This window comes from Myodes glareolus, chromosome 8, assembly GCF_982192425.1.
Source record: "Myodes glareolus chromosome 8, mMyoGla1.1, whole genome shotgun sequence".
In the NCBI taxonomy this organism is placed as follows: domain Eukaryota; kingdom Metazoa; phylum Chordata; class Mammalia; order Rodentia; family Cricetidae; genus Myodes; species Myodes glareolus.
The window spans coordinates 109,888,211-110,030,489 of NC_142033.1; the positions used below are offsets into that span (position 1 = coordinate 109,888,211).

Here is a 142,279-nt window from a genome sequence, read left to right on the forward strand (position 1 = left end):
CTGGCCTCTCACCAGGCACACTGGCCTGCTGGCCTCTCACCGGGCACACTGGCCTGCTGGCCTCTCACTAGGCACACTGGCCTGCTGGTCTCTCACCGGGCACACTGGCCTGCTGGCCTCTCACTGGGCACACTGGCCTGCTGGCCTCTCACCGGGCACACTGGCCTGCTGGCCTCTCACCGGGCACACTGGTCTGCTGGCCTCTCACCGGGCACACTGGTCTGCTGGCCTCTCACCGGGCACACTGGTCTGCTGGCCTTTCACCGGGCACAGTGGCCTGCTTGCCTCTCACCGGGCCTCCTCTTTCCCAGAAGCCACAAGGGGGCCAGGCTTGTGAGGCCTCAACCCTAGACAAAGAGTTTCAGGCAGATAAGGGACGCGGAGAGCATGAGAAACAGTCTTCCCCAGGGAAAAGCATGCACGCCACTTGGTTGTCCAATACCAGATGTCAACCCCTGAAAGCATACACATACATTGACGTTATAGACCGAGCAGGTTGTATCTTTGTATTTAGGAAGGGAAAGGGATGTAATTGTTTTCATAATCTCAAAAAATTATTTAAAATAAATAAATCATAATTCTAGCACTTGGGAGGCAAAGGCAGACAGATTTGTAGAAGTTCAAGACCAGCCTGAGCCGGGTGGTGGTGGCACACGCCTAGTTCCAGGACAGGCTCCAAAGCTATAGAGAAAGCCTGTCTCGAAAAACAAACAAACAAACAGAAAGACTAGCCTGGTCTATATAGTAAGTCATTATTTTCTCTCTTTCTCTCTTTCTCTCTCAGTACTGTGATTTAACCCCATGCTATACAAGTGCTTCCGAACTGGAGTCTAAAAGAACTCAGAGATGGAATGGTCCAGCCACACTCAAGGACAGTTAAATGCATCGACCAACAAGAGGCCGATGAGGCCCGGCTACATCCTTGCGCTTGTTTTACCAGCCAAGGTTGTTTTCCTGAGGCAAATGCAGAAGCAGAAGGACTTTTCTGAGCAGTTCCCTCACCCCGACCCCCCCCCCCAAAATCTTATATAGCCCAGGACGTCCTCAAAATCAGTTATTTAGGGACTGGTGAGATGGCTTAGTGGGCTAAGGCCCTCACCACAAAGCTTGATGACGTGAGTTTGATTCCTGAAATCCACATGGTAGAAGGAGAGAAGAAGCTTCACAAGGGTGTCCTCAGACCTCCCTCCCCCTCAGCCACCACCACACACAAAAATAAATAATCAACTGTGTAGTCAGGCTGACATTGCACTCTCGGTCTCCCTGCCCCCGTCTCTTGACTACTGAGATCACAGTCATGCACCACCATGCCCAATTTTATGTGGCCCTGATGAAACCCAGGGCCTCATGTTGAGAAGCGAGCACTCTGCCAACTAAGCCACATCCCCAGCCCCAGAACTCAGTAATTTTCTCCTTGTTTTTACCTGACATGTTTATTTGCCCCAGTGATGAGAGAAAGGTGGAGAGCCCGACTGTCAAAGTCCCCTAACCCTGGACTGTGCACTGCACTTGGCTCTCAGGGCGGGACATGATTCATTTCATACACACAAGGCAGTTGGGAGGTAGGTTCTGCAGCGAATCCTATCGGACACATGATGACATAGAGACTTGGACAGCGATTCAACCCATGGGAGGCCAGCACCAGGCATGGGGTGTGACAGTGGTGATCCTCCACACACAGGGCCCTCACTGGACTGGAGGCCACAGGCCTGAGCATTCTGGCCTTGCAGCCAGAGAAATCAATTTCCCACCGGCAGGGCTTGGCTCCCTGGCGGGCAAGCAGGCAGACTGGTGGGTGGGTAGTCAGATCTTCTCCACGTAGTTTCCTGGGAAGAGACCCTCCTGGCCGTGGAGTCGGCCCTTCCACCAGCCAGAGGAATCTGTGGGAGAGAAGAGCTTGAGATGCCCAGTGCGCACTGGGGAAAGCATGCACGCTTTCTCTGTTTCTATCTTATACTCAGCTTGGGTATTTTGTTTGCTTTGGAGACATGGTATTGTATGGTTCCGCCTGTCTGCAAATATACTATGCATGGGGCCAGAGAGACGGCTTAGTGGAGAAAGTATTTGTCATGCATGAGTGAGGGCCTGAGTTTCTTAGAACCCATGAAAGCTGGATGCAACGGTACATGACACATCTGTCATTCCATGTTTCTCTACGGTGCAACAGGAGGTAGAGACAGGAGAATCCCTGGAAACGCTGGGGTCAGCTAGCGAGCAACAAAAGACGCTGTCTCAAACAAGGTGGAAGGGAAGGACTGACACCTTAAGTTGCCCTCTGACCTCTATGTGCAGACGATGACAGGTGTGTACCTTCATGAAACACAAGGACGCACATATGTGCACCTACACACATACACACAGATGCACACATACAGACACATGTGTCCGTAAACACATGCTCAAAGATACACATGTATAAACTTGAAGACATGTTGTGTGCATGCGTGCACTACGTTGCTGAGGTTGACCTTGGACTCCTTATCTCCCCCCCCCCCCCCCCCCCCCCCCCCGCCTCTGTCCCCTGAGGACTGTGATTATACCCGTGAGCTATTGCTATCACACTTCTGTTTTGTTTGGAGACTGGTTTTCTCTCCCCGAGTAGCCCAGCTTGACTTTATACTCTCCACCCTCAGTTTCCGAAGTTCTTGGACTACATGTATGTGACATTATGCATGGCTGTCAGCCTTTGGATCTGGAGGTGGGGCTTTGGGGATTGAATCCGGGGCTTTGAACATGCTAGGCAAATTGCTGCTGCTGAGAAGCTTACTGACTGAGCCATATCCTTAGCGGCCCGACTTCCCTCTCTCTATCGCCCTCCCATCCCCTCCCTCGTCCCCCCTTACATTGAGAAACCCAGCACCTCCTGCACATGAGGGAAGGGCTGTCCCACTGATCTGCACTCAACAGTCTCTGCCATTGTCTAGACAGTCTCTGTCTTTAGACGCCTTCCTCCAAACCCCAGACGTGGTTAGGAATGACCAGGTCCCCATGACATCCAGGAGGCCCTGCTACCCACTTCTGAAGTGTTTCTGGGGTCATGCCAGGGGATGAAGGTAGGACTTGGGCAGGGCCATCGTAACTCGGCTTCCTTCCTACTTACAAGGACTTGTAAAGTCAGTTGTTACTGACGAAAATAAGGCTACACCCTGATGTGGTGTTGCTTTCCTGTCACCTCAGCACACAGGAGGAGGCCGGGGGAAGCCGTCCTCAGGGAGTTCACAGGCAACATAGCATGACCTTGTCTCAAAATAACATAACATAATAAAAAGGCTGAGACGTGAGGTGTGATAAAATGAGACCGCAGCCCTAGGCGCTTTAGGAGCCGATCTTCGGAGACTGGGTTATCCAGGCTGTGCAGCTCTGGAGAGGTTGTGAGCCTGATACCCAGTCGGCTTATTTCTTTATTTTTGTAAGTGTGCACCACTGGGCTCAGCTCTACACTTTTTTTTGTATTTATTTATTTATTATGTATACAATATTCTGTCCGTGTGTATGTCCGCAAGCCAGAAGAGGGCACTAGACCTCATTACAGATGGCTGTGAGGCACCATGTGGTTGCCGGGAATTGAACTCAGGACCTTTGAAAGAGCAGGCAATGCTCTTAACCACTGAGCCATCTCTCCAGCCCCCAGCTCTACACTTTTTAAATTACACTTTCTTCTTCCATAATGTGCGCGCATAGTATGCACCTCTGCGTTGTATGTTTTTGCATGTGTGTAGGTGGCCATGTATGGGGGTGTGTGTGCATGTGGAGACCCCACGCCATCATTCCCTCCTGCTCACCCCCCGTATTCACTGGGGCAGAATCTCTCAGAAAGAACCAGAGCTCTGAGGACTCTGGAAATCAGAACGCTGGTCCTCACGTTTTCAAGACAAGAGCCTTAACCACGGAGCCATCTCCCCAGCCGTGTGTGTGTGTGTGTGTGTGTGTGTGTGTGTGTAAGAGTTCATTCTCTCTCTCCACCGTGAGAGTCCTGGGCATAGAACTCAGATCATTAGGTTTGGTGGCAATGGCCTTTACCTATCTCTCTGGCCCTTGTTCCTGGTTTTCGCATGTATGGGAAGGCTATGCAGCAATGTGCAGCTTTCTCACTACTGTTAAGACTCTGAACACTCCCCACTCTCAGCCTCTACTCCGGAATACAAACCTTCCATGAGGATCTCGATTACTTCATTCACATTGAAGCTCAGCTCATCCACATCTTGGCCTATGTATTGGTACAGTGCCCGGCATCTTGGGCCATGGATGCGTGGTTGGGGCTTGGGCCGGCCCACACCTGGCACAGGTCTCTGCCCTACGCTTCGCTTCCTTTGCATGCTGTAGGAGACAGTGTGGGTTTCATCACAGCCCTGGATAGATACTCCTCTATCCCTTAACCACCTCCTGGGGCTGTGCCCTCCACCCTTCCCTACCTACCCTGCCACACCCTGGTCGGGCACATTGAGGAATTCTGTGTTGTGCTCTGAAGGTGGCCGTGCCCGCGGACGTCTGCTGGCTCCTAGGGTTGAGGACGGAGGGCCCCGGGGAGGCCTCTGGGAACTCCTTCCAGACGTGATCTCCAGGGGTAGGGGCGCCGCCCGGGAAGAAGGTGGTACCCCATTTCGATGCATGCCTATGGTGGAAACAAAGATGGAGTTCTCTGTCACGAGTGGCTGTGAACATTTGAGGAGTTGGTGCTAAGATCTGAGCCTGACAGAAGATGCAGCCACTCTCAACCCAGTATGGTAGAACTGTGTCTGAGGGCCAGGAGTGGTGATGCTCGCCTTTAACACCTGGGGAAGAAGAGGCAGGTGGATCTCTGTAAGTTCTAGTGGTCCTGCCAGCCAGGATCACATAACCACATAGAGTGTCCCTGTCTCAAAAACAAGAACATGGTGATGCATTTAACCCCAGCACTTGGGAAGGCAGAGGCAGGTAGACCTTTGTAAGTTCCCGGACTACCATCAAGATCCTTTCTCAACAGGGGTGGTAGTGCACACCTTTAACCCCAGCCCTCAGGAGGCAGAGGCAGGCGGATCTCTGGGGTCAAGGCCAGCTTGGTATACAGAGTGAGTTCCAGGACAGCCAGGGCTACACAGAGAAACCCTGTCTCAATAAACCAAAACCAACCCCCCCCCCAAAAAAAAAACAGGAAGAAAAACCAAACCACCAAAACAAACACAAAGAAAAGGACAGAGTCTGAATGAGGGGCCCTGAAGATAGGAGGATCTATAGGGAAACTTTACGAGATGCTGGGATACCCACAGAGGGTTTTTGTGAGTGGCTTTATGTATTACTAGTGTATGCGTGGGTCACATGCCACAGTACACACTTAATGAAGACTTGGGAATTTCTTTCTTTCTTCCTCTTCCTTCTCCCTCACTTTTTCCTACTCCCCTCCTTTCTTCTCTCTATCTCTTCCTCCTCCTCACCTCCCACCTCTCCCTTCTCCTTTGATTTATGGTTTCACTGTGTAGCCTTGGCTGGCCTGGCACTGGCTGTGTAGACCAAGTTGGCCTTGAACTTTCAGAGATCCCCTTGCCTTTGCCTCCTGAGTCCTGGAATTAAAGGTGTTCACCACCACACCCAGCCCAAATCTTTTTTCCTTTCCTTTTCTTCTCTTCCCTTCCCCTTTCTTCTTCTTTCTTTGTTTCTTTCTTTCTCTCTCTCTTCCTTCCTTCCTTCCTTCCCTCCCTCCTTCCTTCCTTCCTTTCTATGTTCTATCTATCTATCTATCTACCTATCTATCTATCTATCTATCTATCTATCCATCCATCCATCTTTTTTTGGGAGGGAGGTTTCAGTAGCTATGGAGCCTGTCCTGTAGAGCAGGCTGGCCCCAAACTCGGAGATCCTCCTGCCTCCGCCTCCGACATGCTGGTGTTTAAGGTGTGCACCACCACTGCCTGGCTCTCCTATCTATTTTTGAGACAGGGTCTCAAACTTCCAATGCAGTTGACAAACCCAGATTTATATGTCTTTCTGCATGCTAAGCAAGCATTCCACCTTTAGGGTGTAAATAATGTGGGGATTTGGATGCCAAGCCTAAGCAAAGGTCTAGAGGCAAGAATAAATATGATGAGTTGGCTAAATAAAACGTAGTTTTCAGGCTAGGATTGTGCCGGATGGTGGGAGAGGTCAGATCTTAGAAATATTCCCGATTATGCCTCTTGTAGATTAGAGAGCTGTAGTGAGTTGAGTCACTGTCGTTAGTTTCTGAAGCCCACAAAAGGCAGCATAAGTCACTAAGTCCTCACCTCTGGGGGGCCCAGGAGCTGCTCGAGTAGGCGCCTGCGCTGACCTTCGAGGTCTTCCCTGGGCTAACCCCTTCCGTGTAGGCTCTGAAAGGAGAAGGACAGCAGAGACAGATTTGAGTACTGGCCAGGCCACACCAGGACCAACTCCTTCTGCTCGGGACCACGCCTCTGCTCATACTCATTGGTTCTCCCCCGTCAGTTGCTGGTAGAGATCCCACCCTTTCTGAACCTTCCCCTCACCCTCCTTATTCTTTGAGCTCTCTCACTTCAGGACACGCCTCACCCACCATCTGTTGACAGTTTAGGGTGGCTTCTATGGCCGCGACCCTTCACGTTTTTCTCTCGTTGGTCATTTTCCTAAGGCGGGTTATCTTCCTCTATACCTTGACCCTTGAGATCCTGGCCTCTCCAGACCAGCCTAACTAGCTCCACCCCCACAAAGTTGACTGGTCTTCGTCAACCACGCCCCAACGGGCCTCGCCCCCACGATGTCCACCTCTACTTCCCGCGTACTTACTGGTGCTCTTAGGCAGACCGTCCCCAATGCTGATGGTGAGAGCTCGGCCCCCAGCTTTGAGCATAGCCAAGTCACCTGTCCCGCGGGAGAAGGTGACGTTGCGGGTACTGCCTCCGCCCCAGCCTTCCTTCTTCACCCGGAACTGTAGTCTAGGGAAGAGAAGCGAATTTGGGGGCGCCAGCTGGGGTTCCTCTTCCACACCCAGCCCGCGCCAGGGTCCCTGCGGTAGGCAGGGGGCACCGCACATAGACCAGGTAGAGAGTGGTGCTCGAATTGGCTGTGGGTTGAGGAGCATACGTGTCGCTGAAGGTGAGGGGCAGGGGCCTGCGCGCTGCCTCTTCAAAGCGTTTGCACAGAAGGCTGACGAATTCGGTCTTGAAGATACTTTCTAAGAAACTGTCAGCAGCCTCTTCTTGCAGGATGAAGAAGTCATCCTGTCTGGTGCTGGCGGAGAGGCAGGAGAGCGCAGAGTGAGGGAACAGGAAAACAGGCAGGCGGGGTCCAATCTCTGAGGATCAAATTTGGGGAAGGGAGAAGGAAAGAGCCCGAGAAGGTGGTAATTGGGAAGGACCAGAGGTCAGATATTGAGAGGGACAGAAATTGTCTCCACGCAAAGATCACGAAAGTAGGGTCGGACCTGAGTTACATTCCTGAGGTGGAATGCCTTTCTACCGACCTCCTCTCAATGTGCTGGGCTGTGTGCCCGTCTCCCCAGATAAAAGTGTAATTAAATAGTTTGTTGAAGATCCTGAAAGCAGGGGTAAGTGAGTGTGACAGGAAGGGGCAAGAGGGCTAGGGACTTGGCCTTACCTGAGGGACACCCCTCGAAGGGCCTGGATCTCCAATTTCTTCTTCAGGACTTCACGAACCAGGCCCTTCTCTGGCCCCTTTTTGACCTTCTCTCTCCCAATCACGTACACACACTTAGGGGTCAGGATCAGGTCCCGTTTGATGGGCTGTGGAAAGGCAAAGCCAGAGGCTGATGGCTGGGCCCCAGGGCCTGGGCAGTCAGATGAGCAACTCCAGACAAGGGCGGGGCTTGCAGGGATGGTGACTGGGAAATCCCTCCAAGCACAGGTGTGTGAGCTGCTAGATCATGTAAGGAATAGAATAAAAGTGAGGGTATATTGATTAGGGATGTCTGGACCAGTCAACAGGTGCAGGATATAAGAAACACCCTGTTGGCTGTGGTTGGGCCTTGTGTTTGTGTTGTGGAACGCTGGCCTCTGGGTATGGCATGACTGTGGCCCTCTCTCTGCAGCCACATATACTTTCCAGAGACTTGCACAAGATTAGGCCCATTAACTTTTGGTGGGGGACTCTTGAGGCCAGGGGTCCTGAGGATTTGTAGACAGTTAATGGTTGCTAGGAGGGACTCATGTAGCCCCATCCCTCCTTGAAGATCTATAGGCAGTTCATGCATTCTGAGGGAGAATGAGAGACATTCTCTGGTGGTATAGCCAATTCTAAGTTGCCCATGCTTCTCTAAGTAACCAATCCTTTAGCCACACTCCTGGAAATAACCAAGCTATACCTTAATGGAATCATTTCTTTGGTCTGTTGTTGACTGACCTATCTGGAGTTAACAGACGTTGGTTAGCAGCTCTATGCATTTGTATGGATTCGTGCTGGGAATGGAATTCTTCTTGCATGCTAAGCGCACACTCTGTCACGGAACCATATGCCCTCCGCCCAGCTTATGTAAAGGTATGGATTGCTCAGGTGAGTATATACAATTTACGGGATAAACAGGAGTATATAGCTTAATCCATCTGATCCTGGTGATCAGGAGGCTAAGGCAGAAGGATTGCAAATTCTAGGCCAACCACACAAGTCTATGAATTTGTATAGGAAGGCAGGTATGCGCCCGAACACTGTCGAAAGAGTGATGGACGGTGAGCAATGCCTGGGGGAATTGTGGAAGAGGCTTCAGCAGAAAAGGCAAAGGGCCTTTCGCCTCAGGCGCATGATTGTTCTTGGTGCCTCCTGTGATAAACATTTTTATTAATTTATAAGACATGTTTATTCTTGTTGGATGTCAGAACATAGCTCTAGAACCCAGTCTGGTCGGTGGACCCTGAATCTGGATATGGTCTTCTGCCTTGCTTTTGTGTTTTTTCCAGAGACAATCTCTTGTATATACCAGGCAACTGTGGTTAAATCGATCTGTGCTGAGGAAGTTCTGGGAAAGGGCGGCTCTGCTAATATTTACTATGTGCTTACTGATGTTTAGGTACATGTTTTTCTGATCGTGCTTTTCTGAGCTCAGATAACCTTCGTTGGATCATTACTTTCTTCGTTCCATTCTTGTATAAGAGCGCACTGACACCGAAGTCAGGCTGTCTGCAGCATCAGACTGCCCTGTTCTTTGAGGTCCTCAGATCCCAGGTCCAGCCGACAAGAACTGCGCCAGTCAGCCCAAAAGTTCAACCATGATGGCTAGTTATATTTTAACAGTTACTTATTTTGTATGTGTCTGTGCATGTGTGGACATGTGAATGACATGGCATGGAGGCCAGAGGACAACCTGTGGGAGTCAGTTCTTTCCCTCCGCCAACTCGGTTCTAGGAATTGAACTCAGGTCTCAAAATTGGCAGCAAGTACCTTTGTCTGCTGTGCTGACTTGCTGGTCCCTGAGGGTTGGTTTGTCAACTTAGCACGAACTAGACTCAAGGGATTCTCTAGAATAGGTTGGCATGTGGGGACATCTGCGGGAAATGATCTTGAGTACATTAATGAGGTGGGAAGACTATTTCATGGGCTGTGCCTCAGGCTGAATAAAAAGGAGCAAGCCTGTTACGTGCATGCATGCTTCAATTCACTGATTTCTGTTCTTGCTGTGAATATCACTAGCTGCTTAAGGTTCCTGCCTTGATTCTCCCATGCTGAGAGACTGTAGTCTGGAACTGTGAACCAAATAAATCCTTTCTTTCTTTTTTTTCCCTAAAATATTTATTTATTTATTATGTATACAATATTCTGTCTATGTGTATGCCCGAAGGCCAGAAGAGGGCACCAGACATCATTCCAGATGGTTCTGAGCCACCATGTGGTTGCTGGGAATTGAACTCAGGACCTTTGGAAGAGCAAGCAATGCTCTTAACCGCTGAGCCATCTCTCCAGCCCCAGTAAATCCTTTCTTCCATACGTCGCTTTTATCAGAGTAACAAAACTAAGAAAGCAGGTATGGTGGTTTGAAAGAAAATGGTCCCCAAAGGCAGTGGCACTATTAGGAGATGTGGCCTTTTTAGAGTAGGTGTGGCCTTGTTGGAGAAAGTGTGTCACAGAGGGGGTGGACTTTGCCTTCTCCTACACTCAGACCACTTCCTGCTGCCTTCTGATCAAGATGTAGCCAGCACCATGTCTCCTGCACACCACCATGCTCCCTGCCATGATGATAATGGACTGAACTTCTGAAACTGTGAGCCATCCCAATTCAGTGTTTTTCTTATAAGCGTTGCCATGACCATGGTGTCTCTCCACAGCAGTAGAAACCCTAACTGAGGCAGCAAACGAGAGTGTGTCTTATGGAAGTGGATCGTCTGGACTCAGAGGTGAAAGTGTCCTTGTGTAGTGGGCGGGCCACAGGCTACATGCTATGTACAGATGTGCATGTCTGGAAGAGATGGAAGTGTCCTTGTGTGGTGGGCGGGCCACAGGCTACATGCTATGTACAGATGTGCATGTCTGGAAGAGATGGGAGTGTCCTTGTGTGGTGGGCGGGCCACAGGCTACATGCTATGTACAGATGTGCATGTCTGGAAGAGATTTTTCTACATTAGGTTATTCGATCACGAAAATTAATTTGGTCATGATTTCTAGGACAGTCAGGCATGCGCCTGTGGACAAGGATCCCTTGGCTTGGTGAGAGTGTTTATATGGACAGGGGCATCAGAATCAAGGGACAGGTGTGTCTAAGCCAGGTGAGGGAAGCGGTCCTATGGACTGGGCAAGGTAAAGGGATAGCTGATGGATAGGTAGTCTGGGCTACACAAGGACAGGTTTGACAGACGGCTCTATTATCAGCTGTGGGAGTGCGGGTGGGTGTGGCAGTGCTAATATAGTGTCTCCCTCCCCCTTGGGCTTTCACATAGCTCAGGCTGACCTGGAACACACTATATAGAAGAGGGTGAACTTGAAATCCTGAACCCTCCAAGAGCTGGAATTATAGACATATACCTGGTTTGTGTAGTACTGAGGATAGAACCCAGGGTTCACGCTAAGCAAGGGCTCTGCCAGCCCCATGAGGTCATGTTTGAGGGACAGCAGGATCCACTACAGTGGAGGGTTTACTTGTGGATAGGTGTGTCTGAGCCTGGCGGGAGCACGTCTGTGAGGAAAGATCTCTGGAAGCTAGGTGAACCAGCATCTGGATCCCGTGGGCGGTGTGTCTCTGGTACGGGTGCGAGGCAGAGGCACAGCCTTTGATGGGAACACCCACTCAGGTCTTACCTTGAAACGGCGGTCATACTTGGTGACTGAGTCGGCAAAGTCCACGCGTTCCCTTTTGGCCAGGAACTGGCGCAACTCAGGCCGCTCCTCCAGCCCCAGATAGTCCCCGACAAAATTCCGGTTAATGCTGTTTCGCCTGCGTTCCTTCTTGTTCAGTAGGATGTTGGAAGCTGTGAGGACACACGTGTGGTTGGAAGTCATGGCCTCTCTCTAATCCTCCTGCCCACAGACTGAGCCTCCTAGCGGAGGCTCCTCACCTTCTTCCCGCATCTCCTCATACTTTCGGACTGCTATGTGGCGCCGCCAGGCTTTCTGGATGGTACGGGCGAAGCCATCAAACTTCCTCTCTCGCATTTCTTCCAGGAGGAAAAGCTGGACAGGAGGGAGGGGTGTTGGGTCCTGGCCTCTCCCAAGCCCCTGAGTTCCCATAGAAGCCTCACACTTGCTATGCAGCTGAGGACAATTTTGAACCCCTGACCCTCCTGCCTTTACCTCTGAAGTGCTAAGGACAGGCATGCACCATCACATCTGGTTGAAGGGCTGCCGGGGATGAAGCCCAGGACTTCGTGCATTCTAGGGAAGCCCTCTATCAACTGAGTCCCATCCTCCCCACCCTCTTCATGACTGTACCCAGAAGTCCTTCCCACTTGGGGGCTCACACCCCTCTGCATTAAATTGGCACAGAAGTGCTGTGCTAGACAGAGATGGCAGGGCAGTTAAGAGGGCCTGCTGCTCCTGCAGAAGAGCCAGATCCAGTTCCCAGCACCCGCGTCAGGCAGCTCACAACCCCTGCGACTCCAGCTGCGTGGGATCCAACATCCTCTTCTGGCCTCTGTGTGCACCCATACATCGTAGTGCTCTCTCTCTCTCTCTCTCTCTCTCTCTCTCTCTCTCTCTCTCTCTGTGTGTGTGTGTGTGTGTGCGTGTGTGCCCTTGGAAGCCAGGGGTTGATGCTGGGTGTCTTCTATTCCCCTCCAGCTCATTTTATTTTTTAAATTATTATTTTAGTGTGTATATGCTTGTCTGCATGTACACTATGTGCATGCGGTGCCCTCAGAGGCCAGAAGAGGCATCAAATCATTTGGAGCTGGGAATCGAACCTGGATCCTCTGGAAGAGTAACCAGTGCCCTTAACTGCCGAGCCACCTCTCCAGTCCTCTGCCTTAGTTTTTGAGGCAGGGTCTTTCTCTGAACCTGGGTCTCACGGATCAGCTGGCTGGCCAGTGATCCATACTACTCCTGTTTCCAGCACAAGAATTACAGGTGCGTCTCCCCAAGCCTGGCCATTTAACATGAATTCTGAGGACCAAACTCAGGCTTGCATGGCGAGCACCTACTAACTGTGCCATTTCTCCAGCCTGGGAAGTACTATGGAGAGCAAAACTGGCTCTGCTTTTTAAAAAATAACTAGGTCTTGTAGAAGTAGGTTAGTGGATAAAAATATTTGTGTCCAAGCCTGAAGACTTTGTAAAACACTTCTCACCCCAACAAGAGCAAAATTCAGATCAAGGGTCAGGGGAATAGCTCAGTGGTGGCGTGTGTGGTTAGCATGGGAGGCCTTGGGTTTTACCCCAGCATCACACACACAGCTATCTGGACAAGGACTGATTTCTGTAATCGCATTTAACTTGTTTTTTTTTTTTTGTTTGTTTGTTTTCATAAAACACAGTCTTTCTTCATTGTTATCCCTTTTTCTTTTTAAAGGCTTTATTTTTTGTTGTTTTGTTTTGGTTTTTTGAGACAGGGTTTCCCTGTAGTTTTGGAATGTGTCCTGGAACTAGCTCTTGTAGACCAGGCTGGCCTCGAACTCACAGAGATCCGCCTGCCTCTGCCTCCCGAGTGCTGGGATTAAAGGCGTGCGCCACCACCACCCAGCCTCCTTTTAAAGTTTTAAAGTTGCATTTATTTGTGTGAGTGTGTGTATGTGTCTATGTGTTGCTGGGATGAACTCACGGCAGCTTAGGGACAACTTTGGGGAGTCAATTCTCGCCTTTCGCCATGTGGGTGCCAGCGATCAGATTCGGATGTCTAGCTTGGCAAGAGGCTTAATCCTCGGAGACATATCATCAGCCCAGCCTTTTCTTTTAGCCATTTTTCTCTACTTTTGTTTTTCTTTTTAAAAGATTTCTTTCTTTTTGTTTGTTTTTTTGAGGCAGGGTCTCACTGTGTAGCCCTGGCTGTCCTGGAACTCACTCTGTAGCGCAGGCTGGCCTCGAATTTACGGAGAGTCTCCTGCCTCTGCCTCCTGAGTACTGAGATTAAAGGTGTGCACCACCCCGCCCGGCTTATTTTTTTTTAAATTTAAAGATTTGTTTATTTTGAATTTTATGCATATGGGTGTTTTGCCCACATGGCTCTCTGTGTACCACGTGCACGCAGTGCCAGCATGTCCTCTGCAGCGGCGGTAAGTGCTCTTAGCTGCTGAGCCAACTTTCTAGCCCATCTCCCTTTGTTTTTCTACTTTCATCTTACTATAATTCTTTTCATCTGAGTCAGTCCCCCACACCATCAAAATATTTAGTGTTGGAGCTCAGAGGATAAAAACACTGGCTACTTTTCCAGATGACCCCATTTGTTTACTGGTATCAACATGGCAGCTCAAAACTGTCTATACCTCCAGCCTAGGGGATCTGAATCCCTCTTATGACCTCTACAGGCACTGCATGTACATCGTACTCAGCCATGTAGGCAAAACATCCATGCACATAAGTAAAATCTAAAAAAAAACTATCTAATCTGCCTGCCTATCTGTCTGTCTATCTGTCTATCTATCTATCTATCTATCTATCTATCTATCTATCTATCTATCTATCTATCTATCATCTGTCTGTCTGTCTGTCTGTCTGTCTGTCTGTCTGTCTATCGACAGAATCTTTCTACATGGCCCTGGCTGTCCTGGAACTCACAATGTAGACCAGGCTGGCCTCCTGAGCAAGATTAAAGGGATGTGCTATAACACCCAGCTGGTGCACACTTTTAATTCCAGCAGACAGGTGAATCTCTGTGAGTTCAAGGCCAGCCTTGTGTAGGTAACAACTTCTAGGCCAGCCAGGGCTGCATAATGAGACCTCATCATAAACAAACAAACAACAAAAAAAAACCTCAGCAAATAATTCAGTCTCCTTTTTCCCCTATGCTGATAAAAACTGACCACTAACTCATCATGTGTTCATTGTTCTCATCTGGTCCATTTCCCCAAAATCAAGATCTATATGTCAAAATTTTTGTCTCAGTTAGACCTGTGGGGGACACTAAGCTGTGGAATTCCCAGCCCTACTGCCTCAGCCTCTAGCAGGCTGGGATTTTAGGTGTTGTGCACTACCACACCTAGCAATGCATGTATTCTCTCTCTCCCTTCTCTCGTTGGAGATGAAACCCAGGCCTCCTACATGTTAGGCAAATGCTCTGTAACTGAGCTGTATCCCTAACCTCAACCTCAAGTCTCCCTTCCTCCCTCCCACTTTCCTCTTCCCTATTTGTTTGTTTGTTTATTTGATTCTTTTGAGATGGGATTTTTGTGTATGTGTAGCCCTGGCTATCCTGAAACTCACTCTATAGACCAGGTTGACCTCGAACTTGGAGATCTGCCTGCCTCTGCCTCTCTAGTGCTGGGATTAAAGGCGTGCGCCACCAACTGCCCAGCTCCCTCTTTATTTTCTTATGCTCTTATATTTCACCTTTTAAAATGTGTGGGTATATGTGTGTGTGTTTCTGTGTGTGTGTGTTTCTGTGTGTGTGTGTATGCATGCGTGTTTCTGTCTGTGTGAGTGTGTATGCATGTGTGTGTGTGCGTGTGTGTTTCTGTCTGTGTGTGTCTGTGTGCATGCATGTGTGTTTCTATCTGTGTGTGTATGCATGTGTGTTTCTGTGTGTGTGTATGCATGTGTGTTTCTATGCATGTCTGTATGTATGCATGTGTGTTTCTGTCTGTGTGTCTGTGTACATGCATGTGTGTTTCTATGCATGTCTGTATGTATGCATGTGTGTGTGTGTGTGTGTGTGTGTACAGTGTGGTAGTGTCATGCAGGAGTCCCATGGTGCGTATGTGACGGTCAGAGGAGGACATGCTTGTACAGTTGGTTTTCTCTGTCCACCTCTATGTGAGGTCTGGGGATTGACCCAGAACTTTTTCTCTTCGTGCACTCACCGACTCTGGGTTCTTAACAAAGACCTTGGTACTTCCCATCTGGTACTGGTCTGGCTCCATGTTGACAGCACGAAGCAGGTGCTGGACACCCTGGCGTTCATCCCCACGCCACCGTGGCCATGTCTCAGGGGTCAGAATGGCATACCTGCATGCAGAAGACATGAGGGTGTGGGGGATTTGGAGCAGATCTGAGGTGAGGCAATCAAGGCAAGGAAGATGGGTGCCTCACCTCTGCAGGAACTTGGAGAACTGCCGACGGTAGGCAAAGCCTGCCCTGCGCACCCTGATGTTCTCCCGTAGGCCCAGGTACTCCACCTGGTGCTTCACCCTGTGGGAGGGAGGTAGCCTAAGTTCCAGAGAGTGGGAGCTGGGCTTGTGGTAGGGGCATCTCATGGATCGGTCAGTCTGTCTGTCTGTCTATTATATGTATGTATGTATCTATCTATCTATCATCTATCTATCTATCTATCTATCTATCTATCTATCTATCTATCATCTATCTATCTCCTATCTATACATTAGCTATGTATTTCTCTATCAATATATGTTTTCTATTTTTATCACCTATCTATTTCTGTCCCCTGCCTATATATGGCCTATCTATTGTCTACATATCTGTCTATCTATATGTTTGCCTGTCTGTCTGTCTGTCTGTGACTAGTGTTGCTCTGTGCAGCATAGGTTTCCCTTGAATATGATGTGATCTACCTCCCAAGGCTGAGAAAAAATACATGAAAAAATACCATATGCAGCTTGGGCATGGTTTAGACAGTGTCTCAGTTCAGTCTGGGAACCAAATCTTGGACCTGAGGGGTAGGTCTGGGCTCATCTTGGGGGTTGGTTCTAGAATCAGTTCTGGAGTTTAGGTCTGAGAAATTGGGTTTGGATTCTCTTACAGTCTGTCTGGGGTTACCTGGGGACTGGTGGGGGGGTGCCTCCATCAGTTCTATCTATAACTCTGGGGCCATAGAGGTTTTACATTCTTACAGTTTATTTTTATTGGTGTGTGTTTGTGTTGTGTGCACACATGCATGTCACAGGTCACAGTATGCATGTGGCCATCAGAGAACATCTTGCAGGTGTTGACTCATTCCTTCCATTGTGTGGAGCCCAGGATTGAATCCAGATCATCAGGTTTGGCAGCAAACACTTTTACCTGCTGTGTGTCTCACTGAGCCCCTAGAGGATTCTAAGGTAGTCTTAGAGTGCAGTTTGGAGGGGTCCTAACGCTGGTGCTTTGTCTGTGGGTCAGAGTGGCTGCTCCAATGGGTGCCTAGATTTGGCACCAGATGCAAAGGAGGGGTCAGTTCACCTGCTCTCCTCCCAGTCCCGGGGCCGCTTGGTCTCATTGGGTTTGATGCAGCGGATATAGTGGGGTGTGCACTTCTTCAGCGTGGACACCAGGTCATTGGCTTGTTTCTGAGGCAGAGGGAAAGGCAGAAGTCAGGAAGGCTTGAGGATAGGGCCCTGGCTCTCCCGATTGAGGAAACAGATTCATTCAAGAGGGGAGAGGCTGAGCAGGCAAGCTGCAGTGTGCACACCTCCCTAAGCTCCCACCATGAAGGCTGATGTTGTGCATCTATCCAGTTATTAAATCCAAACTCAGAGTTCTAGTGTCTGCCACACTGACCACATAGCTTAACAGATAGTAAGGGTTTAGGAGATGTTTGATGACTGAGTAACAGAAAAACCAGAACAGCTCACTGCCCAGACTTTCTGCTTGTCTTCACGGGGACAGCTACTTTAGAAATGGGGTGGGGTGGACAGGTCAGCCTTGGGTTTCGGAGTAATGAATTTTAGTCATCTGGGGAAGGCCGTGGGGCCAGGTGATGACTATGACTAGGATAACATGAGATATTCAGGTTAAAACTCTACTGCGTGACCCATGGCTGCCCCTTTTTGATCCACGGCATCTCCATCTGCCAAGCGGGATTGAGCATGTATGTGTGTATGTGTGAGCATCCTGCATCTGCTACCATCACAAAGTCCTCAACAAACGGTTGCGAATGCACGCTTACGATGGGGCCACAGGGTCTCTGCAGCGTTGTTCATCCTCAGCAGAAGGAGGACCCAGCCCTTCTGCACGGTGAATGAGAAAATGAACATAATGTGGTACTTCCACACACTGTGATATTATTCAGCCGTAAGAAGGAAGGACTAGCCAGGTGGTGGGGCATGTGCCTTTAATCCTAGAACTTGGGGGGCAGAGGCAGGTGAATCTCTGTGAGTTCAAGGTCAGCCTGGTCTACAGAGTGAGTTCCATGACAGCAAAGGTTGTTACACAAAGAAACCCTGTCTCAAAAAACCAAAAAAAGAAGGAGGAGAAGGAGGAGGAGGAAGAAGAAGAGGAGGAGGAGGAGGAGGAGGAAGAGGAAGAGGAAGAAGAAGAAGAAGAAGAAGAAGAAGAAGAAGAAGAAGAAGAAGAAGAAGAAGAAGAAGAAGAAGAAGAAGAAGAAGAAGAAGAAAGGACTTTCTGACACAAGCTCCAGCAAGGATGGCCCTGAGAACACATTCTGGGTGATGCCTTCACAAGAGGTCCATAGAACCGCCAGATCTTACAGACAGAAAGCAGGATGATACGAGCCAGGGGCAGGGCAGTTAGTTGTGAATGGGGACAGAGTCTGTATTTGGAAAGATGAGAAACTTTGGAGATGGCTGTGAACATAGCCAATGTCACTGAACTGCACACTTAAAATGGGTAAGCTAGCCCAGTCTAGTGTGTGCGTGCGCGTGTGCACATGTGCATGTTTGTGTGTGTGTGTTTATACCTTTTAAAAGAAGTGATCTGGGAAGTGTCATCCAAGGATAGCATGCATGCTTAGCATGTGCAAGACCTTGGGTTCTGTTCCCTAGCACAGGAAGGAAGGGAGAGAGGGAAGATGGAGGGACAGAAAGAGGGAAGGGGGGGGAAAGCCAGACAAGGGTGGGGAGGGAAAGTTAGAAGGTAGAGGATAGTGAGGTAGGGGGATAGGAAGGGAGAGCAGAGAAAGGGGGAAGAGGTGGGAAGTGAAAGAAAGAGGGAGAGGAAGGACAGAGACAGGGAGGGAAATGAAGGAGAGGAGGAAGAAAAGGAAGGACAGATGGACCGAGCTTTAGCCCATCTTCCCTCTTACAGAGCTGAAGGAAGGCTCTGTAGGTCAAAGGGTGCCACAGGCATTGAGAACAGACAGACATTTGAACAAGGAGAGGAGGAGTCTGGGAAAGCAGAGCTTGCCTTTCCTGCCCCCTCCCTGCCACCAGGCTCACCTTGATCTTGGAGCCAGCAGTGCTGGGGCGGCCCTTCTTGTCTGTGTCTAGCTTCTCAGGAAAGAGCATCCGTAGGAAGGCTCTAGGAGGAGAGAGGAGTGGATGGGAGTGCAGACAGAGCCTGGGACATTGCTCTACCTCCCTCAGAGTTCTGATGCCATGATGCAAACAGGGTTCCCCTGAATGTGTTCAGGGGCCTTGAAGTTGGCAGTGTTCCTTGGGTCTTTGGATTTATCTGCATTTTTTAGTCTTACTCCATGATAATAGCAAGTCATTCGGTATGTTAAATACAACAGAAACATGTGCATAATGTGGGGTGCACACCTGTCATCCCAGCACTTAGGAGGTTCAAGGCCAGCCTGGGCTATTTATGAGACTTTTTTTTTCTCTTGTGACATGGTCTTTCTACACAGCCCTGACTGTGCTCTCTCCTGGAACTCACTATATAGACCAGGCTGGCCTCAAACTCACAGAGATCTACCTGCCCTTGCCTCCCAAGCGCCGGGATTAGAAGCGTGCACCATCACGTATGGCACGAGAGAGAACCCTGTAGTAAAACAACAAACAAGGGGCTGGCGTATGGATTAGGTGGAAGGTGGTTGCTTTGCATGAATACAGCTCTGGATTCTGTCTTCAGCACCACATCTACCAAGCACAGCCATGCACGGCAACAGTCTGAGTACTAAGGAGGTCGAGGCTGACCCCTAAAAGTGAGCTGACGATCACAAGTTACCCTCCAAGTGCTGGCATGACGCGTGTATGATATCACAGCTGGTTTTGTGTGGTACCGGTGATGGAATCAAGGACTTCCTGTATTTTAGGCAAGAAAGCTACCAACTGAGCTACACCCCAAGTCCCCCTCCTTTTGAGGCAGGGTCTCATGGAGCCCAGGATGGCCCTGAACTCACCTCCCACCTCCACCTCCTGAGTTTACACAGTCCTGGAGAGGGAACCCAGGGCGTGCCTAGCATACCAACTGAGCTGTGTCCCCACGCCTGGAATGTGTTTTCGCTTCACTCAACGAGCAGCTGACTAACCACTGGACTGCTAGGCCTGTGAGGAGTTACAACAGATGAGACACGCAGGGAACTGAACTCAGGGCTTCCCCTGAGGAGGGACCCGCTGTCAGTAGATCAAGCTTTGGAAGTTTCTTTTCTTTTCTTTTTTTCTGCCCTAGAACTGGGGTCCAAGCTCCGACACTCTAGGGGGGATCACTCATCCCGAGTTACACCCTCAGCCTTCAGAGCTTTAGATCAGAACTGTATCTTGACCACACAACCAGGGTCACAAAGCCCGTAGCACGACCAAGTTCTGGAGAAGGCACAGCAGTTCCCAGGCCGCCATCCTTCTGAGGGTCTGCCCAGAGGTCACACAGGCCGACTCACTGGTCGCTGGACTGCATCAGTTCTATAAGGTCGGAGAACAGCACGTCCCGGTTCCTCTCGCAGAAGCCACTGACGTCGTAGGAGACCTGGGGGGTTGGTGAGGAGCAAGGAGAGTCATGTGCTTCCGGATGTCAGGGCAGGCAGCCTGCTCAGGGCTGAGAGGCCTGGAGTTACGTGCAGTTAGAAAAACATCTGTGATTCCAAATGGTGGCTTGTGACCTATTGTTTGGGGCCTGGCTTCCCAGAAGTCTGATGCTCAGTTGAAGCTGAAGGAGGAAGGCTGGAGTTGGCGGTAAGGGGAGACACCGGGTTGAGCGGCAGGGCTGAAGTTTTGATCAGTGGCAGGGGAAGGTGGGACGTTATAGGCCAAACTCAAAGGAAGGGGATAGAAACTTGGGCTGCCAGGGAGGTTAGGCTGTGTGTCTGTCCTGGCGTGTGGGGGGTCCTAGGGGGGATGTTGGCTGTCTTTCTCAATGATTCTCCACCTTTTGTTTTGTTTTGTTTTGCTTTTGTTTTGAGACACCTAGACCTTGCTGGTTGACTAACCTGGCTGGCCAGCAAGTTCCAGGGTCTCCTGTCTCCAGGCTGCCAGTGCTGAAGCAGGCCGCTGTGTCTGGTTTTGATGTGGGTGCTGGGCATCTAGACTTGGGGCCTCATACTTGCGCTTTATTGGTCCATTTCCTTAGCTCCCAGAATATTTTTATTGTTTATTTATTTTTTGGTACAGGATCTCCTTGTGTAGCTATCGATCAGGATGGCCTTGAATCCGCAGAGATCCGCCTGCCGCTGCCTCTGCCTCTGGGATGCTGGAGTTAAAGGCGTGAGCCATCATGATGGGCTTTATACATATGTTTGGTTTTGGCTTCTTTTTTTATTTCTTTTTTCTATCTTTTCGTTTTCTTTCTCTCTTTCTCTCTTCCTTCCTTCCTTCCTTCCTTCCTTCCTTCCTTCCTTCTTCTTTTCTTTTCCTTCTGTCTCTTTTTTTGAGACAGGGTCTCAGGTAGCCCTATATAGCTAAGGATGGCCCTCAACCCCTTCTCTTTCTGCTTCCACTTCCCAAGTGCTGGGATTATAGATGTGTGCGTCCATCTTGAGACGGGGTGGGGGGGTTATTTGGAGTTTGGGCAGTGGATTTTTGGGGAAAGGAGCTTCAGTCCTGAAGGTGGGCCAGGGTGGCTGTTTTGAGTGAGATCTTTTAGTAGTCTTACTCCTGGCTTTTGCAGCTTTAGCTGAGGAACACAGATAATACCTCTGAGGACATCTGGGACTATTTGCTACCTCTGCTGAGGTTGTGGGAACAGCCAGGGAACTCTTGGAAAGGTGTCGATAGCTTGGGTCAGAAACTAGGGCGAGCCTGTAGCCTCATGTAGGGGTGAGGCAAACAGGCGCCAGCCCATTTTGTTTGTAAAGGGTTTGGGGAACTAGGGGTTGTGTTTCTGTCAGAGGATTATATTGAGCGTTGGATATGTGTGTCAGCAGAGAAAAACCGTGGTGACCTGTTGTCCCAGTTGGGTTCCGTTTGTCGTGTCAGTTAGGAGCTGCCTTGTTAATTGGGTAAACTGATTAGAGGCCAGTGTGTGTCTGCAGCCCTGGCTGAGTGGACACAAGGTATGTGTCCAGGTAATTTAGGAGAAAGTTCCTGGTTCTGGTCAGCAGGGGGTGCTCTGGAGGAAGAACTTGGTCACGAGCGGGGGAGGAGGGAGGATTTACAACCTGGAACCCCCGGGATTTGTGAGGGGGCGCCCACCCGGAAGGGAGTTCCACGCACTTTGCCTGCGTAGTGATGGATGACGAAACCCGCGCTCCAGCTGTTGAAGTGTTCGTGGGTGCCCACTGCGGCTTGTAGTTTTTGCAGCAGCGTCTGGTCCGCGCCACCGCCAGTTGCATGCATCGTGGCGCACACGTCGTCTAGCACGCTCATGATGCCTGGGGGGTTCTGAGGGGAGCAGAGGTTCGGCTCAGTCTGGCTGGGGTCCTCTCTGAGAGAGTTGAGGGGCTGGTAGGGGACTCCTAAATACAAGCTCAAATTGTGATCTTTCCTCTTTCTCTTCCCCTTCTCTATTCCCTCTCCTCTGTTCCCCTCCCATCTTTCCTCTCTTCTCTCCTCCCCTCTTCTGGAGTTCAGGGAATCCATGCCTTTTCTCCTTCCCCACAGTGGTATAACTTGGGGGGAATCTCCGTGAGTCTGAAAATGTTAGGTATGGGACTGTTTGCTGAATGAATAAAAGAAAAGTGGACAGAAGAATCAATAGATGGGGTGGCTGGAAGATACTTCAGAAATGGGTCCCCTAAGTTATCATAAACCCTTTCCAGACACACTGGTCCGGTGAGATTCTCGCTCCGAAAGTCAGCCCAGTTCTCACCAGCTTGTTTTCGATGAGGTCACACACGACTTTGTTGTTGAAGTATTCGATGGGGGTCCAGCGGATGCCCTCTTGCACATATTCCTCCTGGGGGTGCAGTAAGGAAATGTGCCACCTGCCCTGCCTCCCCCACTCCCATCTCTCCTCTCATCCTCGGGAGAATTTCCCTGCCTCTGGTCCACACTGACCTACAGCCAGCGGGAGTTGTAATGACCCCAGAGCCCTCATTCCTTTCCTAGACCAACTCTGTGGTGTTTTGTGACACCTTCTCTGGGACTCAGCAGAATCAGGGAACAGTTGCAAACAAAACCTGATCAGGAAGATCTCTTTGGGCTTTGGACTCTCTACTTTTTATTTTCTGAGACGGGTCTCATGTAGTTCAGGCTGCCCCTAACTCAATATGTCATCATATGACTCCTCTTGCCTCCTCTGAGTGCTGGGGTGACCACTGCACACCTTCGCACCTTGTGTATTTTGTTCTGGGGATGGAACCCAGGGCTTTGCGTGTGAGAGGCAAGCCATTCTACCCACGGAGCTACAACCCAGCCTAAGGACCTTTTAAAATTTACTTTAAATCACCTTTTCATTGCCCCTGAACCCTTGCCTCAGGCTGTGCATTTTAAAGAGAGGCAAAATCAAAGCAGATTTGTTTTCCTTTTCAGATGCTGGGGTTGGAACCCAGCAAGCCAAGCTGTTCTGCTACTGATCTATGTTACATACACGCTCAAGAGTCCTCGCCAGAGATTTCTGTGTTGTCCCTGGCTCCTCTACCATGTGTCAAACAGTGCCTGGTACAGAGCGGTTGCTCAAACAACTGTCTTTTCTCTCTCTCTCTCTCTCTCTCTCTCTCTCTCTCTCTCTCTCCTGTCTTTCTTTCTTTCTTTCTTCCTTCCTTCCTTCCTTCCTTCCTTCCTTTCTTTCTTTCTTTCTTTCTTTCTTTCTTTCTTTCTTATTTTGAGACAGGGTCTCCCTGTGTAAGATCCACCTGCCTCTGCCTTGTGAGTGAGTGTTGGGATTAAAGGTGTTCACTACGACACCCAGCTCTATTTTCCAAGATGGGGTCTCACTAGACATCCCTGCACCAGCTTCCTGAGTGCTGGAATGACAGGCATGTGCCACCACACCGTCTGTCCAACTGGGGATGGCTTCATGCATGTCTCTACCAGCCGAGCCACATCCTCAGCCTCCCTTTTCTCTTTATAAACTGGTTATGTCTGGTATTTTGTTATAGTAACAGTAAGCAGAGAGAGGTGGGATCCCAAGTGGCTTGGTGTCCTTGAAGTCCTGTCTCCTGTCCCTTGACTGCCCCGCCCACCTGTTCCGCCTTCAGGGTGAGCTCAATAAAAATCTGTTGTAACTTCTCATTGACGAAGTTGATACAGAACTGCTCAAAGCCATTTTTCTGCAGAGGAAAGAAAAGGGCCTTTCTGTCAGTGGACTATGTGGATGCAGGATGAGCCCAGGATTAGAGGTAGAGTAGGGCTGGGCTGAAGATGGGAGGGGGAGGTCCCGGGCCAACCTGGAAGATCTCAAAGCCGTAGATGTCAAGGACACCGATGCTGTACTCTTCCTGAGGCTTCTGCATAGCACGGTTGATGGCCTGTGGATGGGTGAAGACAGGGCCAGCGGGCATCACCCTCTGGTTAGGTTTTGAAAACTGCTTGTTTCTAGTGTGTGTGTGTTGTGTGCATTTGTACACATATGTATGTGGGTACTCAGTTCCCTTCATCATGGTCTGTGTTATTCCTTCGAGACAGGGTCTTTCACTAATACTGGAGTGAGGCCGACAGTCAGCAATCCCAGCAATCCTCCTGTCCCTACTCCCTTATAGTACTGGGGTTGTGGTTGGATGAACCCATACCTGGCTTGTTATATGAGTGCTGGAATCTGAACCCAATTTGACATAAATAGTTTTTGTGTGCGTGTGTATGTGTGTGTGCATGCTAGGGCATGTGTGTAGAGGTCAGAGGACAGCTTCAGGTGTCCATTATCTACTTCTATCGTGTGTGTGTGTGTGTGCATGCTAGGGCATGTGTGTAGAGGTCAGAGGACAGCTTCAGGTGTCTATTATCTACTTCTATCATGTGGGTTGTGGGCTAGAACTCATTGTTAGGCTTGGCAGCAAATGCCTTTACCTAGCCATCTTGTCGATCCCCTTGATGTGTCTCTAGCTAAGCTTGGGACTCTGTCCCCTTCTTGACAGATTTTCTCTAGTGTTTAACTCCCACCTGAAAACCCAAGTCAAACATTCCTACCGTACCTCAATTTTCTCATCTCTAAAATGGATCAATAGCTGCACATGGTGGCTAGAGCCTGTAATCCTAGCACTCAGGAAGCTGAGGTAGGAGGACTTGTGAGCGCCAGGCCAACCTGAGCATGAGTTCCAGGACAGGCTGGGGTACAGAGCAGGAGCTTGCCTTAAAATTAAATATCTGAAGGACTGGGAAGATGACTTGGTGGCTCTGTTTCCTGCTCTCTTCTAGAGGACACAAGTTCCATACCCAACACCCACAACCACATGACATGACAGTTCCAGAGAATCTGATGTACCACGTGGGCACCTGCACATATGTCATGCATTCACTCCGGTCCAGCCTGGATTACTGGAGACCCTGTCTCAGACATACATACATATATACAGACAGACAGACAGACACACACACACACACTTGTAATAGCAGTAGGGCACTTTGATTGTATACTTTAATCCCTAGATTCCATCTCCACTACCATAAAATTAATTAATTAAAAGGCATTGTAGTTTGATGATCTGTAATTGGAAATATTCAGAGCAAGAAGTGTTTTGCATTTCAGTTCTGAGAAAATGCAATATTTGGAGCATGAGGTCAAATTTTGTTGTTTGTTTGTTTGAGATAAGGTCACTCTATGTTGCCCTGGCAGTCTGCGTCTGCCTCCTGTGTGGTGGTGTTAAAGGTATGTTCCATCATGCCCAGCAAGACCCAAGTTTAAACATGAAATTCACTTACACTTCATGTATACTTTATACACTAATTTTAGTGCACATTTTTTGTTTTAAAGATTTATTTATTTAAGAAAAGATTTATTTTTATGTTATGTGTATGAGTGTTTTGCCTACATGAATGAATGGCTGTGCACAATGTACATGCAGTTCAAGAAGAGGCCAGAAGAGGGCGAATGATCCCCTGGAGCTGGAGTTACAGGTGACTGTGAACCGTCACGTGGACGCTGCTTATTGAACCTGGTTTCTACAAGAGCAGTTCCCCCACTCCTCTCTCTCTCTCTCTCTCTCTCTCTCTCTCTCTCTCTCTGTTTTTCGAGACAGGGTTTCACTGTGTAGCTCTGGCTATCCTAGAACTTGCTCTCTAGACCAGGTTGTCCTTGAATTCACAGAGAGCCACCCGCCTCTTCCTCCTGGGTGCTGAGATGAAAGGCGTGCGCCACCACCGCCCGGCTCAGTTCTCTCTCTTAACTGCTGTGCCCTACAGCTGGGTTTTAGCTGAGAGCCACGCATGGGATCTGAGACAGAATTTTCCACTTGTAGTTTTACGTTGGTGTTCAAAAGATTGGAATTTTGAAGTATTTTTGCACTTGGGATTTTCAAACTAGGGATGTTCAACCTATACTTTATAGGAACTTTACCCCCTCCTTTCTCGTGTGTGTATGTGCTCATGCATGCGCACATGTGTACATTTGTCATGTTGGAGAGAGAACTCAGGACCTCATGAATTTTATCACTGAACAACACTTTGCAACCAGATGGAATTAAAAAAATGTTCATTTAAAAAGTTGCTTTACATACTTAATATACTGGGGAGGAGGCTTGGCATATCATTTTGTATGTGAGTTTGTGTTTGTGCATAGGCGTGTGTGTATGTGTTCAGGTGTGCATATATGTACACACACATATAATTTGTGTGCACGTGGAGGCCAGAGAACAGGGAGCCTTTCATTTGATGCAGGCTCTCCTTGAAGTCTGGAACTCTCTAATAGACGGGGCTGGCCAGCAGGGATCTGCCTCCTTCTGCCTCCCAGCTCTAAGATTATACATGCACCATGTCTGGCTTAACAGTTTTTGAAATTACATTTTATTTATTAGAGGGAGAGGGAGAGAAAGAGAGAGAGGCACGTAGCCTTGGTGAGACGCTCTTGTATCCACTGGGTCATCTCATCAGCTTCATGCCTGGCTTTTTTTTTTTTTAATATAAAAGTGCTGGGCTGGGGGCTGGAGAGATGGCTCAGTGGTTAAGAGCACTGCCTGCTCTTCCAAAGGTCCTGAGTTCAAATCCCAGCAACTACATGGTGGCTCACAACCATCTGTAACGAGGTCTTGTGCCCTCTTCTGGCCTGCAGGCATACACACAAACAGAATATTGTATACGTAATAAATAAAGAATTTTTTTTTTTAAAGTGCTGGGTTGACAAGATGGCTCAGTAGGAAAAGATGTTTACTGACGGCCGGATGATGTGAGTTTGATCTCGGGAACCCATATGAGGGAAGGAGAGCACCAGGTCCCTCATGTTAGCCTCTAACACCCACACACGTGTTGCCCCATGAACACACGCGCATGCACACAAAGTAAAGAAATAAATGTGATACATTTGAATGTGGGTCTGGAGACAGAGCTCATGTCCTGCTTGCAAAGCAAGGACTTCGTCAACAGAGGTCTCTCCACAGCTCCTGCCTTTAATCCCAGCATTCGGGAGACAGAAGCGCTAATATCTGTGAGTGTGAGGCCAGCCTAGTCTCCATAGAGAGTTCCAGGCTCTGTGCTACATAATGAGATCCTGTCTCAAAATATACATATATACATACATACCATAGGGTCATTCTGTGCAGCCCAAACTGGCCTTGAACGTTTCCTGCCTCAGGCTCCTGAGTGCTGAGATTACGGGTGTGCGGCACCATGTCTGGCCCCAATAGCTGTTACACGTTTGTTAGTACTGTGATTATCGCTGGCTCTGACATACGACGCTCCCCTCCACTCACCTCACCCAGCTCCATACCTGTCCCTTTGTCTCCTTGACAACCGTATTAGCTCTCAAACACACCCAGCCTTCTCTATCACCATCACTGCGATGGGGCCTGGAGGGCTTCAACAGTCCCTCCATTGGCAGGTTGTTCAAGCGGAAAGCAGCACCCACCCCCTTATGAACTGGTGAGACGGGCAAGTCAAGCCTGCCGTTCCATTTGTCTGTCCAAACGCCGTGGGCTTGTGAGGCACCAGGCACCCAGCAGGCTTTCTAGCGCTGGTCCCACTCACCTCCACCAGGAAGTCGAAGAGGCGGGCATAGAGCCCCTTGGCCAGTGCATCGCGAGTGTAGGCTGCCTGTTCCACATTGAGGGTCACATCAATGGACTCACTGCGTCCACCCCATTTGCTGTCCATCTTCCGACTGGTCAGCTTCTCCTGCAGTCGCCCGCTGTCTATGCCCAGCAGGTAGGCGGGGAAGGCCAAGACTGCCAGACCAAAGCGAAAGGAAGCGGCTGGTCAGGCTCTCAGGACGTAGGAGCTTCCCCAGTGGCACCAACATGGCTCTCTTGGGGTCGGAAGTGGGACGCAGCAGGCCTAATGCATGCGCCTCACACCCAGCTCTCGACAGCGCCCACACTCACGGTCTGCGCTCTCCACACGGGCGTAGTTCCCTTCTTCGCAGAAGCTGATGTTCCCCAGGTGCAGGATCCCTGCCACGAGCTGCAGGACCAGCTGCTGCACGCTAGCTGGAATCCCAATGACGTGCATGGCGTTCTGTGGGCACAACGTTCTGTGGGCAGCTTATGCCACCAAGTTTGGTTTTCACCCTGACCACAGAATTAGATTTCTGGGTTCACAGCATCCTGACTGCAGAATTAGACTCTTGGGCTCACGACATGAACTTAGGGAGACCAGACTTTGGGATACCTGATTTTGCTTTGTGTGTGTGCTCTGCATGTGTGTTCATGCATGTGTGAAGGCCAGAGGTCAGCCTTGGGGGTCATTTCTCAGGTACCATATGCCTTGTTTTTCTCGACAAATAGGTGAGGCTGCATTTCCCCAACCACCTGATTTGCCTTGTGTGTGTGTGTGTGTGTGTGTGTGTGGTGTACACATATGTATGTGTTTGTGCATGTGTGCATGTTATGGCTGTACATGTATGTGTAAATGCAGGTACATCTGAAGGCTGGAGGTTTACATTGGGTGTATTCCTCTATTGTTCTCCAAGTTTAAAAAGAGAGAGAGAGAGAGAGAGAGAGAGAGAGTGTGTGTGTGTGTGTGTGTGTGTGTGTGTGTGTGTGAATTCATGTGTGTGCCACAGCATGTCTGCAGATCAGAAGGCAATCTGCGGCTGTCTGTTCTTTTTTTCCCACTCAGTTTGAGACAGACTCTCATTGCTGCTGCACAAGCTAGGCTAGCTGGTTTACTCTCCTATCTCACATTCTCTCTCACCCTTCCATTCTCCACAGAATCACTGGGGTTACGCACTCTTGAAATCCAACCTCGGCTCATCGGACTCGCCTTCCAAGTGCTCTCACCTTCTGAACCTTCTTCCCAGCACTTCACCTTATTTTAGAGACAGTTTCTTACTAGTCCTGAAGCTCACTGATTTGACCAGACCAGATGGCCAGTGAACCTTGGGGATCTGCCTGTCTGCAGCCCCAGTGCTGGGATATAAGCATGTGCTGCCATACCCACCTTTTTAGTGTGGGTTCTGGGGCTTGAACTCAGGTCCTTACGCTTGTACGGCGAGCACCTTACCCACTGAGCCAACTCCTTAGCTCCATGATCTCCCCTTTTTATCCAGTTGCTGTGTAACCTTGGGTAAGTGTCTGCATCTGTGTGAGAGGTTCTCAGGGTCAGTCAGAGCGGTGGTTGGTGCTCACCAGGGTCTCACTGAAGTCGCTCCGGTCGTCAGTGCCTTCCACCTTGTAGGTGTCTGATTGGTTTAGGTAGTAATAGTAGTCTGGTGTCATGAGTCCTAGGTTCTGCTGCTGCTCCTGGGAGGCCCCTTCCAGAAGCTGGAGGATGTTGGAAGGTCATGCATCTCCACCTGGCCTGGTGCAGCCATTTCCCCACCCTCCCACACACTGCCCTCCCCTCGTTGCTTTCCTCCGTCCCTGGGATCCAGACGGGCCTCCCTCTGTCTCCAGCCCCACAGCCCACTCCCTGCACCTGGTAGTAGATGTGAAAATTCCTCTCATTCTCATTCTGCATGACCACGCGAGACTTCTCCAGCAGGAAGTTGGAGATCTTGCCTCCATCCGGTTCCCCGCCTCGGCTGAACTGGATCTCAAAGTACTTGCCCTGAATCCCAGAGAACCATATTAGCCCATCCCAGAGTCTCTGGACAGGGCAAGAATTACCATCTCATAAGCCTGGCCTTTCTCCGCTTCCTCTTGTGACCTGAACTTGCCTTACTCTTGTCTCCACTCACTTATTTTAAATTGTCCGTGTGTGTGCATGTGTGTGTGTGTGTGTGTGTGCACGTGTGTGTGATATGCCATGGTGGACACATCTGAGGACCATTTGTGGGAGTTGGTTCTTTACCATGTAGGTCCCCAGGCTTGGTGGCAGTGTCTGCTGAGCCATTCTGCTGAGCACTCCTCACTTCTGACTAAGCTGCCAGTGTCTTTCCTCTAGGCTGCTCAGACTGTGGGGCCAGGCATCCTAACCCATACATCTCCCTGGTGCCCTAAACCCCTACTGGTTGCTCTCAGCTCTGTGCTCACCTCAAGCCCCCCGCCACTACCACATTTCAGAGGTTTCTGTGCCTCTTTTGTGTGTGAATACACGGGTGCGCGCATGATTGTGTAGGTGAAGGCCGGAGGTTAACATGGGTATCTCTCTTGACTGCTGCCATCTTATACACCAAGGAAAGGGCTCCTAGGCCCGGAGCTTGCTGATCTGACTAGTTTCCGCTAACCATTTTGCTTCAGACATCTCCTGCCTCCACTTCTCGTGTGCTGGGGATCTGAACTCCGGTCCTTACACTCCTAAACACCGTTACTCCAGCCCTTCTACTTCATTTCTTGAGACAAGGCCTCTCATCGAATCTAGAGCTCACGAGCTCACTGATTTGGCTAGACCGGATGGTCATTATCCTTCTGGGTCCTCCTGCCTGTTTCCTAGTGTGGGGATTACAGGTGCGTGCTCGCATATTTAGCTTTTTTTTTTTTTTTTTTTTCGAGACAGGGTTTCCCTGTAGCTTTGCAGCCTGTCCTGGAACTAGCTCTTGTAGACCAGGCTGGCCTCGAACTCACAGAGATCCGCCTGTCTCTGCCTCCCGAGTGCTGGGATTAAAGGCGTGTGCCACTACCACCCAGAGCATATTTAGTGTTTACATGGGTTCTGGGGATTGAGCTCAGATCTTTCTTGGGTGACTCCACATTCAGGGAGAGACCTTGTCTCAAAAAATAAGACAGACAGAGTACTGTGGCTATAGTTCAGGAATTAAGAGCACTGATTCTCTTTCAGAGGATCTGGGTTAATTTTTTTTTAATTTTATGGATAATTTTTTTGAAATTATTTATTTTTATTTTATGTACATTGGTGTTTTGTCTGCAGGTATGCCTGTATGAGGCCATCAATTCCCCCGGAACAGAAGTTAGAGACAGTTGTGAGCTTCCATGTGGGTCCTGGGAATTGAACTCGGGTCCTCAGCAGCCAGTGCTCTTAACTGCCGAACCCTGAGGACTTGGGTTCTATGCCCAGAACCCACATGTCTGCTCACAACTGTCTGTTACTCCAATTCCAGGGATTTCAGTGCCTTCTTCTGGCTTACAAGAGCACCGTACATTCACACAGTGCACAGACATACATTCAAAACATTCATCTATACAAAATAAATATTAACAAAAAAGTAGGTGAAGGAGACACCTACCGTCAACCTCTGGCATTCACACGCATGTGCATAAATTTGCATGTGCACATACCCATGTATACCTAAGCATGCATGCACCCCACACAGAAAGAAGCATGGGGCCTAGGGAGATGGTTCAGTGAGTAAAGTACTTGCCACACAAGTGTGTGTGTGCATGTTTGTGCACATGTATGTGTGTACGTGGGTGTGTGTATTGTTTGATACACAGTGTGACTGTGTATCTAGAGAGAACGAGAGCTCAAGCGAGGTTATAGTGACTCACAAAGCGGCTGGAATTGTTGTTGCGCACCGTCTTGGCATTGCCGAAGGCCTCAAGCAGTGGGTTTGACTGTAGGATTATGTCTTTGACGTGCTAGGGTAGAGCCAGGTAGAACGAGATCAGTCTGGGTCAGATGGGTATAGCTGAGGGAGACCTGATGTGTCCTTCTGTTCTTGTCTTACCTGGACCTTCTCACCCCCGCCAGACACCTTGGAGATGTAACCCATGATGTACTTAGCAGCCACTGTCTTCCCAGCTCCGCTCTCCCCACTGGAGGTGGTGGGAGGAAGGAAGAGTTAGTGGGCAGGGATAGTGGGAAGAACCTTTTCTAATGCCTAGTCATTCATTAATTTATGCACGATTTCATTCTTTTACTGAGCACCCACAGTGTATCAGACCCTACTCTAGGTTCCAGAAATTCACAGAAATTCAACAGTGAACAAGAAAGATTAAAAAAAAAAAATCCCTGCCCCAGGGGCTGGAAAGATGGCTTAGTGACTAAACAGCACTTATTGCTCTTGCAGATGGCATGGCTTTGCTTCTCAGCACCTACACAGTGGCGATAACCACTGCTGTAACTCCAGTTCCAAGCGATTCAGCAGCCTCTTTGAGCCTGTGGGAGCAACAGGCATGACATGGTGCATAGATATGCATGCACGCACAACATAAAAATAGTAAATTTTAAAATAAAAAATACTTTTCCCCCAAAAAGGAGGGGCTGGTGAGATGGCTCAGTGCGTAGAGGCACTTGCTGCCACTGAGTTTCATGGAAGACACCTGACTCCTGAGAGTCGTCCTCTGATCTTCACACTTGCCTTGTGGCACGCGGCAACCCCAGCAAATATAAATAAATAAGTAGATATAATGTAAAAATTCCTTGGGCTGGGGAGATGGCTCAGGTCCCGTTGTCATGTCTGAAGACCTGAGTTCAATCCCTCAGACGGTGAAAGGAGAGAATTGGCTCTGGGAAGTTGTCTTCTGACTTCTACATGCATACTTTGATATGCATGGACCCGCACACATACACACAAAATAAGGAATACAATTTAAAAATTCATGCCCCCGCATTTCTTTATGTGTATATGTTATGAGCATGGTATATATGTTTGTGGTATATGTGCATGTGCTTGCGTATTCACGTGCCCACACGCACAGACTGGATGGAGGACATCTGGTATGCTGCCCCACCATTCTCTGCCTTATTACCCAGAGAAAGGGTTTCTCACTGAATCTGGAGCTAGGCTTGTGACCTGGAAATCCCAGCAACCTGTCTGTTTCAATCTCTCCCAATGCTGGAGTTACAGGTGTGTGTCCATGCCTGGATTTTTATGTAAGTTCTGGGAATTTGACCTCAGGGGTCTCATCCTTGAGTAGCAAACATTCTTACCTACTGAGCCATCTCCTCAGTCCTGGAGCTGATATTTAGGAGGAACCAATGGGCAATAATAAAATGAATAGATACGGGCAATAATAAAATGAATAGATACACTGTATCAGGAGCCAAGGGATATAAAGAAAGGAGGGCAGAGCAATAGGAATAAAGGTACATCACCACCGTGGCATGATTTATGAGTTCATGACAAACCACCCATGGTGGTGGGGTTTGAGGACATGCCTGGACAGAACGTTCCTCACCCTACTATACCTGATAATGACACACTGGTTCTCACAGTCGATCAGCATATTCCGGTACATGTTGTCGGTGAGGGCGTAGATGTGGGGGGGATTCTCATACTGGGCCTGGTGGGGGCGGTCAGGTGTCAGTCCAGAGCTGGATGCCTCAGAGGGTATGTGTGGGCACACTTCTACCCACTCAACCCTGGACTTACTGCACCCTGGTAGAGGTCGATTTCTCGGTCAGTGAAGTAGGGCATTTGCTTGAAGGGGTTTACGGAGATAAGCACGGAGCCGATATATGTCTTGAGAGGTAGTTAAGAACCATGCAGTGTCTTGTTTTGCCTTTTGAATATTTTTTTTTTTTTTTACTCCTTAGTCTATTCCAACAAGACTTTCCAGAACCATGTGCTTGGAGAGAGAGGGGAGATACTTGAATGTACCTTGAGTCTCTTGGGAAAAGAAGGCTGGATGCAGAAAGAGGGGAATTGGAGGTACAGCAGTTTAGCTGCTCCAAGGCAGAGGTGCAGCGCCAGTTACAGCGTCTCAAACCACAGCACCCATTTATTCGTTCTCCCCTCCACCCTGCGCTGCACTTCCATCTGCCCCCCCCCCCGCACTGCAGTCCCTCTGGCAGCCTTCCCTGGCCCCCCACACCGTCCTAACGTCCATTGCCCACATCCTCCGCGCCCCTGCACTGCTCAGGATACGAAGATGTAGTCATCCATGAAGCGCTTGCGGAGGTTGTTCACGATGGCGTCTTCCGTGATCTGGGGCAGCAGTACCATGTCGTCCACTCCGCTCTGCTTCACGTTGTGACTCTGCCAGTGGAAGCGCTCCTTGCTGCCCTGTGGATGGGGGTGGGAGAACGGAGGGTGAGCCCTTTCAGGGGTGCACGGTCGGGGTAGCTGGCTTACCTCCAACACAGCTTGGAATCGCCCTTCCTCAGATACCCTGCAATAGCTAGGTTTTTGGTTGTGGTTTATTTGTTTTTGTTTTTGAGATAGCGTTTCTCTGTGTAGTCATTGCTGCCCTGGAACTCGCTCTGTAGACTAGGCTGGTCTTGAATTTACAGAGATCAGCCTGAATGGCTAGTTTTAATTGTCAGCTTGACACAATTTAGAATCACCTGTTAAGAGTCTCAGTGAGGGGGCTGGAGAGATGGCTCAGAGGTTAAGAGCACTGGCTGCTCTTCCAGAGGTCCTGAGTTCAATTCACAACCATCTATAATGGGATCTGGTGCCCTCTTCTGGCAGAACACTGTATATTTAATCAATAAATAAAATCTTAATAAAAAAAGAGTTTAGTTTTAATTGTCTAGGTCAGTCTAGGTCAGTTTGGCCCGTGGCATGTCTGAGGGAGGTTGTCCTGATTACATTAATGAAAGTGGTAAGACCTGTTTGCAACCCAGCCCCTTCACTGGGGGATTCTAGGCTCATATTATACCAATCCTTGCAGAGGGAGGATTGGATCCAAGTAATCTCTCTCTCTCTCTCTCTCTCTCTCTCTCTCTCTCTCTCACCTCTCTCTCTCTCTCACACACACACTATGCAGCCCTGGCTAGCCCAGAACTCACTGTATAAACTGGTTAGCCTCTAACGCATCGAGATTGCCTCTGCTTCTACCTCCTGAGTGCTGGGATTAAAGGTGTGAGCCACCATGTTGGGTTCTCCATGCTCTTGACCGAGGATGTGGTCAAACTAGTTGCTTCAGGTCTCTGCCTTGACTTCCCCATGATGGGCTGTAGCCTGGAACTGTGAGCCAACGAAAGTCTTTGTCCATTAAAGTAATTTTTTTGTTAGGATATTTGACTACACACACACACACACACACACACACACACACAAATAAAATAAAATAAAAGATGACAACCCCGTTTCTTCCTCACCTCTTAGGAACACCCAGGAGGTAGATACGGCCACTGCAGGCTCCCTGTCCAAAGCAACATGCATTCCTGGGTCTTCTCTTTGGTCCCTCTTTCCACCCATGCCCTCATGTTTACCTTCCTGCCACAGAGAACGGAGACATCTCCTTGCCATGCCTTCCCACCATGAACTCCCTTGAAGCTGTACGCCAAAATCAACCCCTCCTCATTTCCATTGTTTCTAGAAGGAGGGTATGTATGTCACAGTGCTGTGAAGGTAGCTCACACACGCGACAGATTTGGTCCCACGTCTCTGTGTTAGAGAACCTGTCTGTGGCTTCCCATCACTCTCCTATTCCTCAAGGCTATAGATAATTGGTTTACTTTGAGACAGACTCTTGTAGATCACACTGGCCTTGAACTCACTATGTAGCATGGCCCTTCTGCCTCTCTCTGCTCTTGACTGTGGATATGATGTGACTCCCTGGGTTTTTGATTGATAGGTGTGTGCTGTTGGGAGCGTAGCATGAAAGTCCTTGTGCCCACAGATCTCCAGGGAGACCAGGAATGCTAAGTACATATGATTGTCTTTCCAGTGGGAAAAACAAAAGACCCGTTCTTCCATCCAGAGAGCTGGGAATTAGAAGTGATTATTAGCCTGGTGATCTGTGTTGGGCCAGGCCTCATCAAGCTCCTACAACCAGGACCAGAGGTGCCTAGAAATCTGAATGACCTTTATAGCCAGGGGCTCCCCCAAGCTCCCACAACCAGGAACAGAAGTGGCTAATGGTCCAAATGACCTCTGTGCTATCTGTCTGACCAAGACCAGGCCAGAGCCTTCTCTAGGCCCTTAGGCTAACACAAGTAGCCTGTCTCCAGACCCCATCCTCTTGGAAGAAATGACATGTACCTGGGTCAAGTTTCACTGTAATTACGCTTCCTTGTGCAACAGGGATTGCATTACACCAGGAAACTTTTTCCCCCAAATTGTACTGTTTTTTAAATATGATGATGATGAACTGCCTGTCATAGACTCTTCAGAAGTCTTGATCCAGGCTGATGAAGTCAATTTGAATCGAGTTTTCACACTCGTCTCTCCGAGGTTTGCTTCTTTGCCAGACACATGCAGAGACCCCACCAGTGTGTCACCAAGCACAGTTTACAAAGTGCTGGAGAGTAAACCCAGCAATCTGGGCATGTAGGCAAGAACTCTTGTAGGTGAGTCACATCCTCAGCTCCCAGCGGGATCTTGCTGAAGAATGGTACAGGCCAGGCATGGTGGCATGCTGTTAATCCCAGTTCTTAGGAGCGGAAGTTGGGAGAACTTCCATGAGTTTCAGGTCAGCTGGGATATGTATCTAGACCCTGTTTCTAAAATAGGCTGTCAGTATTGCTCAGTGGGTAAAGGCGCTTGCTACTAGCATGATGACCTGAATTCAAGCCCTGGGACCCACGTGGTGGAAATAGAGGACCAGCTCCTGGTTCTCTGGCCTCCACACGTGAGTTACCGCATGTGCAAACTCTCTCTCTCAATCAATCAATTAATCAATCGGTATAATTAAAAAAATTAAATATATATGTAATATATATATATACAGTATATATTTTGTAATATGTACATGTAGTACAGATTATGAGCTACAGCCATGAACAATGCTCTCAAGTTCACAGCCTGAGCAATGAGGGATGAATCCTTTGCTTTGATGTTCAGCCCTATGGGTGTGGTCCTGGCTACACTCACACTATCCATTCATCTACGCCCTCTTCCCTTCTCTCCTTCATTCAAATGAACCCTCACACCTGTAGACCAGGCTCGCAGGACCCTCACATCTTCCTGCCTCTACCTCAAGTGTTGAGATAACAGCAGTGCACAACCACATGTGGTGTATGCAGTGCTGGGGAGCTCCAGGGCTGGAGTCACGGCTCAGCAGTCAAGAGCGTTTGCTGCTCTTGCAGAGAACCTGACTTCAGATCCTAGAACCCACATGGTGGTCTCTAACTGTCAGTAACTCCAAACTCCCAAGCTCGGAGGGTCCAGTGACCTCTTCTGGTTTTCCCACAGTGCACAGACATACATGATGGCAAGACATGTGTACACCTTTAAAATTAAAATAATAATTCAAAAAGTAAAAGGAGCGGATGTAACATTAGAATCCAGCTGCTCCGTAAGCCGCATGCCTTTCCAGCAGCCTTCCGCTGCCACAGATGCCAGCAGGCACCCTCCTGAGACACTTGAGCCCTTAGCTAGCAGAACACCAGGTGCTAGGACTTCTCACCCGAGGAAATGAGTTTACATCAGAGAGCCCAGTTACACACGTTCTCCTCCCCTTTCCCTGCCTCCTGGCTGAGAATCAGAGAACCTGGCTGGAGGCTTGCGCTGTGAAACTTCCTCTATCCTCAGAAGCGGATGACTGAGACTCCCACTTGTGCCACGGGACCTTAATTTTCTCTCTTTAGAGACCTTACCATGTTGTCCATCTCTGGTACTGGGGCCTGAGCTCTTCACAGAGATCCACCTGCCTCCTTCCCTCCCAGGTGCTGGGATTAAAGGTGTGTGCCACCACTGCCCGGCATTTGTTTTGTTTTGGTTTTTTTTTGAGACAGGGTTTCTCTATGTAACAGTTTTGACTGTCTTAGAATTCGCTCTGTAGGCCAGGCTGGCCTCGAACTCACAGAGATCCACCTGCCTCTGCGTCCTGAGCGCTGGGATTAAATGTTTGCACCGCTATCGTCTGACTACATTAAAAACTTTCAATAAACACTTTACTCCCCAACAATCTGTCTTAGTATCCCCCCTGAGCCTGCATTTGAGACCTTTTGTAGGTGGGCACATCTGGTGGCTTCACTGCATTTTGGGGCCACTAGTGAGAGCACTTTCATTAATTTCAGATAAAAACATGAGCAGGCCCATTTTTAGTATCCATAACTTTTCCTCTGCATTACAGAGGATTACATAATTCTCTTTCCTTCCTTCCATCCTTTCCTTCCCCCTTCTTACTTTCTTGCTGAAATTGGGATGAAACCCAGGGCCTCGCACATGCTAAGCAGGCTTTCTACCCCTGAGCTCCTCTCTGGGGGATCCTGGGTGGGCGTTCCACCCGTGTGCCATGGTTCCTACCCCTCGCCGGGGGAGTCTAGGTAGGAGGACACACCTCTGAGCCACATTACCCTTTACTAGACTAGAGGATTATAGTATCATCAGCCTTGCCCGTCAAGCCCTCCTTATTGGGTTTTATGTTCGTCTTACAAGCACAGGATCCTGAGTTCTTCCCTGGCACTGTAAAAAAAAGCGCCAGGTTTTATACAAGATCTCTACTTGAAGGAGACAGGGCAAGGGGAGCAGCGGCTGTTGGAATGCAGCAGGGTGCAGCTGTTAAAGGTGACGTGCCTGGAGAGGTTAAGACAGAGCTGCCAGAGAGGTCAGAGTTATCCAGGACAAGCGGTGGCCCAGGTGGGATGGGTTGGGAGCTGCAAGGAACTTTGGGCCATCTGAGCTACTGAAACTTGACTGCACTCTGAGAATGGCCCCAGGGAGGGCGTTGGCGAGATCCTGGAGTCACAGTGGAAGGCTGGTGAGGACCCACCATCACCCGTCTGCCTGAGAAGAGGAAGGACAGAGGCTGGGAAGAGAGGTCGGGTCACAGCAGTCAGTGCTTCCTGTTTGTAAGACGGGAACAGCAGAAGTGTTGGTGAGGACAGATCATGAAAATTAGGGGTGGAGTCATTCGTAGGCTTGGCATTCTCTGTGTTGACGGTTGGGGTGGGGAGGACAACGAGGGTATGGACGGGCAGGCTGGGTTCTGGCTCTGCAGAGTGCCAGGGCAGGGCTCTTGTGTGGTGACCGCAGCACCTAAGAAATGGTTAGCTTTCTGGCATTCACTTACTGCCCAGGGTAAGCTTCTTGTTTGGGTGCAGGGCCTGTCTCAGAAATCCCAAATGGACTGGAATTGTTACGTAGCCCAGGCTGGTCTTGAACTACTGACCGTTCTGCTTCAACATCCCGAGAGCCATTATTTTAACCAACTTTTCAGTGCCAGGAACAGAATCTCAAGCCCTACATGTAGTATGTGCTCTACATTAAGTTTCACTTTCAGTCCTTCCTAAGCTTCTTGTTTTGTTTCTTTTGCTCTAAATGTCTGTTTATTACATTGTATGTATATGTGAACGCCCTGCGTGGGTGTGCATGCGTGAAGGCTGCAGGACACCACTGTGGACTCGGGTCTCTCCAGACACTTTTGTGGAGCTCTTGGGGATTGAACTTGGGGAACTAGGGTTGTTCAGCAAGTGCCTTTACCCACTGAGTCATCTTGTTTGCCTTTATTTTTTTTTTAATTAAGGGGACCACCACACCCTTAATCCCATGCACTCTGCAGAGGCAGAGGCAGAGGCAGAGGCAGAGGCAGAGGCAGAGGCAGAGGCAGAGATCTCTGTTAGAGGCCAGCCTGGTCTACATAGTGAGTTCTAGGACATATAGAGAGATCTCGCTGCAAACATCTATCTATCTGTCTGCTGTCTGTCTGTCTTTCATCTATCTATCTATCTATCTATCTATCTATCTATCTATCTATCATCTATCTATCTATCTATCATCTATCTATCTATCTATCATCTATCTATCTATCTATCTATCTATCTATCTATCTATCTATCATCTATCTATCTATCATCTATCTATCTATCTATCATCTATCTATCTATCTATCTATCTATCTATCTATCTATCTATCTATCATCTATCTATCTATCTATCATCTATCTATCTATCTATTATCTATCTATCTATCTATCTATCATCTATCTATCTATCTATCTATCTATCTATCTATCATCTATCTATCTATCTATCATCTATCTATCTATCTATCATCTATCTATCTATCATCTATCTATCTATCATCTATCTATCTATCATCTATCTATCATCTATCTATCTATTATCTATCATCTATCTATCTATCTATCATCTATCTATCTATCTATCTATCTATCTATCTATCTATCTATCTAGGATCATATAGTCCAGACCAGCCTCACACCGGTTATGTAGCCAAAGATGACCTTGTGATTCTGATCTATCGCCTCTATCTCCCAAGTTGTGAGAGGACACATGTGCACCACTGTACCCACTAGTTGGGGTTTGTGAAGTGCACACGACTTCGGGCATATGAGGCAAGCCCTCTACCAGCTGACCTACATCCTCATGACTAAGTCACGACCTACATGACTAAGCTTAAAAAAATTACTGTATGTGTGTTTGTATGTATATATGTGTACACGAATGTGTGTACAAGTGTGTGTTTCTGAGGGGTTTGGGTGCTGCACCTGCATGCATGCAGAAATCCAGAAGTGGGTGTTAGTTGGATCTTTAGGACTTGGAGCTAGTAGACATTGGGGGATGTGGATGCTGGCCTCTGAACTTCTGTTCTCATGAGGGAGCATCACTGTTGTTCACTGCTGAGCCCTGGCTCCAGTTCTGTGATGGGGATTTTTAAGTGGGTTGCTTCATCTTTTCCTTTCAACACACAGAGGGTAGAAGGTATTATTAGCTCCATTCTTCAGAAGAGACGACTTGGGTGCCTCTAGGTTGGAGGCTGCAAGGCCAGCTGTGGTTGGCCCCGCTGGCCTTTCTAGCCAGGTTCCTCTTTCTGCTCTTTCCCTCTTCACACGGCTCACTGTCCTGCCTTCCTCCAGTATCCATGTCGCTCCAGTTGCCCTGAGCTCTGCTGTGTCATCAAACAATCCATGTATTCTTGCGTGTACTCCCGGCTTCTCATGAGGTGGAGGCGGGGGCTTGGGGGTGTTGCTCAGTTGGCACATCTCCAGCACAACATGAACTAGGTTCTAGAGTGTACACCTCGAACCCCATTATTCATGGGGTGGAGGCAGAAGGATCACGGGTTCAAGAATGCCCTCAGCTACATACTGAGTGGGATGCCAGCACGGACGACGTGAGGCCTTGCCAAGCTGGCTCTGAGGTCTGGTGGCGCTGAAGGGTGGCTCAGCAGTTAAGAGCTCTGACTGCTCTTGCAGAGGGACCTGGTTTGATTTCCAGCACCCACATGGTGGCCCACAACTCCCGCTTCCAGGAATCTGACACCCTTTTTTGGCCTCCTAGGGCACTGTGTGCACGTGGTACACAGACATTCATGTTGGCAAAGTACACATAAAATAAAAATAAATCTTAAAAGTAAAAAATAAATTAAAAAAACCCAAACCTTGCTAACCAATCAAATAAGTGAATGAATAAAGTACCCTGGAGGGAAAATTGTTCTTTGTGCCCCCTGGAGAACTCCTTCATCTCCCTGGTTCAAGTTGAAACTGTGTGTTCCTAAGTTCCTTCCTTGCGCTGTGGGTGGGGGGGAGTTACAGCAAATAGGTTTGTGGTCTCAGTTGACCACAAGCTAAATATGACCCAATCTGCTGTCTCTTGTGAAAGACACTGGGGGGCTGGAGATGGCGATGGTGAGAAGTGAAGGCAGATCCTTCCTCTAGCTCTTCAGCTCTGCCTGCATAGGAGGTGGGGTTATGGGGGAGGGAGCGGGGGTGGGGTGAGAGATGACAGGACAGCCTTCTTGGTGCTGTTGAGGGCGGGACTGTTTGTGGTCAAGGTGGTGTCTCTTTGTAGGGCTCTGGAAACCCTGCAGTGTAGTGAACACACTTCCTGATTTCTATCAGTGCTCAGAGTAGGTACAGGCCCAGCCTAGCTCCCCGCTCTTGAAGTTCATAGTGATGCTGCAAGATGATGAAGCTGGCCCCCCAAGGAGAGGCCATGTTAGAGGGTGCAAAGGCTAGGTGGATATATCACCCAAGGCTAAACTTGCAACTTGACCTCAAGGGCCTGTGGGTGTGAAACTCCAGGTCCCTAGCTTCTTTGAGTGGTAAGCCCAGGTTCAAATAGGACCAGAAGGATGCTCAGAGGCTATTTAACAGCAGTGAGGTCCTACGTGAGCTCTCATTTTCTAGGAAAAGAAAAGGGAAGCCATAGTCAAGGTGACTACTAGGAGAAGTGGCCTCTTAAAGGGGCCAAGCTGAAACCATCTTCCACTTTTTGTTTATCCAACAGCTTGCTAGGCTTCCCTGCCTTAGTTTCCTCATTTGAAAACCAAGAAAAGACAGCAGAGTTCCCAGGGCAGCCGCACAGAATCAACAAGGCAAAAGGCAAAGGTTGTCATGTAATACTGACACCCTCATCACCACTGTGGGGGGTAGCCCCAGCGGGTCCAAGGCAGGAGGGGGAGCTGCAAGATGGAGCTTGGGAATTCACCCCAGATGTGCTAGCTGTAACTGGTTAGGCTGGGTGCCTCACTTTGGTTATTAGACTATTGAAACAGTGGACCCAAAGAAACTGGAATTTCTCCTAGGAGCATCATGCAGGGAGAAGAGAAAGCTGAAAGCCAGGGCCAGTCAGCAGAGCCCGACTTGTTAGACAGCCTTACAACAGAGACACGGATGGGTCAGTGGTAGGTAGGACCACACTTTCACCAGGAACTACACAGACAGACATCACTCTGGCCTCTAGTTAAACCTAACTGGGGTTGGGTATGAGATATCAGTATTGGCTCAGGAGCCCCAAGGCCAAGTTCTTAGCACAGAGGACAGGGACAGAGGGCAGGGAATAAGAGACAAAGGCAGGAGATAGAGGATGAGGGAGAAGGGGAAGGGAACAAGGAAAAGGGGGCAAGGGGCACTTGTCCCAGAGAGCATCAAAGTGTTATCTCTGGATACAGAGGAGACAGATGTGGCCCATAGGAAAATGGTGGTTTATAACGGTAAAAGGGGAAACCCCATATTAGGATGAGGTTTGATTTTAATTGGGCATGTTAGTTAGGGAGCCAGAGGGGGCTTTTAACTGCTGGACTTTAATACTTTCACAGCACCTTGGTAGTCAGCCTCAGGAAGTGGCCAAATAAGGGAATAGACCTTAGCTAGCTTTAGGGATGTAAACTAACCATTTTTTTTTTTCAAGGCAGAGGGAATGGGGGGAAGGGTGAGGCCTCGCAGAGCCAGGCCTGATTGCTGAGCCCTCCAAGAGTCCCTTCAGGTGGTGTCATTGTTTGTCCTTATCTCCCTTCCCATCATGGCCTCGCTGAACGGATTTCCCTTTTCTGCTTGTCCCTCTTAATCTGGCTGTTTTAATTGGCTTCTGGAGGACTAGTGGCTGGACCTGGCCTGTCGGAGCCTGGGATGTGACCCCAAATCTGGTAGCAAAGCTCTCTTAGAATTGGGTGGTGGTGAGCGGGAACTTCAGCCTAGAGAGAAACAGAACAGCCACTTCCTTCCTCACCAGGGCCCTGTGAGCTGTGGAGATGTGAACCTGATGTTGCAGCTGTGCTGGATCCAGCTGTGGCCCTTGTGCCCCACCCTTGGCCCTCAGGGGTGACCCTAGAATCGTTGCCCTGTCTTTCTCCAGCCAGGTGGGTATTGGACCACACCCTACTGCACCTCTGAACTGCGCAAACAACATGTCTACCTCCCAAAACTCTGAGTGTCTCACTTTTTCTTCACAGACTAGGGTTGGGGACTGCGTTGGGTGGGACCAGTGAGTTTATTTCCTTTTGGCTTAGTTGGGGGCCAGCCAACAGGTAAGAACCTTTGTCTTTCTGGAGGCAGCTGGGGTCTATTGCACCTCCTCAAATTCTCCACCCAGAGGCTGGAGTTGAGGGAACTCAGGTCTCAGTCTTTTGCTCACTAGAGAGGAGCCTAGGGGATCCGACGCCCAAAGCAGATGCCTGCCTGTCCCCTCCTATCTTTCTTGTCCCACGTGGATAAGGCCTGACATATTTAATACAGTTTGTTTCCTTTGTGAGTCTGTTAGCTCGGTGTGCTTTTTTAAAAATTAAAATGACGTGTATTTGTGTATGTGCTGGGAGTGTGTGCTTGTGTGACACAGCACACCTGTGGCCAGAGAGCAACTTGAAGAAATGAGTCTCTGGGTGGAGCTCACGTCACCAGGCTGGCAGCGGGCACTTTACCCTCTGGGCAACATCAACAGCCCTGTTTTTTCTCTTTTTGAGATTGTGTTTCATTATCTGGGCTACTTTCAACCCCCTGATTCCCGGCTCCATCTCTCCAGCTCGGAAAATTACTGGTGCGCTATAACACTTAGTTATGGGTACTTAAAAAAATAAATAAAATCTTGTGCCATGGGTAGGGGGTTTGCCGCCAAGTCTTAGAGCCAGAGTCCAGTGCCCTGGATCTACACGATGAAGGGAGGGGACAAATTCTTTCAAGCTGCCCTCTGGCCTCCACGAGTGCACCATGGCTCACTCCCTCACAAGAAATAATATTATTTAAAAATTATTGTTGTTTTAGTTTATTTGTGACCGGGTCTCATATAGCTCAGACTGGCCTCAGAGTTGCTATATAACAGAGAATGATCTTGGATTTCTGAGCCTCTCGCTGAGATTTCTGAGCCTCCCAAGTGCTGGGATGAGAGATGTACACTACTATTCTGATTTATATAGTGTTGGGATGGAGCACAGGGTTTCATACACATAAAGCAAGCACCTCACCAACTGAACTACAACCCCAGCCCTACGGTTGTGGGTTTTGTTAGGTCTCTTTTTAAAATACCTCCTTTTTTGGCTCATTCCCCTGGCCAATGGCCTCTTTGTTCCTCCTGGTTTTTATGAAAGATTTATTTCATTTTTATTCACATGTCTGTATGTGTTTGTGCTATGTGTGTGCACATGTGTGTGGGTACCCATGGAGGCCAGCTGGATCCCCAGAACTGGAGTTACAGGCACCTGATGTATGTGCTGGGAACTGAACTCTGGTCCTCTGCAGGAGAGCACCGCTTAGCCACTGGCCCATCTCTCTAATTTCACCTTATGTCTTTTGTTTGTTTCTGTGGTGTTAGGCATGGATCCTAGCGCCCTGAACTTGCCAGGCAAGTGCTATGCCCCTGAGCCATACCTCCAGGGCAGTCTCCTTCACTTTGTGCCTCAACCTTCAGAGCAGCCACCTTTACCCTCATGTCACCATTGTTACGAAACAAAGATGCTCACCTCATACCACCCCTCAGACCCCACAAAGTCAAATAGAAACTGCTATAATCTTCCGAGTCAGCGCATCAAACAGAGACAACATTGCTCATGTATACCACCCCTGCCACCAACCAGGATCAACCAACCGCCACCCGTGATAACAAACAGGCGCAAGTGGAGATGTGTGCCCGCAGTCCCAGCGTCTTAGAGGATCATGAGATTGAGGCTAGGCTGAGCAAAAGTAAATAAATAAAAAAGTGTCCAGTGACAGCAACAAGCAGTCACAGAACAAAAACCATCATAAAAGCTCCAGAGGCCAGAAAGACAGCTGAGAGGGTAAAGGTGCTTGCTGCCGAATCTGGTCACCAGAGTTCAGTGTCCAGTGCCCAGTGGTGGAAGGGGAGATTCCACCCCTGCAAGTTGTTCTCTGACCTTTACATATGCCCCATCTGAGATAAATCAACGTGAGAACAAACTCACGCCGAGGGGCTGGGGAACTGGCTGGGTAAGAGAGCTTGCTGTCCAAGCATGGGGACCTGAGTTTGAATTCGCAGCGTCCAGCCATGGGCACAAACTCACCTAGAACCCCCGTGCTATGGCGGTAGAGACAAAGGCATCTGTTGGTTTTACTATCTGCCAGCCTAACTCCAGATTCAGTGAGCGATCCGACTCAAGCAGGGCACCTGATGTTCACATGTGTTTGATCAGCACATACACCTTACACGCACACTGCACTCACACTGACACACAGACATCGGCAACCACACGTAACCATATCCCATGCAAAATCTAAGAGTGAGTTGCTAGGCCACCATTACTAGAAGCTAGCAGTAGACAACTAACGACAAGCGAGTATTAACCACTCAAGGTCCCAATCACCAGCAGATCAGTTTCCCGCCGGCGACTGACATAAAACACTAGCTATTCCAGCATAGTGGCACATGTCTGTAACTCCGGCACTCAGTAGGCGGAGGGCAGGAGCATCAGGACTTTAAGGTCGTCTCGACTATATAGAGAGTTCAAGGATGACTTGCAGCATATGAGACTCTGTCTCAAAACAACAATGGATGGGGTGTAGCTCAGCTGGTGGAGTGCTTGCCTAGCGTGCATAAAGCCCTGGGCTCCATCTCCAGGACTGCACACAGCAGGGCACGGTGAATCATGCTTGTCACCGCAGCTCTTGGGAGGTAGAGGCAGGAGGATCCGATTCCCAAGGTCATCCTTGTCTACGTCGTGCCTTTGAGACCAGCCTGGGGACACACGAGGCCCTGACTTAAAGCACCAAACCCTGGCACAGGCCGAGAGGATGGCTCAGTGCTTAAAAGCATCTGACATCTTTTCAGATGGCGAAAGCTGAGTTTCCAGCACCCACACGGTGCTTACAGCCAACAGTAAATCCATCTCAAGGGATCTGATACCCCGTTCAGGCCTCCCCAGACACTTGCATGCACATGGCACACAATCACACTGATGTGTACACATAAATTAAACAGAAATATGTCTTAAATAGTAACAGAACTAAAGAACCAGCTGCCATCATAGATGACCACCACCTCCAACCCACCCATGAGAACCATTGTAAGCACCAATCTTCGCAAACCAAAAGCAACCCTCACCATTACAACCACAGCAGTGCCCACTCAACAAGGAATACCCAGTGGCTTGTCCAGTTGCCAAGAAGGAAATGACCTGTACCTGTCTCTACCACTGCAGCCAGTAATGCACGAGCCTCCCAGGCACCAGCAGCTCCTGGTCATTTAACACGCATGCCCCATAACAGACTCTCTTTGAACAGCATCCTGGCACTGCAACCCTCTGGGAAGCTCTCAGTATTCCCAGACACAGCTATGGTCCTCATAGATAGTGCCAAGTCTTTTCCTTTCTCTCTGCTGTCCTCTTTGCCTTCCGCTTCCTTTCCTCTTGCCTGCCTGTCTGCCTGTCTCTTAGAACCCAGGCAGGACTCAAATTCACTATGTAGCAGATGATGACCTTGTACTGATTCTTTATTCCATCTGCAGGCATTTCCAGAGTTCTGGGCTGACAGACTTGGTTTAATGCATGCTGGGGAGAGAGCACTGCTTCCTGCACGCTAGGAAACCACCAGCGCAACTCCAGCTTTGTGTCTGTTTTGGTTCCATTGAGAGAAGGTCTTGCTAGGTAGTCCAGGTTTTTGGTTCCATTGAGAGAAGGTCTTGCTAGGTAGTCTAGGTTTTTGGTTCCATTCAGAGAAGGTCTTGCTAGGTAGTCCAGGTTTTTGGTTCCACTGAGAAAAGGTCTTGCTAGGTAGTCCAGGTTTTTGGTTCCATTGAGAGAAGGTCTTGCTAGGTAGTCCAGGTTTTTGGTTCCATTGAGAGAAGGTCTTGCTAGGTAGTCCAGGTTGGCCTCCAATTCATGATTTTCTGCTTCAGCCTGCAGCGGTGTGCCGCCATACCTGGCTCCAGGTCTGATCACTGTTCACTTTGACTCATTTCTCCCCTCAGATCCGTCTGTTGAGAAGTCCGTTGACTAAGCATTTCATAGTTCTGGCAGCCTAGGGGTTTCCCTTCCTTTCAAGCAGCAAATCTCTTCCTTTTTTTTCTTTCTTTCTTTTTTTTTTTTTTTAAAGACAGAGTCTCATGTAGCCCAGGCTGGTCTTAAACCTGCTATACTGCTATATAGTCAAGGATGACTTTAAACTCCTGCCTCCACCTGCCAAGTGGGGGACAACACGTCCAGTCTGTGTGATGCTCCGGATGGAACCCAGGGCCGTGCATGATGGACGGAGCACAGCCTCAGCCCTCTTGGGTTTGCTCTGCCACCCCAGCTCCCTGCTTCTACTCCAGGCATGTTTGCTGGACCGCCAAGGACCCCAGCAGCTACCCCTGTCCTGGAAGCGCATCCTTGTTCCCATTGACAGAATGACAAGGAATGACGGCTGAGGAGCCACGGGGGAGATTTGTGTGGCCATCGCTGGCTTTTGTTGTGCATGCCATGATGCTGCTGGGTCTAGACAGCATGTCTAGATGCTGGTCATCCCCCAGCCTCATCACCGTCAGCAGGCCTTGACTTGCAGTCCATCTCTGGCTGCAGTATCCCCACTGCCACCCCGGCGGGGGTAGCGAGAACATAGCCTCTCGTCCCTTGGACGCTCCATGCTTTGTCACCTGGTCCTGTCTCCTCCTCCTCCCCATCTCCTCTGCTTTCCTGCTTTTCTCCTTCTCTTCTTCATCTAGTTCCTCCTCCGAATCCTCCTTTATCTCCCGCCCTACCCCAGATCTCCAGCTCCTCCTCTTTAGGAACACTGACTGAAAGCTAAATGACCGTGATGATGGCTGATTTTCCGTGCCAGAGATGACACCCAGGACCTTGGGCATGCTAGGCAAGGGCCTCCACCTGACCTCCGTCTGCCTCTGAGACTGTTACAATCACACCACCTGTCATCGCATGTGCAATCACACTGCACTGCCCTCATGGGAGACACAGTCAGCCCCACCACTGCTGGACTCACAGTGGTCAAACCCATAGACCCCACGAATGTTTCCAAGGAGAGCCCCCCACAAACACTCCCATCTCCAGACCAACTTCCAAATATGAACTCCGGAAACAGAGGCCAAGACAGGAGAAAGTGCTTGTTTCAAACCACAGGGAAATCTAGGATCGGAGAGGAGGACTCTCTAAGCCCCTCCCTGGCAAACTATGTAATCCCCTTAGGGATACCTTCTCCCTTCCCTATAGCCAATCTGGCACCCTTAGAACTTGTTTCCTGGTGGAGGACAAAGGGATACCCTGTGTTGCCCTGTAGGAGTCCCTCCCCCAGGGCTCTGCAATTCTCATAACCATTGCCCCAATTTCTGAGGGTGTTCAGGGCACTGCCACCAGGCCATTACTCCCAGAGCCAACGCTGAAGCACTTACCATGGTGAGGGTTGGTGTCTGGGCTCCTGTGGGTCGTGACAGGGGCACAAGCTCAGGGGGCTCTTGGGGGTGGCTCTGGCATGGCCCGGCTTCTTCATCTACTCCTTCTGCAGACTCCTGGCCCCAGTTCCTCTTGCAACAGCCCCTCTCTCACTTCCTTTGACGGGAGGGGCCATGGCCACAGGGGAGGGAAGCTGAGGGCGGGGACAATGCTCTGAGCCTAGCAGCAATGACCCTGCTGAAGTTGAAGTTTGGAGCCTGAAGGGACAGGTTAAAGATGGGTGGTAGCCACTGTCAGACAGGAGAAAAGTCCCTTCTCCATCTACCTCCTCAAGAAAAGAGCCTACAGCAAAAGGCACCCAGGTCAGTTGGCTGCAGGACTGGCCACCTAGTTGAGGTCTTTCTCTTCCGAGTCAAGAAAGGGAAGTGCTGTTTCCGATGTGTCTGGCTCTGGGTGTTCTCATGTAATCCCCTTAAGACCCTCCCTGTAGAATGTTCCTCCAAAGCCAGTGTGTTAGTAAGGACAAAGAGAGTGGAGGCCACCACAAGCCTTATGCCCATGTAAGATTTCTAATTTTGTATGTCAGATCTGGACCTTTTTTTTTTTTAAATCTTTGTGTTTGTGTGTTTGAGTATGGGTGCATGTGTGTGTGTGTGTGTGTGTGTGTGTGTGTGTGTGTGTGTGAAGGCCAGATGACAGCTATCAGCCCCCACCTCGAGGCAGGTGTCTTTCTGTGTTTCCACTGTGGAAGCTAGGCTTGCTGGCCTACAAGCTTCGGGGATTCTCCTGTCTCTACCACCTCCCATCTCAGTGTTGGAGCACTGGGGTTGCGGGTGTTTGTCACCATTATCTGGCTTTACGGGGATGTCTATCTGGGGATTCAAACTCAAGTCCTGATGCTTGTGTGAAAAGGGTCATCTTCCTAGCACCAGATCTGGCCTTAAAAAAAGATTTACTTTAAATAATTGTACTCATAAGTGTGTGTGTGTGTCGGAGACCAGCTTCAACAAAATACCGTTTACCAGAATAGGGACACGGGGATAAGAAAATTAGTCAAGAGGATGAAGATGTGAATGACAATAATAAAATAGAAAACATAGCATAGTACCGGGAGGGCGATCCAGTGAATACCGAAATGGCCTGTGTTTAATTTTTCTTACACTTTTATATTCCAATACCACAGCGAAGGACTGCTTTAACACGCTACAAGACCGACCAGAACAGTTAGCTTCAGTACTTGACGCCTCAAGTCATTAGCATACTCTCGTTCAGACCAAGAACTCTGAAGGCAACCACTCCCAAGGTCAAGCCTTCTATTTCAAAAGGAGGGAGCAGAAGTGTGCTTGAATGTCCTGACCATTGGTCAGGGTGGGGTGGATCCAACTGTTCGGGCCCTCTTAAATATCAGAAGAACCAAGTAACCACACCCTAGTTCAGGATGTGTAGCCCTGGTTGTTGTCAACAATTTTGAGCAACCTCAAACTCTCTGACTTTCAGACAAAGTGAAATTGGCTCCCATTTCTGGGCCTCTGTGTGTCCGTGTCCGTGTGTAAGCCAGAGGCACTGGATCTCTGGGACCTGGAGTTACAGGAAGTTGTGAACCATCTGATGTGGATGCTGGGAATTGAAGTCCTCTGGAACGGCAGGAAGTGCTCACGGCAGCTAGCTGAGCCATCTACCCAGCACCTCCACCCCGTTGGCCCCAAAGCTGTATTTTGTTGTGGATTTTGTGTTTGTGTTTTTTGTGAGACAGTCTCATATGTAATTTTGACTGTTCTAGAATCTACTATGCAAAGTAGGCTGGCCTCAAACTCACAGAAATCATCCTGCCTCTTTCTCTGGGGTGCTGGGACCAAAGCTATGCACCACCGCTCCTGGTCCACCTGTGACTTTGCCGATTTTATGACTTGGCTCCACCAGCAGCACCTCAAGCATGCAGGGCCCACCACACAGCCCAATCCTTGATCTTTGGAAGACCAGATCTCACAAGAGTCTTCTGTTGACATTTGAGGAAATGATGGTCACCTAGCCAGACAGTGGTGGCGCACGCCCTTAGTCCTAGCACTCGGGAGGCAGAGGCGGGCAGATCTTTGTGAGTTTGAGGCCAGCCCGGTCTACAGAGGGAGTTTCAGGACAGTCATAACTGTTACAGAGAAACCCTGTACTGAAAAAAAAAAATTGTCACCTCATGCCACCCACTGAGGATGTGGCTAAGACTGAAACAGCCTGTGTTCAGTCTTTGGTTCATGTCTGAGGACTGGGATGTCTCTGCATCCTGTGCTCTCTTGATGAGGTGTGCCCCCTCCTGGCCATAGCTGAGAAGACTTGTCTCCAATGTCCATGGGCGGTAGCACAACTCAGTATGTAGAAAGGGGCAGAATGATCACATATGGTTGGGAGTACAAGGAGACTGGATCTTAGAAAGCTTCTGTAAACTGCACTTTTCTCTTAAAATAAGTTTGCTTGTTCTTCGAGAAAGGGTTTCTCTGCATAATCCTGACTGTCTTGGAACTTGCTCTGTAGACCAGGCTGGCCCTGAACTTAGAGAGCCTCCTGCCTCTGCCTCTGCCTCTGCCTCCCGAGTGCTGGGATTCAAAAAGGGTGTGCCACCATCTGGCAATTGATAGGTTTTTATTTGTAGTGATCAGAGTTCTCTCTCTCTGCTAAGGATGACTAATTAGGAAGTGTGGGCATATGCCCCACTTTTAAGAGCTTTTATTTTGTTCATTCATTCGTGTGTGTTACGCCACAGCAAGCCTGTGGAAGGCAGAGTACATTTATAGAAATTGGTTCTCTCCTCCACCATGTGGATCTCAGGGATTAAATTATGGTTGTTAACCTTGGCAGAAGGTACCTTTACACACGGAGACATGTTGCCAAGCCTAGCTTGGCCCTTTTGATCCTAGGGTTGGGGCTGGATGGTATGCCTATACAGAGACACAGACCCACGCATGAGCATCTACACAAGACAGAACTTTATTGATGTAAGGCTTCTTGGTGAGGAGTGTGTGGACCCCAGGGCAGGGCTTGTAGCACCATGATGGGGGTAGCCTGGATGTTGGGCTCCCCCTGGGGCAGGCAGGGCAGAGGTTGGGGTAGATCTTGCCCCTGGTTAGTCTGGGGGAGGGCCACAGGGAGGTGGTATTAATCCCACTCCCCCATAGCAGATATAAATCCCCCCAGCTCAGAGTGGAGGGATAGAACAGTGCTGGGGGGCAGGGCACCGGCACACCCCCTCCCCACCCCCACTCTTCACAGTACATATTCCGATCAAAGGGTGGGGGGAGTGTTGGGGACTTAAAGATGTGTGCGACAAGGGCAGTCCTCTCTTTCCACTGTCAACTGGACAAGAAGAGGGTCCCTGGGTTAGCCATCTCTTCTCCACCCCCTAGCCAGGATTCCTATAGGGGTTACCCAATAAATAACTTTCAACTGCATCTCCCCCTTCAATCCCAGCCTCCCTCCCTCAGGCCCTCTCCAGTGGAGTTTCCCCCCAGTCTGTGCTCCAGGGTGGCTCCCGGTGCTGCACACCCCCTAGCGGCCTTGGCAGGTTTTGCAGCACATCTGGCGGAAGTAGGCTCGGCTACAGAACTGAAATTTGAGCACCAGGGGGCAGTAGGCCACCTTGTTCACATCCTTGCATTCTGCAGTGGCGGAGGGGAAAAGGGAGAGAGATCACAGTCAGCGATTTCCCCAGCAGTGGTGAGCTCTAGCTGGTATGCCTGTCACAGCACACATGTGAAGGTCAGAGGACAAGTCTGGATTTGGTCCTCTCCTTCCATTGTTATGAGGGTTCTGGGGATTGAACTCAGGTCAAGTTTGCACCGCTTTACTCACCGAGTCATTGTGGTGGCCCCTTTGTCTCTGGGTTAGTGTTTTGAGGACTTTCGTTGTTGTTGTTTATTTATTTGTTTGTTTTGAGACAGGGTTTCTCTGTGTCTTTGAAGCCTGTCCTGGAAATAGCTCATGGAGACCAGTCTGACCTCGAACTCACAGAGATCCACCGCCTCTGCCTCCTGAGTGCTGGGATTAAAGGCGTGCACCACCACTGCCTGGCTGTTTTGAGGATTTTTAATATAGCATCTGGAGCTGCCCAAGACATACTCTTAGTGAGAAAAACACTTCTTACTCTAGGATTCCCTTTTTTTCCTCTGCTGGAAATTGAACCTAGGGCTTTAAGTATGTTAGGCAAGCACTTGGAGTTATATTTCCTAGCCTTCCTTTGACGTTTTATTTTGACCGTGTTTGGATAAATTGCTCAGATGGGGCTTGCTCTGTAGTATAGGCAGGTCTTGAACATGCAATCCTCCTGCCCTGGCCACCCTGATAACTTAAGATGACAGAACCTGTTGTTCTTATGATGCCAAGAGAATTTGTTTCCTTTGGCTTTTCAATGAAGCTTTGAGTTCAGCTCAAAGAATTTGTAACTTAAAGTGAGAGGGCCCTCGATGAGCACCATGAAGACCATGACGTTTAACAGCCTCTGTGCGGGCCATGGATACAAATTCCCACTTAGCAGTGGATGCAGTTCCTAATGGGCTCCGTCGCCTTCCTGCAACACTTCTTTCCAATTGAATGTATCATTTGCAGCCTTCACAGACGGGGAAGACACAGTGTTGGAAGGTGAACCATTGTTGTCATCTAGTTTTAAGAGTTTGGAAAAAAATTTCTCTAATTCCCTCTATCAGAAATAAATTTACACACAAAACATATTATAGCTGGGTGCAATGGCTCACATGCCTGTAGTCCTACGTAGCAGGAGGATTGCTTGAGCATGGAGTATGAGGTAACAAGGTCTGATTTAATGAAAAGAACCAGTTGTGTGTGGTGGTGCATGCTTGTCATTTCTGCAGGTGGGACAAGAAGTTCAAGGTCATCCTTGGCTACTGTGGTGTGGGAGGTCCTTCTGTCTCTGTGCTGCTAATGAATAAAGAAACTGCCTTGACCTGTTGATAGGGCAGAACTTAGGTGTGGGAGGATGGAACTGATTGCTGGGAGGAAGAAGGCAGAGTCAGAGAGACGCCATGGAGCCGCCAGAGTCAGATATGCCAAATCTTTGCCGGTAAGCCACCGCCATGTGGTGATACACAGATTGATAAAAATGGGTTAAATTAATATAAGAGTTAGCCAATAATAAGCTAGAGCAAATGGGCCAAGCAGTGATTTAAATAATATGGTTTTGTGTGATTATTTTGGTTCTGGGCAGCTGGGACGAACAAGCAGCTCCCTGCAACAAGACTGGTGTCTATGAGATCTTGTCCCAAAGTGATAAAACAAATCAAAATAGCTGGGCAGTGGTAGCACACTCTCTCTTTTAATCCCAGCACTTGGAAGGCATAGGTAGGTGGATATCTGCAAACTCAGGCAGAGGCCAGTCTGGCCTAAAGAGTGAGTTCTAGGACAGGTACACAGAGAAACCTTGTCCTGAAAAACTAAAACCAAACAACAACCCACTCCCCCCCCAAAGAAAAAAACAAATAAAAAATAAAGAAAAGAAAAAAAATTACTTAGGTTAAAAAAAAAAAAAAACAGGTGTAGTGTAAAAACAGTGTTGTGTAAGCCCTGAATTTTCCTCCTCCCAAACAGGGCACATGGTATGGAGACGTCCATATAAATCGTGAGTGGGTAGGGACTACCACTGTCTACATCTCACGTGTCACGTGACAGATTTCTGTGCCCCAAACGTCAACAGTGCCTGAGCTGGGCTTGGGCTGAAGTAGTAGCACCCTGGAAGCATTGGCTACCATCCCTGGCACTGCAAAAACTGGGCGTGGTGGTGAAGTCCTGCAACCCTAGCACTTGGAAGGCAGAGGCGGAAGGATCAGGAGTTCAAAGCCACCCTTGGTTATGTGAGATCTGAGTTTGAATCTGAGGCTCACAGGATAGAAGGACAGAATCAACTGCTTGAGTTGCCCTCTGACCTTCACAGGAGCCCCAAAGCAGATGAATCCCCATCTCACCCTTGAATTTGTAAAAACAATAAGTAAAACTGTAATGGAATCTCAAGGACTAATAATCAGAAAACGCCTGGTGCCCTTCCCCCGTGGTCCACATACCTTCTGGGCCATCCCCAGGGGGCACCGCGCTGTCACACTTGGCCTCACACTGCTGCATGGTGGACGGCCGCAGGGCCTCAGTGCACTCTCTGGACGGCTGGCCCGTGTGGCTGGTGCAGCGTACTGTGCGCTGCTGCTGGCCGAGGCCACACTGTGAGGAGCACTGAAGAGAGGAGCCGCTGAGTCACCTCTCTAAGGCCACTCCTCACCCTTATCCCACAGGGCCGTACCCACCTACCTCACCCCACTCGCTGGCCACCCAACGGGCGGGAGGGCAGCGGCGCAGGTTGCATCGCATAGTGGTTGGTGGCTTGGCTGAGGGAGGGCAGTGCCCAGGGGGCAGAGTGGACCGCTGATCTGCGCTCTTACAAAGGACCACTCGGTGGCGGAGACCAGGCCCGCAGTTTGGGGTGCACTGCAGTTGAAGGGGTATTTTATAGTCAGTGGATGGGTGGGTGCTGACCAGTGGGACACAAGTAACAGACATGCGGTCCCTGTGCTGTCCTCCAGCCCAGTCTCTGATACTGTTACCTGCAAGCCTTACCACCTGCCCAGGCTGGGACCGCCTTTCATAGGCAATGGGCCAGACCAAACCCAGGTCCAGAAGCCTTGGAACCCACAATGCACCTCTCTTGACCATGGTAACAGTGGGGCTTGGGGCAAGGCTGCTTCAGCAGCTTTTCCACACAGACAGCCCAGTTCCTGTGCACCTTCTGTACTGAGAGTGGGTTGGGTGGGAAGAAAGGCGGAAGCTGACCTCAGACCATTCCAGGGCTGCCCACTCGGGAGGGCACATCGGGCCCTGGCAGGCCTCCAGCACAGGTGGGCGTGGCTGTGGACAGGCACTGTCATCCAGGGCTTTCTCCTCTGCGGCAGACACCCGGCGCTGGCACACCACGGAGCGGCTTCGCACCCCGGCATCACAGGTACGGCTGCATCGTGACCAATTTCCTACAGCCCAGCTGTGGGTGGAGGAACGGGTCTGAGTGCTGCGAAGGGCAGGGCAGTGCAACTAGCGAGGTTCTGGGTTCGCCTATTCCAGACTTCCCCAAACTGGCACTGGGCAGCCCCCCTCAGAGATCACCGTTACCCTATATCCAGACTTCAGACAGGAGGGAGGGCGCTAAAGAGAACCCATTTCTTGGGCTACAAGCTTGTCTACAGTGCATGATAACTCAGGCTGCACAACAATTCAGCACTTCAATTGGTTTTTTTTTTTTGGTGTGTGTATGTTTGTGCATGTGTGTGCATGAATGAGCATATGTGTACTTGAGCTTCATCCTACACCACCCCCACCTTGTCTTTTTTTCTTTTTCTTTTCTTTTCTTTTCTTTTTTTTTTTTAAGATAGCAGGTCTCAATGAACAGAGCTCACTGACTGGCTAGCCTGGCTGCCATTCCAGTTCCAGGTGTCTCCACCCTCTCCTCCTAAGCTAGGGTTAGGTACCTGCCACTGTGCCCACGTTTTCGCTTGGGTGTCCTCTTATGACACAGGCACTTGCGACACATCAGCTGAGCCATTTTCCCAGTCCGTGTGTGTGTGTGTGTGTGTGTGTGTATTATATAAAATTTTAAAAGGCTTGTTTTTATTTATATGTGTGTCTGGGTGCACACGTGTGTATGTAGGTGCCAGTGGAGGGGACAGAGGAGGGTGTTGAATCCCTTGGAGCTGGAGTAACAGGCATCTGTGATCTATCTAAAGTAGACACTAGGTTCAGACCTCCTCATAACCAAGAAGCAAGTGCTCTTTAACTACTGAATCACCTCCGAGATTCCTACTCATTGGATTGAGACAAGATTATTATGTAGCTCAGGGTGGTCTCCACTTCACTAGGTATTCCTGGTTGGCCCTGACCTCTTAACCTCTCAAGAGCTGGGATTGCAAGCATGAATCCTAAGGCTAAGAATGTCTAAGCCTCTCAAGAGCTGGGATTGCAAGCATGAACCACTACATTCAGCGGACAATCTGCCTCTGACCCTCACCCTGCTGAGCACTTGACCCCGTGAATCCTGTAACTCCAGCACTCACCCTATCGTTACCCACTCTCTCTCCACTCTCCCTGAGGACGATTCCTGACTGCAGAGAACATTCCCACCTTGTCCCACTTACTCTGGTGGGCATGGTTCTGTGTTGCAGGCACGCTGCCGCTTAGGCAATTTGCTGTGGGCGCTGCAGTAGTGCGGGGCCACTGCGGAGCTGTCCAGCTGATTTCGGCACTCCACCACTTGAACCTGGCTGCCTGGGGGAAGGGAGAAGCTCTCTCAGTCCTGGCCAGCCAAGGGGAGCTCAGGGTGGTTGCCGTGCTGGTCCCTGGTCCACACTCTGGCCTCACCGCCTGCGCACTGGGCTGAGCACTTGGTCCAGGGCGCATAGTGCCAGGAGTAGGGAGGCAGCGCATCCCGGGCAATGGGCGCGTTGAAGCGGTAGTGGAGCGCAGGCAGCTCTGCCTGGGCCAGCACCTGCGGGTACAGGGAGCAGCCATTGGCGGTGTCATGGACTTCCCATCCCCATAGGACACTCAGGTACTCCCGGACTTTGCCCCCAGCTTCATTGTTACCATGACGATGAGAGATGCATTAATGGGCCCCAGGGCTTCTAGGCTCTGGGCCTGATCTGGACCCTGACGTAGATGAAAGGTGGTCCCAGCCAAGGGAAGGCGGTGAGGTTGGGGGGTCCCAGGTAGCCCCTCCAGTATCAGAGATTCCTGGTCCCCTTTTAGGGCTGAGGTAGAGCACAGGGGTCAGAACTGAAATCACTCTGCTTGCCCTGAACTCCCATGGAATCACAAGTCTCATCCCAGCTTTACTTACCCAGGTGGCTAAGGGACAGGTTCAGATATTGAATGAAAATGTGGACGGAGCCTTTGGGGATCCAGACGACGTCCTCATACCCTGGGTGGTGGAGTTCAGTTGTCATCTACTCAGCCTACCTCCACACCCCCTGTGTCCCTCTCCCTCATCCCTCACACTTTTTCACAATTTTCCCCTTGGGGCTAGTGGCATATGACTTTAACTTCAACACTCCGGAGGCAGAGGTAGGTGGATCTTTATGAGTCCAAGACTACATGAGTTCCAAGGACAGTCAGAGCTACACAGTGAGATCCTACTTTAAAAGTATATTTTAAAGTGTATGCACACTGTGCATGCGTGTAGACCACCAGAACCTCTGAAGCTGGATGTCCAGGTGGTTGTGAGCCAGCAAATGTGGGTGCTGGGATCAGAAGTTGGTTCTCTGTAAGACCAGTAGCCCTTAGCTGCGGAGCTGCCCCACCCACCTTGGTTTTTGAGCAGCGTTCCCCATGGGAACCTCGTGCTTTTGGACTAAGCTAGGCTGGCTGGCCAGCAACTCTCATGGATCCTTCTGTCTCTTCCTCCTTGGTGCTGTGATCACAAGCACACGCCACCACGCCTGGTTTGTTCTGTGAGTAACAGGGATCAAACTCACGTCCTCACTCTCTTGTGTCAAGCACATTACTGATCAAGATATCTATCTCCCCAGAACTCTTCTCACTTCGTTGCCAGACTCCCCTCGATCAGCCGGGTTGCAGGTGTGTACCGCTATGCTCAGCTTCTCTCTCCAAACCTAAGTCTAGGCTACGCTGTAATCGAGGGTGTGTGTGTCGGCAGGTAGATCAGGACAACACACATTGGCTGCCGGGTCTTCCCTTCCACCTTAGGTTCTGGAATTTGTTAGGCTTATGTAGTAAGCGCTTTTAACCATTGAGTTATCTGGTCCATGCCCAGATTTTTTTTTTTTTTTTAATGTGGGTTCAGTGAATCTAACTCAGGTTTTTGCGCTTGCACAACAACACAATACTGATTGAACATCTCCCTAGCCCAGATGTTTGTCTTTTGTTGTTGTTGTTTTATTGTTTCCTGGCTGTCCTGGAACTCACTCTGCAAAAAAGGCTGGCTTGGAACTCACAGAGATCTACTGTCTCTGCCTCCTGAGTGCTGGGATAAAAGGTGTGCGCCACCACTGCCTGGCCAGATGCTCTATTCTTCAACCAACCAATGAACCAACCAACCAACCAAACAAACCACCTCTAATCTAACCGTGCCTAGAGAATGACACACACACTTTCTGCAACCTGTGGTCCCTGACAATCATCTATCACCTGGTCACAATCCCTCTCATCATCTCATTCCTGCTCCCCGGGCATTCTCTCTCTCAGCCTTGACAGTAAGACCTCCCATAGACTCACAGGATGGGAAGTCACTCCCTGTAACCATCCTGAAGCCCCCAGGACGGTGGAGGGAGAGATCTGGATCCTCAGTCCCGACTCATAGGAATTTCTATAAGTTAGATCCCAAGCCAGTGGCTGAGACCTTTCCTAATTTTGATTGCGCTGGGCTGACATGTGAATGTCACAGGATCTAGAATCACTTGTGTCTCTGGGCGTGTTTGTGTGGATATTTTAGATTGGGTTAACTGAGGTGGGAAGGTCCACCCGAATAGGCAGCCCTGGTCCAGGGCCAGAGGACTAGACTGTGTATAAAGGAAGAAGAGAGCTAGGCACCGTGACGGACTGTGTCTCTGAAAACTGCAAGCCACATGAAACCTTCCTTATTTCCAGTGAGGTATTTTGTCTCAGCAACAAGAAAATTAGGGACAATTTTGTGCTCCCAGGACTTTGGGGTTCCCAAAAGCCTACTATAATTCAGATTCTACAGGATCCCCAAAGTCTAAGGAGTTACTGGTCTTAGCTTCTATTATGAGGCTAACCCAGATCCCAGCCATGGGAAGGAAGTAGATGCAAGGATTCTTACCACTTCCCGGCAAAGCTGGGCTGAAGACCCCCTCGATGGTCTCACAGGCACTGCCATCACCCCCACACACTCGGCATTTGTCCTCTCGGAGATCAGAACCCAGGACCCGGTCACAGCCCACATGCTGCGCAGGAAGACAGTGGGGGGTTGATGGAGTCATGGAGACCTCTCTTTCCCCTAAACTTCTCCCCAACCTCTCTTTCCTCCTCCCTGGCATCTCCTTTACCTTGCACTCGCCGCTGACACAGATGTCCACGGTGTCAGGGCGGCAGGGTGTACCATCCACCACAGCTGCCGCTCTCTCCGTGTAAAAGTTGAAGCCTTCTGCTAGGCAAGTCAGTGAACAGGCCTTCACGCCCCCTGGGGGGCACGGCCCCATCAGACCTGGAGCCAGGTCACCCTGGAACTCCCTGCCTGAGCGGAGGTAAGGACAAGAGCAACAGACCCCAGACTTGACACCATGGGCAGAGGAAATAGGGATTTTCCCCTACAGATAAAGTACCATTGAGTTGTATCAGGGACTGAGTTATATCACTCTTTCCTTGGGCAAACGATGGGACGCTGGGAATCTACAAGCCAAATACTGTCATCCTCAATGGCTCCAGGGCCTCTGGGGAGCTCACTCACCTCCGCGGTACGTCTTCCACGTGTAGAACTTCCCACGGAAAGGAACACTGTCAAATTCAGAGCACTGCATTTCTCTGAAGTCCTGGGAGCCAGGGGGGCAGTCCTGGGGCAGGTGTGAGGAAAAAGTCAGGGTCAGGAAGTGTTGCTCAGAGTGGCGGGAGTCCTGGCGAGGATGGACAACCCATGTTAGCCACGAGGGTGTATATGAGATGGTGTGTGTGTGTGTGAATATTTGTGCTCACGTCTGGGTGCTGAACATCTGAATTTAGGCCCTCATATGCACTCATGCACTAAGTAAACCATCTTCCCAGCCCCGATCTATTTATTTTCGAGACAGGCTCTTGCTGTGGATAAACTGAGTTGGCCTCAAACTCGAAATCCTCCTGCCTCAGCCAAGTGCTAGAATCATAGGCACGCTCCACTGTGCCTGGCTTATGAGATGGGACCTGCGTGATTCACTAAGTTAAGGCTGAGCTGGGGGTAGATGCCTGGGTTCTGAGTTTAAACTTTCCTTGAGACAGGATGGAGCTGGTTTGCAGAAAGGGACTAAATCATGTTGAATGTGAGTGGTATGTAGATGCTCTCTCTGGGGATCTCCATGCAGGGGGCCACAGAGGCCACTGCTCATTCCCAGAGCCCTCCCTGATGTCTGAGCATCCCTTCTGATTTGGTAGCCTGCACACCTAAATATCTCCATGATTAGGCAATAGAGCCATCTTTAGCCAGAGGGAACCCTAACACTTAAGGAGGAACCAGTGGGAAGCTCCAGAGGGCAACTGTCATGAGGGGGACACTCAAGATGGGCACAGCAAGCTCCTGCAGGTTTTGACGGATGACAATGAATGGTAGGGTCTTGGTTCTGGGGGTAACTGAGCTGTGAAGGGGAAGACACTAAACTGTGTTTGGAGAAGGGTCAGAGGAGGGAGCTGACATCCAGGGTGAAAACAGTTTGGAGACAAGATGACAGGGAGGTGCTGGGTTGGAGGGAGGGTGATAGGATGGCGGGGAGGGGGTGGCAGCAAGGAAGGGCGGCTGGGGCAGTACCATGGAGAACTCACATCGGTGTTGCAGGACCGGTGCCTCCGTCTCTCGCCCAGACAGTACTTGCCCCCAATGGTTGGCCTGGAAGGAGCAGGGGACAGCGGAGTGAGATGAGGCCAAGGGTGATGGAAGCTGTGGGCGGCCTCACTGTGGGAGAGAGAGGGTCCCGAGGGCTGACCTGGGGCTGTCGCACTGCCGACTGGAGGATGACACACCACCACCACATGACCTGCTGCAGTCGCCCCACGGAGTCCATGGGCCCCAGGCCCCATCCACACCCTCTGGTCGAGACCCAAAGGGGACACACACGCGTTTGTAGCACCACTGGGTGGAAAGAGGGGGGGAAAAGGGGTGTGACTTTGCAAAGCTCTGGGTTCAATGCCTCTTCTCTGTCTACCATCCCCCAAATTACAGGCACAGTCCTCTCTGGAATTGGGGGTGTGGGACACACTGGATCACAGCTTGAATCCAGAGGCTTAGGTAGAAACAGTACCAGGGCCTATTAGACAAATGCAAAGGGCATGGCTTAAGATGTCAGGGACTGTGGCCTCAGGCTGGGCAGGCAGGGCCCAGGGGAAAGCTCTTAGCCAGTGCTCACCCCTTTGTCGATGGTGTGTGTTTGGCATAGTGTTCCCTCAGCGGCTGGGATGCTATTGGTGATGCACCGATTGCTCTTGCTCAGGCACCATAGTTCACTGCAGACCTCCTGCAGAATGGAGGAGACCTCTCAGGCCCATCGTCCCCCACAGGCGTGCCTTGGGGGACCCAGTACCCTCCTGGGTCTTAATGATCCCCCTTCAGGATCATGGCCTGACACTTCTCTTTTGTCAGTACGAATGGAACACTTATACTTATTACAAAGACTTCTTTGGGCATTGTGACCCCTATTTCAGTGTATGAAAACCAAGATGTAGAAAGACAAGGTCCCTCTAGGCCATGAAGATGGCTCATCAGATAAAGGCATTTCCTGCCAAGTCTTAACACCTGCACTCAATTCCCAGGATCTACATGGTAGAAGGAACAGTTCCCGAAAGGTGTCCTCTGACCACACGCATGCAATGGAATAAACACACCCAAAAGAAATAGATGTAATTTGACAGAAAAGGAAACATGGCTACTAGCTAGATGTAGCCCTACTGCTGTGGGACAGCCTAGTCCAACTCAGATCTTTGAAGTAGGTGCCGTATTTTACTGATTTCAGGTCTTTCCAAAACCTGGGAGGTACTATGGATGACAAGCAAGATTTTTCACTTCCTTTATTGGACCAGTGAAACAACGCAGGAAAGAACGATTTGAAAAGTTAGGGCTAGCTCAGGGCAAGAGCTTCATCTGTTGTTTTTTTTTTTCAGAGCTGAGTGAGTGTGTGTGGCAGGCTCAGGCTGAGTCATTTGTTGCACAAAACCAAAGCAATCCCAGAAAACTGTTCTAACCCTTAGGTCAGTGGTTCTCAACCTGTGGGTCACGGCCCCAGGGGAGGGTGTTGACTGACTCTTTCACAAGGTATCCTGCAATCAGATAGTTGCATTATGACTCATAACAGTAGCAAAATGAGTTATGAAGCGACAATGAAAATAATTTTATGATTGGGGGTCGGCCACCACACCATGAAGAGCTGTATTAAAGGGTTTGTTTGCAGCTTTAGGAAGGCTGAGAACCATTACTTTAGGTAAAGGTTAGTACCTCTGGAGAGAAGCACCGCCAGATTCAGATATGGCCACATCTCACATCCCTCTCAGAATCTCTCCATCCAAGGATTCATCAGGAATCCCCTTTGAGCAGACCCCTTCCAAGCCAATTCCTGAGTTCCAGGCCAATGAGAAACTTGGATTTGAACTAAGCAATGGCTGTAAGGGGCCTTCTAGGGTCAGCTCCCCTCAACCCCAAACCACGCCTTCAACAACATCCCTTCCAAAGACTCCCTGACTTCTGCCACTCACAGGGATATTTCAGGTTTTCCGGCTTCACCTGCCTTGTATGGCCACTCATAAAACTATCAAGCCAGGCTGGGCATGGTGGCACACGCCTTTAATCCCAGCACTTGGGAGACAGAGGCAGGCAGCTCGCTGTGAGTTTGAGGCCAGCCTGGTCTACAGAATGTCCAGGGCGACAGCCAAGGCTACACAGAGAAACCCTGTCTCGAAAAACAAACAAACCAACCAACCAACCAACCAACCAACCAAGCCATTCCAGCTTCAACCCCACTTCTGAGACTCCTTAAAGGATTCTTATTCCAGTGTTGCTTTTGGCCTCCACTCCACAAGGAGGCACTGTTGTATATGTAAAATCTATGTCACTCCAGATTTCAACTTTGACTGACCTGCATCTCACCGCCTTATCTGGGCCTGTTTTAGCGTTTATAAGATGGCCAGTCTAGCGGCTGCCTCTGACAATATCAGTGAGATCATTTACATAAATGTCCTCTGATTGGATTAACAATGGACACAGATAACCCATGACCAGGAGCAACATTCTTCACATATATCAACCTAATATTCTTATTGAGGAAGGATCTTCTGTAGCCCAGGCTGGCCTTCATCGGATGTGTAGCCAAGGATGACCTTGAACTTCTGACTTTTCACCTCACAAATGCTAGGATAGATAGAACCCAGGTTTCATACACGCTAGGCAAGCCTGCTACCAACTCAACCCCAGCTCCTATCAACCAATTTCCATGCAGTAAATGATATTCTGTTATGCCAGAAAGATATTCCGCCCCCGCCCCCCAAATATAAAAGATTCAAGGTCTGGGGACTGCATGTGGTGCACGTACAGAGACATAGTCTGTGTTTGCCACATAAGCGTCAGGACCTGAGTCTAACTCCCCAGGACCTAGCATATAAGCTAAGTGAGGGAGCTGAAGATGGCCTAGCAGTAAAGAACACTCGTTACTCTTGCAGAGGACCTGGGCTTAGGTCCCAGCACCCACACAGTGTCTCCAACGTTGTCTTCTGACCTCTGCAGAGACCAGGCGCAAACATACAGGAAGAACAAAGACAGGTGGATGTGGGTGGATCCCTGGGGCTTGGAGGCCAGCCTAACAGGTGGGTTCCAGGCCAACGAAAGACCTTGCTTCAAAAGGCAAATAAATAAATGGTTCAGTTTTAACCTGGTCCCAGCTCCAGCCTGCTATTCTGACAGTTCCTCTGCACAATGTTCTTTTTAAATATAAAGTCAAAAAGTGGTCTGGGGGCGGAGGGATCAGATGCTGGGGCAGAGATGGGTCAGCAGTTAACAACACTGGATGCTGATTTTGAGGATCAGAGTCGGGATCCCAGCTCACAAACACCAGTAACGCTAGCTCCAAGGGATCTGGTACCCTCCTCTGACCCCAGTCATCTGTGCACGCTCACACATGCATGCAGACACACAATACAAGTAAATCTAAAAGAGAAAGCTATTGGGAGATAGAGACAGGCAGATATCTACACTGGTGCAATGTTTCATGGGTAAAAGCACCCTGACAACCCGAGTTTGATTCTTGGGAGTCTATGGTAAATCTGACTCCCACAGGCAATCCTCTGGCTTCCACATGCATGTGTGCCTTTCACATATTACATACAAGAAAAATTTAAACACTGAGGCAAAGGCTGACTTAAAAGAGTTCAAAGTGCACGCGCAGAGTGCAGCTGCTCGTATCCTCGCAGCTGTGGTCGGACACGCTGCCCTAGAGCCGGCTCTTCATCCGGTACTCGGGATAGTAGCTTTACTGGGAGTTTAAGTGATGCCTGCCGCATGCTTAGCACATACCAAGTGCTTGGTAAGCAGCAGCTACTAGCATGTTAAGTTCCAGGACACAGAAGACATTAGAGGTGGGTCCAGGTTTACTAAAAAGGTTCTGGGGTGACCAGCCAAATCAGTGTTGGGGGTGGGGCAAGAGTAAAAAAACATCTGGCATTGCACAGGGGCACAGGCCTTGGACCTCAGCAGCCAGTGGGTCTCTGTTAGTGTGAGGCCGGCCTGACCTACACAGCAAGTTCCAGGTCAACCAGGGCTATATAGTAAGACCCTATTTTGTTTGCTTGTTTGTTTGATGTACACTGGAATCTTGCCTACATGTATGTATGTATGTGTAAGGGTGTCAGATTCCCTGTCACTGGAGTTACAGATAGATGTGAGTTGCCATGTGGGCTCTCCAAACCACTGAGTCAATACTGCTTGCTTCAGCGTGCATTTCTTGGTCTTCCGGTGAGAGGAAGTGGAGCGGCTGGACAGCCCCCTGCTCATCATGGGACTAGCTGTGTAAACACAGAGGCGTCCGAGGAAGAGTGTGGAGCTGGGCTGGGCTCATTAGGGCCAAGGCTGAAAGGGGTCAGAGTGTGATTATGGGAATGAGGAGCGGAGCAGAGGCTGACTGGCTCACCTGTCACCAAAGTAGGAAGGCAGCAGCTCATCAGCCCTCAGCAGTTGTGGGGAAGCTGGGAGTGGGTTCCCCTGCACCCTGGTTTGTTCTTTTCTCCTGGTGTCACCGTATCACTTTCTGCCTTGTCTCACGGAGCAGAGTGCTAGCAAGTCCCAGTAATCCTCCTGTCCCCACCTCCCACAGCACTTGGGTCCTAGGGATAGATACATGGCTCCACCCAGGTTTTTGCACATGGGTGCTGGCATTTGAACTCAGACACGTGTGTTTATGTAGCGGGTGCTCTTTCTCACCAAGCCATCTTCCTAGTTACTCCGCTCATATTTCTGAGTCAGGGTCTCACTGTATATACCACTGGTAGGCCTGGAACTTGTTATGTTATAAAGTCAGACAAGCAGGCTGACTTCAAACTCAGAGATCCATCAGCCTCTGCCTTCTGTGTGTTGAGATTAAGGTGTGTGCCACACCCCCACCCCTGCCCCAGCTCCCTTATTGATGCCAAGATGAAACTTTGAGAGTCTGAACCTCAGGGGAGACACAGGAGTTGATCCGAGTCCCTGGAAGGCTCTTTTTAGTTCATTACTTAGTAGAGTAGACAGCTCCATCTCCAGGGAAACTATTTCCCTCAAGAAGCCTGGACATGTTGCTCAGAACTGCCTAGAGACCTTGGAACCTAGGTGTTGCTACAGTCCTCAAGTAAATTTTTGTGTGGAACAGAAGGGGGCTCCCTAGTCCAGCCCTCAGATTAACTGTCTGGACACGTAAGTCATCCCATCCTCTGCATGTATGTGTGTGCTGGCAAGCCCAAGGGTGAGCGACCCACACGCATGTTGAGGCCAGAGGTCAACCTTGAAACAAGGTTTCTTACTGAAACTGGAATGTATCAAGGGGGCTGGCTGGCAGTGGGCACCAGGAGATCCGCCTGCTCAGGACTCCCCAGTGCTGGCTTTGTAAACACCACTCCCAGCTTATATATTGTTCTGTTGGTCAAACTCGGGACCTCAGGCTGGCAAAGCAAACCCTTTCCTGACGGACTCCCTCCCCCAAGCCCAGGATCATTCTGAGAGTATCATCCTCTCAGTCTTGTTTGGTCTGCTTGGCACCTGGATACACTCTGTTCCTCCTAGGTCCCTAGAGGGAGTAGGGGCTTCATTTCACTCCTTCCCCTCTGCTTCCCCAGGAGGGTGTCCGGGAGAAGCTCCCCACCCTGTGGCCACCTCCCCTACCCAGGAAGGAAAGCAGGAAGGCTCTCTCTACCCCGTATTTACACTGACGCGATTTGACTCCATGCTGGAATCGGCACTGTTCGTCAGCGTCATAGGCCTGGCCGGGAGCCACCGTCGGGTACACGAAGTCCTGTCTGGGAGGCCGGTTATTCAGGCAAAGCCCCAGGCCCGAGCTGTGATAACAAGAAAACAGCTGTAATGCCAAGGGACTGCAAGGCCACGACCACAGGGCTATTCCCAACTAGGTGGGGTGGGGGAGTCAGCTCCCCGAACATGACTGCGCCCCCGCTGAGCAGGCGCCCCCGCTGAGCAGGCGCCCCCGCTGAGCAGGCGCCCCCGCTGAGCAGGCGGCGGCGAGGTGGCTCACTCCAGAAAGCTGGTGATGTAGTCTCGACTGCACGATGACCACACGAATGGATTAGTCTTCATGGTAATGTGGGCAGCCATGAGTTTGGCTGGGTCCTGACCACGGGCCCCGCAGCCGTTCCCCACACCGTCGTGATTCATGCCAAATCTGAGGAGAGGGGCGTCAGTTCTTCTAGGCCCCCAGGGAACCCACCCAGCTCCTCCCACCCTCCTCTACCCCGTGTCCCCTGGCCTCACGTGTGCCCGATTTCATGGGCAATGGTGAATGCCGTGGCCAGGCCGATATCTTCATTGATACTGCAGCTCCTCTCACGCTCACACATCCCACCCACAGGGGCCAGGCCTGGGAAAGGGGAATGTGGGAGGGGTCAAGGGACTCAAGGTGGTACTGGCTAGGCTCCATCCACCACGGGAGGTCTCACCCCAGCATCAGGGCCACCCTCCACGGTGCCTGCAACTGACGGACTCCATACCTAGAGTGCCGCAGGGTTTGTTCTTGTAGATGCAGATGTCATAGCTGCGGAGACAGACGGCAGAGAGGTTCGGTGGCCTCCCAGGCTGATGCCAGAGTCATCACTGGGGAAGACAGCGTGAGGGTATGCAAGGTCTTTTGTGGCCCCGGGTGAACTTGAACTCTCCGTGTAGCCAAGGATGACCCTGAGCTACTAATTTCTCCACCTCACCTCTACCTCCTAAGTGCTAGTATTTGAAGTGTGCACTTATATAACACGGCTTTCTAGGGCACTGGAGATTAAACCCAGGGCTTCACGAATGCTGTTCAAGGACTCTATCAGCTGAACTATACTCATGACTGCCACCTATCCCAGACAAGGTCTCACGAAGTTCAGGCTGACCCCCAACTCCTGATCCTCCTACTTTCTCCAGGGCTGGGTTGCCATGACTGGCTCTGGGGGTCGAATCATGCCTAAGGCTCATGCTGTACCTCCAACCAAGAGAACCAATCAGCTGGCCTTAGGGTGCTGACAATAAAGTACTAAGTGACTTAATGAAGGAGTGGTAGTTAGGACTCAAATCTCAACTTCCCATTTTCAGGTTCTCCTTGGTTCCCAGCTCCTTCCATCCTCCACCTCCCACTGTCTCCCTCTTTGGACTCTAATGATCCCTTTTCCACCACTCCATTGGCCTCAGCCCTTGAGGCCTCCCTGCCCCTTACCGTGTGATGAGCACAGCCGTGTCATGGTTGGCCACACCGTTCTCTGGGATGGCGTTGCCATGGCCACTGTGGCTCACGATGGATTTCTGCCACTTACAGAAGCTGTCCAGTGACTTCCCAGCATGATGGGTGATCTCCAGGGTAGGCTGGGGATGAGAGGATTGAGGTGCATAGATGCCCCACCACCCTGGAGACATCAGGCAGCAATGTGTGGATAGAGAGAGGGTGAAACACATCCCAGATACCACACCTGGTCCTCCGTGAGCAGGATAAGGCGAGTGACAAGGATGTTGACGATGTTTCCCAGACTCGAGTCCTGGAAAAGTTTGGCAACCTGACCTCCAAGAAACAAGAGAGACCAAGTCTTAAGAGGAGCCCAGAACAGTAAAGGTCAGTGTTGAGGGACAGTGGTCTTTTATCCTGTCACTTGCATTATTTTATTTATTTATTATATAGAGTGTTCTGTCTATCTGTATGCTTGCTGGCCAGAAGAGGGCACCAGATATCATTACAGATGGCTGTGAGCCACCATGTGGTTGCTGGGAATTGAACTCAGGACCTCTGGAAGAGCAGTCAGTGCTCTTAACCTCTGAGCCATCTCTCCAGCCCCACTTGCATTATTTTAATAAGATGCTGATTGGCCAGCTGATGAAAGGTACCAAGTCACATGGCTAACACAGACAAGAATAATGGGCTAATGTAAGATGTAAGAGTTAGTTAATAAGAAGCCTGAGCTAATAGGCCAACCAGTTTATAATCAATATAGTAGATCTCTGTGTATTTCTTTGGGACTGAACAGCTGCAGGACTGGGCAGGACAGAAACCTCTGTCAACAGAATTGGCACGCCAATGTGGAGCTGACTATATCCACTTAAAACCTGAGAAAACTTGGAAAACAAAACTAAAACTTTTGTTCTTTTTAAAAGAGTATGATGAAATGTCCCGGGCAGCTTGCGGAGCAGCTGCAAGTGGCAGCGCCATGCGGCGGGGGTGTCAGGGTCCCTGGGCAAGCGGCAGAGTCAGGCGGCTGGCTACGGTGAACGGCAGAGTAAATGGACATAAGGCTATACATAAAGCTAGACAATTATTACTTAAAAAAGGGAGATATAGACAAACATAAAACAAAGACACACACACATACACACACGCGCGCGCATGCACACACACACGTGCGCGCGCGCGCGAGAGAGAGATGGCGGCGGGGGGAGGTCCAAAGTGGCTAGGGTGGGCGTGGTTAGTTCTTAAAGTGATAGCAAAGAATAACAAAAACAAAACACAAAGTTTGGCCGCATTTTTTCTTTTTTCCAAATGGGTTTTGCTTGCTGGCGGCATGCTACGGCTCCTTTAAGAGAGGTCTTACTGATACAGAAGTAGCAGAAGAAAAAGCTGCATGGTTTTGAAACTGTTTCCTGGGTTGTGCTTCTGGAGGTCTGGCTATGGAGCATTTAAATGGGGTTTGTGGGCAACATGCTGTAAGTTATTTGGTGGTAGCATGGGCCAACTGGCTATCAAAGTTGGGGTGGTGGGGACGGCTCCCACCCAGCAGTCTTAGAGGCAGTGAACGGATTTCTGCCATGATGGACTGGACAGAGACAAAAGACAAAATAGCCTTAGTCCTAGCCAAGCTGCTTTAGCATTTTAAGAAGGGGTCCTGGTCAGAAAAAGGATTAGAGATGCACAATAGGGCAGATTCAGTCAAAAGAAACCTCTAAAAGCAACCTTTTAAGGTAAAAAGGCAACCTTTACAGTATGCTTAAAAATATATGTAGGCTCGGGGGAGAAAAGAAAAAGGATAAAGACCTTAAAATAAAAAAGAAAGAGAGTAGTTGGGTGTGGTGACATACACCTTTAATCCCAACACTTGGAAGGCAGAGGCAGGCAGATCTCTGTGAGTTCAAGGACAGCCTGGTCTATAGAGTGAGTTCCAGTACAGCCAAGATGCACAAAGAAACCCTGTCTCAAAAAGCCAAAAATTAAAAACAAGAATAAAAGAAATAGACTTTAAAATAAAGCTACGTAAAGATGGAAAATACACAGAGTCTGGATACTGTATGTTATTGTGTTGTCTTTAAATTGTTTGATGGCTGAGGAAGGAGCAAAAGCTGCTAAAAGATATTTGATTATAAATGCTTCTGGATTAATCTAACATATATATTTTGAAAACACCTTGACTTAAAAATTTAAGTCAAAAGATATGTTACTTTGGAGAAGAGGTTTTGATTTTTGTTTCCATAGGAAATGATTGGCTATGGATTCATTCTAAATTAATAAAAATAAGGTTTGATCAAGGAAGATCCCCTGAGAAATCTCCACTAGGAACAGATGGCCTAGATGTCTGAGTTCTACATCAAGAACAGCCTCAAGGTTGCTGGCTGAGATGATGAAGCCTCAGAGAATACTCCAGTCAGGACTTGATTATAATTCTAAGTTTTCTTTAGGTCCCCATAAGATTATCAGCTCCCCAATCAGCAGGAAGTAGCCTGGGAAACTGCATCCACATTTCCAAAAAATGGATTACGGATATTTATCTTTGTTTAGAGTGTTGGTTACAAGATGTTATGAATAATGGTCTGGACAAAAAGCTAAACAAAGGATATTAGATTCAGAATTCTTGTTTTGAAATAAAAGCGGGGGAGTGCTGTGGGATAACTGTCTTTTATCCTGTCACTTGTATTATTTTAATAAGATGCTCATTGGCCAGTAGCTAGGCAGGAAGTAAAGGCAGGAAGTAGAGGTGGGATGATGAGAACAGGAGAATTCTGGGAAGAGGAAAGAGTCAGTCTGTAGTCATCACTGAGACAGAGAAGAAGCAAGATGAGAAAGCCTTGCTGATGAAGGATACCAAGTCACATGGATAACATAGACAAGAATATCGGGTTCATGTAAGATGTAGGAATTAGTTAATAAGAAGTCTGAGCTAATAGGCCAGCCGGTTTATAACTAATGTAATAGACCTCTGTGTGTTTCTTTGGGACTGAACAGCTATCTGCAGGACTGGGCAGGACAGAAACCTCTGTCAACAGACAGAACTATGGTGATGACTCAGTTGGCAAAGTGCTTGTCATTCAAGCACGAGAACCTGAGTTCAATTCCCCAGACTCACATTAAAACAAATAAAAGACAGGCAGAGGGATAAACCTGGAGGCTCACTAGCCAGCCAGGTTAGCTGAATGTACAAGTTCCTGGTTCAGTGAAACAGCTTCTCTCAGAAAGTAGGGCAGAGAACAAAAGCTGAGGAACTATTGTCAGCTGATGGTTTCTGGGAGTGGGGGGAGGGAGAAGGAGAGAGGGAGGGAGAGAGAGAGACTCAGGTTAAACAAACAAACCAGGTCTGGCAGCACACTTCAAACCTCAGCACTCAGGAGGCAGAGAGTTCCAGGTGGCTAAGGCTACACAGTGAGAGACCCTATTTCAAAAGGAGAGGGGGAGGGGGATAATAGCTGAGCTTGGGAGGGAGACATGGTCGGGGAAATATGAGAAGAGTTGTGGGGGAAGAGAGTAGAGGGTGGATATGATCAAAACACACTGTTTATACACATGAAATTCTCAAGGTTCAAATAAAAAATGTACATATAAAAAGATGAAGAGCCACTGAGGAAGACTCGAGCGTCAGCCTTTGTCCTTGACCCTGGCACATGGATGTTCCTCTGCCCCGAAACGGAAGAGTAAAAGCAGTGACTGTTTCCTTTGAGTACCTACTATATGCTGGGTGCTGGATGTACCTGCTGCCTGTACCACGTCAGCCCCACCTTAAAGATGAGGGTGCTGACGTACAGAATGCAGGGCACACGGCTGGCGGTGCCACAGGTGAGAGTCCAGTCTGCGTTGCTTACCCGTCCCAGCTCGGTTTCTCTCTACTTTACCCTCATCTCCCCTTCTCGGCTCCCCCTACACACCCAGCGGCTGCACGAAGATGTGCAAGTGTCCCTACTGCTCTGCAGTTCAGCAAGGTGGAGGTGCCAAGGCAGGAGACAACGAAGAAGCAGTGAGGCACAAGGAGGAAGTGGCTAAGTGGACCCAAGTGACAGAGATCAGGCAAAGCAGCAATCATGAGAGCCTTGGGCTAGCCTTCTGCCAGCTGGAAATCCCCAGGAAGCCTGGCAAGTTTTAGGGAACTTTCAAAGCCCCAGCAAAGGATGTGGGGTTAGGACAGAACACAGAGACAATGTTATGCCAACATTGTTTGCCATTTATTAGTCTGCTAAACTTTGTCTTTAAAATTTTTAAATTACATTTGTGTGTGCGTGTGCAAGTACGTGTGTGTACATTTGCTCTTGAATGTGTGGATGTCAGACAACTTCTGGAGGTCAGCTTTCTCCTTCTACCATGTGGGACTCTGCCAACAGAATTCGGGCTGTCAAGCCTTGTGCAGCACCTTTACCTGCTGAACCATCTTGCTCTTTCTTTTGCTTCAGTGAAACAGGAACCCATTCATCATACCTTACTATATACTGTGTGTTCTACCACTAACCAGTGTCCTCTTTAGTTGTTGTAGACTGTTAACAGGAGAAGGGTTTGAGGACCAGGGAGGGACAGGGCCTTGATCAAGTTCTAGTAGAGAGCTGAGTACAGACAGCACTATGGACCAGCACTATGACTCCCATGGATTCAGCCAAGCACAGATTAAATATATGTACAATGGGGTGTGGTATGGGAGGTAGGAAGAGATTGGGTTCAAGGCCAGTCTCACGTAAATAAAGAGCTGAGTCTGTGGAAGGACACAACGGAGAAGAAGAGGCAGGAGTGGAAAAAGAAAGAAATTATCTCACAAAAATCTGCATGTTGGGCAGATGGCTAGATGGAAATCTGAGTTTGGATTCCCAGCACCCATACCTATAATGGCAGTGCTGAGGGAGCAGGGGCAGGCAGATTCCTAGAGCTCACCATTGGGCCAACCAGTTTAGCCACTTTCAGTGTGAGACCTTGTCTCAAAAAACGAGATGGAGGTACTGTAGGGACAGTTTCCGTTATCTGAGAGTTAGGAGCACTGACTGTTCTTGGGTACCCAGGTTCGAGTCCTAGCACCCACTTGGCAGCTCCAACCGCCTGTAACTCCATTTCCAGGGGCTCCAATGCATGCACACGGTGCAAAGGCAGACATTCAGGCAAAACACCCATACATGCAAAATAATAAATAATTGAAAAGAAATCAGATGGAGAGCGATTGATGAAGACACTAGTGTCCACCTCTGGACTCCACATGTACGTGAACACACACACATACATGCCACACACACAAAATCACAGTGTACTAAACACATACAGACTTCCCATTATGATTGTCTAAATAATACTGTCTAAAGGTAGTTTAAAGTCTCTGGGAGGACGCACATAGGTTACATGAAATTCCCCCTAGTCTAATGTGAGAGATTAGACTCGCTTTCCTGTACACTTTTGGTGTTTTGGTACAGCCTCTGAGTACTGAGACAGTGGGCTCTGGGGATCCCAGGCAGGGCCTATGTGTATTAGGCGTGCCATGCACTGCTCTAAATGCAGCGTTTGGGTCTACTGTAGTCTTTACATGTACTTAACGCAAGGCAGAGAGGTGAAGTACACCCTGCTCGCTTAAGGCGGCAGTTCTCAACCTGTGGGCTCTGCATATCAGATATTTGCATTATGATTCACAACAGTAGCAAAATTGTAGTTATGAAGTAGCAACGAAATAATCTTATGGTTGGGGTCATGACAACATGAAAAACCACAACAAAGGGTCGCAGCATTAGGAAGATCGAAACCACTGACCTAAGGAGACAGAGGTGCATTTAAGCCCACACAGGCCACCTCGAGTATTTGGTGCGAGGCGTCTGCCCGGCACTAGACACAGACCTCTGCTCTCCCTCTTCCCACTCTATTGTTTTGGCCCCTGGCTGCAGATCAGCAGTGAGGGTGTGGCACCGAGAGATTGGCTGCAGGTCCCCAGGACTGCAGGCTCAGGAAGGGGAAGGCACTTACAATGTTCATGATGGCCAACACATACTGCTCCACGTCTCTCCGCCCGTGGTAGGCCACCATCATCTTGTCGGCCACCACCAGTGTCTCCACATAGCGCTCCCTGCTGACCGATCGCTTCAGGCCCGGCTGGCCTCGCTCGGTCTCATTCCCCAGGGGTCTGGCAGGTGGTGGCTTCAGTGTCCGCAACCACCACGGACGGCCCTTCCACGGTTTCTCATCTGGGAGACAAAGCGGCGACTCTTCTGCCTAACAGCCTCGGTAGGCTGCGTCTGCTCCGAACGCTCGTCCTCCCTGTTTCCCCCTTCCCAGAGCTCACTTCATAGGGCTTTCCTATTCTCTTACCCATCCATCGCTCATGTTCTGAACATGACTGCCCTTCAGCGGACTGCTTGAGTTTGTATTGTGCATGTGGAGGCAAGAGGTTGGCACTGGGCCCCTTCCTCGATGGCTCTCTACTGTGTTTATGGAGGCTGGGTTTCTCCCTAGAGCCCCTGTCTCTGTGTCCCTAGCCCTGAGGTTTTAGGTGTCTGACCATACTTGCCTAGGTGCTTAGGGATTATAAACTTATGAACCACGATCCTCATACTTGCACGGTGAGGACCTGACTCACCAAGTCATCCCCTCAGCCTGGCTTTTGTGTGCATAGTTTGTAGGGTCTTCTGCAACTCGGGTAAGCATTTTACCGTTGAACTCACTCCTAGCTCTTGCTGGCACCTTGGCTGCATAACCACTCAAGTGTCTGCTATGACCACGCTGCAGTTTAATTGTGTGACCTGACAATAATTCTCAGCAAGGAATGGTTTCCCTATTGAACTCCTATCACAGACAGCTGGTCACTCCCCTGCCTCACAGCATCACCCTCTTGGGATCGATATCCTTTCTAGCCCCTGCTCGCAGACGGATGGAGCTCTACAATCCACAACAGTGTCTTTCCTAATTAGGCAGCACCTTGCTGACCTCTGTGGTGGAAAGACTGCTGCTTATATCCGCCTCAAAGGAATAACGTCACATCGCCTCCCTGCCCCTCCCCAAAGACACAGGAGTACCTCTCACTCCACAGGCTGTGTCCAGGTGGGGGTGGCGCAGAGAGGAGCGCTTGTAGACCACGTGGGGGCCACTCTCTTCTGGGCCACGGCGACCTTTGGGCCCACCTTGCAGGGGCTCAATCAGATATTCTTCCTCGCCTGCCACAATCAGACCGTGCTGGGTGGAAACAGAGAGCTCGGTTCAGGTTGTGGTATCCCGGACCCTCTCTCTATGACTGCATCCCTTCCTTCCCCCTTTTGCAGTACTAGGAATCAAACCTAGGACCTTGTTCATGCTAGGCAGGCACTCTACCACTGAACTATGTCCCCAGCCCCTCTTTTGTTCGGTTTTTTGTTTTTCTGAGGTGGAATCTTATGTAGCCCAGGCTATCTTGGAGCTCACTCTGTGGCCCAGGCTTCTCTGAAACCCAACGATGTCGCTGAGGACTCAGAACTTCTGTCTCCGCCCCTCACGTGGTTGGGTTGTGGGCTTGTGTCACCACGCATCTGGTTTGTATTCTGTCTTTGTGTGTGTGTGTGTGTACGTGTGTGTGTGTACACACACACTGTGCAGAGGTGCTCGGCCTGAGCTCTTGTGCACAGGCCAGATGAGGAAGTCTACCTCCACCAGTCTGCTTTATCTCCTCCTGACAGGGTCCCTCACTGGATCTGGAACCTGCTGTTTTCTGGCTGGAGTGCCTGGCTACGAAGCCCTCTAAAATCCACCCTCTCTGCCTACCACCTAGCACTGCAGGTACACAGGGTGGGATGCGAAATCAACTCCTTGTGTATAAACTCTACTGAGAGACTCAGCCCCATCCTTAAAAGAAAGTAAAAAAATTTAAAAAATTTAAAATACCATCTCATTATTTCTCCCCCTTCCTCCCTTCAATCCCTCCTAAACTTTCTAATTCCCTAAAAACGTGTTTTTACATTTGTGTGTGGATGTGTGCAGGTGTGCACATGCACAGCACATGTGTGGAGATCAGAGGATGGCCTGAGGAAGTTATTCTCTCCCTCCACGGTGAGGATCCTGGGGATTGACCACACACACGTCTCTAGGTTTGGCGGCAAGCACCTCTGTCTACTGAGCCTTCTCACTGGACCTACTGTTACCAACTTTATCATGCATGCTATGCTATTTGTCCACTTTCTTGAGAAAGAGGTCTCTTTACTTCCATCCTCACATGAGGTTATACTTTTTCCTTTAAGCACATCTTCAGCTGCATCTCAAAGGACTGATCAGCTCAAGATACTTTTAAAACACCCAAATATGATTGTTCCATTCTGTTGATCATATGTTTTTCTTAACTTCCAGAGGGAAGTGAGCGGTTCCCCCTGCTTCCCAGAATCCTCAGCTTACCAGGCCCCCACACGTGCTGATGGCCACGTGGGAGCTCCCAGCTTGGCCTTGCAGGTGGCCGGCGTAGAGGCAGTGGGCTCGGGCTGCCCGCTGCCAGGCCAGGCCCTCCCGTGTCCAGTATTCCACGGAGACATGCCCTGCCAGTAGACGGGGGCTGCGGGTCAGATTCAGCAGGAAGTGAGTGCTGGGTGCGGCCACCTTGTAGAATAGGCGCGACTCGGCTGTGGCCCCTGCACCCCGACGCTGCCTCCGGGGGGCAGGTGGAGAGAAGGCCAGCATTGCCCCGTTGTGGTCCACGCGGGTTGGGAAGGCAATCTCATAGCTCTCCAAACTGGACAGGAGTTCATCTATAGGTAAAGGGATCAGAGACTGGGGTGGGTCCCTGCTCCGAAGCATGGCCAGTGATGTTGGCCTCATGAATCTAGGTCACCAAATATTCAACCTATAAACTCCTAGGATACGTGAATTCCCCAACCCTAGCCCACTGACTTTTCTTTTTCTCAAGAACCAACCGGCTTCCTTAGTTCCTTGTTCCCTTCAGATTGCCACCAGCGGAGGTTTCCTACCTTGAGATCTGAAGGCATGCGTGACCTTGAATGTGAGGCCCAGCCCCAGGGCAAGGGCCCAGCGGAGGATCTGGCAGGCAGAAGCCATGGGAGCTACGTGTCCACATGTCTCTCCCCAGCCCCGGCTGCTGGCAGCCCCTGCAGTGCTGCCTCCCCTGTTCACAGTCTGGGCAGCATCACCGGTCTCCTGGGAAGAGAGACTGAGTCAGGAGGAGCCTTGGTCCCATTGCCCAGCAGAACCTCTCCACGACCAAGGCCCTTCTACCAGAAGATTCCTGAGTAGTTCCAGTGTCTGCTTCCATCTCCCATCTCCTCCCCACCATGTCCACCCTCGAGGGCACCCACACCACAAGAAGTCACCTTCTCAAGCAGATGATCTAGAATTACCTGGGAGGTGAAGTGGGAAGGCACAGCCTAAAAGTGGGTGTAACCAATAACGGGGCGAGGGATCCTGGACTGGACTGCGTGAGAAAGTGAGCTAGTGCCCAAGTCTGACAACCTGAGTTCAACCTTCCAAACCCACAGAGCAAACAGGGAGATCTGACTGACTTCTGGAAGTCGTCTCCCGATTTCCACACTTGTGCCTGTGGCACGAGTGTGTAATTGTGCATATGTGCTCTCTCTCTCTCTCTCTTGCATGTAGGCGCGCGCGCGCAATCACACACACACACACACACACACACGACAAATGAATGTAATTATTAAAGACAGGGAGGGAGCTGGGGTTGGGTCTCTGCGCCCGCCCCCACACAGGGTTTCTCTGTAGCTTTGGAGCCTGTCCTGGCTTGCTCTGTAGACCAGGCTGACTTCGAACTCACAGAGATCCACCTGCCTCTACCTCCCGAGTGCTGGGATTAAAGGCGTGCACCACCATAGCCCGGCTGGGCCTCTGGTTTCTGATTGTGGATGTGATGCGTCCAGATGCTACAAGGTCCTGGTTATCGGACTTCTGTGACGCGGCAGACGGTACCCTTGAACCGTGAGCTAAAATCAGCCTTTTATCCCTTAAATTACTGTTGTCGGGGTATTTTGTCATAGCAGCAGGAAAAAAAAACTTAAGACAAACACTGGCGAATTTCACTTTCAGAATAATAAGTCCCCTCCTTGTATAGATGAGAGGTGATGAAGATGGACCAGGGTCACCCTTAGAATGAGGTAGAAATCAGAGTCACTCAACAGCTAATGACTGGCCCGGGCTGTGGTGGGGCTGGTGGTAAAGGAAATGATCTCATGGCTCCTCGCACGAGGATGGTTATCTCCCACCTTTCTGAAGCTTTGCTCCTGGGAGTGACAGACACTTTGCTGTGGAGAAAGGAGGGTGTCTCAGATTGTGATGTGCTCTCTAGAGAAACCAGTTAGACACTGGGAGGCAGAGGGTCAAAGGACAAAAACAGCTAACCATGGAGAGCAGAGGGTGCAGAAGGCAAGTGAACAGCAAAATCAAAAGTCTGAGGGAGGGCAGGCGGTGAGCCGGCTCAGCAGGTTGGCTATGGAAGCATTTGTGATGGAAACTTGCCTAACCAACCTGGGCTTGCTCCCTAGATCCTGCGTGGAAAGAGAACGGACTCCTGAAAGTTGCCCTCCGATGTCCACACACTAATCAATAAATATCCTTTGATCTCTATAGGCATAGGGTGGTACACATGTTCTCACATCCACACACATCAATAACAAAACAGGAGAAAGAGAAAAACCTTTAAGATCCTGTGAGACCTAGCTTGACTCACCAACCAAGTCTGATCACACACTCACACACACACACACACACACACACACACACACGCACGCACGCACACACACAAAACAACAACAATAACAAAAATAACTGCAACTAAAAAAAAACAAAGTAAGCAAGCAAACCAATCCTTGAAACCAAACAAAAAACTCAGGCCATTTGAAAGCCGGGGCAACGGTTAGGGAGAATTTCCAACCCATAATTAAGACCAAGGCAGGCACTAGGATCTTTCAGGCTTTCTTCAAGTCTCCCATTATCCTGGGATCTGACTTTGGATCCCTGGCTCCAGGTAGCTTGTGTGTCCTCCTTCTGGTTTTTCCAGACAAGGCCTCTCTGTATAGCCCTGGCTGTCCTGCTACTCACTCTTTTGTTCAGGATGGCTTTGAACTTAGAGATCCACCTGTCTCTGCCTCGCTAATGCTGGGATCAAATGTGTGCACCACCATGCCTGCCTTAGAGGTAGGTTGTTAATGTCCCACATTGTGGTCACATATTCCCAGAGGCTTTACCTTCACCCTACATTCCTAGCTTTGCTCTTTAAATTTTTAAAAAAATCACATTCCTTTATTTTGTGCATATGGAGGTCAGAGGACAACTCTCAGGAGTTGCTTCTCTCCTTCCACTATGTGGGACCAGAAGACAGATCTCAGGTCACCAAACTTTACCCACTGAGTCATCTCGGTTGCTCTCTAGCTTTGGTCTTGTTTTGCTTTTGCTCTCAGATGCGGCAGGCCTGCTTCTCAGGCATCTGCCCCAGCCTAGTCTGTTGCAGACACTTCTCTGGGCTAACCACTCTGTGCCAAGCCCCTTCCCTGCCCTCTGGTCTCCACCCTCCACCTCCTCTTCTGGACAAATCCAAGCCCCCCCTTAATCACACACAGTCTTGTTTTCTTTGCATTCCAGCCAAGTCTGAGAGTCGATCCCCAAACAGGGCAGTTTGGCAGCAGAGAGAGAAGCCGGAATTTCTCCAAGATGCTAGCGGAGAAAGCCACATTCCCTACTTCTGCTTGGGCCCTTACAGTAAGAGGAGGCTCTCTCACAGAGATTTTGAGACTCTGAAGTTTCGTTCGGCCAGGCTAATGTGTACCCTTAGTTGAGTGTTGGGTTCCTTTTGTCTTCCCCTCAACCCCCATTTCTGGGGGCCACACCAGTCAGTATAATGTGGAACCCTTGTCTATGGATTCTTCAGTTCAGTTTGGCACTAGGCAGGGAACCCAACCTGAAGGAGGACAAAGGGAAGGAGGCAGGTTGATCTTCAGCTCTAACCTGAGCTATGTGTGTGTGTTTGTTTGTTTATTTATTTATCTCACATACCCCAGGTTCATCTCAGACTTTTTATGTAGCTAAGAACTTGAATTTCTGACTCTCTTGCTTCCACGTTCCACGTACTGGGAGGCTGCCATACCCAGTCTATGCAGAGCTGGGGACTGAACCCAGGCCTGAAGCACTCTGCTAATTGAGCTATATCCCAAGCTTCCTTGAGATGAGGTTTTGGAGTTCAAAGCTTGCTGAGTCTTCTCATCTCTTCCTTGGGTCTGGAAAAATCCTCTTGGCCTTCATTCTTTTTCATTTCCTAAAGTAAAATCTCCCACTTCCCCAAAGGCCTTCCCTTTTCTTCTTGCCTCTTTCCCGCCACTCCTTCCATGGAGACAACTAAACCCGAAACCGATCAAGAGACAGGGGAGTCGGCTCAGCAGTTAAGAGCGCTTAATGCTCTTCCAGAGGACTTGAGTTGTGTTCTCTCCCAGCGCCCACTTTAGGCAGAGTACCACCACTTACAACTCCAGTTCCAGGGTCTAGTGCCCTCTTCTGGCCTCCATGGGCACCTACATAAACATGGGACACATAATTCATGCCAAAATAGACACATACACATTTATATAAGTAAATATGTATCTTAAATATATTTAAATTTTAGAAAGATTCTGATCCCCTCCGGCCTTCACTACCTCACTTCCACTCAAGGGAGCAGCAGTCTCAAAGGGAGTTAGACATGGGACCCAGCCTCCCAGCCTCCTCCCCTCCCATTCTAGTCCTACCAGGGCAGAACCCACTTGTGGTGCCTTTGAGACCCCGCCCCTCCCAATAACTGCACAGGCTATCCAGTGTCTCTGACTCAGGCGGGGATGGAGGACTGAGGGAGGTGGTGGGGGAGGTCACCCGTCCACAGGGTGAGAACTACTGGTAGGAGGGACACAGCTCCCAGATCCCAAGATGGGGCCATGGAAGAGACCAAAGAGAAGTCATGAGGTCTGGGGAAAGACAAGGCCTATCTGAGGATGGGTTCCTCAGAGGGGTCTTCCGCTGGCTGGGCACAAGATCACAGAGGGGTATCTACACTAGTGTGTATATGTGCTTGTATGACTCTGTGTGTGTGTGCGTATGTGTGTGTACCTAGGCTTGGTCCCTTTCCCCCAAATCCCTCCTTTAGCAGGCTGGAGGGAGGCCATCAGCCTGGGGGAGGGGGCAAGGGCTGGAGAAGGAAATGCCTCCCGGAAACTATGGCTCCATCCCATCCCTGGGATCCTGCAGGGACCAGCACTCCACACCAAGACCTCCGTAGGCCAGGCTGCCTGGGAAACCCAGCTGAAAAGGCTTCCCAACCGAGGATGAAGTCTCTTTGGCCAGGCCTAGGCAGCCATCAGCCGGGAGCAGCAGGCTTCCTTCAGGCTCTGCACATCTGGCCTGGCTGCGGTGAGCAGACAGACAAAGGCCCGGGCAGAGAGGAGGCCTGAGGGGGAGGGGGCCGTGCTGGTCACCAGCCCCATGACCACCAACCAGCTGCTCCACCTATAGGGAGACACCCTGCCTAGGAGTGAGTACTGTGGCCTAGATGACCAACTCCAAGGGAAGTGGCAGCCCCAGCCAGACACACAAACAAACACACACTCATATTCTACAGGGCAACCACACCTGTATAGCAGGAAAGCCTTGTTCACTAAACCCAAACACACACAACCTGCACAGAAACACACATTTTCACACGCACACCCAGACAGCACAGGCAATCCAGAAGCCTGGACAAACATGTACATCAGAGGCCTAAGTGCACAAAGTAAGACAACTCACAAGTCTAGAGGCCTACACATACTCATTTAACACAGAAACCCAACCCCCTACACATGTACACAAGTTTACATATTCACCGAAGAGGAGACAAACTAGAATTCTATAAACCCGGACACATATACACACAGGTGTTTCCACTAATCCCACTTCAGAGAAATGCAAATATTCAAACAGACACACTTAGCATCTACACACACACACACACACACACACACACACACACACACACACACTTTCTGAGAGCAAACTCCAGTTTACCCTCAGTTAAGCAAACACTCAACACACCTCAACAATCTGCCCACACAGAGTTGCTCCCAAATGCTGGAAGTCACAAGGGCACACAACCCGCAGAAGTACAACCTTTTGGATACACTGTTGACCCCATCTCCTCCGCCCTCCTCCCGCCCCAAACCTGAGCCAACCCACAGGCGTTCTGTATCTGCACACTCGGGGACATCCCGCACCAGCATAACACACGCACAGCGGGATCCACGCAGCGCATCTCGTCCCCGACACACACAGAGTCACTCATAGTAACTGCACTCCGGGGGCTGCGCCGCCCAGCTGGGTCCCCGATCGTCGGTACCTGTGTGCCCGGGGCCTCTGGTCCACCGTGGCCGCACAGTCTCGCCGCCCAGCGCGCAGGAAGGGAGGGAGCTAGCGCGCGGCGGCGTGGCCGGGGGAGGGGGCGCGGGAAGGCACTCACTTCCTGAGCAGCCTGCCAGGGTTATAAAAAAAACCCCCAAACCCCGCCCGCTGCTGCTGCCGCGGCCGCCGCCGCCCAGGGCCTCAGGCTGGACCCCAGCCAAAGACCCCGGAGCCTGGGTTACCCCGCCCTGCGAAGGGCGCCCCGCACGGGTGGAGATGCTGGGGAGGAACTTGGGGTGGGGGTTGGGATGGGAAGTTGGGGAAGGTGGGGGTGGGGAGCTAGGGGCGGTGATAGAAGGCGGGGGCGAGGGGAGTAAAATGGAGAGTTGGAGGAGGAGAGGACGCACACAGTAGGGGGATGGGCGGGGAGCCCGAATTGCTTGCACGGGGGTTAGGCGGGAGTTGATTGCGGAGAGGAGAGTTTGAATTAGAAGGAGGTGGAGGCTGTGGGGGCGTGGAGGAAGGGACAAAAATGAGTTGGAGGGTAGCGAGGGGGATGGAACAAGGGGAGAGCCCACTGTCTCGCCTCCACTAGTCGCGTCAACAACAGCTGTTATTTATTGAGGGCTGGTCCTTGCTCAAGCAAACATTTATTGGGCACCTCCCCGTGTGCCAGGCACGGTGCCCGAGGGTGAGTGAATAAATCTCAGTTGAGTCCCGGACTTCACAAAGCTCCTGTCTGAGGTCTTTGATCTGCCCTTGAGTTTACTTCTTTAACTCTCCGGAGTGGGCCTAGCCAGTTCCATTTTACAGATGTGAAAATTAAGGCCAGCCAGGGGTTGTCGTGGTCACCTTTGGGACACAGTGCTTAGTCCAAGAGGAGTCAGTGGTCCAGTGGAGCAGGGCTAGGATTCCAGGCAGCTGCATCCCAGGCCAGACTGTGGGAGTGTTAAACTGTTACCCATGGTCTCAGAATTCCAGGCCTGGTCCCCAGAGAGAGCTTTGGACTTGATGTCTCTGATTCTAGGTTTACTTATCCTTAGAATGGGGTAATGGCAGGCTTTGTTGGGAGGAGGGGAGAAAGAAGGGTGGGTGCAGGCGGGAGCAGGGGAGTTTCAACCACAAACATTCGCTCTGTGCTGGGTTCAGCTAGGGATACAGGTACTGTGCTGTCTAATCTAGACTTCGTCTTGAACTTGGAAATGACATGCTAGGGTTCATGCTTACGGCATGGGCACCATGCCAGACCAGAGGGGTAACTAACTCTTAGATACCACAACAGCCGGAACCTTCACGCGTCCTTGGCCTCTGCTAAGGGCCCCCTGGGCCCCTTTCCTGGCATGCCTTTCCTAACCCTCTGGCTCTGTAGAACAGGCAACTGCTTTTGTTTTCTCAGGTTCTCCTCGTGCCTAAGGCTGCTCCAGAATCCACTCTGGGGATGGATTCTAGACCCACAGTGGGGATGTTTTCAGGACCACTTTGAACTGGGTAGCTTCTACCGAGGTGATCCAAGGTCCTGCTACTTATCAGCGTTGAAACCACATCCCTCAATTAAAATGGAAAACCTTGGCTCCCCCCCAACCATCTTCCCCTTTCTACTACAGGCCCAGTGTTTTCTTGTGGCCTCCTTTTTCTGCCAGGGTGAAACATGTGGTTTCATCGATTGGACAGTGGTGGTGGTGGACATGATATCTTATCCTGAGTGATCTCCCTTGGGACTTTGGCAGGGAATTCTGGGACTTTTATACTTTTATAGATTTTTAACTTAATTACTTGGATTTTTATGTATGTCTGTATGTTTTTTATATATATATATTACATACATATATATGTATAAATATATACATATATATAATATATACTATATCTATATATCTGTGGCGTGGGTACATGTGTTGGGGGCATGTAGTGGACCAAGATTGATGAGTGTGTCTCAATTACTCTTCAGTTTATTTACTGAAGCAATTCTCTCAATGAACCTACACTCTTTGATTACTTAGTCTATCTAGCCATTTTGCCCAAGAGTTTCCTGCATAACCTGTCTGGCTTTTATGTGGGTTCAGATGGTCTGAGCTCAGTTTACCCCATTCCCACCCCCTTATAAAGAAATGCTTTCTTCTCAGGGACTGAGGAAATACGCAGCAAGGCGCACAGAGAAAAAGACCCTCAGCAAGACAGAAAGAGAGAGAGAGTGTGTGTGGGTCACTCAGGAATCTGAAACCCGGGCTCACAGCAAGTGCTTTATCCACGGAACCACCTTCCTGGCGTTGTAATTTGCTTTTATTCAAATTTTATTCAAAAATTTGCACTTTTTTCAAAAGCGTTTTTATTCCAGCACCTGAGAGGCAGGCAGATCTCTATGAGTTTGAGACCAGCCTGGTCTGCAGAGCAAGTTCTAGAACAGCCAGGGTTACACAGAAAAACACCATATCCAAAAAAGAAAAAAGGTTTAAATTTTATTTTATGGGTATGGGTCTTTTGTCTGGTTTTTATGGCTGTGCGCCTCATGCATGCAGTGTCTGGGGAGGCCAAAAGATGGCATTTGATACCTGGAATTGGAGTTACAGTTGGTTGTGAGCTGCCATATGGGTGCTGGGGGCCAAACCCTAGGTCCTCTAGAAGAGCAACCAGTGCTCTTAACCACGGAGCCATCTTTCCAACCCTACTTATTTATTAATAGTTAGGTCTCACCATGTCGCCCCTGTTGGCTGGGAACTTCTGTGCTCAACCATTATCCCTACCTCACCCTGCTGAGAGCCTGGGACAGGGCTGCACATCACAGAGCCTGAATGGAGAGGAGGCCTCTGGCAAGCATGGAAATAGCAGACGAAGGAGACAGTGCCATTGGGCCATCATTATTCCAGCTCCGATTCACCCCATCTTGATTGATCTCAAGCCTGTGCCAGATGTCCACCCTAGGACTGTGAGGACAAGACCAGGAGCAAGTGTCCATTCCACAGAGACATATTCTGCCTCAGGACCTTTGAACTTGCTCTCTCCACTTCCTACCATGTTCGCAAGGAGTATCTAGCCATTTTGTCTTTCCATTCTCAGCTCAGACATCTTTCCTCAGCAAGCGCTGTCCTGACCTCACCCTTCAGTGTCTCACCCTTCCACATCCCCTTCCCATTTCCTGGTTTATTTTACTCTTGCCAGAAGTCACTATCGAAAATACTTTAGAGAATGCTTGTTTGTTTTTATTGATATTCCATCTCATCCACAAAAGACCAGCTTCATGAGGGAAGGAACTCTTTTTTCCTCTTCCATTTATTTATTTTCAAATATATATTTTAATTTGGGGGATTATAATAAAATCACATTATTTCCCCCCTTCTTCCAACATCTCCCATGCACCCTGCTAGCACGCTTTCTCAAATTCATGGCCTCTTCTTCATATATATATATGTGTGTGTGTATGTGTGTGTGTGTATTTATTAATAATTCAATCTGCTCATCCATATAACGTTAGTCTATGTATGTTTTCAGGTCTGACCATTTGGTATTAGGTTGTTAGGTAATCAGCTGGTGTACTCTTCCCTGGAGTAGACCTTCGGTTCTCAGTAGTTCTTTGTCTGGGGTTGACGCCCATTAGATGTCCCCCTACCGTGTTCGTCCTTGTTCAGGTCATGTTTAGGCAGCCGTGCTGGTGAGATTTTATGGATGTAGCTTCTTACAATACTAGGAGACACAATCTTAGAGCAAGCTACCTGATGCTCTGGCTTTTACTGTCTTTCTGCCCCTTCTTCCAAAATGTTCCCTGAGCCTTAGGTGTGGCAGTGTTTTGGTAGGTGTATCCACTGGGACGGGGCTTCACAACTCTGCGTTTTGATTGCTTGTGCTTTTGCGGAATGATCTCTATCTGTTGCCAAAAGAAGTTTCCTCAATGGGGGCAAGGGCCACCCTTGTCTGTGGGAGGGGCAGTGGTTTTCATCTCTGTGGCTCACAGGAGGATGCCCTGGAGTCGCATGCTGAATAAACAGAATATTGACAGGATGAGGTGAGGAAAGGCAGGGTGGCGACACGGTGGTCTTGTTTAGTTTGGTTTTTGACTCAGGGTCCCATGTAACCCAAGCTGGCCTTGAACTCGTTTAGTTGAGGATGACCTTCAACTCCAAATCCTCCTGTCTCCGCCTCCCAGGTGCTGGAAGGACACCCTGGACCACCGTGTCCTGATGATGGAGTTTGAATGTTAAGAATTTGTTCTAGGACAAGGCCTCCGTAAGGGTGAAGCACATGTGGCAGCTGTTTTAAGTCACTGACTTCTAAAAGCTCTTTCAGGGGAAGATGTAACTTACAGAGAATGTTTAGAATCCTAAGGGATTGCATGCACTTCAGGGCTGGCACTGGGGGTGCAGTGGAATCTCAGTGTTACTTTAGGACTTTAGAATATGGTAAAAGATTGGCTGGTTAATAACAATATGTGGGGCCTTGTCTTTTAAGGGTGTGTGTACATACCCAAGTCTGTATGGGTACACGTGGAGGCCACTTTTTAAATCATCATTTAAAAAGATTTATGTTAAGTTATATGTATGGGGGGTGGGAGGACGAGGTGCCGCAGAGGTCAGAAGAACGTGCTGGCTTTCCTTAGAGCAGAAGCTGCAGGAGGCCGTGAACCTGGGGAATGAATATTCTTAACTGCTGAGCCATCTCTTCAGCCCGGTTGCTGTTTTTCACTCTTAGTTCTTTGGGGGACCAGGCACCCAGCTCCCAAATAATCACACCTATGGAGCCTTATTCTTACTTATGAATGTCCAACCTTAGCTTGGCTTGTTACTAGCCAGTTGTTCTTAAATTGTCCCATCGACCTTCTGCCTCTGGGCGTTTATCTTTCTCTAATTATATATATTTACTTCTTACTCTGTGGCTTGCTGCGGAGCTGGGTGGCCGGCCCCTGGCACCCTCCTCTCCTCCCTCTCCTTCCAGTTGTCTTCTCTTTCCAGATTTCTCTTCCTATTTATTCTCTCTGCCTGCGAGCCGGCTTATGCTTTCTCCTGACTTGCTATTGGCTGTTCAGCTCTTTATTAGACCAATCAGGTGTTTTAGAAAGGCAAAGCAGCACAGTTTCACAGAGTTAAACAAATGCAACATAAAAGAATGCAGCACGTCTTTTAATCATTAAACAAATGTTCCACAGCATAAACAAATGTAACACATCTTCAACTAATATTTTACATCATCCCCCCATGCCCCAGATAAGGTTTCTCTGTGTAGCCCCGACCGCCCTGAAATTTGCATTGTAAGTTGAAGGCTGACCTTCAACTCAGAGATCTGCCTGTCTCTGCCTCCCAAGTGCTAGGAATAAAGGTGTGTGCCACCACCACCTGGCGTATTTTTCGATTTTTTTTTTAAAGATTAGGTCTTATGTATTCCAGACTGGCCTCAAACTCCTTTTGTAGCGAACAATTACTTTAGAATCTTGTTTCTCCAGCCTCTACCTCCCAAGTGCTGGGATGACAGGCATGTACCACCATAACTGGTTTAAGCTGTGTTGGAAATCTAACCTAGGGCTTCATGCATGGACTGTGTCTTAGCCCTCACCTTGTGTTTTCAGACAGGGACTTGATGCTCACTGATTAGGTTAGACTGTCTGGCCAGTGAGACCCAAAGAATTCCTCAGTCTCTGCTCCCCAGTACTAGGATTACAAGTGTGTGCCACCATGCCTTTTAGTATGTGTGCTGAGAGTCAACTGCAGGCTCCCATGGCAATGCAGCCACCCCCAGCCTTGAGACCCCCATGGTTATGCAGCCACCCCAGCCTTGAGACCCCCATGGTTATGCAGCACCCCCAGCCTTGAGACCCCCCATGGTTATGCAGCCACTCCCAGCCTTGAGACCCCCATGGTTATGCAGCCACCCCAGCCTTGAGACCCCCATGGTTATGCAGCACCCCCAATCTTGAGACCCCATGGTTATGCAGCCACTCCAGCCTTGAGACCTCCCATGTTTCATGTCACACCCACCTCTTGCAGTAGACATGGCCCCTTTCCCATGTGGAGAAATAGAGGCACAAGAAGTTGAGTATGATTGTGGTCGCACATTTCTAGAGTGGTGAAGAACCAAATAAGAACAACTAAAAGCTACTGACTGGTCGCCCAGAGGGAAGAAGAGCTAGCTTTGATGCTGAAGACACTCCTTTCAGGGTAGGAGCAGATCCCAGAAGCCTCTGGAAGTGAGTTGCCTAGGAGTAACCCCCTTTCTTTTTTTTTTAAAATTTTTTAAAATTTATTTTTATTTTATGTACATTGATGTTTTGTTTGAATGTGTGTCTGTGTGAGGGTGCTGGATATCCTGGTACCGGAACTACAGACTGTTGTAAGCTGCCATGGGTGCTGGGAATTGAACCTGGGTCTTCTGGAAGAGTAGTTTACTTAGCCGCTGAGCCTCCTCTCCAGCCCCGTGACCCCTCCTAATGACCAGTGTTTCCATATCTTCCGTGACCCCCACCTAACGACCAGTGTTTCCATATCTTCCGTGACCCCCTCCTAATGACCAGTGTTTCCATATCTCCTGAGATCCTTTGCCAATTGTTCTCGCAGATAACTTAGAAGCCTCTTAAATCTTGAGACAGATTGCAGCTGCTAAACGGATCAGGTGAATCATTTAAAGAAAACCATACTGCCACCCTATTTAGAGGACTTTCTAGGAGCATGGAAGCGTCCACACAGCTCGGGCACAGAGATGACGGCGTGGAATATATATGGAAGTATTATCAGACCTGAGTTTGGTTCCAGCACTAAATGTATAAAAAGCCAAGTGTAGTGATATGCATCTATGATCCGGTCCCCACACTGGGGAGACAGAGTCTGCAGGAGGATTCTTTAGATTCACTGGAGAGACGTATAGCTCAATCAGTGAGCTCTAAGTTCTAAGAGAGGCTTGTCTCACAAAACAACAGAGAGAGAGACTGTTGGAAGAGTGCTTTCCTTAGCATGCAGTACTCTCTGGGTTTGATCCCCAACAGTGCATAGAACTGGGCATGATTGCACCCAGGTGTGGTCTGTCCCATCCTCGGTAGGTGGAGGCGGGATTAAAAGCTCAAGATTGTGAACCTATGTGATGGTTCAGTTTGCAAAGAGGCTGGCTGCTTGACCTGATTCTAGTCCCAAAACCCATATCATGGGAGGGGAGAACCAGTTCCTGAAAGTGTTGTCCTGGGACCTCCACCTCCACATGCTCTCGAGTGTGCGCACGTGTGCGCGCGCGCGCACGTGCGCGCGCGCACACACACACACATAACATGAATGTAAGATAATTTTAAAAGTTCAATTAAAGTCATCAACTACATAATGAGTTATAGTCATGTCTGGGATACGTGAGACTCAAGAATAAGAACGTCAGAGCACTCTTCGCTCTTGCAGAGAACCCGTGCTTGCTGTGAAGCTTGTTTCTATAGATACTCCTTTTGAATAGAAAGAGAAGAAAAATGTCAGGTTAGTGTAGTCAGAGACTGCTCTTCATTCCCAGACACCCATCCCTGATAATCACACAAAAACTATATTAATTGCAACACTGCTTGGCCTATTAGCTCAGTCTTCTTATTAACTAACTCTTACATCTTAAATTAACCCATTTCCATTAATCTATGTATCACCATGAGGCTGTGGCCTACTGGAAAGGTTCTGGGTGTCAGTCTCCTTTGGCAGCTCCATGGCATCTCCCTGACTCTGCCTACTCTCTATTTCTCTGTTCAGATTTCCAGCCTGGCTTTGCTCTGCTAAGCCATTGGCCCAAACAGCTTTATTTATCAACCAATAAAAACAATACATATATAGACGGACTTCCCATATCAGGATAGCTGTGAGCCATGTGTCTTAGTTAGGGTTTTATTGCTGAGACACCATTTTCATGGCAACTCTTATAAAGGAAAACATTTAACTGGTGGTTTAAAGTTTATAGGTTTAGTTAACATCATGGTGGGAAGCATGGCAGCATGCAGGCAGACATGGTGCTGGAGAAGGAGCTGAGTTTTACATCTGGATAGGCAAGCGGCAGGAAGTGAATGCACTCTGTGAATGACTTGAGCGTCTGAGACCTCAGAACCCACCCAGTGCCTCCCACAAGGCCATACCTGATCCAATAAGGCCACACATCCTAACAGTGCCTTGCCCTGTGGGCCTATGGAGGCCATTTTTATTCAGACCACAACACCACGCTTAAGGCCCAAATGGATCAGGCCTTTCTTGTCCCAGCTGTCTGTTAGCCTGTAGTTTTCTAGAAATCTCACAAACACTTCCATATACAGGAACGCACAAATGTTAAACACTTTGTGCAATCCTATGACCCAGGATTTTATTTTGCCAGATTAAACTTCTATCCCAGATACCTTGGAGTAACTCTATAATCTCATTTATCAAAATAGTGGGAGGAAGGGGAAAAAGTTTTATAACTAGAACTATGAAGGTGAGATGCAACTTTTAAATCAATGAAATTGTATATATGGCTAATGTTAAGACTGACTCTCCCTTGAGAAGTCTACACCCATGATGTGGGATTCCCCTCTGTATGCTGTGACTACCATTGGTTAATAAAGAAGCTGTTTTGGACCCGTGATAGGGTAGGGCAGAGCTACGTGGGGAAAACTAAACTGAATGCTGGGAGAAAGGAGGCGGAGTCAGAGAGAAGCCGTGGAGCCCTGTCAGAGACAGAGCTGGTGGGAATCTTGCAAGTAAGGCACAGCCACCTGGTGATACACAAATTACTAGAAATGGGTTAAATTAATATGTAAGATCTAGCCAATAAGAATTTAGAGCTAATGGGCCAAGCAGTGATTTAATTAATACAGTTTCTGTGTGGTTATTTTGGGAGTCTAAGCGGCCTCTCATATAATACAATAGGTGTACCTTATCTTTCCCTGAGTAGCCTGTTCTTAAATTTGTGTTAAGCCCTTTCCCTACTAAACTTCCTTTGTGCTTCATACTGATTTGTCCTGAATGTTATTTGCTTGTTTGTTTGTTTGAGACAGCGTCTCACTGGCTGGTCTCTAACTCAAAGATCTGCTTGCTTTTGTCTTCCTGAGTGCTGGGCTTATAGGCATGTGCCACCACACCTGGCCCCTGAAATTCTTTTCTGCAGCAAAATGATAAGTTCCATCTTCCCTTGAGTAACGGTCTCTGAAAAGAACTCTTCATGGACTGGAGAGACTATGGAATTGGTAAGATATTAACTGTGCAAGCATGTTTGAGTCTGTAGCACTCGTTCACGTAAAAGCTGGAATATGGTTGCTCATGTCTGTAGCTCCAATGTAAGGGGGCAGGGTGGGGAGCAGAGATAATGGATCCCAGAATTTATTGGCGATCTAGCCAACTGGTGCGCTCTGGCTTCAATGACAGACCTTGTCACTAAAGATAAGGTGTGCCTGCTGCGATGGCTTGCTACCGCTGTAGGGCCCCACTAAAGGCGTGTGCCACCACCACCCAGCTCTGAGACACATGTAGACATGTATCTAGTGTAAGATACATGTATGAAGGTTTCCGTTGCTGCCATGGTTTGAATGTGAAGTGTCACCTGCAGTCTCGCGGATATGGACACTTGGTCCCTAGCCGCTGGTCTGTTTCGGGAGGTTGTGGAGTCTTTGGGACCATGGCTTAGTTTGTAAAAGAGGGTCGCTGGGTGGGCCTTGTTGGAATTACCCACTTCTGATTCTGGTCTTCCAATGTAAGTGAAGTGGCTGCTTCATATTCCTTCTGCCATGGTGGACTCTACCTACAGAAACTGAGTCAAAACAAGTTTCTCTTCCTTAAATTGTTTCTGTCTTACATTTATCACAGTACATGAGAATGAAAGTTTGGACTTGAAACCCACCTTTCCTGTTATTTATTTCTCATATGAAAAATAGGCCTAGTAGCTTGGTGTGATTGTATGTCAAGTAGTAGCTCACAACTACCTGTCACCAGAGGACCCAGCACCCTCTTCTGGCCTCTGTAGGCACCTGCATTCGTGAACACACACACGCACACACAGACACCCTTGGCACATAATTTAAAAGCAAAAATAAATTAAAAATAAATCCTGAAATAATAACATTCCCCCAAACCCAACAAACAAATTTAACAATGAAATAAGCAATAACTTTAATGAATCGTAGCCTCTGCAGGGTCTATGTGAGTATACGCAGTTTGCATGTCTGGGTAGAATGTGGTGGCAGATGCCATCATGGATAAGCTGGAAGTGTCCAGATACCTAGGCCAAATGACAGAGACAAGGATGAAGAAGAGGCAGGAGATGGTTTCACCAGGTGTGTGTGTGTGTGTGTGTGTGGCTGGGTTTGACTGCCCCCATCTCTCCTATGGTTTCAAATGCAATTTATTGGGGCCATGGCTGGTCAGGGTGTTGCTCCATGGAACTGTGGTTGAAAGAGAGGCTGGGGATATCCATGTAGCCCTGGTCAGAGCTTCCGATACACTCCCATGCTTTATGCAACTTTCCAGTTTGTCCCTTGATACTGCCTCCCCAATCCCTTGGGATCATCCCCAGAGCAGTTTTGTTTTTATTTTTATTTTTTCAAGTAATACTGGAAATGATGCCTAAACCCAAAGGGGAGGCTTGAAGATGGAATCTCAGGCAGTCAGAGACTTCTGGCCAAGCATCAAAGGTTTCTTCTTGGTTATTCTCTTCTGAGGACCTGGGCACTGAGAACAAGGCTAGCATCCCAGAGCTCTCTCTGGGGTGGCCCAGTGGGGGTGCAGACTTTGGAAGTTCAGGGAAGACTGCAGGATCAGGCCAAGCTGCATGGAGTCTGGGCTGGGGAAGAAGGGGCCGATGGAGACAGAGAGGAAGACGCTTAAGTGGAGTTCTGCTTCAGCCCTTGGATCACATTCTTTGATCTGGGGTGGGGGTGGGGTGTCCCAAGACAGGCACGTCTTCTGGGAAGGCTGTGGAGTCCCCTGGGATAGAGTCCAGAGGTTTGCTCAGCAGAGAAAAATTTGATTTCTCTTCCCGCTCCTCTCTCGTTCCCCAGTTTGGGGTCACAGTGGGAGATGGCAGATAGCCCCACTCTTTTGAAAGTAAACACACTGCCACCTCTTCTTGGCTTGCCTCCATCCGTTCCAGCCGGCCAGCCCTTTGCTCAGCTCCCCACTCCCCTTGAACTCCAGTGTGAGCCTCCTTCAGTCCACCCGCCGCTGGATAGCGGCTCATCTTTGGTGTGGAGAAGGAAGGGAGGCGGCCCTGGGGATTTGTTCTGTCCTGGCTTCACCTTCGCGAATGCAGGGGACATTCTAGAAAGACAGAGGGATACTGAGAAGAATGCAGGACATCCTGTCCTTAGCACGTGGTGTGGTGGCTGTCACCATTGCTGCTGTTATTGGAAATAAGGCAAGGAATTGGGGAAAAGCTGAGTGAACAGGGCCAGGGTTGCTGCTTTTTTCTCTTCCTCCTCCTCCTCCTACCATCCGTCTGTCTTTTCTCCTCCTTTTCCTCCTGTTCTTCTTCCTTTTACACCACTACCTCTTTCTCATTTTGAGTCCAGGCAGATAGTGAGTTCATGACCCTCCTGGCCCAGCTTCTCAAGTGTTGGGATTGACAGTACAGATGGCACAGAGACACAGCTTCATGCTACCCCTTGCTGTAACCTAAATAGTTCTTTTTAGAGACTCCACTTAGATGAAGATGAGATTCTTGACATTACCACTGAGAAGAATTTCAGAACTGTTGTAGTTAGGGTGACTATTGCTTTGAAGAGACACCATGACACTGGCCACTCTTATAAAAGAAAACATTTAATTGGGGTGGTGGCTCACAGTTTCAGAGGTTCAGTCCATTATCATCATGGCCATGGTGGCCTGCAGGCAGATGTGGTGCTGGAGCTGAGAGTCCTACATCTTGCAGGCACCAGGGAGTCAACTGGCTGTCACAATGACTGAAGCTTGAGGGAAAGCCCTCAAAGTCCACCCTCACAGTGACACACTTCCTCCAAAAAGGCCATATCTCCTAATAGTGCCACTCCCTTTGGGGACCATTTTCTACAAACACCACAAAGACAAGGTAGTAAAAAGCAGAATATGAGTTTATTAGGAAGGAAGTTTAACAAAGTTTTAAGCAAGGGCTTAGTAGAAAAGAGAGATGTCACTGGGCAGTGGTGGTACACGCCTTTAATCCCAGCACTAGGGAGGCAAACACAGGTGATCTCTATGAGTTCAAGACTAGCCTGGTCTATAGAGCAAGTTTCAGGACAGTCAGAGCTATACAGAGAAACCCTGCACCAAAAAACCACCCTTGAAAAACAAGAACAGAACAAACAAACAGACAAATGAAATGAAAAAGAGAGAGAGAGACAGAGACAAAGAGAGACACAGACACAGAGGAAAAGAAGAAAAGAAGAACAGGGAATATCCTGTTCAGGACACACCCAAGTGTCAACGGACTTCTTAAGGAAGAGTCAAGTGTTTTAGACTATAGCAGCCATACTTGTGATTTTGGTGGTTTTCAACTTACATCTCAAAGGGTAGATCGGGCACTTTATTACTCCTCTTTTTCAAGAAATTAAGGCATGAGAGGTGCTTTGGATTATAGTTCCTGTTCAAAGGGTTGCTTGCACAAGGGGGTTAAGAAGTTTTGCTGAAAATAGAGTTTCTGGTGGGGTTCCTAGAAAACTGAACATTTATAGCTGGGTAAGGAGAAAAGGCCTTAAGAATGGTTCATTGCGGGGGGGGGGCCTGGAGAGATGGCTCAGAGGTTAAGAGCATTACCTGCTCTTCCAAAGGTCCTGAGTTCAATTCCCAGCAACCACATGGTGGCTCACAACCATCTGTAATGGGGTCTGGTGCCCTCTTCTGGCCTGCAGGCATACACACAGAAAGAATATTGTAGACGTAGTAAATAAATGACGGTTCATTGCTCTCTTGACATTTCCATCTGAAACATCACTCTGTATAAGAGATACTGTCATATGAAGGCAAACTGTACAGGAAATGTTAATTGTGCTGCATATTTTCCCTCTATCCTTTTAAAAACATTCATTTGTTTTTATTTTATGAGGATGAGAAATTTGCCTGCATGTATGCAGGGGTGCCTGGTGCCCTTGAAGGCCAGAAGAGGGTGTTGAGCTGTAAACTGTACCGGGAAGCAAACCTGGGTCCTCGCACGAGCAGTAATTACTCTGACCCCCGAACCATCGATCCAGCTCCCAAATCTCTTCCTTCCTCCCTTTGTTTGAAAAACAATTTCATTAAATCGTTTTTCGGACAGTTTGATCCACGTCCAATGCGTGCTGGTTGCTTTCACCTACACTGTCTCTTCCGCCCCGTCCCCGCCACCTTTGTAACCTCTTCCCTCCGAGTCCCATTCTGGAACTTGTGTCTTTTTCTTGTATGCTGTGACCCACTAGATTAACTGGGGCCATCGGTTTCATCAGGGCTTTCGAAGTGTCTATTAGAGCCCGGTGGGTTCAATGGAACAGAAGACAGCAACTGCCACTTCCCTAGAATCTGCCAATATACAAATGCTCAGCACGATGAGGTGTGGCCCCGTGGGCCTCTCCCCAGTCTAGTGCAGGACCCCGGCTGCTCTGAGGTCGTGTCCGCAACAACTGTGCCATTCCCAGAACGCAGCACTAGGCCTCTTGTCTTCCACCTTCCACTTCCAGGACGGTCCCTGTCTTGATCAGGGTTTCTTTTGCTGTGAGAAACACCATGACCAAAAGCAACATGGGGAGGAAAGGGTTTTTACTTCAACTTACAAATCTCAGGTCACCCTCGTGCCTGAGGGCGATCGGGGCAGGAAGGAAAGCAGAGGCCATGCAGTCGCCTGCTCAGCTTGCTTTTTTACACACACCAAGACCACAAAAACCCAGCCAGGACATTCCCTGAGCTCTATACGGAGCGAGGGTGATATAGCGTCTACCTTTTATTTATATTTATTTATTTAAGCTGTCATTTATTCTCAGCCCCTTGAGCAGCTCTGCATCTCTCTATTTGTAGCCTTGCCTTGCTGGGAGAAGCTTCTGTGGCCGAGGCTGAGAGTAGCGTTTATCTATAGATATAAATATTTACGGGGCAGCTTGGCACCGTGTTGGTTTAGCTAAACAACAGTAGTAAGTTCTGCCTAGGGTCCGCGACCTCCTCAGCCATGGTCTTTGGACTATGTTTACAGTCCAGCTGGGAAGGCTTGGATCAGACTGCAGGGCGAGGGACTCCTTTCTCTTCCCACATCCCCTTAATGTTCCTTGCTTCCCGGGATGCTCCCATGAAATGGTGTCCTCTGATGATACTGAAACTGGTATCCTGGATCAACTTCTTGCTCTAAAGATTAGTTCCCTTACTCTGGTTTCAACTCTTTGTCTTGGGCCAAACCTGCATGGTGTGTGTGTGTGTGTGTGTGTGTGTGTGTGTGTGTGTGTGATGTAGGTTTCTATGAGGAACTTCAGAGGAAGAAATGCCTCCATCAGATGGCCTGTATGCAAGTCTGTGGAGCATTTTCTTCTTTAATAATTGGTGTGGGAGGGCTCACCCCAAATTAGGCAGTGCCAACGGGTCCTGGGTTGTATAAGAAAGCAGGGCAAGAAAAGCACAAGTAGTAAACCAGTAAGCACTGTTCTTCCAAGGCCTCTGCTTCAGTTCCTGCGTCCAGGTTCCTGCCTTGGGTCCCTGCCCTCACTTCCCTCAGTGACGGACCTGAGAGTTGTAAGATGAAATATTTCCTGTTGCTTTTGGTCCTGGTGTTTTAGCATATCAGTACCCTATCAAACACAGTCTGTGTATTTACGTGCAAGCACGCGGAGCTCAGAGGTCGACTTCATGTGTCCTCTTAAATAATCCTCATTATTATTATTATAATAATAATATTATTATTGAACTGGTTTTGAATGACTGAGCCATCTTTCCAGCTCCCTATCATATATATAGCATATATATGTATATGTAACATATGCATATATAGATAATATGTTTATATTATATATATTTAATATTTGCTTATTTTATGTAAGCGCTGAGTACATGTCTGTGTACCATGTGTATGCAGTGCCAGAGAGGTGAGAAGAGGGCGTCCGCCCCCTGGACCTGGTGCTGTGGGTGGTTGTGTCAGCAACACGTGGGTGCTGTGCCCTTGACTCCTAAGCCGTCTCTCTAGTCCTTCCCTCTGATATTTCGTTCAGTGAACCTGGACCTCACTGACTGCCAAGGATCCTCCTGTCTCCACCTTCCCATTACTGGGGTTCCAGACACTGTGCCCGGCTTTCACACGAGTGCTGGGGATCCTAGTGGGTCTTCATGCTTGTGTGGAAGGAACTTCGCTGTCAGAGCCACATTCGCAGCTCTGTTTCTAATCTGTTAAAAAATCCTTTTTGTCTATTCACTTGTCTGTTCGCAGCGATGACGATGGCTCTCGGAGCCTTTCTTGTGCTAAACAAGTGTCTAGCCACGGAAGGGCACCCCTTGCACTTGTATTTCATTGCTGTGGCAATAATCACACGTGGTGATGGGTTGCAGTGTGGTAGTTTGATTCATGCATATATTATATACTGTGCAATGATCAACTCAGGGCATTTAGTGCTTTTGTGTGTGTGTGCATGTGTGTGTGTGCATGCACAAGAGTGTGTGCACTCGTTTGTGTATGTGCATGTGTATGTATGTGCACTCATGTGTGTGCATGTGTATGTGTGTGCACTTGTGTGTGTGCATGTGTATGTGTGTGCACTCGTGTGTGTGTGCATGTGTATGTGTGTGCACTTGTGTGTGTGTGTGTGTGTGTGTGTGTGCATATGGAGGCCAGACATTGGCATCCGTGTCCTCCTTAGTCACTCTCCTCCTTATTTTTAAAATTACATTTACATTGATTTATGTTGTGGATGTGTGTGCATGTGTCACGATGCATGCATATGGAGGTCAGAGGACAACTTCCAGGACTCAGTTCTCTCCTTCTACTATGGGTCCTGGGAATCAAACAGATCGTCTGCCCAGATGGCACCTGTGAACACGCATGCACATGTATAGTGAGGGCAGCAGTCAATGTTGTATCTTTTTTTAGATGAAATTATTAATTGAAAAATTGGGTGAGGTGTTGTTCAGAGATGACTCAGAGGATAAAGGCACTGCTGGTGGAATCTGATGACCTGAATTCAGTTCGGGGGACCCATATGATGGAACAACAATACCCTCAAACTATCCTCTGATCTCCACACACGTGCCGTAGTAAATAAAATACTTTTGAAATGTTGCTGTGGAAATCTGTCTCTCCTTGTGGCAAGCATCTTTACCTGTTGGCTGTCCCACAGGCCCAGGATCCAGGTTCTTCCCCCTAAGCTGCATAAAGGACCCCTGTGCAGAGCTGCGACATAGACTGCAGAAACTAGCACACGTGTGAGGTGGGGTAGGTGATTCAGTGCTACGACATAGACTGCAGAAACTAGCACATGTGTGAGGTGGGTTAGGTGATTCAGTGCTGCGACATAGACTGCAGAAACTAACACACGTGTGAGGTGGGGTAGGTGATTCAGTGAGTAAAGGTGCTCCCCGCCAAACCTAATGACCTGAGTTGGATCCTTGGAACCTGGAAGGTGGAAGGAGAGACCCAACTTCCCTGCATTGCCCTCCGACCTCCCCCATGCACTGTGGCATGTGTATATACATGTGCGCACGCACGCACGCACGCACCACACAAATAAAAAATTGAGTGATGGTTCACTGGCATATACTGAGAAAGCGTTAAGTATTAGAGTACCATTATGTCTGGGAGACTTGAGTATCTTGGGGTGTGTCTGATATGTAGCTGAGCCCAGGACTACAGGAAAGAATCTAGCACCATTTAACCCCCACTTTTCCTGCCGGGTGTTTGAAAGACTTGCCGAGGTTGTGGCCGTCTGGCTGGGGACAGCTCTTTTGTATAACAGATGTTACCCAGATGTCAAGCCAGGGTCAATAGGAGATTTGGCGCCTGCCTCTCTCCCACGGCCTGCCGGGAGCCCAGTGCCCTCCCTGAGATGTCTGCGAATTCCCAGGGCCTCTGTTCTCATGGTTGCATCTTGGCTTGGGTTCCTGCCTGCTGCCCGTTCCTGGGCGGAGAGGCATTCATTTTGGGGGAAACCAGCTCTGTTTGTTCATTTGTCCCCTAGATCGGCCTTGTTTCTGCATCCGATTGCTCACAAGTCCACAATGCCTCCAAAACACAGTGCCCTCCCTGAGAGCCCACCGTTCCAAGGGGTCTGACATTGTTTAGCTTCCTCCAGTAAGATCATGCCTGACAAAGAATCCCAGTGCTGGCAGGAAAAACTTGCACAGTTCTTGCATAACACCGCCAAGAGTGTTATGACTGGCTTAGAGCTAAACAGGCTGTTGAGAGCAGGGGAAATCTCGCTGAGGACACCCAAGGTCAGTGGCTGTGTGAGGACGCTGGACAGGCGTTTGCCTTGGCAAGGTGGTGTAAGACTGAGGCTGGGAGTCAGTCTGCAGACACAGGAGCTGGTACAGTACTTACAAGGAGACTGGCTGTCAGGCTGAGGCAGTGACCTGGGGAGTTGAGGGAGCAGTTAATTCCAGGCCAATATCAAAGGACCAGCTGTCAGTGTTTTGGGGGACAGAGGGAGGAGGCACAACTCTCCATTTGTTACCCTTAGCAGACCGATGAGTTCTCACAGACTTCAGGGTCCTCCACTTAGGCCAAACTGGGGTTTGCGGCTGCAAAGCAAAAAAGAATTTTAGGACTAGCTGGTTTATAAGCAAAGTTAGGAGTTAAAAAAAGGCGGCGGTAGGGGGGAGGCTTGTGAGCTGTGTCAGTTGGTAAAGGTACTTGTAGCCAGGCCTGACTTCCTGAGTTCAATTCCTGAGACCCTCAAAAAATGAGAAGGCAAAAACAGACTCTACAGAGCTGTCCTCCGTATGCCTGACTCCCTCTCAGTCTCCTCTCTGTTTCTGCCACTCATCTCATGCACACTGTAAAAATAATGATCACGTATAATAATGTATACGTATAAAGATTTTACTTATTTTAAATTTTGTGTAAGTGTGTGGAGGCCAGAGCCCAACTTTCAGGCGGGCCCAGGGATTCAGGCTTGCCTACAAAGCAGCCCAAGATGCCTTAATATAGGCTTACACACGAGGCTTTAGAGGAAGAGAGACACCCAGAAATCAGGAAGACACACCTGGGAGTACGGGGGTGTGGCTACTCAAAGAAAAGTCATAAAAAGTGAGACCCACCCAAGGGCTGGTAAGAACTCCTCATCCAGAGTCTTACCAAATCATTGCGTCTTTTTAGTCTTTGAGGCAGAATCTCACTAACGCCCTCGGGCCTAGAACTTACAGAGATCCACCTGCTTCTGCCTCCTGGATGCTGGGGTCAAAGGTGTGAGCCACCAGGCCTGGTCATAGATCTTGATGGTCCCATCTTTAATGGATGGCTGAGGAAACTGTGATTGGGTGGGCCCTGGAAGGCGTCTGGCAGGACTGTAAGTGATAAGGTACAGTCTGGCTCACGGGGATGTTTTTACTGAAAGCAAAATTAACACTTTTATTTTTATTTTTTAAGATTCTAAGTAAAGTCTGGGGAAAGGAATGGGGACTCTACCCAAACTAGTGTGTGTTTAAAGATTAAGCCTGGTTCATTGCTATTTTAACATCGAATCTCTAAATATGAAAGCAATATTAACTCAGTGTCATCTGCCTTCACACCAAATATTATGCTGCAATTCTTGTTTTTCAACTGGAATGAGGGGTTCAGTTCCTTTGTCTTCTCATATCCCTATATTTTTTATGTCTTTTTTTAAAAATTATTTTTTGCGTGAAAAGTTCCTGCACCCTATGAACCTCCACCGACACAATAATCCAAATCAGACCAAATCAAGTCGAATTAGAAAAGGCCCAGGTTTAAAGGGTACAATGTCCCTGGATGATTTTTCGGCCTTCCAGAGAGATGTGGGGGCTGTTTAAACGCCCTGTGGGAGTGATCTTGAGCATCTCTGGGGAGAGGTCATCATTTGGCGGGCTTTCTGAGATGTAGCAGGGTATGGAGAGAGATAGGGGAGTGGGCTTGGGTGGAGCGTCCACCAGAACCTTCCAGATTCTTTGGGTGTATGGATGCCAGAGGCCGGGGTGCAGCTTTCACCAGAACATCATATATGAGTGTTTTGTCCATATATGTGTGTGCCTGGTTCCCTGGGATGCATTGGGACTGGCGTTTCAGATGGTTGTGAGTCTCCACGTGGGAACTAGGAACTGAACCTGGGTCTTTGGAAAGAGCAGCAATGTTCTTAACCTCTCTGAGCTGTGTCTTGTGTCTTTCTATTCTGCCTCACAATGACAGTCATGTCAAGCAAGACTTTTAGAAAATTACTCAGGGGCTACAGCCAGTAGAACATGCTATGCATTGATTTGGTTCTTGCCGTCATAGACTGGCCTACTGGAGATCACAGGCTGAAGTAGCAGCAACAGGAACTTCCATGGGATGGAAGCATCCCTGGGCTGGTCAGGATGAGTTGGCCTAGCTCAGGATTGGTCTAGTTTTAGGATGAAGGTGTAGTATGTGGTAGAGAGATGTATCTCACTCAAGTCTTCAAGAAAGCTGGTGTTCTGATGAACGTAACCATGTCTCAGCAATATGGACTGGATTGTACCGAAGCTTGCTTCAAGGAAAGGCTTGCTTGCTTTCTGCATAGTGTGCGATGTCATTTGTAATGAACTTGAATGGAAACTTGGCATAAGCAAGGGCTGTTGGGGAGCATATTGACTGGCCTGCCTTCGGTCCTCCTTCCTTCCTTCCTTCTTTTCCTCCCTCCCTCTCTCCCTCCCTCCCTCCCTCCCTCCTTTCTTACCTTCCTCCTTCCCTCCCTTCCTTTCTCCCTCTCTTTCTTCCTCCCTGCCTCTCTCTCTCTCTTTTCATCTCTCCCTCCCTCCCTCCTTCCCTCTCTTCCTGCCCTGTGTTTGGTAGAGGTATCAAATTGATGTTCTTTTGGGTGTGTGTGTATTGGACTAGAGCCCAGGGTTTGGCATCTTCTAGGCAAATCCTCTGTCTCAGCTTAATCCCCACCCCATTTTCAACGTTTAACGTTTTAGGGTCAACTCTCATGTTGGAATACACCCAAATCTAATTCCTCAGCTCCCCAAATGTTTCTCTGAAAGATTTTTGCAGATAAGAAAGTGATATCATGGTCACTCCTCAGCCTGATCTATGAAACTCATTCTGATCCAGGCCCCCCCCCCCAATAATTAAAACCCAGGACTTTACACATGCTGGACAAGTGCTAGACTGAGCCACAACCCCAGAAGCTCGCAGTGGACTCTAGGCTGGCACTCCACTATCAAGACACATCTCCAGATTCTTCTTGGATGGCTCTCGGCAGGTGCTCTATGTGCTGAGCCATGGCATGCCCTTGAGTTAAGAACTTCTCGTTTAGTTAGGTTCTTATTTTGTACACGTGAGGAGAGAGACATAAACCCCCAAAGGTTTGTTCAGGGTCACTCGGGTGACCAGTGACAACACTGGTGTCAGAACTGGATGTGCATGTAGGTACCAAGGTCTTTTTCCCCTTCTTTTTGGTGATTCGCAGGGCCCTGTGACCTCCGGCTCCCTGGAGATTCTGCACTAGCACTGGCTTGAGGGGATAGCTTAGGAAGAACCTGGCTCTCTTTGTTATGGTGATTCCACCTGTAATCAAGGTTCTAGCAGTGGGCTCCATATGCCTGGCCCCTCCCAGCTGATTCTACCTGAGGCGCCGGGGCCTTTAATCCCCTTCTCCTGCTCCTGATGGGAGGAGGCCTTGCCCTTTTGATCCCCCTTGCCCACTGGTATAAATACCCGACTTGAGTTTAATAAAGTGGCCATTTACTCTTGGTAAGTGAGCAAGGTCTCTTTTGTGTGTGTCTGTTTTAAACCCTCAGGACAATCGTCCATTCTTGTGGGCCCGAGTTCAGGAAGGCGCGTGCCTGGATCGGGTGTGGGTATCCACAGGAAGGCGAGCTCCTACAGATGGCGTTCCTGGGTGGGCCTTGAAGAAGAACTGAAGAACCGCGTCCTGCCGTCCGTGGATCCACCACGAGAAACCCAAAAGAGGTGAGGGTTCCCCCACGATCCGGAATCTGGCCAGTTTTGTAGTGTGCAATTGTGCACATGTGATAAGGGGGTGAATAGCGTGATATGTAGAAGTATGGGTGCCGAAAGGTCTGATCCAGAGCTGGAGGCCAGTGGGCAAATCAGCTGCTAAATTTCATAAAGAGACTAGGCACCAGGATTAAATGACACTGCACTAGAGACTGCTTAGACTAATTTAAAACTCAGTCCCTGGCTCTCACATGCAGGGAACTTTAATTTTTACCAAGAGAACAGGCTGGGCGCAGTTAGCTCCCGGCGGGAATCCGTTCCCAAGGCAACAGGGCCAATGTAACTGGTGACTAGCAAAGTAAATAGCCGAGGGCCCATATAGGTGCGGGCCTCGGACTGAGAGAAGATTAAAAATATATTTGTAAGTTCTATTAAGAGTTTTTGAGTAACAAAAGAACAGCTTCACAGAGCTTGTCTTTCAGGGAGACTAGAAAGCTCCCATGCATGTTTGAATGTGGGTCACAGGACCGCACCCGGCCCCTCACAGTGGCTGAGACAGCCATGGTGCTGCAAGGTACACTTAGGAGCAGAGAAACAGGCTGCTGGATGGTGCAGAGAGGAGTGCAGGCGGCCGCCAGGCCCTGCCTATGAGCGGCGGGGCCATTACAGACAGGTCAAGGAGGGTAAAAGGCAGCGGTGTGCAGGAACACTCAGCCGCGGGTGCAAACTCATCCGGGAGGCACGGCCGCGCTGACCAGATGCAGAAAGGCAGTCGCATGGCTCCCTCGCCCAAGGCGGCTGATGAGCGGTGGGCCGCAGGAACCTGGGGCAGGGCACAATGCCGGTTGTGGCGGCGCCTGAGCAGACAGATAAAAAAAGAGAGTGCTAGGCGGCCGGGAAAAGCGACACTAGCCAGGCCTTGGTGGTACAAGAATAGTTAAAATCCGCCTGCCAAAACTCAGGTGGTAGTTTGCAGATGGAGCAGAGCAGGTCTGTGTCCCGCCCCCCGCTGTGCAGCACAGCTTCAGCAGTTTTAAGTGGAGACTGTGATAGATTCAAAGGTTATACAGACCCAAAAGAGGTTAGCTAAATCTTGGGATGGTTTGTTGCCTAATTTTCTAAAATCCAAACTGTGCCAGTTTGCATTTCCACCAATGGTGGAGGAGTTTCTCTTAAATATAAGTTATGAGCAATATTTGATCTTAATCATGTTATAGGGATAAGATAGAGTCAAGAGTTAGTTTGATTCACACTTCTCCAATGATTAAAGATGTTACATTTGAGGATTTTTTAAATGTCTTTCAGGCATTTTAAGTTTGTCTATTGAGAGTTTTCAGTTTAAATTTGTTGCATATATTTTTATTTGATTAATTGCTCTTTGGAGGACTAATTTATGGAGTTCTTATGTTTTTTATATGGATTGATGACTGACAAAGATTTCCAAATCTGTAGCCAGATATGTCGATCCTATTATTTATTTCTCTAATGTTGGCGGGAGGCAATGTGCCCCCATAAAGGTAACAATTTTAATAATTCTATCCAGTTATGTAAATGCTCACGTACTGGATCAGATAATTATTTTCTGCCCCTGGTAAAGTTCCAGGCAGAGCTGATTCTAAAAGATGTTTTGGGGCTGACAATTCAGCCCAGTTCAAGACCTGCTATGATGGTGCAGGCCAATAAAAAAATGATGTTTTGAGGTTGGCTAATTCAGCCCAATATTTAGGCCGGTTGCAATGGCACAGGCCAATAGAATTTGCTCCTTGGAGACAGAGACCTACAGATCTCTATGTGTCCAAGACTTGCTTGGTTGTAGTTTAGATCCTAAACAGCTAAGCACATCGCTCCCAGAGACTGACGAGGGGAGCCAATTTCAATGGCGCACGCAGGCAGGATTTGCCTCGGCTAGCGTCTGGCATGGTCCAGGTCATGTACTGATGTACATGGTCCGGACCGGGTTTTGATTTGGGGAAGAGGAGCGGTTTATGTGTTTCCACAGGATGCAAAGCACCCCGTCCCTGAACGTCTGGTGCGGACCATGGATTCCTCTACTCAGAGACCTGAGGACGAGGCGAGATCAAGAGATTCCCACGGACACGGCGGCAGAGGCTGCGGCGGAGTTGGCAGATTCCTGAGAGATGATCCAGCGCCTGATTTTACCCCTTTCCCAGCTTTCTGTCTTGCTCTGCCTTGATCTGTCCATTTCAGCCAAGGCTGCTTGACCCCCTGAGGGGAAAACAGCTACCTCCCCTGCCCTGTTTGCAATGTTGGGTGCTCAAGGCTAAAACCTTGCCTGATAGACAGAATTACCATAACTATCAAGTAATTTAAATTCACAATTGGACGCTGTAGTTAATCTTTACAACTGGGTGTGGATTTTGACCTCTGCTAGTCGCAGGTTAAGATTTTGCTGCTTTTTCTCGGACCCCGAAATACAAAATTGCTAATTGGCTCTAATTTAGTTTGACTAGTCATATCAGGGGTCCCATTTGCCGGTGCTGTAGCCCTACTCAAGGGCTCTTTCTGAGCAAACGTTTCAGATATTGTGCAAGCACTGTCTCTTCCGGGAATGCTTATGTGTACGTACGCTGGAGCGTCTTCACCTGGACAATGGCTTCAGGTCCGCCACGGCCTGGCCCTAGTAGGCATTCACCTTGGAGTATATTTCAGCATAAATGTGGCTGGATTCAATGTACGACTAATGAAGCAATGACAGGTTTATTGCACGGGGGGGCGGTCTCGCCTAAGACAGGGGGTGCGTTTGGACCTGAACACATTCCCGTAGACGGGTTTAGAGATCTGACCCAACGACCGACATGCCTAAGACAGCTGCTAGTCATCATATTTTATATGTATTTAAAGGGAGACTTGTAGGTACCAAGATCTTTTTCCCTTCTTCTTGGCGATTCACAGGGCCCTGTGACCTCCGGCTCCCTGGAGATTCTGCACTAGCACTGGCTTGAGGGGATAGCTTAGGAAGAACCTGGCTCTCTTTGTTATGGTGATTCCACCTGTAATCAAGGTTCTAGCAGTGGGCTCCACAGGCCTGGCCCCTCCCAGCTGATTCTGCCTGAGGCGCCAGGGCCTTTAATCCCCTTCTCCTGCTCCTGATGGGAGGAGGCCTTGCCCTTTTGATCCCCCTTGCCCACTGGTATAAATACCCGACTTGAGTTTAATAAAGTGGCCATTTACTCTTGGTAAGTGAGCAAGGTCTCTTTTGTGTGTGTCTGTTTTAAACCCTCAGGACAGTCGTCCATTCTCGTGGGCCCGAGTTCGGGAAGGCGCGCGCCTGGATCGGGTGTGGGTATCCACAGGAAGGCAGGCTCCTACATGTGCACACGTGAGAAGAATGCAGAGTTGTGCCCCATTTTCCTCATCTGTAAAATGGGGATAATAACCCCAAGGCTGGAGCCAGCTCTCTGAGCACTAAGTGAAGGAGCCCGCGATGAAAACTGAAACCTGCTGTCTATGTACCGCAGTGAGGACAGAATCTGGGGTTAAAGGGGGGCTAAAGGTTGAAGTGCCAGAGTCGAGAGGACTGGTCGCTGGTGTGACGAGATAAGAGGACGGAGAGGGCTCTGGGCCAGCAGCGATAGGCCGGCTGCCTCTGAGTCCCCAAAGCCCTTGAGAGACTAACAAGGAGACTACTCCAGATCACCTATAGGCGAGGAGCTAAATAGAAACAACCAGGAAGATGGCTGCACATCTTGGTGGCTGTGACGTCTCTGCATGGTGAGCCGACAGGGGATTCACGTAAGTGTGAGACCAAAGAGCGTGAGAGACACGGGCAAGTGTGGAAGTGGCAATGCCAGCCAGTGACGAGCAGCCCAGAGTCGTGCTCAGCGCTAACAGGTGGGCTCTCAGCCCTGGCTGGGCGGGCAGCACACCCACAGTGCACAGTTATCTCCCTGCTTGTGCACAGAGCACTTGAGTCCTGCGTTGGCTCAGTGCAGAGAACTTATCAACCTCACAACTGTTACCTCAGCTGCTGCCCGCTTTGCTAGACAGGGAAGTTCAATGGCTCCTCTCTCTCTCTCTCTCTCTCTCTCTCTCTCACTGCTGCTGTACTCAGGAGTTTGTTTCATTTTCTTCTTAATTTCTCACCCTTCCTCCCCTCCTTCTACTTCTGGCTGACCTGTAACTTGCTGTGTAGCCCAGGCTGGCCTCAAACCCATAGATACCCGCCTGCCTCTGCCTCCAGGGCGCTGGGATTAAAGGGGCGTGATGCCACGCCAGTCAGGAATCCTCTTAATAAACCTCAAGTCTGCCTTGTAGACCATCTTTAGGCATTATGCAGAGAGACATCAAACTTAGGCAAAATCTCAAGTCGATCTTTGGTGACTGCTGCTGAGTGCCAGGCTCCGTAAGTCTTCAGGGGAAGCATTGCCAGGCTGCGAAAGCTCCCGGCAGACCCGCGGCTGCAGCTACAGTGCCTACTCTGTGGGAATTCCATGTGGATCAAGATAAAATGTGTAGAATAGAATTAATTCTTCAGTAAATCCTTACTTCCACCGGTCAAGGTCATTTGCTTTTTTAATAAAATAATAAAAGTAAATAATAATAATAAACAGTAACAAAAAGGGTCTTCCTTTTATTGCTCAGACTGATCTTGAGCTCTTGTGCTCAAATGATCCTCCTTCCTCAGCACTGTAGTACATGGAACTATGGGTCCACCACATTTGTGAGTGTTTTTGCTTTAATGTATGTCTGTGCACCATGTGAGCAGGTGGTCAGATTCCTTTGGTTCCCTTAGTTGCTGTCGGTTAGGAACTGAATCCATATTATTCTCCAGAGTGGTCAATGTAGGTTCCTGTATTTTAAAAATTGGAGATCTAAATTAATTCCTGTAGGAACTACAGTGTAGCGCAAATGGAGGTCTGAATTAGAGAACTCTTGCCACCTAGTGGTTCTATGTGAAATAACATGGATTTTCTTTTTTTTTAAATTAAAAAAATTTTTTCATTATACATATCTATCCAAGTTCCTAATCCCTCCCTTCCTCCCATTCCCTTCACACACCCTCCCACCCCACCTTCATCCAATCCTCAGAGAGGGCAAGGCGTATCGCTTTGAGGAAGGTCTAAGGCCCTCCCTACTATATCTAGGCTGAGCAAGGATATATCCAAAAAGAGTAGGTTCCCAAAAGTCCAGTACATGCAGTAGGGATAAATCCTGGTGCCACTGCCCGTGGCCCCCTAGTCTGCCCCAGCCATGCCACTGCCAGCCACATTCAGAGGGACCAGTTTGGTCCTATGCTTGTTCCTTCCCAGTCCGGCTGGAGTAGGCGAGCTCCCATTAGCTCCGGTAAACTGTTTCAGTGGATGAACCCATCACGGTCTTGACCTCTTTGTTCACATTCTCATTCCTTCTACTCTTCAGCTGGACCTTGGGAGCTCAGTCCAGTGCTCTGATGCGGGTCTCTGCCTTTGCTGGACGAAGGTTCTATGGTGATATTTAAGATATTCATCAGACTGTCTACAGGGCAAGTCAAGATAGGGCCCCCTCTTTTCTTGCTTAGGGTCTTAGTTTGGGTCATCCTTGTGGACTCCTGGGAATTTCTCTAGAGCCAGGTTTCTGCTAACCCTATAATGGCTCCCTCAATCAAGATATCTCCTTCCTGCTCTCATCTCTGTCCTTCCTCCGTCACAACTATCCCATTCCCTCAAGTTCTCCTCACCTCTCCCCTTCTCCTCTCCTCTTCCCCTTCCACCCTCCCTTCTCTCCCCACCCCATACTCCCAATTTTGTCAGGTGATCTTGTCTGTTTTCACTTTCCAGGTGGATCCATGTATGTTTTTCTTAGGGTTCACCTTATTGCTTAGCTGCTATAGGGTCATGAACTATAGGCTCAATATCCTTTGTTTATAGTGAGTATCCACCTGTGAATGAGTACACACAATATTCATCTTGTTGTGTCTGGGTTACCTCACTCAGGATAGTGTTTTCTTATTGTTTAAGAACAATCTTTTCTCTTTTTTCCATACCATTCCTAGTTTCCACTCCCATCCTTCTTCCTGATCTCCCAACCTTTCCCCCACCCAATCCCCATCCACTCCTCAGAGAGGATAGGGCTCCCCGTGGGGAGTCAACAAAGTCTAGCACATCACTTTGAGGCAGGACCAAGGCCCTCCCTCCTATATCTAGGGTGAGCAAGGTATCTCTCCAAAGAGAATAGTAGCTCGGCCGTTAAAGGCTAGGTTCACAACCAAAAACTACCAGGGTTTTTCTTTTTAAAAACTGTCTCGTGCATCCCAGTCTGGCCTCCAATTCATTGTGGAGTCAAGGATACTGTTGAAGTCTTAGCCCTTGCCTTCACACTTCAGTGCTGTTGCAGATGAGCCCCTACACCCAGTCTCTGCAATCAACCTGGAACCCAGGACTTCGTGCATGCTAGGGAAGTGCTCTGGTGGCCGAGCTACAACCCTAGACTCAATAACAAACGGTGGCAGGGAAAGGAGGGAACCCAGGACTTCCTGCATTTTGTGCATATGGACCGTATCCCTATCTCTAATGCATTATTGATGTTTTCTCAGCTAAGCATGGGTGGTGGAGCTAAAGCCTTCTTGTGTGTGAAAGGGCATCTTATGAGGACCATGGGTGTACATGTGTGTATACTGGCACATGTGGACCACGGTGAGCCTGTGGAAATCAGAGGACACCTTTTGCGGGTTGGTTCTCTTCAACCATGTATGTTCCAGAAGTTTCATTCAGGTGGTCGGGCTTGGAGACAAGTGCCTTCACCAGAGGAGCCCCTCTCCATGTTATACTTTTGAGGCAAGGTCTCTCTCTGGATCTAGAGCTCACTAATTGGCTAGACTGGCTGGCCAATGAGCTCTGAAGATTCTTCTGCCTCCACCCCTTCAGCTCTGTGCATATAGACTTGTACCTGCCACACCTGATTTTAAAATGTATTCACCCTACCCACCAACTCTTCCCAGATCCATCCTCTCCACTAACACCACCACACCCACATAATTTCTGGTTGTCATTATTTTTTTCTTTTCTTCCTCTTCTTCTCTCAATTTGTCTTTCTTCTCCTCCCTTTTTTCTTATTTCATCTAGTTCAATTTGTATTGCCCATGTACTATTGGGTATGGGGCCTGCCTTCAAATATGGTTGGCCCAGCAGGAGAAATGCCCTTAAAGAAACTCTATCTCTCTTGGCAGTTGCCAGTGCCTGAGGTCCTCAGGAGTGGGATTTTGTGCCCAACTCCCCAGCTCCATTTTCCTGGCTTGAGTTTATACAGGTCTTGTGCATTCTGTCATGGCCATCATTACTTATATGTGCAACTGTCCTGTTGTGACCCCAATGCTCTTTCCTTGTAGTTATCCACCACCCCTGCTCTTACAATCCTGTCATTCCCTCTTCTCAAAGATCCCTTAGCCTTGTAGGGAATGGGTGTGATATGCACATCCCATTTAGACCCCAATAGGGTCTAACACTCTGTTTCTTATTCTCTGAAGTTGACCATTGGAGGGTCTTTGTGTTAGCTGTTGTCTATTGCAAGCTTCTCTGTAGAGTGTTGAGAGTTATTCTGATCTATGGTTATAGCAATGACTTACATTAAGAGTCCTTTTCTTCTTTCTTTCTTTCTTTCTTTCTTTCTTTCTTTCTTTCTTTCTTTCTTTCTTTCTTTTGTTTTTTTGAGACAGGGTTTCTTTGTGTATCTTTGAAGCCTGTCCTGGAACTTGCTCTATAGACCAGGCTGGACTCGAACTCACATAGATCTGCTTGCTTCTGCCTCCCTAGTGCTGAGATTAAAGGCATGTGCCTCCACTAGCTGGCTCTTATTTTATTTATTAATTTTATTTATTTTTGGTTTTTCGAGATAGGATGTCTCTGTAGCTTTGGAGACTCCTGGAACTAGCTCTTCTAGTTCTCCTGGAACTAGTTCAAGACCAAGCTGGCCTTGAACTCACAGAGATCTGCCTGCCTTTGTCTCTCGAGTGCTGGGATTAAAGGTGTGCACTACCACTTCCCGACTTAATTTTTTAAAATTTATTTTACATACCAACCACAGTTTCCCCTCCCTCCTCCCCTCCCACTCTCTCCCCCACCTGCCTTCTACACCTCTCCATCTACTCCTCTTCCATCAGAAAGGGAGTCAACAAAGTATAGCAAAGTATAGCAAGTTGAGTCAGAACCAAGCTTCTTCCCCTGCATCGAGGTTGTGTGAGGCAACCCAGCATGAGGATTAGGTTCCCAAAAGCCAGCTCACATGTCAGGGACAGGTACTGATCCCACTGCTAGGAGCCCCACGAACAGACCAAGCTACACAGCTGTCACACACATGCAGAGGACCCACATCGGTCCCATGCAGGGTCCCTAACTTTGGTTCAGAGTTGGTGAGTTCCCATGAGCTCAACTCAGCTGTCTCCGTTAGTTCCTCATTCATAACGTTGACCCCCACAGGCTCGTCTAATCCTTATTTTCTCCAACAGGACTCCGGACCTTGACTTAGTGCTTGACTGTGGATCTCTGCATCTGCTTACATAGTTACTGGATGAGTGCTCTCGGATGACAATTAGGATAGTTACCAATCTTATTACAGTACATGGCCAATTCAGGCACCCTCTCCACTATTGCTAGGAGTCTTAGCAGGGGTCATCCTTGTGGATTCCTGGGAGTTTCCCTGGCACCAGGTTTCTCCCTAATGCCAAAATGCTCCCCCTATTAAGATATCTCTTTCATTATTCTCCCCTGTCCCACCCCAACCCGCCCAACTCAATCCCTCATGTTTCCATACTTGCCTCCCTCTTCTCCGGCCCCCAGTTTACCCAGGAGATCTCTTCTATTTCCACTTCCCAGGGAAATTCATGCATCTCTCTTTGAACCCTCCTTGTTACCTAGCTTTTCTGGGCTGTGAATTGTAACCTTTTAATTCTTTACTTTACAGCTAATATTCACCTATAAGTGGATACATGCCATCCACGTTTATTTTTCTGTATCTGAGTTACCTCACTCAGGATGGTTTTTTCTAGTTCCATTCATTTGTCTGCAAACTTCATGATGTCATTGTTTGTTTTACTGTTGAATAATATCCATTGTGTAAATGTATCACATTTTCTTTATCCATTTTTTGGTTGAGGGGCATCTAGGTTGTTTCCAGTTCCTGGCTATTAGGAGTAATGCAGCTGTGAACATAGCAAGTGTCCTTGCAGTGTGATTGAACTTCCTTTGGGATATGTCCAAGATTGGTATAGCTGGGTCTTGAGGTTGACTGATTTCCAATTTTCTGAGAAACTGCCATACTGATTTCCAAAGTGACTGTACAAATTTTCACTAGGAGACATTTTAATACTAGGTCCATGTTGGAACACAGTCTAAGAATGGAATTCTATGAAATTCCTTCCTTCTTTCTTTCCTTCCTTCCTCCCTCCCTCCCTCCCTCCCTCCCTTCCCTTCCCTTTCCTTCCTTCCTTTCTTTTTTTGAGACAGGGTTTCTCTGTGTAGCCCTGGCTGTCCTGGAACTCACTCTGCAGATGAGGCTGGCCTTAAGCTTAGAGATCCAGTACTGATACTAAAGGCATGTGCCACCACCACTTGAATGTGTGAGATTTCTGAGTACTTGGAGAAAACTCCAAGAAAACAAGACAGGAGTTTTGTGGTGTCAGTTTCTTCCAAACACAGAATTGTTCTTGGAATGTGTTTCCATTTTCCTCCCAGGTGTAGCAGATAGGACTGACTACACCTCAGCTGTTATTTATATACCTTTATGGGAAAACATGTTTTTTTCCATGTGATTTGCCTTGTGATTGAACACCTTGCTTATGTGATTCTTCTTAACCCTCAGCTACTCTGATTAAAGTTGGCGATCGCATGAGGCTTTAGTCCACCTCATTTTTAGGCCCTGCTCTCTCAGGTTCATGCTGCTAAAAGAACAGTAAACAGATCCATGCCATAGAATAATAGTATCAGGACCAATGGCCTATCTAGTTCCAGGTTCTTGGCCTCATTAACAGTGCTAGGCATGGGTTCCATCTCATGGAAAAATTCAATCAGAAAGTGGTTGGCTTCTCCCATAACCAGTAGCCATGTCTTGTCAGGCTACACTTGGCTTTTTAGATGTATATAGGTGTTACAAGGGGGGCTGTTTGTTTGTCCTCGTCGCCCGGCTAGCTTACACCCGAAATAACCACATAGAAAACTGTATTAATTAAAACACTGTTTGGCCATTAGCTCTAACTTCTTATTGGCTAACTCTTACATATTAGTTTAACCCATCTCCATTAATCTGTGTATTGCCACATGGCAGTGGCTTACCAGAGATTCTAACTGGTGTCCATCTCAGGCAGAGGATCCATGGCTTCTCTTGACTCCGCCCTTCTTCCTCCCAGCATTTAGTTCTGTTTTCTCCGCCTACATAAGTTCTGCCCTATCAACTAGGCCAAGGCAGTTTCTTTATTCATTAACCAATGAAAGCAACACACAAACAGAAGGAACTCCTACACCATATAGGAATCTGAACTCAAGTTCTCATAATTGTATAGCAGACTTTTTACTAATTTAGCTATCTTTCCAGCCCCTTGTGTTGGTTGTGTGTGTGTGTGTTTAGGTCGTTAGGGATGAAATATCAACAACACAAGCATTCATCTATGGTTTTTGATTTTAAAAGGTTATGCACTTACACACACACACACACACACACACACACACACAATAAAAACCCAAGATGGCTAAGATCAATAAAACAAGTGACGACACATGCTGGCAAGGATGTGGAATAAGGGATAAACTCGTCTGTTGTTGATGGGAGTGTAAACTTGTATAACCACCATGGAAATCAATATACCTGCTCCTCAGGAAGATGGGAATTGACCTATCTCAAGATCCAGCTATACCACTCTTGGGTACCCAAAGGATTCCATCCTGCCTCAGAGCCACTTGTTCAACCATGTTCATTGCTGCTCTATTCAGAACGGAGAGACACTGGAAACAGCTTGGATGTCCCCTAACAGAAGAATGGATAAAGAAAATGCAGTTCATGTATAAACTGAGGACATGGCCCCTCCAAGGTATGGTTGAGGAAGGGTTTTATTGTAGACATGAGGGAGCACACAGCCAGGGGCATCTGGAAGAGTCCAGAGCAGAAAAGGAAAGTGGGACACTGAAAATGGCCAGCAGTCTGAACCATTTTTATTTTCAGCAGACTGAACAGGTCATGAAAGGTGTGTGGGGGGGGCGGAGAGGAGGAGAAAGAGACACCAGGATCAAGGCAAGGGAGAAGAACAAAAGAGAGACCAAGAGAGCGCATTGCTGAAATGGCAGGGTTTTGTAGGAAGGAGAAGTTGAGGGAAGGAAAGTCCATGAGTTGGAGAACTTTGGTGTAGTAGGTTGGGTGAGAGGAGCCAAGAGGAGTCATGGGTACTGGACCTGGAAGCCAGCACGTGCTTTGGTATGCTAATATGAGTCACAGATAGCCATTGTCCCTTCTGACAGGTAAGGAAATGGCTCCTTTGGGAGAGGGAAGCAGGCCTGAGAATTCGGAGGAGCGGAGTTTACTTTAAACCTGCGAGTACATTTACACAATGGAGTATTACTCAACTGTTAAAAAGATGAAATCACCTCCTCACTTGATTCCTCCTGCTCCCAGCCCCACCTGTCCCCAGTCCATCCTTGAAATCTATTCTACTTCCCCTTTCCAGGGAGATCCTTGCATTCCCCTTTAATTCCACCTTGTTACCTAGCCTCTCTGGGTCTGCAGATCACAGTATAGTTATCCTTTGCTTTACAGATGATACCCACTTATGAGTACAGACCATGTTTGTCTCTCTGAGTATGGGTACCTCACTCAGGATGATTTTTCTCACGTTCTATCCATTTGCCTGCAAATTTCATAATGTCCTTGTTTTAACAGCTAAATAATACTCCATTGTGTAAATGTACCACATTTTTAAAAATCCATTCTTCAGCTGAGGGACATCTAGGTTGTTTTCAGTTTCTACCTGTTAGGGGTACAGCAGCTATGAACATAGTTGAACAAGTGTCCTTGTGGTATGATTGAACAATCTTTGGTATATGCCCAAGGTTGGTATAGCTGGCTCTTATGGTAGATTAATTCCCAGTTTTCTGAGAAGCCACCACGCTGACTTACAAAGCACTGTACTGGTTTGCACTTCCACCAGCAGTGGAGGAGTATTCTCCTTACTCCTCTCCAGTGTGAGTCGCCACATGTGTTTTTGATCTTAGTCGTTCTGAGAGGTGTGAGGTGGAATCTCAGAGTCACTTTGATTTGCATTTCCCTGATAGTTAAAGATGTTGAACATTTCTTTAAGTGCTTTCTTATGTTTAGATATGTAGCCCAGTTTTTAATTGGAATATTTAGTTTGTTGGTGTTTAGTTTATTGAATTCTTTGTATATTTGGAGATCAGACCTCTGTCGGATGTGGGGTTGGTAAAGACCTTTTCCCATTCTGTAGGCTGTCGTTTTGTCTTGTAGACTGTGTCCTTTGCTTTACAGAAGCTTTTCGGTTTCAGAAGGCCTCATTTATTAATTTTTGATCTTCGTGCCTTCACTATTGATGTTCTGTTCAGAAAGTTGTTTCCTGTGCCAGTGTGTTCAAGGCTATTCTCCACTTTCTCTTCTATCAGATCCAATTATCTGGTTTAATGTTGAGGTATTTAATTCGCTTGGACTTGAGTTTTGTACAGGGTGATAGATATGGGTCTCTTTGCATTCTTTTATATGCAAACATCCAGTTATGTCAGAACCATTTGTTGAAGATGCTTTCTTTTTTCCTTTGTGTATTTCTGGCTTCTTTGTCAAAAATCAGGTGTTCATAGGTGTGTGAGTTTATGCCAGGGTCTTTGATTCAATTCCATTGATCAACCTGTCCATTTTTAATTCAATAGAGAAGGAGAAAATGCTGGGAGAAAGGTCTAGAATTAGCAGGCCTTCCGGGGGTGAGGTGGGAACCCAGTGCAGTGGAAATCCCACGGGATCCATGAGAGTAACCCTAGCAAAGACTCCTCCTAATCGGGGATGTGGAACCGGAACCGGCCGCCTCCTGTAACTAGACAGGGCGTCAAGTGAAGCGACTAGAACACCAACCAGACACACAGCCTTTCACCAACAGTTTGTCCTACCTGCAGAGTGTTCTGGGAATGAAGCCGACAGAGTAGTCATCAAAGAGATCGGAGAGACTTCATCCAGCAACCGACGGGAGCAGATGCAGAGTCCCACAGCCAAACGTTAGGCAGAGCTCTCTGAGTCCCATTGAGGAGGAACAGGAAGGACTGGAGGAACCGGAAGGAGCAGGGACACTACAAGAACATGGCCCACAGAATCAGCTGACTGGGACTCAAGGGGGTCACAGAGATCAGGGACCCTGTAGGGTTCTGCCCTAGATCCTCTGCGTGTATGGTATGACTAAGTAGCTTGCTGTTCCTGTGGGACTCCCAACTGTGGGAGCAGGGGCTGCCTCTGACTATTTTGCCTGATTGTAGGACCCTTTCCCTCCTACTGGGTCACCTCATCAAGCCTTGATCCGATGCTAATTGTCTGGTATTATTATAGCATATTATGCTTAGTTTGGTTGATATCTCTGGGAGGCTTGCTCTTTTCTTAGGGGAGATGGGGGGTGGATTTGGGAGAGAAGGGTGTTAGTGGGGAGAGACTTGGGGGAGGCCAGGGAAGGGAAACTGTGTTTGGGATGTAATATATGTGACAAGAATAAAAAAATTATATACCTCCCCAAAAAGCTATCCTTAAAAAAATGAAATTCTCAGGAAAATGGATGGAACTAGAAAAAGTTCAGCCTGAGTGAGGTATCCCAGATCAAGAAAGACAAATATGATATATATTCACTTATATGTGAATATTAGCTTTTAAGTCAATGGTAACCAAGCTACAATCCACAGAATCACAGAGGTTAGGTATAGAGTAAAGGGACTAAGAGGAACAGATATCTCATTAGAAAAGGGAAATAGAATGAATAGTTACAGATGGATGGGGCAGGCTGAAATGGGAGGAACAAGTGGGGAGGGGGAGGGAAGAAGGGGATGAGGAAGGGAATATGGAGAGAGACAGTTAACTAAGGACCATTTGCGGGGTCCTATGGAAACCCAATACAGTAGAAGCTTCCTAAAATGTATACAGATATGAAGGGAATCTAAGTGAAATCACCAAATAATGAGAAAGACAGAGCCTCAACTCATCATCTCTTGTCACCAAATGAAACCTCCAATCTGGAGGTTGGGTTCTATTTTATGGAGTTGTTGGACAAAGGGGTCACATGGAAATCTCTCATCTCTAGGTTGTTGCTCTCTACAACGCGACAGCAAGACCTCCCTGTTGAAGACAATACCTACACAACGGATTGACTAGGAAGAAGCTGGAGTCTACACAGAGCCTTCACCCCTACATTCTAGCGACTTTGGTATAGGAAGGTCCTCTGCATACTACCAAAGGAGAAATGTAAGCACCAATCCAGCCATAAAACCCTTTCATCTTTAATGGTGTCCTGCCTGCAAGATATACTAGTACAATAATGACACAAACTTGTGGGGGGCATCAACCAATATCTTATTTGATATACGGCCCACTCCATGAGAAGGAACCCATACCTGACACTGCTTTGGTGACCAAGAACCTGAGAGTAGATAGCCCAGGGACGAAGGTAAAACCAAATACTGTTGTTCTAAAAAAATGTAGCAATAAAATGATGTCTAATGACATTCTGCTATCCTCATAGATCAGGGCATTATTCAGCCTTCATTCTGTAGCAGATGGAAACAAATACCCACAATAAATAATAAGTTAAAATACATGTGTTTGTTTATTGTGTGTTTATTATTGATTATGGGTATTGTTTGTGTGACCCACAGCCAGACATTATGCAAAGTGTAAGAGACTTTGGAACATTCACATGTAAATGGAATGTCCCCATCAAATCCTCCGCTCAGGGCTCTGTGAACTCTTCAGAAAAGGAGGCAGAAAGAGTGTGAGAACCAGAGGGGATAGAGGACATCAAGAAAATAAGGCCTTCTCAGTTGACATAATCAAAGCTCATGTGAGCTCACAGGGACTCCAGCAGCAAGGACAGGGCCTGCAGAGTCTGCACCGAGTCCTCTGTGTTTATAGTACAGCGTCAGGTTGCTGCTTTTTATGGGGTCCCCGAGTGTGTGAGTGAGTGGGTCTCTGGTTCTTTGCCTTCTCTTGGACTCCTTTCCTTCTGTTTATTTTGTTCAATTCCAAAGTGTTAGTTTTTAAAATCTTATTATCTCTTACTATCATCCCTTAGAAGACTTTTGTATTCTATCGAGAAGCAGAAAAGGAGTTGATCTGGATGGCAAGAGGTGGGTAAGAACTGGGAGGAGCAGAGCAGGGATAAACCACAGTGAGGATATATTGAGAGAAAATTCTATTTTCTTTTCCTTTTTTTTGTCTTTGTTTTTTGTTTTTTCTGAACAGAGTTTCTCCATGTAACATTCCTGATGGTCTTAGAACTTGCTTGGTTGACCAGGCCGGCATTGAACTCACAGAGATCTGCCTGCTGGGGTTAAAGGTGTGTGACACCATGCACCATGACTCAGATAAAAAAAAATCTACTTTCAATAAAAGGAAAAAATTAAAAATTTCATTTGTTTATTCATTGTGTGTTTGTGTGTGGTGTATGTTTGTGTGTGGTGTATATGCACTTGTCTCTGGGTGCATGTGACAATGCATGAAGGCAAGAGGGGGACACTGGGTGTTCTGTTCTGCCACTGCCGAGTCACCTTGAGACAGGGTCTCTCCCTGAAGCTGGGGTGGGCCGGAAGCCTCAAGTCCCAACCGTCTCTTTCCTCCAGCCCTGGCATCCCTGGTTACAGGTGCTGGCAGGCACGCCTGGCATTTTACATAGGATGCCCAAGTTTAACTCAGTTCCTCATGCTGGCACAGCAAGAGCCCCGGCTCACGTATCTGACTCCCCAGATCCATCGGTCACTTTCTGTGCCCATTCTACAGGGGTGCCCTCCCCAGATCCATCGGTCACTTTCTGTACCCCATTCTACAGGGGTGCCCTCCCCAGATCCATCGGTCACTTTCTGTGCCCATTCTACAGGGGTGCCCTCCTGGGAAGTTGGAGGAAGACTCTGGTATGCAACCAAGAACATCATTTCTGTCCAGAGCATCACTCTTGTCTAGAGTGTCACTCCTATCTAAAGCCATTTCTTTTTCTTTCATACTGTTAGCTATTTACTTGAAAGAAAACCATATGGCATATAAATCTGGGTATCGATATGTAGTTTTAACCAACTTTTTTCTTTTTTTATTGATTTTTGTTATTGAGCTCTACATTTTTATCTGCTCCCCTCCCTGCCTCTCCTCTCCCTCAAGGTTCCCATGCTCCCAATTTACTCAGGAGAACTTGTCTTTTTCTACTTCCCATGTAGATTAGATCTATGTACGTCTCTCTTAGGGTCCTCATTGTTGTCTAAGTTCTCTGGAATTGTGATTTGTAGGATGGCTTTCTTTGCTTTATGTTTAAAAACCACCTATGAGTGAGTACATGTGATAATTGTCTTTCTGTGTCTGGGTTACATCACTCAAAATAATGTTTCTAATTCCATCCATTTTCCGGCAAAATTCAAGCTGTCATTATTTTTTTCTGCTGTGTAGTACTCCATTGTGTAAATGTACCACATTTTCCTTATCCATTCTTCAGTCGAGGGACATTTAGGTTGTTTTCAGGTTCTGGCTATGACAAACAATGCTGATATGAACATAGTTGAGCACATGTCCTTGTGGCACGATTGAGCATCCTGTGGATATATACCCAAAAGTGGTATTGCTGGGTCTTGAGGGAGGTTGTTTCCTAATTTTCTGAGAAATCACCACACTGACATCCAAAGGGGCTGTACCAACTTGCATTCCCTCCAGCAATGGAGGAGTGTTCCCTTTTCCCCAAAACCTCTCCAGCATAAGTTGTCATCAGTGTTTTTGATCTTGGCCGTTCTTACAGGGGTAAGATGGAATCTCAGAGTTGTTTTGATTTGCATTTCTCTGAAGATTAAGGATGTTGAGCATTTCCTTAAGTGTCTTCCAGCCATTTTAGATTCCTCTGTTCACAGTTCTCTGTTTAGGTCTGTACTCCATTTTTTTTTTTTATTGAATTATGTGATCTTTTGATGTCCAATTTCTTGAGTTCTTTGTATATTTTGGAGATCAGACCTCTGTCTGATGTGGGGTTGGTGAAGATCTTTTCCCATTCTGTAGGCTGTCGTTTTGTCTTGTTGACCGTGTCCTTTGCCTTACAGAAGCTTTTCAGTTTCAGGAGGTCCCATTTATTCGTTGTTTCTCTCAGTGTCTGTGCTGCTGAGGTTACATTTAGAAAGTTGTTCCCTGTGCCAATGCGTTCAAGTGTACTCCCCACTTTCTCCTCTAAAAGGTTCAGTGTAACTGGCTTTATGTTGAGGTTTTTGATCCAATTGGACTTGAGTTTTGTGCATGGTGATAGATTTGGATCTATTTTCATTCTTCTATATGTTGATATCCAGTTACACCAGCACCATTTATTAAATATGCTTTCTTTTTTCCATTTGATACTTTTTGTTTCCTTGTCAAAAATCAGGTATTCAAAGATGTGTGGATTAATATCCGAGTCTTCTGTTCAGTTCCATTGGGCCTCCTATCTGCTCTTATGCCAATACCAGGCTATTTTCAGTACTGTCGCTCTGTAGTAGAGTTTGAAGTCAGGGATTGTGATGCTTCCAGAAGTTCTTTTATTGTACAGGACTGTTTTGACTATCCTGGGATTTTTGCTTTTCCATATGAAGTTGAGTCCGGTTCTTTCGAGGTTGTTGAAGAATTTTGCTGGGATTTTGCTGGGTATTGCGTTGAATCTGTGGATTGCTTTTGGTAAGACTGCCATTTTTACTATGTTAATTCTGCCTACTCAAGATCATGGGAGATCTTTCCACTTTATGATGTCTTCTTCAATTTCTTTCTTCAAAGATTTAAAGTTCTTGTCATACAAGTCTTCCACTTGTTTGGTTAGAGTTGCTCTGAGATATTTTATGCTATTTGTGGCTATTATGAAGGGTGATGTTTTTCTGATTTCTTCCCCAGCCCTTTTATTATCTGTGTACAGGAAGGCTACTGATTTCTTTGAGTTAATCTTGTATCCTGCTACATTACTGAAAGTGTTTATGAGTTGTAGAAATTCCTTGGTAGAATTTTTGGGATTGCTTATGTAAACTATCATATCATCAGCAAACAGTGAGAGTTTGACTTCTTCTTTTCAGATTTGTATCCCCTCGATCTCCTTTTGGTGTCTTATTGCTTTAGCTAGGACCTCAAGAGCTATATTGAATAAATATGGAGAGAGTGGACAACCTTGTCTTGTTCCTGATTTCAGTGGAATCGCTGGGAGTTTCTTTCCATTTAGTTTGATGTTGCCTATTGGCTTGCTGTATATTGCCTTTATTGTGTTTAGGTATGTTCCTTGTATCCCTGCTTTCTCCAAAACCTTTATCATGAAGGAATGTTGTATTTTGTTGAAAGCTTTTTCAGCATCTAATGAGATGTGGTTTTCATTTTCCAGTTTGCTTATATGGTGGATTACGTTGACAGATTTTCATATGTTGAACTATCCCTGCATCTCTGGGATGAAGCCAACTTGATCATGGTAGGTGATGGTTCTAATGTGTTCTTGGATTCGATTTGCCAGTATTTTATTTAGCATTTTTGCATCAATATTCATGAGTGCGATTGGTCTGTAATTCTCCTTCTTAGTAATGTCTTTCTGTGGTTTGGATATAGGGGTAATTGTAGCCTCATAAAAAGAGTTTGGCATTGTTCCTTCTGTTTCTATTGTGTGGAATAATTTGAGGAGTATTGGTATTAGTTTTTCTTTGAAAGTCTTGTAGAATTCTGAGCTAAAACCATTTGGTCTTGGGCTTTTTTTGGTTGGGAGAATTTTGATGACTGTTTCTATATCTTCAGCAGTTACAGATATGTTTAGTTTGCTTATCTGGTCTTGATTTAATTTTGGTAAGTGATATTTATCCAGAAAGTTGTCCATTTCGTTTAAGTTTTCCAATTTTGTGGAGTACAGGTTTTAAATATATGACCTGATGATTTTCTGTATTTCCTCTATGTCTGCTGTTATGTGCCCCCTTTTATTTCTGATTTTGTTAATTTGGATATTCTCTCTCTGCTTTTTGGTTTGAATAAAGGTTTGTCTATTTTGTTGATTTTCTCGAAGAACCAACTCTTTGTCTCATTGATTCTTTGTATTATTTTCTGTTTCTATTTTGTTGATTTCAGCTCTCAATTTTATTATTTCCTGACATCTAGTTCTCTTAGGTGAGTTTGCTTCTTTTTGTTTTAAAGTTTCCAAATGTTCTGCCAATTCACTAGTGGCCTCGCAGAAATCTCTGGTTCCTGCCTACTCCCTTGGAGGTCCCAGATTCATGCCTAGACTAGCAGAGGTCCTGGCTCAGGCCTAGTTCCTGGGAGGTCCTAGACTCATGCCCAGACCCACAGGGGTCTTGGCTTAGGTCTACTCCTTTGAAGGTCTCAGATTCACGTCTGGACCCTCAGTGGTCTCTGGCTCTGGCTCACTTCCTCAGCAGTTACTCTCCTATACCTGTTCCGGTGAAGATTGCTGACTCTGGATCAGGTCTCTAGTTCAATCCTGATCCCTAAAGTCATTTCTATCTAGAACATAGAATATCACTTTTGTCTAGAGCATCACGTTGGTCTAGAGTGTCATTCCTATATAGAACATCATTTCTGTCTAGAACATCCTTATTTTCTAGAGCATCATTTCGGTCCAGAGCATCACTTTGGTCTATAGTGTCACTCCCACATCATTTCTGCCTAGAACATCCTTTTTTCTAGAGTATCATTTAGGTCCAGAGCATTACTTTGGTCTAGAGTGTCACTCTATATAGAGCATCATTTCTGTCTAGACCAACCTTCTTTTCTAGAGCACCACTCTTTTCTAGAGAATCACTTCTGTCCAGAGCTGCACTATTGTCTAGAACATCACTATTGTCTAGAGTGTCACTTCTGTCTAGCGCATCACTTCTGTCTGGAGCATCACTATTGTGTACAGCGTCACTTCTGTCTGTCTAGAGAATGACTCTTGTCTAGTGGCATTTGAGGTTAAATTATCACTGCCTGGGAAAACTTTCTGTAGCTATTCAAGGAGTGGTCTGTGTGGGAAGAGTGGAAAGGGCCTCTCCAAAGCATGGGAGTGACTGTGAGATTGATACGTACTGAGAGAGTAAAAATCAGTTTTCTTCCATAAAATGTCACTGGGTATATCAACCACAGTCTAGGGTTGGCCCATTGCCAGGAGTAGATGGCCAACAAAAAATGGACTGCATGATTCTTGTTGTTGTTTCATTTTTGATTTGCTATTTTTGTCTTATTGTTTTTGTTTGTTTTGTTTTCATTAAAATTTTTGAGAGAGAGAGAGAGAAAGAGAGAGAGAAATTGAAGTTGGTTGGAAGGATCTGAGAGGAATTGGGAGAGGGGATGAGTAAGATCAAAATACAGTTTGCATTTTTTTAAATAAAAAAATAAAAAAGAAAAAGAAAAAAGAGTGACTACTGGGGTCTGGGAGTAGGGACTTACATCTTTAATCCTAGTACTTGGGAGGCAGAGGCAGGTGGATCTTTTCAAGGCCAGTCTGGTCTACATAATGAGTTCTACTACAGTTAAGGCTACATAACTCTTGTCTCAAAAACAAAACCCAATTTGTTTTGAAAATATTGAGTTTCTTATCAGTTTGCTCCTGTATCTTATCCCTTAGTGCTATATTTTGAGTAGGTCTCCCAAAGTCCATGTGCTGGGGCTCTAACGTCTCAGTGATGTAGTGTTGGGACCTGGGGGCTTGTGGGAGGTAATTGGGTTATGGGGCAGATATGTCCTAAGTGGGTCAATACCTTTTCTTTTTTTAAAATTTTGTTAAAATTATGTATTCATTTATTTTAATTAATTAATTAATTAATTAATTAATTGTGTGTATGTGTACATGCCACAGTGTGTGAGTAAAGATCCCAGAATAACATGAAGGAGTCAGGAACTTTCCCTCCTTTACTCTGTGTGTCTTAGGTGTGAACTCAGATCACAGGCTTGGTGGCGAGCTCTTTCTTCTGCACAGTCCTCTCAACCTGCCCTTGCCCCCTCCATGCCCCCTCTGCCCTCACAATGTTTAGTGTAGACCAGGGTGGTCTCCCAACCGAGTTACATTCTAGCTTCAGGGTTAGCGCTTCTCCCGTAAGAGAAAGTTAGCTCATTGAAGTGGGCTTGTTCTTCCTCTTCCTGCTAATGCCGCAGTGAGTCTTAACCAGTAACAAATGCCCAGAAATACTACCAAAATGCTGTAGGAAATCCTTCAGCCAGAAGCGTTTAAGTTGCCCGCCCACTTGGGCATGGCCTTTTATTCTAGAAATGACGATGTAAAGCATGCACTTCCTCTCTCTTTCAGCTTAATAGATAATCATCTATGATAGTCAAGTTTGTAGTCATGTTAGGTTTTCTAGATGTATAGAGGTATATTTTAGTTAGATAGGTATTCTTCAAATCTTTCAGAGACCTTCAGAATATGGCATTTAAAATGTTTTAAGAACTTAAGACTTTTCATGACAGTGAGACACATTTGCTCCTGGCAGCACCAATCTACTTCAAAAGGAAGATGGGCATTGAAGAAGCTCCTTATGGAGTTTACTCACCATTTGGGCAAGAAACTGCTCTTGCCTGGGCTGCTTGATGTTATCCTGTGTGAGCTGGACATGCGGGACCCACGGAGAGATGGCTGTTGAACTTGCCTAAAGGGGAGGTAATCATTCAGGGTTGCTGCTTCGTGAAAGAGTCTGCTAAACAGTCTGCAGGACACAGGAGAAAGCAACTGATGGACTTTACCATTACAAGGCAGAACAGATCTTCAAATTTCCTGCTTCGTGGAAAAGTCTGCTGGATACTATAGGCCTGTAGGCTGAAGATAGATGCTCCAACGATACAGAAGAACTTTGGGTAACTGTCCAGGCAGCAAGATGTCTCTGTCAACTCTAGAGTTTTGGAAGTTACGGAGTAGCTGCCCAACTGGTCGGTCCCAGGGAACAAAGTCCAGGTCCCCTCCAATTCCCTAAACTTGTCTGGCCATCCAGTGGGGCATCTTCCGTACTACTGGGTTTGATTATTTACCCCATCCCATCTTGCCGCCAAGCACTTCTTTCCATCTGCAGGATCCTTGAATCCCCCAACTCAGCCTGCTTCGGGGCTGAGGGTCTGGGGAGCCAGTGGTGAGTGGTCCTGCCACTGGGGCTTCTTTGTACCACACCACCCTGACCCCTCAAGCCTGCCCTTTTGTCTGCGAGGTCCTTGGAGCCCAGCAAGAGGCCCTGTTCCTGTACTGAGATCTGGAGTGGTGAGTGCGTGGCTGCTTACGGTTTCCGGGGGGATGGAGAACAGCGCTCCCCCCATTTCCCTAAACTTGTCTCACCATCCAGTAGGGTGTCTTCCCAGCTACTGACTTTCTTGATATATCCAATCCCATCTGGCCCCCAAGCATTCCTTTTCATCAGTGAGGTCTTTAGATCCACCAGCACAGCCTGCTTCGGGGCGGAGGGGATCTAAGAGAGGGCAGACCAAGGAAAATCTCCAAGTACACAGCCAGCCACAGCAAAGATTGGACCATGACAACAAGACTCTCCTGGCCTCATTTGAAGGAAGAGATGGGCAGGCACCAATGCAAGAATTCCTCCAACAACCTGAAAGCAACATGATAACACCAGAATCCAGCGAACACGCAACAGGAAGACTTGAACACCCTAACCCAGAAGAAGTAGAAAAAAATCGACTTTAAATGTAACATTATGAAAATGATGGAGACCCTTAAACTGGAAGTGAAAAACTCCCTTAAAGAAATGGAAGAGAAGACAAACAAAAAGAAGAAATTAATAAATACCTCAAAGATACCCAAGAAAACCAAGGAAAAGCAATCAAACAGGTAAAGGAAACAGTTCAAGACTCCACTTACGAAATGGAGGTAATAAAGAAAACACAAACCAAGGAATGACTGGACATGGAAAATCTGGATAAACTACAGAGACAAGTATAACCAACAGAATACAAGAGATAGAAGAAAGACTCTAAGACACTGAAGATACTATAGAGGAAATAGACTCCTTGATCAAAGAAAATAGCAAATCCAACAAATTCTTAACACAAAACATCCAGGAAATCTGGATGAAAAGACCAAACCTAAAATAATAGGGGTAGAAGAAGGAGAAAAAAATTCCATCCAGCTCAAAGGCCCAGAAAATATATTCAACAAAATTCTACAAGAAAACTTTCCCAACCTAAAGAAGGATATTCCTATGAAGGTACAAGAAGCATACAGAACACCAAATAGACTGGATCAAAAACCCCAAACAACCAAAAACAAAAACAAAAAACCAAAACAACAACAACAACCCTCCCAAAACCCCATCCCCTTGTCGTATAATAATCAAAACACAAAACATACAGAATAAAGAATTTATATTAAGAGCTGCAAGGGAAAAAGGTCAAGTAGTATATAAAGGTAAACCTATCAGAATTACACCTGACTTCCCTATGGAAACCATGAAAGCCCAAAGGTCTTGGATAGATGTGCTGCAGACACTAAGAGACCATGGATGCAAGTTACTCACAATGTAGTTCCTGTTTACATAATAATATTATATTCTTCTGGAGTCTTTGATGGAGTTAAGCAATATATAGTTATAAGTTTCCTTAGTTATGATGAAAGATAAAGTAGGTATAAATATTGTAACCATAATTCTTGCTTGATAACTATTTTGTTATATGTAATTTTACTGTGTTAAAGATAAAACCTTCTTTTTTATTTACATAGAAAAGGGGAGGTGATGGGGGATTCCCCCTCTGTATGCTGAAAAAAACCATTGGTTAATGAAGAAACTATCTTAGGCCTGCACTGGGTAGAATATAGGTAGGTGGGGAAAACTAAACTGAATGCTGGGAGAAAGAAGGCAGAGTCAGGAGAAGCCAAGTAACCTCTCCGGAGACAGACGCCAGAACTTTACCTGGTAAGCCACAACCACATGGCGATACACAGATTACTAGAAATGGGTTAAATTAAGATGCAAGAGTCAGCCAATAAGAAGCTAGAGCTAATGGGCCAAGCAGTGATTTAATTAATACAGCTTCTGTGTGGTTATTTCGGTTCTGGGTGGCCGGGACTAAGGAGCAGCAGCCTCCTACTACACCAAAATAAACTTTTTTTTTTTTAAAAAGACATTACTCCATCTTGTATATTCTGTTGTAGTCATTTAAAACAAATGAAATGGGAATGAAGATGCAATGCAGATCAGGACCCTGAGTTTCATGCTCAGCATTGGGTGGGTGAAGGGGAGAATTCATTAGTAAAGGATGCAGTTCCACGTAGTGACCACCAGGGGTAGCTGTTCATAAATCAACCCTCTTGCGATCTCAACATTTCATCCTTGGCCTTCAAGTGTTTGGGGCATTTACGCCCCACACCTCAGATAGGGTTCTCAACTTTCCTAATGCTGCGATCCTTTAATACAGTTCCTCATGTTGTGATGACCCCTAACCATAGAATTATTTCTATGAGTTACTTCATAACTGTAATTTTGCTACAGTTGTAAATCTTAATATAAATATCTGCAATGCAGACATCAGGAAAGTGTTGTTTGATCTGAAAGGGGTTGAGACACACAGTTTGAGAACCATTGCTCTAACTACTAACAGGGGTCCTCAGATCTCTCTCTGATCACTGTTAAATATTAAAATTATTATTTTTGAGACAGTGTCTCACTATGCAGTCCTGCCTGCCTTGAGTTCTCAGAGGTCTGCTTATCTCTGCCTGGATATTAAGAGTGCACCATCATGCCTGGATACAATTGTGTTTATTTGTGATGTATGTGTGCGTGTGCATTGGTGTGTCAATTTAGACATTCCTGTGCGGAAGTCAGGTGTTTGAAAACATAGTCTTTTGCTTGTTTTTCTTTTTATTATGTATGTCAGGCAGAGTGGGTAATTCTGCCTTCATTTCCCATCTCTGTGTAGGAGTTTTGGATTAAAGATGCCTGGACTATCATGTCTGGATTTACATGGGCTCTGGGGATTCCAGTTAGGTCTTCACATTTGAGTGGCAAGTGATTCACTCACTGAGTCACCCCCAGTTCTTCCTCCTGACTATTACATCTTCCTGCCATTTCCTGCAGACCACAGGGAGAACTGATACTGTATTTAAAGATGTGAACTCAGTTTACCCTGAGTGGCACCTTACTTTCATGCTTTGTGCCTCAGTTTCCTCTCTTGGATAGAATGGACATTGAAGGTATATGCAGGGTAAGTTCAAGGCAAGCAATCAGACATTTCTGAAAGGTTGTGGTTGTTTGGTAGAGTGCTTGCCTAGTGGGCATAAAGTCCTGAGTTTGATCCCTTGCATGAACACATCAGGTATGTCCTGCCATCCACAGGAAAACAAACAAGCAATCAAGCAAATAAACAAACCTAGAAATTCTGAAAGGCACTGGGGTGGTATAGAGGATGTCTCAGTTGGAGACAGAAAAGGACTTTGTCTTTTTCCTAAAGATTCTCTAAGAGTCCTGTGTGGTTGAGATGAGTCTCTAGCTTTAGGCAGTCCTGAAAGGTTAAACCAGTATCTCCCCTTCCACAAGTGTGTGCTTCCAGGGCCCTCCCCCAGACACCAGGTAGGGGACAGCCCTGACAGGAAAGTCACCAGCTTTGGGCTGGGGCCCGGGGTGTCACCTTTGATGTAAGCACCAGTGACTACCACAAAGTGTGAAGGTCTTTGCATGGCTGAATGTGGCTCATACCAGACTCACAGGGGAAGCGGTGACCAGGCTGAGGTGAGTACCGAGCAGCCCAAGGGCCAGACAGGGTGGTCAGTCTGCAGCAGGGTGGGACTCCGGGGACTCACATGCTCCCCCTCACCCCAACTCTGGCTTCACCTTTGTCACATTCAGCACCCTATTCCCTGCTTTGGGCTCATTTCCCTTCAGTTCTCTGTGCTTCTTTCTCTCATACTCTCTGGGTTTGGGCACTTTTGGCTCTTAGAATTTCCTCCTCTTTTTATATCTCTTTCTTAGTCTCTCAAAATTTCTCTCTCCCTGCCTCCATCTCTCTCTCTAGGTTTTAGAGACTGGTAGGTCTGCTAGCTTCTCCCTACATCTAACTGACTCCATCTCTGGGTCTCTATCTTTTTCTGGATTTCTCGTTGTATATCCCTATCTAATTGTGCCTGTGTCTCCCCATTCTCTGCCTCTGTCTGTCAGTGTGTTTGAGGTTTTCTGGAAGCTGGTATGCAGTGGTGCACACAAGCTCACCTTTAACTTCTTAGGTTATGTTTCTTTGATACCTCAGTGCCCCAAGAAGGAGAACTTGAAGCCCACAGCCTGGTTTTTCCATAAGCTACCTCCCCTACACTATCTCCATAGCTCTCCTTCCCCTCAGTCCACCTTCTCCTCAGCCCACCTTCCCCTCAGTCCACCTTCCCCTCAGCCCACCTTCCCCTCAGCCCACCTTCTCCTCAGCCCACCTTCTCCTCAGCCCACCTTCTCCTCAGCCCACCTTCCCCTCAGCCCACCTTCCGCTCAGCCCACCTTCCCCTCAGCCCACCTTCTCCTCAGCCCACCTCCCCTCAGCCTTCCTTCCCCTCAGCCTACCTTCCCCTCAGCCCACCTCCCCTCAGCCTACCTCCCCTCAGCCCACCTTCCCTTCAGCCCACCTTCTCCTCAGCCCTCCTTCCCTCACTCAACATTCTACCCACAACCAATCTCCTCCCTGTAGTCCAGTTTTCCCAACCTATCTTTCAAAGAGTCTCCCTACTTTTCCCCCAAGTCCACCTTCATCAGCCTACTTTTCTTCCAGTCAGGTTCTCCCCACAGTCCAGGTTCTCCCCACAGTCCAGGTTCTCCCCACAGTCCAGGGTCTCCCCACAGTCCAGGTTCTCTCCACAGTCCAGGTTCTCCCCACAGTCCAGGTTCCCCCACAGTCCAGATTCTCCCCACAGTCCAGGTTCTCTCCACAGTCCAGGTTCTCCCCACAGTCCAGGTTCTCTCCACAGTCTTTGCCTTGTCACTGCTCACCCTGCCCTTTCTCAGAGGACAGCTGGCCTTTCATCCTGTGTCTTTGCTTCTCCCAGATGTACAGACCCCACACCCAGTCCTCTACACAGCGAGGCTGTGCTTGCCTCAGCCTCACCACTTGCAGCTTTAGCAGCACCAAGCAATGGAGCAAACCTTGGTGCTAGGCAGCTCTGCAAACACCAGAGTCCCTGGTCCCTTTGTGGCTTGGCCAGGGCTGAGGTGACGGGAGTGGGGCCCTGGAGGACTCCGGAGATGATGTGTGAGGAACCTCAGGGTCTGGATGCTGTGAGGACCTGCTAGAGAAACAGTTTCAGAGTCCAGTTCTGCCCTAGAACTTCCTAGTCGGCTGGGTTAGCAGACTCTCTTGGCACCAGAAGATTTCCCCATCCCAGACTTGGGAATATTTGCATAAACATAATAAACTGTCTATGTTGGGGTGGAATTCTAGTCTAAGTGTCAAAACTTCATGTTTTATGTCCACCCAGCCCAAGGTCAGATTACACAGAGTTTAAAAGTTTTTTTTTTTTTTGTTGTTGTTGTTGTTTTTTCCCCTGAGACAGCCCTGGCTGTCCTGGAACTCATTTTGTAGAGCAGACTGGCCTGGAACTCACTGAGATCCACCTGCCTCAGCCTCCCAAGTGCTGTGATTAAAAGTGTGCGCCAGCACAGCCCGGCTAAAGCAGTTTTGTAGCTAGGGGAGAAGGTGGGTGCCGAGGCCGGAGGTCAGGGCGGGCTGTCTTCCTCAGGCACGCTCCACATCTTTCTTTTCCCCTACCGTGCAGCCCAGACTGGCCCCCAGCTCTCTATGTAACAGAGGTTGGCAAGTTTAAGTTCCTGACTCTCTAGCGGCTGGACCTCCTGAAGGCTGGGATTACAGATTGTGTACTGTGCCCGGTTTATCTTTAAAAAGTTGTTTTGGAGTGTGGAGGGTGTGTGTGTGTGCACCAGAGCACAGCACACACGAGGAGGCCAGGTGGCAGCTTACAGAGAGAGTCAGCTCCCTCCTCTCATTATGTGGGCTCAGGAATTGGACTCACTTCCTTCCTCTCTCCTTTCTCTTCCCACACCTTCTCCTCTCCTCTCCTAACTCTCTTCTTCCCATTTGCCGTCTGGGAAGGCAAGTGTGTATGTGTACCATGGCGCATGTGCACACAGAGGTTAGAGGTGAGTCTCAGGTGCTAGTTCTTGTCTTCCACCCTGTTTAAGGTAGCCCTCCCTCCCCCGACCTGTTTGAGGCAGCCCCCCCAACCCGACCTGTTTGAGGCAGCCCCGCCCCCGACCTGTTTGAGGCAGCCCCCCCCCGACCTGTTTGAGGCCGCTCCCCCCTACCTGTTTGAGGCAGCCCCCCCGACCTGTTTGAGGCCGCTCCCCCCCACCTGTTTGAGGCCGCTCCCCCCTACCTGTTTGAGGCAGCCCCCCCGACCTGTTTGAGGCAGCCCCCCCCCGACCTGTTTGAGGCAGCCCCCCCCCGACCTGTTTGAGGCCGCTCCCCCCCACCTGTTTAAGGCAGCCCTCCCTCCCCCCACCTGTTTGAGGCAGCCCCCTCCCCTCGCCCCATGCCAGATGGTGGGCCTGCGCACTGCTGGGTCTCTTCTTTCCCTACTTCTCCACTTCATATAGGAACGCCGGCATTAAGACCCCCACGCTAGACACCTGGCTTTTGTGTGGGTGCTGAGGATTCAGACTCAGGCCATTATGCTTGTGCGACAGTGCTTTTAGCCATACATTTTCACCGGATCGTTTATGCAGCTGGTGTGGCGGTGCGTGGACCCAGAACTGGGGGGAGGAGACCATGTGTGAGGCCGACGGTGCCTTCTGTATCGGATCTAGAGCTGCACCCAGAAAATCTCTTTTTAGTTTAAGTGTTTAGCTTTATTTTATTTAATGTGTATGGGTATTTTGGCTGTATGTATGTCTGTCCACCACATCTGTGCGTGGTGCCCTTGGAGGTTAGAAGAGATTGCTGGATTCCCCTGGAACTGGAGTAACAGATGGTTGTGAGTCATATGTAGGTGCTGGGAACTGATCCTGGGTCCTCTGTAAGGGTAAAAATTGGCCGGGCGGTGGTGGCGCACGCCTTTAATCCCAGCACTCGGGAGGCAGAGGCAGGCGGATCTCTGTGAGTTTGAGGACAGCCTGGTCTACAAAAACTAGTTCCAGGACAGGCTCCAAAGCTACAGGGAAACCCTGTTTCGAAAAAAAAAAAAAAAAAAGTAAAAATTTTTCTTAACTGCTGAGCGCGCAATCCATGGAATCTTATCAATATGGCTGCCTAAAGGAGAGCTGCGCAGCGGCAAGGCCAGTTGACATCCCAGCTGGATGAGGGGTTTCCAAGGCACACTCTTAAATGAAGAGCTACAGGCAATTACTGACTGCTAAGAGAGGGAGAATAGGCCCTTTCTAGGGCAAGCCCTGATAGGTTTTCCAATGCTAAGTGGTTAGTCATAAAGACGTGTACATATAAGCAACAGTAAATGGGCTCAGAACGCTGTATTTACACACACACACACACACACACACACACGCACACACAATAATAATTGAGTAAGAGATCATTCATTTGAGTGGGAGTTGGGGGGCATGGGAAGAGCTAAATAGGAGAGAGGGTTGAATGGAAATGATGTAACTACAGCACTCATATATGAAATGCTGAAAAATATTAATAAAAATGAAGGATAGCAAGATTTAGGCCATCCTGGGCTATACAGTGAGAGTTTATGTCAAACGCAATAAAAATAACAACACCCCACCCCCCTGACAGACATTCACTGAGAAAGCTTGATGTGACCACCATTTGGCTGTGCCAGTGGGCAGAAGAGGTGGGAACTCTTCACTGCTCATATTTGGAATGGAAGTCAAGTTGGTTATTTGAGAGAAACGTGTGGCCTGGGCTTGCTTCCTAGACTTCAGGAATGACTGAGGACTGTGCTAGGTGAAGCAGACCCCTGAGTCTGTGTAAGTAAAAGGGAAACCTTTTACTTTTGTAAAGTTTTGTTTGTTTATTTGGTTTGTTTTTGAAAAGAGAGACTGTTATACATTCCGGGAAAGGGGACCAGCCAAGCTGCTGTCAGAGTGGAGAGCGTTCCCGACGGGTCCTGAGGCAGAACTGTGCCGAGCATGCGGGAACTGCAGCTACTCTCTGTGTGGTGTGTGCTTGGAACAGGGCGAGCGGGGGAAGAGCAGAAAAGCACGTTACAGCATCCTCCTCTGCCACCTTCTCTTTCTCTTCTCTTTTCCCTCCTCCTCCTCTCTCCTTCCTCTGCTTCCTCCTTTCCTCCCCCTCCTCTCCCTCCTCCTCCTCTCTCCTTCCTCTGCTTCCTTTTCCTCCTCCCCCTCCTCCTCTTTTTCCTTCTTCTCCTTTCTGGATCCACTTCCTCCTCTTCCTTCTTTTCCTTCTCCAGTTTTTCCTCCTCCTCTCAGTCTTCTCTTCCTCCTCTCTGAGGAAGCCAGGGCTTCGTGCATTCTGGGAAGCACTTTACAAGCATTACGTCTGATCAAGTCACCCTGAGTTCCAGCCAGGCGTCCTTGGGGTAAACGTCTTTATACCTAGATCTAGTTTATGGACCCTTTCCTAAAGCACGGCCTCTCTTCTGCGCATTATTGATATCGGACTGAACAACACTTCATCTTGGGGCTGTGCTGTGAATTACACAACGTTTAGTGGCTGCTTTGGTCTCTAGTCCTTAGTCTGCTGTTGTGTCTCAAGCTGTACTGACTAGATAGACCCCCAGACACTGTCCAGTGTCCCCAGGTTAGAGCCTGAACCCTGGAAGGAAGATGAGAGGCTGCTTTGGGGCTCTGGGACAGGGTTTTCAGGGGATGAGTCTAGAGCACTGGTGTGACCTCAGGTGAACAAGCCTCAGTGTCCTCTACGTGTAGACTGGGAGGTTGTTGTGACGTGAAGCCGTGGACAACGTGGCCTGGCTCCAAGGGCTGGTGACTGCTCTCATTCGGGGGATTCTCTGGCTCCCTGAGTCCACCTCACAGAAGGGAGGCTGAAGTTCCAGGGCGTATGGGCACTGAGTCCTGACCTAGCCATTTATGCCTGGACGAGTATTATCATGCATCTACGGTATACCTGACCCTTCAATGCTGATATGGCCAGGGGAAGGCACAGTGTTGGCAAAAATGTTTATACAAACAAATATAAAACGACTGTGGCCCTGAATGTAAGAAGCAGAGACATAGGGCGATCAGATTGCTCAGTGGGTAAAGGGACTTGCTGCCACGCTTGGCTACCTGAGTTTGATTCCTGAGGCCCAGATGCTGGAAGGAGAGAAATGACTCCTACAGATTGTCCTCTGACCTTGCATGTGCCCTCCTCCCCTCAATAAAATGTCATTAAAAAAAGCAGAAATAACTGGCATTTGTCAGAGGCATCTACTAGAGGCCCCAGATCTATCCTGAAATTCCAAGGAGAGTTTCTTAGTGCTTTTTTTACATTTCTTTTTTTTTTTAAATTAAAACAATCTTTTTTTTTTAATTTTGCCTACCAATCCCAGTTCCCTGTTCCTCCTCCCCTCCTTCTCCCCTCACCTTCCCCAACCCTACCACCATCTGCTCTTCAGAGAGGGTAAGGCCTCGCACGGGGAGTGGATCAAGTCTGCCATATCATGGTGAGGCAGGACCAAGGCCCTCCCTGCTGCATCTAGGCTGAGCAAGGTATCCCTCCATATGAAATGGACTGCAAAAAGCCAGTGGCCCCATAGACTTCCCCAGCCACACAACTGTCACCCACATTCAGAGGGCCTTGTTTGGTCCTATTCAGGTTCCCCAGCTGTCAGTCCAGAGTCAGTGCGCTCCCACTAGCTCAGGTCAGCTGTCTTTGTGGGATTCCCCATCATGGTCTTGGCCCCTTTGCTCATATTATCTCTCCTCTCTTGGACTGGACTCCCGGAGTTCAGCTCAGTGCTTAGCTGTGGATCTCAGCATCTGCTTCCATCAGTTACTAGATTAAGGTTCTATGATGACAATTAAGGTAGTCATCAATCTGATTACAGGGCAAGGCCAGTTCAGGCACCCTCTCCACTGTTGCTTTGAGTCTTAGTTGGGGTCATCCTTGTGGATTCCTGGGAATTTCCCTAGTGTCAGGTTTCTTGCTAAGCCCATAATGGCTCCCTCAATCAAGATATCTCTTTTCTTGATCTCCAAGTCTGCCCCCCCAACTTGACCATTCTGTTCCCACGTGTTCCCCTCCTCTTCCCCTTCTCTCCTCCTCCTCTCCCCTTCCCCCCATGCTCCCAATTTACTCAGGAGATCTTGTCTATTTCTTCTTTCTAGGGGGACCCATGTATGTCTCTCTTAGTGTCTTCCTTGTCACCTAGCTTCTCTGGGGGTGTGGACTGTAGGTTGGTGTCCTTTGCTTTATGTCTAACACCCACTTATGAGTGAGTCCTTAGCAAAGTGCAGGCGGAGGGGGAGCCGGATGGGTGGGTGGATCATGGCCAGAATTATCTCCATCTGATTCCTGAGGCCTCATTTGTGGGGTGAAGGAGTCTGTTTTTGATGCGCTGAGGGTTTTCCGCAGGAAAGTGACCCAATCTGATTGCATGTAAAAGATCCCTCTGCAGATAGAGGCCTACGAGCTGGTGAGTACAGGCGCTGCCAGACACCAAGAAATGTCTCGGATGATGTGAGGGGCATGGAGGTGGAGGGTGGTCACAGAGTCCAGGTCCTGTCCTCCGAGGTTCCTGGTACACTAGAAAAGCTAGTCTTTTCTGCAGGAATGATGATTTCTTCTTGCCCCTAGACCTCCGATGAGGGTTGCGAAAGGGAGATATGCTTGTTCTGAGCTTCATTTTTGAAGACGAGGAAGAAAGGAACATGGCTCCAAGGGCTGGAGGCTACACTCACTCAGGGAACTCTCTGGCCTACTGAGTTCATTTCACAGCAGGGAAGTTGAGATCCTAGGACCCTATGGGCCCTGAGACCTGACCTACATGCAGTATGGCCACTTATTTAACCCCATAGGCAGACTCAGGGAAGCTGTATTCTGGTCTTGAAAGTACTCTGGGGAAATTGCTTCCAGATCCGGCCTAACTTTAGGTGTAAGAGAGTTCTAGCTGACCGTGTTCCAATCCAGCTGCAGCTAACTGTGTGACTGATCATGTGAGTCACGGGCCTCTCATGGCCTCTTTCTGCTTTGGTCAAAGGAGTTTCTAGTGTCCTAGGCTTGCCGTGAGAACCAAGTAATATTCCCATCTACCCACTTGCTCACTCATTCACTCAATGGTTATCGGCACTTGTGTACCTGTTACTCTGAGGGCACAGGGGAGCCAGCCTTGCCCTCAGAGTCTAGAGTTCTGACATTAAATAACTGTGTCAGTAATTCACTTACGCTGTAACAAAGACACAAACCTCTGCTTAAGGATGAGTAGTATCCCTTTGTCTATACACATTATACTTTCTTTTATTAGTGTTTATTCATTGTGCAAAATAATGGTTTTCAAACATCACGTGTAATACAGGTGCCTGCCTGTCACACAAGCATTCAGGAGGAAGAAACAGGAGATCAGGGATTCTCATCCTCGGATGCATAGTGAGCTTGGAGCTAGCCTGGGCTACCTCTGTCAAAACAAAACAAAGCAAAGCAAAACAAACGCCAGAGAGATGGCTTGGTGGGTGAAGGTGCCGGTCATGCACAAGTCTAATGCAACCTGAGTTTCACCCTCAAAACTCACCTACAGGTGGAAGGACAGAACCAACTCCAAAAAATGATGCTCTGACCCCCACAAGCATCATATGCCCCTGCTCTGCCCCACACATAATAAAAAGTTAGAAGCAAATTCAAAAAGAAACAAATCAACGGGTTTCATCGTGAAATTTGCTCACAATTAATCTTGGATATACTTACGCCTCCTGTGGTCCTGGGTCCCCCAGTCCCTCCTCCTACTTTGATATCATTTATACGTCTAAGTCCAGAGACCATGTGTGAGGAGAAGCATGCTGAGCAGTGTGGAATGTGTGACGCATTCACGGAGACCGGAGGACGACCCTGGCTGTCCCAGCCTCTCACCTACTGCCGTATGCGTATGCAGTCGTCAGGGTCTCTTACTGATCCTGGAGCGAGGGCAGCCGAAGCCCCCAGGATGTTCCTATCTGTCCCCTGCAGTGGCAGAGCTAGGAGCACGTGTGAAGTTGGGCCTAGCCGTTAGTGGGGGCCCAGGGGATTCAAACCATGATGTGGTGCTTGTCTGCCAAGCATACTTGTCTACTAAGCTGTCTCCTCGGCCTCTGCTTATTTCTCTTGTCTTGACAATGTCTAGTTGCATCTGTTTCCTATAAATGGCTGTTTTCTTTCTTTTTTATAAATTAGTAAGTACATTTATTACTGGGCATTGTGCTATAGGTCTTTAATTCCAACACTCTGGAAGCACAGACAGGTAGATCTCTGAGTTCAAAGCCAGCCTGGTTTACACAGCCAGTTTCAGGCCAGTCAGAGTGAAACATTGTTTAAAAAAAAAAACCCACCTTCCAGTACCAAACCAAACCAAACCGAACCGAATCAAACCAAACCAAACATCACCTTAGCCTTGAGCAGGTAGGAAGACCTCAGTCTGATCTCCAATGAAAAGTTAGGTATGGGTGTTTGTGCTGTGGTTAGGTGGAGACCGGAGGGTTGCTGGGACTTGCTTGCCTGCCAAGCAGAAAAATGACTTCAGGTTAACTCTTGCACCAATCCTGTGCCCATTTAACAGGTGCAGTAACTGAGGCCCCAAGGTCACAGGCAGCGTGTCTCCAGGGAGCTCCAGTGTGTCACTGACAAGACAGGGATTGGAACCCGAGTTTGACAGGTTCCAGACACCCATGCCCACCTCCACTTCCTGCCCATGAGCTTGCTCTTGGCACTCAGGACTCCAGCTGGGTTTGTGGGCTGGGCATGGGCGGTACCAACTTCTGGTCTCTGGGTGGTGGTGGTGGGGGGTGAAGGGCAGGGAGGGGAGAAGGGGAGGGTGGGCAGGTTCAGGTCTCAAAGTGCTTTGCCTTTTCCTCTTAAATCTACGTTCCCACCGAGGCCTCTTGGTTTTAGAGATGGGGGTTTGATGAGGGCTTTTGTGAGGCCAGGGGCTCACTCATTGCGAGAGTGCAGGGCCCTGAGCTTCTCTCAAAACTCCCGTGAGAGTGCGATCTCTGTGGGGCTCTGAGGCTTTTCCAGGGAATGGGTTAGGCTCTCCATGCCGTGGGAACGGCCCTTGTGGCTCCCTTATCTTCAGCTGCCTTCTGAGTCAGAAAAGATCCACACAGAACAAGGGGTCAGGGACGGGACGGCTTTTCCATCCGTCCGTTTCCGTGACTGTGGCGGTGAGTCCCGTTAGACTCCAGCTCCTCCTGGCAGCCCCGTGGTGTAGGCGGCTTTATAAACTGAGCAGGGAAGGTCTGCCGGACCCTGAAATGTTATCCACATCGACACCCACCCAGCAGCCACACAGAGTGCCGACCATTGTCCAGAGATCTCACGCCTCTGGTATTTATTCCTATGTCTACTCGGAGATGGGGGACACTCTCGGGGAGGGCTGACGGGACAGCTGAAGTCCACTACACTGTTGGAGCCCAGCGTAGGCGCTTGGGTACCTGAGAGTTATCTGCAGCAGATGATATTTAAGCTGAGATTAATCTTAAAAATTATTGATTGATTGTGTGTATATATACATGCACACTTGTGTATGTGCATGTGTGGAAGCTTTTGGGAATGTGCTTGTGCACGTGTGTGTGTGTGTGTGTGTGTTGCTGAGGGTCGATATCTAAGTGGTACACTTTTTATGTAAAAATTTTATTATGCATTATATATATATTCATACATACATACATATGTGGGGGTGGGGGTGAATATCATAGTAAGTGTGTGGAGACCAGAGGAGAATTTGTGGGACTCTGTTCTTTCCTTTACCACGTGGGTCTCAGGGATTAAACTCAGGTTAGCAGGCTTGAGGGCAAATGCCTTTACCTACTGAGCCATCTTGTCAACCCTCAACATTGTCTCTCACTGACCTGGAGCTGGACAGTTTGGCTGGGCTGACTAGCCAGTAGGTTCCAGGGATCTCTAAGTGTTCACCCCCTCCCCCCATACTGGGCTTATGGATGCCCATTACCAGGCTGAGATTCTAAGTGGTGCTCACAGGTGCCATCCTTATACAGCCCTGCTTCATATTTCTTAATTGATTTACTAGGAACTGATTTGTATCACCACCCTCGAAGTGCCCATCTCACCACATCCTTGATAGCATTGAATTTTATCATTTTTTTAAATCTCTGCCCATTTCAGTGGGAAAACTTGTTATCTCATGGTGCCAACGAATATTTCTTTTGTTTGTGAGAAGGGTGAACCAGCTTCCTACGCGATTGCTTGGTTCTGCACCTGCCGCCACCCCCCTCCCCCCGGGCCCCTTGCAGGGACTCATGCAGCCCAGGTGGCTTGGGTCTTGCTGTGTACTGTGGGTGAACTTGAACTATTGATGCCGGTTGGCTCCGTCTTCTCATTGCTGGGTGACAGGTGTGCACCACTGTGAACATGGGCTTCGCGAACGTCCCTCTTGCTTGTGTTGAGGAGTCCTCCACCCACGGGAGTTTGTGGTCATTTCCACCCCTCCCGGATTTAGCACAAAAAGCATCTGTGGCTGTTATTTAGCCACGCGGTGGGGATTTGTGAGGTAGCCTACTTCCTGTCATTTGATTCATCTATTTTTTTTTTCTCAAGTTTTTGTCCATGTAAAGCTTTAAATTTCTCTTCTGCTGGTCACTTGGTTTGTAAGGATGTCAAGTTCTACCTTGCAGGAGGAACAGGAGTTCAAGGTGAGCCTCAGACACACAGAGCATTTGAGGCTATCTTGTGATACGTGAGATCTTGCCTGAAAAAGATGGTTGGGATGTAGTAGTACTTTCTCATCGGTACCATCGGCCCACGAATAATGCCATAAAAATTCTTATTAATTATAAAAGCTTGGCCTTTAGGCTAGACTTGTCCCTAACTAGCTCTTAGAACCGAAGTTAACCCGCTTTTATTAATCTGTGTTCTGTCACCTGGCTTTTTGACCTCTTCACCGTTCTGTATGTCCGACTTAGTCCGAGTCTTCCCAGTGTCTCTGCTCACCTCGATGCATCTCCACTCTTCCTCTCTCCCCCTAGAAATCCTGCTATGTTCTTCTGCCCACCTAATGGCCATTCAGCTCTTTATTAAATCAAGCAGAAGGTGCCTTGGCAAAGATACATCTTCACAGTGTACAGAAAGATTATCTCAACATTGATAGTCCTTGGAAGGTGTTCCATGGGAGATCTCTTTTGTTATGATTCATGATGCAGGTGACCTTAGGTCAGTCCCATGAAGGACTGTGGCAGGTGGGAGACAGAGAGATATGCCATACAGAGGGAGCTTGGGTACAGAGTTTATTTAGCGAGCATTGGGAAGGGTAAAAGGGTTATGGGAGGGGAGAAAGAGAGAGAGAGCCAGATACAGAAAGAGAGAAGAAAGGAAAGGGGAAAAGGGAGAGGCAGAAGCTGCCTCTACAGAAGAAGGATGGTGTGTGTGTGTGTGTGTGTGTGTGTGTGTGTGTGTGAGATCCACCTGCCTAGGTGGAAAGGGGGTGAGGCGATTGGGAGTGGGCAGGGTACCCAGGTGATGGGGCGAGCCAGCAGATCTATTATTACAACACTCCCGCCTTTCTCTTATAACAAAAAGGCGAGGAGTTAGGCATGGCAGGTTAAAGGGATGAGGGTACCGAGTTCTCAAGACTACTTCCTGCTTATTTGTGGGTGCCAGTGTCTTGGGGGACCTGAGAAAGCTGGGATGCCGGTTACAGGGTAGCTGGTTGCTTCACTCCTGTCCAGGATTTGTGGTGTGGAATTTTCTGTGTCTCTTGGACCTGATGAGGAGCTGGTACAGCAGAGGACAAGGTTAAGTTTAGGAAGAAAAATTTTTCTTTAGGTCCTGGTAATTGAGGAGGAGGTTGTCAGGACTAGGGAATTGAGAGAGGGGGTCTATCTGACCTGTTTAGGGTGAATCCTTCAGTTTGGCTTCCTGGAACTCACAAGAATTCTTTGAGCTTGTAAAACGTAAGTTTTAGACACACACGTTGTATAAACAGCAGCATCTTTATGCCACAATGACTGTGACAGATGTTTTTGCACAATGAAAAGTATCTTTAGAGAACGACCAAAGAGAATTTAAAACCTTGATCTTGCAGTAGTGGCAATAGCTGTACTTAGCCGGAGATAAATCAATAGCTTATCAGCATTTTATTGATAATATTCAGACTATGAGCGGCAGCCAATGAGAGAGAACTTGATAACCGCATTTGTCTTCAGACCTTTCCACACCTGCATGCGTTACACAGCGCTCGTCATGCAATTAGCAGAACACCTGCGTGGGAGCCCATTTTAATACTTTTTTATTTTTGAGATTTTTATGCATGTATACAATGAACACGATCATATCCACCTCAATTCCAGCCTTAAACTCTCCCAAAATACTCCCAGCATGTCCCCTCCCAAGCTAATTGTCTTTATGATAAATAATTAGATCATGCAGTGCTG

At 48.4% G+C, this 142,279-nt stretch overlaps 2 protein-coding genes and 1 long non-coding RNA gene across 7 annotated transcripts; 1 reads left to right on the forward strand and 2 right to left on the reverse strand.

Moving 5' to 3' along the window:
- Positions 1 to 1,414: 1,414 nt before the first annotated feature.
- Myo1f (myosin IF) lies at positions 1,415 to 49,016 on the reverse strand. The gene is made up of 28 exons (XM_048430100.3): positions 48,801 to 49,016; positions 33,768 to 33,905; positions 33,273 to 33,362; positions 33,089 to 33,183; positions 31,626 to 31,713; positions 31,447 to 31,536; positions 29,477 to 29,608; positions 29,188 to 29,322; positions 27,943 to 28,075; positions 27,590 to 27,786; positions 23,866 to 23,946; positions 23,662 to 23,748; positions 22,347 to 22,433; positions 21,752 to 21,919; positions 19,984 to 20,069; positions 18,599 to 18,680; positions 16,665 to 16,771; positions 15,582 to 15,680; positions 15,353 to 15,497; positions 11,463 to 11,577; positions 11,206 to 11,375; positions 7,564 to 7,709; positions 7,051 to 7,197; positions 6,754 to 6,902; positions 6,237 to 6,320; positions 4,417 to 4,612; positions 4,148 to 4,317; positions 1,415 to 1,880 (listed from the first exon to the last, which is right to left on the reverse strand). Exons 1-28 carry the CDS (start codon positions 48,801 to 48,803, stop codon positions 1,804 to 1,806), a joined length of 3,297 nt encoding a protein of 1,098 aa, XP_048286057.3. The 5' UTR covers positions 48,804 to 49,016; the 3' UTR covers positions 1,415 to 1,803.
- On the forward strand, positions 48,972 to 53,752 carry LOC125397638 (uncharacterized). Its single transcript, XR_007231112.3, has 2 exons — positions 48,972 to 49,163; positions 50,299 to 53,752. It is a non-coding gene; the product is annotated as an uncharacterized LOC125397638 (long non-coding RNA).
- Adamts10 (ADAM metallopeptidase with thrombospondin type 1 motif 10) lies at positions 51,760 to 82,832 on the reverse strand. Of its 5 annotated transcripts, none has more exons than XM_048430094.3 (25): positions 82,714 to 82,832; positions 77,324 to 77,510; positions 76,758 to 77,104; positions 75,416 to 75,572; positions 74,370 to 74,587; positions 68,668 to 68,751; positions 68,418 to 68,563; positions 67,717 to 67,760; positions 67,481 to 67,586; positions 67,245 to 67,391; positions 66,909 to 67,050; positions 61,893 to 62,000; positions 61,473 to 61,618; positions 61,312 to 61,375; positions 60,254 to 60,356; positions 59,853 to 59,986; positions 59,627 to 59,750; positions 57,668 to 57,748; positions 57,415 to 57,578; positions 57,190 to 57,316; positions 56,967 to 57,096; positions 55,615 to 55,819; positions 55,096 to 55,272; positions 54,858 to 55,020; positions 51,760 to 52,445 (listed from the first exon to the last, which is right to left on the reverse strand). In XM_048430094.3, the coding sequence occupies exons 2-25, from the start codon at positions 77,409 to 77,411 to the stop codon at positions 52,336 to 52,338; spliced, it is 3,315 nt and encodes a 1,104-aa protein (XP_048286051.1). In that variant the 5' UTR covers positions 77,412 to 77,510; positions 82,714 to 82,832; the 3' UTR covers positions 51,760 to 52,335. The 5 variants fall into 5 exon arrangements, with proteins under 5 accessions (XP_048286051.1, XP_085548525.1, XP_048286056.1 ...); XM_085692399.2 differs by having other exon boundaries at positions 59,853 to 60,040; XM_085692400.2 differs by lacking the exons at positions 51,760 to 52,445; positions 54,858 to 55,020; positions 55,096 to 55,272 and having other exon boundaries at positions 55,679 to 55,819; positions 56,967 to 57,092; positions 59,853 to 60,040.
- Between the last annotated feature and the right edge of the window lie 59,447 nt (positions 82,833 to 142,279).

Excerpts from the sequence above, each read along its gene's own strand:
- Myo1f (XM_048430100.3), bottom strand. Across the intron at positions 29,323-29,476 it reads ATTTTCACATCTACTACCAG|CTTCTGGAAGGGGCCTCCCA; the intron begins GTGCAGGGAGTG and ends AACATCCTCCAG. Across the intron at positions 22,434-23,661 it reads TCACCCTGAAGGCGGAACAG|GAGGAATATGTGCAAGAGGG; the intron begins GTGGGCGGGGCA and ends CTGCACCCCCAG.
- Adamts10 (XM_085692399.2), bottom strand. The coding sequence starts at position 77,411 with ATGGCTTCTGCCTGCCAGATCCTCCGCTGGGCCCTTGCCCTGGGGCTG. Across the intron at positions 60,357-61,311 it reads ACCGGTCCTGCAACACCGAT|GACTGCCCCCCTGGCTCCCA; the intron begins GTGAGTTCTCCA and ends CACCTGCCCCAG. Across the intron at positions 57,317-57,414 it reads ATGCATCTCTCATCGTCATG|GTGCTGGCCCAGGCAGAGCT; the intron begins GTAACAATGAAG and ends CTGTACCCGCAG.